This window comes from Ornithorhynchus anatinus, chromosome 16 (genome assembly GCF_004115215.2).
Source record: "Ornithorhynchus anatinus isolate Pmale09 chromosome 16, mOrnAna1.pri.v4, whole genome shotgun sequence".
Lineage (NCBI taxonomy): Eukaryota > Metazoa > Chordata > Mammalia > Monotremata > Ornithorhynchidae > Ornithorhynchus > Ornithorhynchus anatinus.
The window spans coordinates 43,419,965-43,562,169 of NC_041743.1; the positions used below are offsets into that span (position 1 = coordinate 43,419,965).

The window sequence follows — 142,205 nt, forward strand, 5'->3', positions numbered from 1 at the left end:
ACGAGGTAATCAGGGTGTCCCACGTGGGGCTCACGGTCATAATCCCCATTTTACAGATGAGGTAACTGAGGTACAGAGAAGTGAAGTGACTTGCCCAAAGTCACACAGCTGATAAGTGGCAGATCCGGGATTAGAACTCACCACCTCTGACTCTCATGCCCGTGCTCTTTCCACTATGCCATGCTGCTTCTCCTTCTGACTCCCAGCCCCGTGCTGGTGTCGGGATTCTGGGCCCGAGTTGTTTTCACTGAGAAAGAGAGCCGGGACCTGTCAATATGAGGGAAATTCCCCCCTTCCACCGTCTCTCCCCCGTCCCCCGACACCCCACATCACATGACCCCTCCCCCGTCATCATCAGGGTAGTCCCTCCCAGGCACTGAGAAGCAACGTGGTCTAGTGGATAAAGTACAGGCCCGCGTGTCAGAAGGACCTGGGTTCTCATCCCAGCTCCATCACTTGTCTGCTATATGACCTTGGACAAGTCATTTCACTTCTCTGGGCCTCAGTTACCTCACCTGGAAAATGGGGATTAAGACTTTGAGTCCCATGAGGGATGGGGACTGGGTCCAACTTGTCTGAGTTGTATCTGCCCCAGCGTTCAGTATAGTGACTGGGTCCAACATGACTGGGTTGTATCTACCCCAGCGTTCAGTATAGTGCCTGACACATAGTAAGCATTCAATAAATACCATGAAAAGGAAGAAAAGGGGGCGGCTGTGCCTAAGCTGAGTTGTATATACATTGCTTTGAATCCCGCTCAGTTGGAAGGACTGGGGGGGTTCCCCTCCGGGCTGTGGCAGAGAAGAGGAAGGGAAAAGGAACCTGTTACCTCTGGAAGGAGTTTGGGGGGGGAGGAGGAACTCAGAACCTACATCTCTCATCCCATTACCGTCTCCTTCCTCCTCCTTCCCTGCTCCGTCAAGGTGACCCCAGTGCCTGTCCTGTGAGCTCTTGTATTTATTTATTATTTATTTATTAAGTATTTATTGAGCGCTTACTATGTGCAGAGCACTGTACTAAGCGCTTGGGATGAACAAGTCGGCAACAGATAGAGACGGTCCCTGCCGTCTGACGGGCTTACGGTCTAATCGGGGGAGACGGACAGACGAGAACGATGGCGATAAATAGAGTCGAGGGGAAGAACATCTCGTAAAAACAGTGGCAACTAAATAGAATCTCATCTCTTATTGTCCTCTCCCAAATGCTTAGTACAGTGCTCTGACAGCAAGTGCTCCATAAATACCATTGATTGGTTACCAATCGGTGGTATTTATTGAACACTTACTATGTGAGGCTGTACTCAGCCTTCAGTACAGTGCGGCTTGGAGGTCTCCAGGGAAGGAGAAGCAGCACGGCGTAGTGGAGAGCACGGGCCCGAGAGTGAGAAGGTCGTGGCTCCGTCACTTGCCTGTTGCGTGACCTTGGGCAAGTCGCTTCACTTCTCTGGGCCTCAGTTCCCACATCTGTGAAAAATGGGGATTAAGGCGGTGAGCCCCATGTGGGACACGGACTGTGTCCAACCTGATTTGCTCGTATCCTCCCCAGCGTCTGGAGTGGTGTCCGGCACATAGTAAGTGCTTAACAAATACCATAATAAGAAGACGATTCATGGCTTGGCAGACCCCTCCCACTTCCTCTGCCTCCTGTGGTCCCCCCCTCTGGTGGACCGACCAATTTGGACATCTCCCTGGGGTGGTCGGTGGGAGAAGCTCCATCATGGATGGGGCAGATGGGAAAAGACCGGGTCCAATCTGCCTGGCGGGGCGACGGATGACCCTTCTCTGCTCGGCACAGTGAGATGGAGTTCGGAAGGTCAGGGAGCCGGGGAGGGCGGCAGGTCCCCCACGGTGCACTGATACCTGGCTAAGACAGCCGGGAGAGGCGACTCTCTGTGTTTGCCCTTCCAGAATCCTTCAGCTGCCCGGGACTTCCAGAAGCCATCCAAGCCAGCCTCCTGCCTCCCAAGTAGATGGTCATTCTGGCGATTCTCCCAAGGAGCCAGGCCCAGGCCATGCAAAACTGCTATCTTGGCCAAGGCCAGGGTTATTTGGTGACCTGCGGCCCAGGGGGCAGTGACCACGTGACCTCCTCCGGGCAGGGCGGGATCATCTCCTGGAGGGACTTCTCTGAAAAGAGACTGTGCCCCCCAGCATTGCCCACAAGGGTCAGCTTCTGGGTGACCTTGGGTAAGTTGCTTAACTTCTCTGGGATTCAGTTCCTTCATCTGTAAAATGGGGATTAAGACAGTGACCCCTTTGTGGGACAGGGACTGTGTCCAACCTCATTAACTTGTAACTACCTCAGTGCTTAGTACAGTGACTGGCACATAGTGAGCGCTTAACAAATACCATAAAGGGCGATGGGGTGGGTGCAGGACAGTGTTTTGTGCTCTGACCCAGGCAACTGTGATTGGACTGTGATTTGGACTCTGCCTGGCTTTTCTTGGATCCTTATCCATTTCAGGGGGCGGGGGGAACATTGGGGTCTGATACCAGGCCGGAGGAGGGGAAAGGTCACTTGACCAATCACCTTCCCCCTCAGGGTTTCTCTGGGCAGGAATCTAGGGTGACCCCTTCTCCCACTAGTCTGGACCTCCAGCCCCAGCCCATGACTGGAGCCTCAAACCCGGCAATTACTCCGCCTCATTGAAGACACATCTCCTCTAAGAGGCCTTCCCAGGCTAAGCCCCACTTTTCCTCATCTCCCACTCCCTTCTGCATCACCCTGCTCTTCCCCCCTCCCAGCCCCACAGCACTTAGGTACCTATTTATTTCTCTTTATGTCTATCTGCCCCCCTCTAGGCTGTAAGCTCATTGTGCTTGGCACATAGTAAGCGCTTACCGAATACCACCATTACTATTATTATTATTATGGGCAGGGAATGTCACTGTTTATCGCTGAATTGAACTCTTCCAAGCGCTTAGTACAGTGCTCTGCATACAGTAAGAGCTTAATAAATACAACTGACAATGAATGAATGAATGAGCCCCAAACCAGAGTCCTGTGGGATTAATGGAGGTGGGGGCTCCTCCAGTACCTTGCTTTCCCTGAAGGGGGCGCCACATCCACTCTCCATCCTCCCAGTCCAATCAGTCAATCGATCAATGGATGGTATTTATTGAGCGCTTACTGAGGGTCGAGCACTGTGCTAAGCGTTTGGCAGAGTCCAGTACGGCAGAGTTGGTAGACACGTTCCCTGCCCACGGTGAGTTTACAGTCCAGAGCCCATGCCCTAGACCCAGCCCCTATCCGGCTGCAGGATGACTGGAGACTCTGGGGAGGGGTGGGTGTGTGGAATTAATAATGTTGGTATTTGTTAAGCGCTTACTATGTGCAGAGCACTGTTCTAAGCGCTGGGGTAGATACAAGGGTAATCAGGTTGTCCCACGTGAGGCTCACAGTTAATCCCCATTTTACAGATGAGGTCACTGAGGCACAGAGAAGTTAAGTGACTCGCCCAGAGTCACACAGCTGACAAGTGGCAGAGCCGAGAGTCGAAGCCACGACCTCTGACTCCCAAGCCCAGGCTCTTTCCACTGAGTCACGTTTCTGGATGAGGTAACCGAAGCCCTGAGAAGTGAAGTGACTTGCCCCAAATCCCACAGCAGGCAGGTAGCGGAGCCGGGATTAGAACCCGGGTCCTTCTGACTCCCAGGCCCGAGCTCTGTCCACTAGGCCATGCTGTTTCTCAAGTAGCCTGTTCCGGATCAACCCCAGCCCCAGGACCTGAGCCCGCAGAGAGGAGGATACGACAGCTGGAAACCTCCCAAAATGGCCTTTTCCCAGAACACAGCCTTCTCGACACTCAATCAATCGTATTTAATGAGTGCTTACTGTGTGCGGAGCACTATATTAAGTGCTTGGGAGAGTACGATAGAACAATATAACAGTGAGATTACAGTTTAGAGGGTGAGGCAGACATTAATAGAGATAAGTTACAGATATGGACGGAAGGGCTGTGGGGCTGAGGGGGGGGTGGATAAAAAGGAGCAAATCAGGGTGATGTAGAAGGGAGTGGGAGAAGAGAAAAGGGGGGTGGAGGGAAGCCCTCTCGTTCGCTTCCCCCAGACCTGCTAGGGTCTCATCTCCAGTCCTCTTACCCCCACCCCCTCCGGAAAGCCCCCTTTCCTGCTGGGCCTCTCCTTTTCACAGCCGCCCAGCTCCCAGCCCCGGGGTCGATCCGGAACAGCGCGAGGGAGGCTACTTGAGAAGCGGCATGGCCTAATGGACGGAGCTCAGGTCCGGGAGGCAGAAGGACTTGGGTTGTAATCCCGGCTCCGCCACCTGTCCGCTGTGGGACCTTGGGCAAGTGGATTCACCTCTCTGGGCTTCAGTTACCTCATCCAGAATATGGGGATTAAGACTGAGAGCCCCACGTGGGACAGGGACCGAGTCTAAACTGATTATCTTGTAGTTACTCCAGTTCTTAATTCAGTTCCAGGCACAAAGTGAGTGCTTAGTAAATAATATTTAAAAACCCCCAAATTCTCTGTCTGTAGACAGAAGGTTGGATGAGATGACTTTTTGAAGTCCTGAGGTCCTTTCAGGCCTCGGGATGTTTTAAAAGTGGGGAGACCTCCCTCACACTGCCTCCTTTCCTAGGCTCTCCTGTGCGCACGGGAGGGCTCTTCAGACCCAGGAACAGCGCAGGGAGCGTTGCTTTGGAAACCTGGGGGGCTCATCTCACCTTCGCCATTGGATCGCTGTGTGACGCTGGGCAAGTCGCTTAACCCCTCTGAGCCTCGGCATCTCCAGCTGCAAGTTGGAGCTGGCGGTGGTTTGGGGACGGATGGGAGGCTGGCTGGGGAAGGGCTTTGAGGTCTCGGGAGAGAAAGGCCCCAGACTCCAAAAGGGCCGATGTTCATTCATTCATTCTATAGTATTTATTGAGCGCTTACTACGTGAAGAGCACTGTACTAAGCGCTTGGAATGGACGATTAGGCAACAGACAGGGACAATCCCTGCCCAGTGACGGGCTCACAGTCTAAACGACTCCGTATGGTGAAGTGGATAGAGCACGGTCCTGGGAGTCAGATAGTCATGGGTTCCAATTCTGACTCCGCCACTTGTCTGCTGTGTGACCTTCGGCGAGTCACTTTACTTCTCTGGGCCTCAGTTTCCTCATCTGTAAAAGGGGGATTGAGATAAAATGGCGATTGAGACTGTGAGCCCCAAGGGGAACAGGGACTGTGTCCAACCGGATCTGCTTGTATCCACCCCAGCACTTAGTACAGTGCCTGGCACATAGTTAAGAGCTCAACAAATACCATGATTATTATTATTATCATTTTCCATCGGGTTCTACTGGAACCCGCTTTCCCAGGGCCCGGCTCAGCCCCGGCCCCATCAGCGAGCCCGGCTGACCCCCAGATCCCCAGACTAAGAGCAGGCCCCTTTCCACCCCGACAACCTTGGCTGCTTTTTGCCTCGTTTGCTTCCCTTGGGGTGGCTGTGGGGGGGCCCAGGCCTTGGGTGTAACGGAAAGTTCCTGTGCATCCACCCCGGGGGGCGGGTTGGGGGGGGTGGGAAGGGGTGGGAGGTGCGAGGGGGAGGGTGTGAGGGGGAGGAGGGTGCGAGTGACTCGGGCGCCTGGCTTCCGTTTGGCCCCCACCTTGCAGGGCTGAGTTCCCGCTCACCCAGGGCCAGGGGTTTTGTGGTTTGTACCAACACCGTGGAGGGAGGTGGCCGGCCTCGGGTCGGGGGGTGGGAAGGATTGGGGGGGGCAGGTCATATGACCAAGTGAGAAGAAGGAAACTGTGAATTGTTCTTCCCAGCCAGGGAGGTAAGCGGGGTGAGGGGAGGTCTGAACTGAATCCTGCAGATGGGGGGGCCGGGGGAGAGGGCCCGTTTCAGTTGACGTCTCCCGGATAATCATTCATTCATTTCTATTTATTGAGCCCTTACCGTGCGCAGAGCACTGTACTAAGCGCTTGGAAATTACCATCCCGGCTCTGCCGCTTGTCTGCTGTGTGACCTTGGACAAGTCACTTCCCTGTGCCTCAGTTTCCTCATCTGTAAAATTGGGAATCACTACAAATAGTGATATGAATAATTATGGTACTTAAGCGCTCCCTATGTGCCAAGCACCGTTCTAAACACTGGAGGTTGGATGCAGTCCCACACGGGGCTCATGCTTTTAACCCCCATTTTACAGATGAGGTGATCGAGGCACAGAGAAGTGATGTGCGGAGGATCTGGGATTCGAACCTAGGTTCTTCTGACTCCCGGGCCCACGCTCTATCCCCTAGGGCATGCTTCTTCTTCCCTCCCTCTTCAACCGTGAGCCATCCCTTGAGGGACAGGGATTGGGTCTAATCCACTTACACTGTATCAACCTCAGGGCTCAGTGCGGAGTAGCCTAGAGGAACTTGCGCAGACCTGGGAGTCCGAGGACCTGGATGACCTTGGGCAAGTCATTTAACTTCTCTGTGCTTCACTTCTGTAACATCTGTAACAGGGAGATTCAGTGCCTGTCCTCCCTCCTACTTAGACTGTGAGGCCCCCGTGGGACAAGAACTGCATCCAATATATCTACCACAGCTGTTAGAACAGTGCTTGACACGTAGTAAGAGCTTAGCAAATATTATCACAGTGGGTAGAACACCAGTCTGGGAGTCAGAAGGTCATGGGTTCTAATACCGGCTCCACCACTTGTCTGCTGTGGGACCTCGAGCATGTCGCTTCACTTCTCTGGGCCTCAATAATCTCATCTGTAAAATGAGGATGGCGACTGGGAGCCCCATGTGGGACAGGGACTGTGACCAACCCAGTTTGCTTGTATCCACCTCGGTGCTTAGTACAGTGCCTGGCACATGCAGCGTGGCTCAGTGGAAAGAGCACAGGCTTTGGAGTCAGAGGTCATGAGTTCGAATCCCAGCTCTGCCACTTGCCAGCTGTGTGACTGTGGGCAAGTCACTTAGCTTCTCTGTGCCTCAGTGACCTCATCTGTAAAATGGGGATTAAGACTGTGAGCCCCACGTGGGACATCCTGATTCCCCTGTGTCTACCCCAGCGCTTAGAACAGTGCTCGGCACATAGTAAGCGCTTAACAAATACCAACATTTTTTTTTTAAGGGCTTAACAAATACCGTCGCCATTATTATTACAGTCATCATTTAACAAGGACCACAGTTATTTCATTCTTTTGTTTTTAGCCGTGTCCTGAAGGGCCGACTCTGTGTCACACTGGAAATGTCTATAGGAGCTATGTCTCTCAACGGCCCTCCCAGAGCCGGCTCTGCTAGCCTGCTAATGAGCAGGGGATTAACCACCAGCACTTCGGGTTCCATTTCATCAGGTGGAACTGAAGACCATTAGTGAAGGGTGGGTTGGCACTCCACCTTAGGAGTGTGATGGACGTGTGTGCACCTTCTTATTGGCCTAGGAAGCTCCTGATGGATAGTTGTTGCCTAAGGGAGCTGGCAACTCGGCGTTGCCCCACCCCCTTCCTTAATAAAACCCAGCTGTCCGCAGGGGGTGAGTTTTACCCAAGAGAGGAGAGACAGACAAACAAGATGTGGACTCCATGATTTTTTTTTTTAGTAAAGTAATTTGGGCAGCAGAGTGAAGTATGGCCTAGAGCGGGAGATAGAAGAGGCAGGGAGGTCAGCGAGGAGGCTGATGTAGTATTCAAGGTGGGGATATGTTAAGTGTGGTCAGTGTGGGAGCACTTTGGGTGGAGAGGAAAGGGAGATTTTAGAGGTGTTGAGAAGGTAGAATCAGTCATTTGTATTTATTGTATTTACTGAGTGCTTGCTATGTGCAGAGCACTGTACTGTAGATATGTTCCCTGCCCACAATGAGCTCACAGTCTAGAGGGGATTTGGTCTCGGCGGTCTAGAACTTCCTGAATTTGGTGACAGATTCAGCATACGGTTGAACGAGAGGGATGAGTTGAAGATAATGTCAAGTTTACAGGGTTGTGAGAACGGGAGGATGGTGGTCTTCGTCTACGTCGATAGGAGAGTCAGGCAGGGGGACAGAGTTGGGGTCCGTTCTGGGTCGCTGAGTTAAAGGTGTTGGTGGGACATCCGGGTCGAGATGTCTTGAAGATAGGTGAATTGCAAGACTGTAGAGAAGGAGAGAAGTAGGGACTGGGGAGGGGGATTTGGGAATCATCTGTGTAGAGATGGTAGTTAAAGCCCTGGTGTTAAGCATCTACAACTAAACACGAACCTAGCACTGGAGTAGATATGAGATAATAAGTTCAGACACAGTCCCTCTCCCACATAGGGCTCACAGTCTACAAACGAGGGAGAACAGATCTTTAATGCCCATTTTACCGATGAGGAAACTGAGGCTCAGTTAGGTGACTTGCCCCATGTTACAGCTGGTAGGTGGTGGAGCTGGAATTAGAACCCAGGTCTTTCATTCAGTCAGTTAAATTTATGGAGCCCTTACTGTGTGCAGAGCACTACTGAGCACTAAAAGGGAGCACAGTACATTCACGGGCCGGTGCTCTTTTCTCTGGGCCATGCTGTTTCTAGGCTGCTGTGCTAGGTCTGGCCTGCCTCGCTTTGATCACACCTCCCATCATAATCTGAGCAAGTTTTGGGGTGATGGGGGAGCCCTCTCTCGGGATCCGGGAACGTGGGGTCTGGACACAGACCTGGCTGAGCAGCGAAGCAGTGAGCGGCATAGCCCAGGTGACGGAGCAGGAGCCTGGGAGTCAGAAGGACCTGGGTTCTAATCCTGACTCCCCACTTGTCCGCTGTGTGACCTTGGGGCAGTCGCTTCACTTCTCTGGGCCTCATTTACCTCGGCTGCAAAATGGGGATGAACACTGAGAGCCCCATGTGGGATGGGGACTGTGTCCAATCTGATTAGCTTGCATCTACCCCGGCACTTAGGACAGTACCTGGCACATAGGAAGTGCTTAACAAATACCATTTTTAACCCCCTCACAAAAAACCGGTGGCCCACGCTGGCCTCTCCCAGCCGGGGCATAGGAGGGGACACCTGAGCTGATTGGTGCAGGTAGAGCCGATATGGACCAACTGATCCCGTCGTCCAGCAAGGCCCTTTGGAGGTGAGGTGGGGGGAAGGAGGGTTCCGCCGGTTTTCGTGGTTTCTTCCCACCGTAGCCCCTTCTTGGCACTAGGGTCATGACTGGCATTCGCCCCTGCCCTGGTGGTGGTCCTGTCCGTAGTTTGGATCAGAAGCAGCGTGACCTAATAGAAAGAGCATGGACTCGGGAGTCAGAGGACCTGGGTTCTAATCCCGATTGTTCCACTCGACTGCTGGGTGACCTTGGGCAAGTCACTTTGGGTTTTTTTGGGTATTTGTTAAGAGCTTACTCTCTGTCAGGTATTGTACTTATCTCTGGGGTAAGGTACAAGATAATCGGGTTGGACACGGTCCATGTTCCATGGGGAGCTGCCAGCTTTAATCCCCATTTTACAGATGAGATCACTGACAAGTTGTGACTTGCCCAAATTCACACAGCAGACAAGTGGTGGAACTAGGTTTAGAACCCAGGTCCTCTGACTCCCAAGCCCAGCACCCTGCTTCTAACTTAACTTTTCCATGCCTCGGTTCCCTCATCTGCCAAATGGGGATGAAGACTGCGAGACTCATGTAGGACGGGGACCGTGTCCAACCTGAATAGCTTGTATTCACCCCAACGCTTGGTACAGTGACTGGCACATAGTAAGTGCATAACAGATACCGCAATTATAATTACTATTACTCGCGATGCAATTCAGATGCTTTTGCACGAGCCAGTTGCTGCGGCTGGCAAGCCAACACCCAGGCCCGGGAAGATCTTGTGCCCAAGCCTAAAATAAATCAGTCACCTCTTTGGCCACCTTCAGTTTGGCTTTTCCCGCAAGCCTGGGTCTGGGGAGGGAGGGTGCTCACGGCGAGCCTGGGTGGGGCCTCGAGGCTTTGGGAGACGTGGCCACCAGGCACGTGGCTGTTTGGGGGGCCCAGGGAGGTGCTTCAAGCCGAGCAGGTAGACCGGAAATTGGGGATCCATCCCGCCCACCGGGGAGAAGGACCGTGGACCAGGTCAGACTGTGGGGGCCGGAAGGCAGGATCGGGCAAACCCGAGGCTCCCAGTGGCAAGAAGAGAAGCGGGAGGAGACTTCACCACGTCTGTTTATTCGTGCGAAGCTGGATGCTACATGGTAAAACAGAGCGGGCGAGAGGGGCAGTCGGAAACACCGTGTATACTGTACCCATACAACATTATTCCAAGGGGAAAGGAAATTAAAATGCGTCAAAGTCAGGACGAGTACCGATCCGTACGCCTCGTCGATATAGTCACGTACACTGGTTAACATCGAGATCTCTAATACAAAAGCAGAATGGACCACTTTACTAGGCTTTTGCGCCTTCGGGGACGGGGCGCCGATTGGAAGCGGGGGAGGGCTTCCCGGGGGGCCAGACCCCCCGCGCCTCGGGTCCCCCACACCCCGCTCCTTCCCCTGCCCCGAGATGGGAGCCCGGCCCTGCCCCCGACCTGCCCCAAACGGCCACTGCCTGGGTGAGCGGGGAAGTGGCTCTTTGCTCTTGCCCAGGGGCTGGGGCAGGCAGGCTGGTGGTGGGGGGGGGGGGGGTCAGACAGGCTTGGGGCAGGAGGGCTGGGGCAGGCAGACTTCGGGGTAGGGGGTGGTTCAGCAGATCGGGATGGTTTGCTTGGCTGGGGCCTTGGGGAGACTCGGAGGGGGGAACCCAAAATTGCAGCAGGAGGAATTTGAGTCAGACCACAGAGAGAACTTCCTCCCCCTCGGGATCGTTCAGACCCACGGGGATGACTGAAGGAAGGGTTGGAATTTTCTTTCTAGGAACAGGTCTGATCTCCATCAGCTTGGGGCGTTACAGTAAACCTCTCGATGGGAGACAGGGGGATGGGCAGAATGACCTCTAGCAGGTCTGAGCGAGGGGCGAGGTGGATCAGCTTCAGGGGAGTGTGGTGATCTGGTTAGAGAGGGGCAGGGTGTGTTGAATACAGTAGTTCCTCACCCAAGTAACCCTCCAATCAGAACTGCCCCCAGCCCCATTTGCAGTCAGAACTGAAAGTGCAACTCGTAGGTGAGTAAATGCGGTATTCATGAACCCTGGGGGATGAGGAACGGACTCTAATGTCCCCGGTTGACCCCGGGCTTGCCTGACTCCTTCACTGGACGGTAAACTCCTCGAGGGCAGGGGCTGGGTTAGGGGTTCGAGAGTGCGATCGAAGGGAGAGGCCCGGCGGTCCCGCCTTTGAGGAGTTTATCAGCGGGCGCCCGGCGGACGCTACTGACCGGTCGACCCACGATGTCTTCTCGGGGCCCTGGCTGGGGCGACGCAGGGCACGAGTCGGGGCCGTTAAAGTGCTTGGACCCCGTTTGGCTGAGGCCTCTGGGAGAGAAGCGCACCCTGGGCCGAGCGTGAGCCAAACGGGCCACGCCCCAGAGGCGCCTGAGGATTCGGCTTCCAGCCAGGGTGGTCACTGGGCTGGGGCGGGCGGGAGGCGGTGTCGACCGCAACCCTCGCTGGCTGGCACCCTCGGCCCCGTCCCTCTGGAAGGTATCGTTGCTTCGCTCATGCCGCGAGCTCGACGGCGTTTCTGGTACCGTCCCCGCCCACCGGCCCCCGAGATGCCCCCGACCGAATGCCCTACGACCCTTCGGTCCCCTCCCCTCCCCACCTGGCCCCATCCAGCCCAGCGCGGGGAGGTGGGAGACCCAGGCGGGGAGGGGAGAGCTGCCCGGAAAACACATCCCAGAACCGAACGGGAACGTGTCTGTTTAATGTTGTGTTGCCCTCTCCCAAGCGCTTAGTACAGTGCTCTGCACACGGGAAGCCCTCAATAAATACGACTGAATGAATGAATGGAACCGGGCAGCTGTGTCATGGCGGGGAGCTAGTGCGGGGGGACGGGGTTGGAGGAAGCAGCGGGAGGAGGCCTTCTCTCGGCCCCCTTTCTCCCGCCTGATCCCTCCTTCCCCAAAGACCTTCTTGACCCCTTCACCGCCCCAAGGAGGGGTCAGCTCTCTGTAAACAAGGGCCGCCCCGTCGAGGGGGGCCGCCGGAAGAGGGGGGAGGCGAGAGAGGGAGAGGCCGGGGCTCAGAACTCTAGTTGTGGCGGTGGGGAGGAAGGAGAGTTTCTTTTGGTTTCCTTTCGGGCATCAGAATGAGATGAATTTTAGTTTCTTCTTAAAACACATACACCAGCTATACAGATTCCCCATCGGGGTCCTATTTACAGAGAGCCGCCCACGGGCCCCGGGGTGGGTGGCCGAGATTCAAGTCTCACGCACGCCCGGTGCTCTGAAATGTGTCCAGCCGGGCCGCCCGCCTGTCCGTTCCGCGGTGCCGGGAGCCCCGCCCGGCCGACCCCTCGCGCCCTCCCCCGCCCACCCCCACCGCCGCGGGCTCCCCCGGGCCCCGATCGGTCCGTCGTCAGTAAGGCCGCCACACGGATTCGTCCATCCTGCCGGTGGTCGTCATGGCCGTCGGGGAGTTGCTGTGGCTCCCGTCGGCGTCCACGCCGTCGCTCTGGTTGGCCAGGCTGGGGTTCATGAGGTTGTTCCCCGCGGGGCCGCTGGTGCAGGAGGAGAGCATGCGGGTGGGGGACCGCTCCCCGCCCGCCACCATGGAGAACTGGTACGACCCGGAGGACGTGCCGTAGTACAAGTGGTAGGGCGAGGGGTTGGCCTGGAAGGGTCCGCTCTGGTTCTGGGCCGAGCCCGGGTAGGGGGGCGGCAGGTAGGTGTGGTGGAAGCGGGTGGCGGCGGGCATGCCCGTCATGCTGATGCCGCCGATGCCGGTGGTGGAGGGTGTGGCGGTGTAAGGGAAGGCCGCCGACATGGCGCCCGGGTAATGCATCCGCGGGTCGGAGAACCGGGTCTCGGTGAGGGCGGGCAGGGTGGGGAAGGAGCGGTCGAACTGGCGCGGGTCGAACTGGTTGAGGTCCGGCGTGCCTGCAGCGGCGGAGAGAGGAGAGATGGACTGAAGGGTGGGGCGGGGAGGGCGAGGGCGGTGCCCCGCACGGCCGGCCTGGAGACCAGTGGGGTCCCCGAGCCACAGTCAATCAATCGATGGTGTTTATTGGGCGCTTACTGTGTGCAGAGCACTGGATTAAGGGCCTGGGAGAGGACAACGCAACGGGCCCATCTGCCATCTTACAAGCAGCGTGGCCTAGCGGATGCAGTCCGAGCCTGGGAATCAGAAGGACCTGGCTTCTCACCCCTGCTCCGCCTCTTGTCTGCCGTGTGACCTCGGGCAAGTCACGTCACTTCTGTGGGCTTCCGTTCCCTCATCTGTGAAATGGGGATTAAGGCTGCGAGCCCCACGTGGGACAGGGACTGTGTCCAACCTGATGAGCTCGTATCGACCCCGGTGCTTAGAACAGTGCTCGACGAATGGAAAGCGCTTAACCAATACCGTCATCACCTTGGGAGGGGGTCTCTGGGGTCGGCACAGCTCCTTGGGGCTGCGCGAGGCTGGGCCTAGTCACCTGGGGGCCAAATCGAATTCCCCACAGCCTGACCAAGGGCTTCCCGGCCTGGCCCGGCCTCCCCCCCGCCCCAGGAACGTAGGACCCCCCTCTGAACTGTCAGCTCCTTGTGAGCGAGGAACGCGTCTACCAACTGTGTTGTAATGTCGCCTCCCAAGCGCTCAGTACCGTGGTCTGCACACCGTAAAACGCTCGATAAATACCACCGACTGACCGAGGCAGAGGGGGAAACCGAGGACTCATCCACGGCCCACTCCACGCCCACCCTGGGCCCGGTACGGGTCACGTAGCTGCAGCTAACGCTGACCCCCACGACCCCCCGCTCCTGAGCGGGCACAGGAGCATTTCCTGGGAGTCCGCGTGGCAGGGCGTATCTGCATTCGTATGTCCGGGGCGGGGCGTGAGTCCCCACGTATCCGTCGGCGTGCGTGTGTGTCCGGGGCAGCGTGTGTCTGTCTGCGTGGGCGTGTAGCGCCTGGACTGACGCAGGCGACTCGGGGCGGGGTCGGTTGTCTGGGGCCGGGTACGGGCGTCCCGCCGGAGCCTGAGTCTGCCGGACTGACTGTGCCGTAACCCCCGGATGGACGGACGGACTCCGGTTTCGGTTTGACAATCTAAACAGCGGGGCGTCACGCAAAGGCTCCGTCTCCCGGGAGACGGATGGCCGGGGACCTCTCCGCCAACAGCGTCCACTGGGTCGACCGGGACCCAGAGAGCGGCCTTGCAGTCGGCCGCCACCTCACGCCCCCCTCTTCCACCTTCACTCCCCCAGCTGCCCCCAGCTGCCCGGGGAGGAAGCCCAGGCCAAGGCCGATGCTCATTTTACGGCCGGTAGGACCATCCCGTTCCTGCCCCGGCCTGCTGGGTCGCCCGGGGTCAGCTGCTCTCCCTCTCTGGGTTGCCGTTCTCTTCTTTTACTAAGAGGAGAGTGACCTGCCGCGCCCTTGCTGCCCCCAGGGTCAGGGTGAGGACGAAGGGGTCCCAGAGAGGCAGTGCCTTCCAGGGAGGACTAGCCGTCTGGTTGTGCCTGGATACGATCCCGGGGCGTGACAGGGAAGTGCCCCCTCGGACTCGCCGACCCCTCTGAGTTGCAGGAGGGGAGGTGGGGGGCTGGGAGCGGGGGGCGGGGCCGCTCCAACGGGTGGCGCCTTCCCCAAGAGGTTTGGGAGGCAGCCGAGGTCAGGCTCCGAGTTAATGGGCCCCGATCCTCTCCCGGCCCAGCTGGGAGCAAACCCTGGCCTGAACCCAGGAGGGAGCCCCGGCCGAGGAGGGGGCGGGGATTCTCGCTCACACCCGAGCAGAGTCGGGGGAGGGTACGTCCCCTCTCAACCCTCATCCCCCCTGAGCGGGCATCCCGTCGGAAACCCGGGCCCGAGGGGCACCGGGGCTCCTTCGGGTGGCCGAGCTCGGCCACCGGTCCCGACCGGCTTCGGCCCGTCAACGCTCGGATGCCCAGTCCCGGCAGACACCCGCAAGCTCACACCCTCGGCACAGACGCACGCGTTCCCACCCTCGGACCTGCATCCTCCGCTGGAAGCCCACGCCCCGGCACAGAGATGCGCACGGCAGGTTTGCCGAGCACCACTGAACGGACGAGCGAGCTAGACCGTCTCGTGAGCGAGACCGTTCCTGGCTCAGTCCCGTGGTTCCCTGGCTGTAACGCCAGGGCACCTGGAGGAAGCGGGAGTCAGGATGCCACCCATCACAGCCCTTGTCCCTGACCCCTGTTGGGCGGGAGGGGGCCTGATCCCCCCCCCCCCCGGCCCCCGCTGGATTCGGCCTACATCCGTGACCTTTGGCTCGAGGCCCCTTTCAGGCACCAAGCCTCTCCAAGTCACACCAAGGACCAGACGACAGAAGTATGGGACCGAGAGGACTTGATTCTCGTTCTGGCTGCTGTGTGACCTGAGAGAGTCACTTGACTTCTCTGAGCCTCCTTTGCCCCTGGCTGAGAAATGGTCAGAATGCCTTGCCTTTCTTTCGCCTCCACTGTGAGGCTGAGAGGAGGAAGCTGAGACTGCCCTGAGCCTTTTGGAAGCAAAGGGGCAGCAAGCACACGGGACTGAGGATTCGTGGGCACAAAGGACACGGGTTGGCGGAGCACCCTCCCCAGGAGGTAGCCGAGCACTCTCCCTCCAGCCAGCCGAGCACCCTGCTTTCAGCCTCGGCACCCTGAATGACGGGCAACCACATTACAGCCCGGCCCCGGGGAGCCCCTTCGGCTTCCCTGACTAAGGGTCCGCCGTCGCCGGCCGCGCCCCCGGCCCCCGCCGCGAGCGCCCGTCGGCTCGGTTCGCCCGCCATCCTCCCGGGATGCCCCGCTCGGCGGCGCGGCGGCCCCTGGAAACCCGAGCGGCTATTGCCGTTGTCCCCGGGCCAACCCAAATATTTGAAGGAAATGTTTATTTTCTTCTCGAAATCGCCCCAGCTGCTGCGCTAACTGAATAAGTCCATTTAGCTGTAAGAATTTGCCCATTGTAAGGCGGCGGGCGGTCCCCGGCGCTCACGGACGCTGACCCGGCCTATCGGCGGAAGTGCCGGGCCGCGGGTGGACGGGAGCGGGGCGGAGGAGCCACGGCGAGGTCAGGGGCTCGGCCCGGGTTGTGTGTGTGCGTGTGTCTCCGTGTGTGTGTGTGGGGGGGGCTCCGGCGCGTGTTTGGCGGGCAGGGACCCGGGGAGGACCCTGTCAACACGCGGTTATGAATAGACGCAGCGGGGAAACAACACCGGAGGCGGACGTGAACGCAGAAGGGCCCACCGTCCCCTCCGTCGTCAAACACTCTCCCACCTCTCCCGCCTGCTGGGTGGGCCCGGCCTCCCTCCCTCTAGACTGTAAACTTGTTACGGACAGGGAATATGTCCGTTATATTGTGTTGGACTCTCCCAAGCGCTTAGTACAGCGATCTGCACACGGTAAGCACTCAATAAACACGACTGGTCTCCCTCCACGGCCGGGGGGGAAAGGGCACGGTGCTGGGAGTCGGGGGACCCAGGTTCTAGGCCCGGCTCTGTCCCTGCCCTGCTGTGTAATCTTAGATAAGTCACTTCTCTCTGGGCCTCAGTTTTCCATGTCCGTAAAGTGGGGAGAGGCCATGCGGTCTCCCTCCCTGGTGCTAATCCTAACGCAGTTGAATTATGTCGTACTTTCCCAAGCACTTAGTACGTTGCTCTGCAAACGGTGAGCGCTCGATAAATACGACTGACAGACTGACTTCCTCTCACACCACGAGTTCCAGGTGGGTCTGGTTCTCTCCTAGGAAGGGCTTATTTAATATCATCACTGAGTCACTCTGTCCCTCAGCGGGGAGCCTGGTCCCAGCCCCTAGCCGGGAGTCAGAGGACCTGGGTTCTAATCCCAGCTCTGCTGTTTACCTGCTGTGTGACCTTGGACAACTCACTTCTCTGTGCCTCAGTTCCCTCTTCTGCAAAATGGGAATTCAATACCTGAGCTCCCTCCTACTTAGAATGTGAGCCCCAGGCGGGATCCGACGATCTTGTATCTACCCCAGCATTTAGTATAGCGTTTGGCACAGAGTAAGCGCTTAACAAATACCACAATTATTAATATTATTATTCATTCATTCATTCAATCATACTTATTAGTCTGAAGCTTTCTGTAGGTAGGCAATGTGTCTATTATATTGTCTTATGGTACTCCCCAAGAGCTTAGTACGGTGCTCTGCACAAGGTAAGCGCTCAAGGGGAAGCAGCATGGCCTAGTGGGTAGAGCATGGGCCTGGGAGGCAGAAGGACCTGGGTTCTAATCCCGCCTCTGCCACTTGTCCGCTGTGTGACCTTGGGCAAGTCACTTAACTCCTCTGTCCCTCAGTTCCCTCATCTGGAAAATGGGGATTAAGACTCGGAGCCCCACGGGGGACAGGGACCTCATCCTGTCCCTGATTTACTTGGAGCTACCCCAGCGCTCAGAACAGTGCTAGCCACGGGACGTACTTAAAGAATACCATCATCTTTTTTTTCTCTTCTATAAATACAATTGGCTGACTGAATGACCGGCTAGGCCGAAGGTCACTTCGGGATCCTCTCAGCGCCGGTTCACGTGTGTGCGTGCCTGCGTGTGCTCGCGTGCGTGTAAGCAGAAGAAAGCTAAGTGCAGAGTCAGCCTGCAGGCCGAGAGGCCGGTTCTCCTACATCTGATAAGGCGCGCGCGGGCGCACACACGCTCTGTCTCTCACACTCACACACACACACACACAAGCTCGCACGCGTGAGAGCGGTCCCTGCCTTGACTTCCTCTGCCGCCGTTGCCTCCAGCTGTCCCTTGGCTCGGGGCAGGCGGCTCCCCGCCTCACAAGGGGCGTCGCGTGCTGTCACCCTCCCATAGCGAGCCGACCCCGCCACGGGGCTAGAGGGGCGAGAGAACGGCCCGGCAGCTTCGCTTGGCGGGGGTTGGGGGAGGAGCTGGGTGGACGGGGATGGATGGGACCTCCAGCTTGAGCAGCATCTTCAAGGAGCCCAGAGGGACCCTGACAGATCTCCCTCTGACCCCCGGCTCCCCCCGGCCGCTGCCTCTCCGCCGGGCCCTGCTAGTCCTCTAGATATTAAACTCACTGTGGGCAGGGAATGTGCCTGTTTATGGTCATTTTGTACCCTCCCAAGAGCTTAGTATAGTTCTCTGCACACAGTAAGCGCTCGATAAATACCGCTCCTCTCCTCATCTCACTCCGAGCCCCAGCCACGCCGGAACAGCTCAGCTGAGTCCACCACCCCTCCCGTCCTGGGTCAGGGCCCCCCGTCCGTTGTCCTTCGCTGGCCTAAACCCTCAGCATCTGCCGCACCGGGCAAGAGGAGGCAAGTGACCAGCCTGGCCCGGAGTCAGGTCCGACGCTGGAAGACTGGTTCCCCGTCGGGACCAGGCAAGCCCCCGGGGCTCCCGCCAGGGCCACAGGAAAACCCTCTGCCTGGGGAGTCTGCTTCCCACACTTGGGCTGAAGTAGACTCCCCTCAACCCCACAAAAGCCCGACCAGATCAACTGGATCCTCAATTTCTTTTAGGCTGAATGCCTGACTTCCATTAGGCCCGCTGCCTGATTTCTTTTATGGATCTATGGACAGAGAGGGTAGCCCTCTGACCTCGAAGGTGGGCCCGGGGCATCCTGCCACCCGAGAGAGAGAGAGAAAACCCTCCACCCTCACCCCGCCCTCCTCGCGGCGGGGGCCCGGACAAGGGGGGTCCGCTCTCTCAGGCCCCGGCGACAGCTTGGGCGGTGGTAAGCCCACCCCTGCCGCCATCTACCAAACCCACACTAAATGTGCTTCCTCCTCCCCCACGCCGGCGCGGCTTCCTCTCTCGCTGCTGGGGCCGCCCCCATGGCACCGCCTACTCCTCTACTGAGACGCTGCTATTTTAAATTATAATTATGGTATTTGTTAAGCGCTTACTATGCGCCAAGCACCAAATCAACGCCCAGGCGGGCCGGAGGGGCTTGCGGCGGGATCAGCGGCCCGCATCCCTCTAGACGGTCAGCTCGCTGTGGGCAGGGAATGCGTTTACCAATTCTGTTGTATTCTCAGTGGTCCACACTCAGTAAGCGCTCAATAGATACCACTGATTGACCGACTGATTGACTGACAGGCCTGACGGGGCTCCAAGGCCTCCGAAGGGCAGAGATCTGGCTGGCGCTGAGAGGTCTTCAAACCCTCCTAGGTTTACCCCTAGTCTCGAGTTCCCCTTCTTGTCTCTCTCGCCTCCTCCCTCCCCCCGCGGGTTGGGCCGTGGACTCACACGGAGGCTGCGGTGAGGCCGGTTTTGTTCTCCATCGCCCCGGCGAGTCGGGGGGGAGGCGGGTTGGGGGGTGTGGGGGGGAAGGGACATCCCACAATGCACTTGGGCCCAGGGGGACGATTCAGGAAGTGGAAAGTCTGGCAGGACCCCAGTGCCCGCCTTGGCCACCCAAACTCATCCTCCGCAAACCACCCCCAGGTGCTGCCAAGGTGGGGGAGCGGGTCGTCCCGGCTGGGCGGCTCCGGATCACCGTGAGGCGGAATCCCCGGGGTGGCGGGGGCTGGCCCGTGGAGGCTCTTACCCGGAGCCGGGGCTCCCCCGCCGACCACCGGCCCACACCCCCACCTGCCCCCGAGGCAGGGCTGAGAGCGTAGCTACAACGCTATCGCTTCTCAGGGATCTGAGATATTTCCCAGCCCCTTCTCTGCCCCAGCCGGGCCCCAAGAAAGGGATAAAATCGGCTCGGCACACCATCGCAACTCCTTCCTATCCTCCCTCTGGTCTGGAACTTCCTGCCCCTTCACATCCGACAGACCGCCGCTCTCCCCGTCTTCAAAGCCTTAGAGAAATTACATCTCTCAGAGGCCTTCCCCAACGAAGTCCTCATTTCCCTCACCCTCTCTTCTGTGTCAGCTATGCACTTGTGCCTGTACCTTGGAAGCACTAGATATTCATCCCACTCCCAGCCCCACAACGCAAGTCCTTATCTGTAATCTATTTTAATGTCTGTCTTCCCCCTCTAGATTTTAAAACTCGTTGTGGGCAGGGAAGGTGTCTACAAACTCGGTCGTGTTATACTCGCCCAAGGGCTCGGTACGGTGCTCTGCACATAGTAGGCGCTCGATAAATGCCATTGATCGACTGGCTGATTGATTGTATCCTGCCCGAAGCAGGGTGGTCTACCGGACAGAACCCGGGCCTAGGAGTCAGAAAGAAGGACCCGGGTTCTTATCCCAGCTCTGCTCCTTGTCTGCTGGGTGATAGTGGGCAAATCACTTGACCTCTCTGTACCTCAGTTCCCTCATCTGTAAAGTGGGGTGAAGACTGCGAGCCCCATATGGGACAAGGACGGCTTGCTTGTATCCACCCTCGCGCTTAGTACAGTGCCTGGCACATAGTAAGCGCTTAACAAATGTGGCGATTATTATTATCATTAGCCTCAGCCGCCGGGCAGACCTTTGCCCAGAGGGCTGCCCACTGTCGGCACTCAGCTCAGTGGTCCGCCCGCGGTCAGCGCTCGGCATGGAGCTGCTGACGAGCCACGGAGGAGTCGGGGAGACCCAAGCCGGCCCCGGGAGGAGCGAGGAAGCCGGGATCTGCCCCACTGCTGTCTGCTGGCCGAGACTGGGGCGTGCCCCCGGTCCGCCCCTGGACCGTGCCACGGCCCCCACCCTGCTGGGGAGTGGAATGGGGAAGGAAGACCCCCGCCCACCCAGCCCAGGCCCCGTTAGGCTAGGCGGCCCCCGGCCTTCAACGTCCAAGAGCCGATCAGCTTTTCTCCCCCAGAGGCAGAGCCCTGAGGTGGGAGTCTATAACGGAGGAGGAGCAGGGGGCGGCCCAGGGAGACGGGGGCCCCCCGGAGGCTCCTGGCAGCTCCCGGCAGCGGCGGGGTCCTGCCCGTGCAAGCCCCATAATGAGGGATAATTTCCTGCGATTCTCAGGGCCGCTTCGCGCCGGCCCATTACTTGGGAGCTGTCGCCGCCTCAGACTTGGCCGCGCTGACTCGGGAAGACGGCGGAGGAGCCGGCGGGGGTACATTCCCTGGGCGAGAACTTTTGGGGCAGCCTCCAGCTAGGACCCAGGGGTCCCAGTCCCCTGGCCACCTTCTGCATCGCCACGTGACTCCCCGGACCGCCCCCGCCCTCGGCAGACTCTGGGGGATGTGCAGGCCGAGGGGACCGTAAGCGCGCTGTGGGCAGGGAATGTGTCCATTTATTGTTCTACTGCACTCTCCCAGGCGCTTAGTGCAGTGTTTCGCACACAGTAGGAGCTCACCACCCTTCCCCGCCACTCTGAGGTTCAGTCTAGCCCAGCTTGGAGAGGGCTTCAGTGTGGGTCTGATCCGGAGCCCAGTGGGGATGGATGGGTATCTCTACTACCCAGCTCTATCTCTGTGGGGCCACTGGCCTCGGGAACAGCCAGCCCCTTCTACCCTGCACCCCCGGCCAGGAGGGGTTTGGGGGGCACCCGGTGAGCTGGTGGGGGCCGGGCTTCAGCACGGCAGCGGTCGACCTGGCGGGCACCACCGGAGACCTGGGAGTCAGAAGATCCGAGCCTTCATCCCGGCTCTGTCCCTGGTCTTCCTTGGGAAGCCTTGGGCAAATCACTTAACCTCTCTGGGCCTCGGTTTCCTCGCTGGTAAATGGGGATAAGATCGCCACTCTCCCTACCATAATTACAGTAAGCCCCGAGTGCGCGAGGGACTGTGTCTGATCTGATTATCTCATATCTACCCAGTACTTGGCACTTAGGATGCACTTAATAAATACCATGGTAATTATTCATTATCATCATTACTCCCGGGTCGTGGCTCAGGGGAAGGGAGAGGAACAAGCCCGGAGCCGAAGGTAGGCAATCCCTCCCCGTCACCATCACCAACAGTCTGAATCCTGCCTTGTGCGGTGTGGTCTAGTGGCTAGACCATAGCCCCGGGAGTCAGAAGGACCCGGGTTCTGATCTCGGCTCTGCCCCTTGTCTGCTGTGTGACCTTCCTCGGGCAAGTCACTTTACTTCTCTGTTACCTCAGTTACCTCATCCGTGAAATGGGGATGAAGACTGTGAGCCCCACGTGGGATGTGGACTGTGTCCAAATTGTGACTTGTATCTACCCCAGGGCTGCTTGCCTGGAACATAGTAAGCACTTAACAAATACCATTAAAAAAAAAAAAGCCCGGCTCTGGTCTCCTCCCTGCCTCCTAGGTGTGAATCTGTGGGACCTGTCTGCCCTCTCAGGTTCGAGGGGGCATCCGGTCTCCGCCACGGTTCTGGGGTCGGGGGGACCCACGCCCTGGTCCCCACACTTCTTTTTTAATGGTATTTAAGTACTTACTATGTGCCAGGCACCGTACTATGCGCCAGGGTGGTGGACCCGGAATTAGAACCCAAGTCCTCCCACTCCCGGGCCCAGGCTCTTTCCACTAGGCCTTGCTGTTTCACTTCTGTCCTGCCTGCGCTTCCTAGAGGAGCTCACCCCGACGACGAATGAGACGGGCACTCTTCTCCATTCCCAGTCGCCACTTCTCCCCGACCTCACGGTCAGACAAATGGCTGAGCTGCTTAGCATCCAGAGGGCCAGGCAGAGAGTCACATGCTCCCTGGCTCTGCCCTATCATCCCCAGCCACGTTCCTCCCCTCAATTTCAGTCCTGAAAAGCAGCGAAGGCCGGCGGCCCATCGTCTCAATCCTTCCCCATCGCCCAGCCCCGTTCCCCTCCCCGCCGGCCCTCTCCCTGACCCCGGGAGCCCGTGCCCGGTGGGCCTCGTACCTTGGATGGGAGTCTGGGCCTGGGTGCTGAAGTGGCCGGGGGTGCCGAGGGAGCCGCGGGGGCTGGGGGTGGCCGGGGTGACTCTCATTCTCAGCCGGTCGATTTCGCCAAAGCGTTCAGTGAAAGATTTGTTCTGGTCTTCCAGCTTCTGCCTGTGCCCTGAAAGATCCAGGGGGGAGACCCTGTTAGCATCCCAGAATCCTTAAGTGCTTGGGTGGGAACGGGCTTCTAGAGGTCGCCAAGTTCCTCACCTTGCCTGCAGACAGCACAGCCCCCGACTACCCAGCTGGGCCCTTGCTTTAAAGGTTTCAAGGACAGGGAGCCGAGAGCCCCCCAGCCCACCCCCCACCGCCAACCCAGTCAAGATGCTCTTCCTCAGGCCTCTCCTTCCTCCCAGGACAACTGATGCAAAAATCTGACTCCCAGCATCCCACGATCCGGCTCTACCAGACTGAAACCCCAGTGGGATCAGGGAATCCTGGATCTCAAAGCCCTCGAAGCACAAGGTCTCCCTCTTTACCCGACGGGGAACCGAACCGAGGTCGGGTGGCCCGGCTTCCCCCAGCTTTCTCCACGGGTGAGGGGCACAGATATCCCCACCGTGGTCCCGAGCGTGGGGAGGAGGAGGAAGGGAGCAGGGGCAGGAAGAAGGTCCCCGGGAGGTTAGACTGTAAGCTTGTTGTGGGCAGGAATGTGTCTCTTGTTATGTTGTACTCTCCCAAACGTTTGGTACAGTGCTTTGCACACATTAAGCGCTCAATACATACGATTGATCGATTGACCTCCCAGGCTCCCGCTCACCAGCCTCATTCATTCATTCAATGGCCCGGGAGGTCAATCAATTAATCATACTTATTGAGCGCTTACTATGTGTAAAGCACTGTACTTAGCGCTTACAGCAATAAACGGAAACATTCCCTGCCCATGACAAGCTTACAATCTCCAGGCTCTCTCCCTGCCTCCAAAGTAGTAATAATAATAATAATAATTGTGGTATTTGTTAAATGCTTACTGTGTGCCAGGTACTGTACTAAGCACCGGGGCGGATACAAGTAAGTAGGGTTGGACACAGTCCCTGCCCAACACGGGGCTCACGGTCTTAATCCCCATTTTACAGATGAGGTTACCGAAGCACAGAGAACTGAAGGGACTTGCCCGAGTTCACACGCAGCAGACAAATGGCAGAGTTCTGCCAAGCCAGTTGCGCCTGAGGTTAGAACCCAGATCTTTCAGACTCCCAGGCCCACGTTCTATCCAGAGGCCACGCTGTTTCTCAAATTGCCACTGGCTCACCAGCGGCTCCGAGAGATTTCCCACCTGAGCCCTTGATTCCTGCATTTCCAGGGGCGGCTAGCCATCCCTTCAAAGCCTCTCCATGCCCATCAGCTGCCAGTGGGCGGAGAACGGTCTTAGGGACGCTCAGGCTCTGCCCCCCGGCCGGGGCCCCGCTTCTGCCAGGAGAGAAGGGGGCCCGGAGTTCTCACCCCTGTTGCCGTGTGGGGGTTTTGTGAAACTCCCATCCGGGCAGGGCCCGCGGGAGGGGCTGGCCCATTGCGGGTTCTGGACACGGGAAAGTTGACTCTTCCTGCCGAGCCGGGCCCCTTTTAACCCTGTGGCTCTGGGGCTTCAAACCTTTGGGGGTTTGAGGTCACTGATCATTTGGCAAAATGGAGCTTCCTGTTCCTAAGGGGAAGAAGAAAGGAAAACCTGTGTACCCGTCCCCAGTGCTTAAGTACAGTGCTTGGCAAAGTAAGTGCTTCCTAAATACAATTACTCCTACCAGTGAGGTTTGCCTGAAAACAGTCTGGTTAGGGGAATGTGATGGCCATAGAGATGGGTGAAATTGGCCCCAAACCCAGCTGGGGCTGGGGCACAGTATTCTGTGGGTTCAGCAGCCGGGTGGTGACGCAGGCACAGGACGGGCATGGGTGGTTTGAGCGTGGCATGGTGTGGGCAGGTGCCCTCGGGGCCAGCTGTTGGAGGCCAGAAACCCAAATGTCCCCTGCCCCCACCTCCGGAACGTTCCCGAACTCCTGCAAGGTAGGGCCAGGTCTTGCCCATTCCCCTGCCCACTTCCTCGGTGCCCCTGCCCATTCCCCAGGCACCTGCTCCCCTGGCTCCCCCATCCATTTCCTTGGTACCCCTTGTCTCTTTCCCTGCCACCCCCTGCTCATTCCCCTGGTGTCCCCCATCTGTTTCCCTGGCATCTTCTGACCGGTGCTCCCTTGGTCCAGATGGTGGCTAAGCGGCCCCCTCCCCTCTCCCGCCATCATGAAAGCGATGTCAAGCAGCAGCAGCAGGAGCTGGGGGCTTCCGGGGGCCAGCAGGAATCCAAACTAATAATAATAATAATAATGTTGGTATTTGTTAAGCGCTTACTATGTGCCGAGCACTGTTCTAAGCGCTGGGGTAGACACAGGGGAGACAAACTGCCATCCAGATGTGATTCTGGGCCATTTCCTGGTTTTCCCCAGTCCCCCTCCCCAGGGAATCCGAAACTAGGCAGCCCCCGGTAGGCGTTCTGCAGCCCGGGATGCCTGTGCTCCCGGCTGCCGGGTCTGGCCGAAGCCAAAACAACCTTCCGAGCCAGGTCCGGGAGGGCCAGCGGCGGCGGGAACATCTCGTCCGGCCCGGCTCCCCACGGTGCCGTCTCCGCCGCTCTCGGTCTCGGCCTCGGCCCGGCTTCCGGCCCCGTTCGGGTTCCCGAGGCTCGGCCGGTGGCCGGAACAGCTCCCTCCTTTCCTCCACCTCTCCACCCCCGGGCATGACGGGGTCTTTGCTCCACCAGGCACAGGGGGTAGGGGGCCCGATGCCCCTGAGTCACCCAAAGAGCCAGTTTTCTCGGGACAGAAACAGGATGGAGGGATGGAGGGACCCCCTTTTCTGCTTGGTTCTGTGCTCGGGCTCCTACCGCTGGCAGGGGGCCATGAGACTGACTACAAGCCAATTCTGGTCTCCGGCACCCGCGACAGCAAGGAAACAGAGTCCGGCCTCTCCCCTCTATCAGTCAGTGCTCTACTTGGAGCAGCATGGCCCAGTGGAAAGAGAACCGGCCTGGGAGTCAGAGGACCTGGGTTCTAATCCTGCCTCCGCCCCACGTCTCCTCTGTGACCTTGGGCAAATCACTTAGTTCCTCTGTGTCCGTCACCTCATCGGTAAAATGGGGGTTAAATTCCTTTCCCTCCAGTTTAGGCTGTGGACCCCGTGTCCAACCTGATTATCTTGTAACTAACCCAGTGCTTAGAACAGTGCTTGACACAGAGGAAACACTTAACAAATACTACAGCAATACCAATAATATTGAGCACTCGCTGTGTCCAGAGCACTGTACAAAGTTTTCTGGAAAAGATGAGTACTTTCCTCTGAAGTCTCAGCTGATATTCCAAGCCACTGCCCTAAGCCCAGACGGGTTGTAGTCGGTGGGTGAGTCACTTAACTTGTCTGGGCCTCAGTTTCCTCATCTGTAAAATGGGGATGAGATGTCTGTCCTCCCTCTTCATTCCCCCTTAGACTGGGAGCCACATGTGAGATAGGATTTACATCCACACTGATTAGCTTCTGCCTACCCCAGCGTGTAGTCCAGTGCTTGGCACATAGTAAGCGCTTAATGAATTACTACGATTATTATTCCCTCCAACTAGCTGCTCGCACCGTGACTGTGGAGGCTTGTGGGCCTCCACCTAAAGGTGGGAGGCTCCAGGGTGGGAGGAACGGGGTGGAGTGGGCAGGGGAAGAAGGCTTCGGTAGGTGGGTGGGGAAGTGGTGGCTCCCCCCCTCCCTGACGGACTCTGGGAAGGCGGTCCCACCGGCAGATTCTCCGGGCAGGTGCGAGGGACGAACACCTCTCTCCACCCAAGTGCCCCGGGGCCAAGGCTCCTGGGCTCCCCACATCCGTGGCCCAACCTCAGCCCCCCCCCCGGGCCAGTTCGGTCATACCCACCCAGGCTGGCACATCTCCCGCCCGTGGCAGAGTCTGCCCCCCATATCCAGGCTTAGGCCCCCGAGCCCCCGAACCCGCGCGGGAGGCTGTGCGCGCACCGAGCGGGGCCTGTTTCATCTGATACGTCTTCACTTAATTAGCGTCCATTAAGCTGATTAACGGAGTCCGGGTCCAGGACACCCGCGGGGCCCGGGAACTATGGCCCTTGTGAAATCCTTACTACATGTGTCATCTTGTGACTCTCTCAATTAATTCTGAAAACTCCGAGTTAGGCAACCCACCGGGTAGTCCCCCAGCCTGGGCAGCCCCAATGCCCTATGGGATGGAAACAGCTGGGGCTTTGCCCCCGCCCTTGGGGTACACCCTTCCCCTCCCCACCCACTTCACTGATCTCGCACATCCATGCACACCCCCCGGTCCCACAAACAATGGCCACGGAGCCATCCCCATTGACCCTGTCATAGATTTCTTGCACTGAGGGGCCTCGAAAGGTCATTTAGCTCATCCCCCTGTCTCCACGTAGGCCTCGGCCTAAAGAGGTTATCTAATCCATCCCTCTGCCTCCAGGCAGGCACCCCTCTGCTCGATTCTAGACCGTAAACTTGACGTGGGCAGGGAACGTGTCTGTTATATCGTTATATTGTACTCTCCCAAGCGTTAGTACAGCGCTCTGCACACAGTAAGCGCTCAACAAATGCGACCGACTGACTGACTCTACCCCGGCCCCCAGCCAGATGAGACCCTACCCAGATTTGAGGACCAGCTCACCCGCCCCAGACCGGGAGTCCAGCACTCTGCACGCGGGGCGGGGAGGGGGTCGGCTCCCACGGAGGTAGGCCCTGGCCTGGTGCGGGGCGGGAGTCATACCCGGCGCTGGGAGCGGAGAGAAGAGGGAACGGGCTTTGAAAAACAAAAAAACCCCAAACCAGCAGAAGGGAGCAGTGTCTTCTGCCGCTAACAAAGTCCGCCACAGATAACTCATCATTCACATGTTTGAAGTCGGTTTGCTTACGCCATGTGGGAAGAGAATGGGTCACGCCGGCTCTGGGCCCCGGCTCCCCTCGGCGCTCCGCAGACACTGCAGCTACTGTCTCTCCGCAACCTTCAGAGCGAGGGGCGGGTCGTGATGGCCTGCAGCCTGCGGGGCCCGGCGGAAGATTTACGCCGACTTTAACGGCTCGGGGAGGAGGATATTAAAGCAGAAAAAGCGCTGATAATTTAGAAAGATTTTTAGCCCGTGGTGGTCTGGGGTGAATTGGCTGCCTATAAACGGATGAAAGTAAATATCCTTTTTGAAGGGAAGAGGTTGGCCCCCCTCCAGCTGGCGGAGAGAGGGAGATGTGTCGTCGCTGCCGCCGCTCCAGTAGATCTTTACAATCTGAACTCCCCCAAGTGGGAGAGATATTCATTAGATGAGCCTGTTGTTGATTATCTGAACTTAAACCCGGCAAGCCGGCAGATCCAAACCCTCTTCTTCTCTTGGTCGTTAACTCCTTCTTCCCCTCTCCCCTCCCTGGGCCCGTCGGGCTGGGGCGGCACCGGGGAAAGTGGGCTGGCTTTTCCTCGCCACCCCCTGGTGCTCTCGCCTGAAACTGGAGGCCCTGACGGAGGGGAGGGTCAGAGGTACGGGATGGTCTATGCTGGGTCACTGGAGTCAGGGTTGGAGAGGGGAGCGTCGGGGGTGTGGGATGGTCCATCCCTAACTATGAGGGTGAGTGTCCGGGAGGGCAACAGGGGCATGATCCCTCCCAGTGTCCAGTCGGGGTCGTGGCCCGGACAAGACGGAGGTCTGACCCAGGTAAAGTATTGCTCGTGACCTGAGTTGCCCAGTTAAGGGGAAAGAAGAGTAGACGCGACTGATATAGAGACTGATATAGGTTCTGGGATCCTTAGACATCACGCCGGGGGAAAGGCCCAAAGGCTGGTGGAGCCCAGGAATCCCGCTTCCTCAGGGGGCCGGGGGTGGGTATGTGGGCACTTCTGATACCCGGGCACCTCGGGCAGCCCCCTTTCCGTCCATCACCTCCTCTGGTAGGACACCTCCCGGCTCCGCAGAGAGAAGCTGCCTGAGCTGTCGAGGCTCGGGGGAGGAGGAGGAGGTGAGCCCGGGGAGCCAACCCTTCTGGGTTGGCCGGGGGAAGGAATGTAGAGGTCCAGATGCAGCTGGCGGATCTGGGTACTCAGTTAACGTGATCTGCGCCGGGTTCTCCTCCCCGTCAGGGAGGGCACAGTCCATTTGGGGTCACATAAAGGTCCCGAGGAACTTGTTCCTGGACTCTTCCTGGGACCCAGGCTCGTCCCCACCTCCAGGGTCGTGGCTCGGCCCTGCCCCCCACCCCTGGGAAAAATCCTCTCCTGCTGAGCTCCACTGACAAAGGGGGCAGGTGAGCCTACCTGACATTTATCTAGGTCACTGACAGTGGTATTTATTGAGCCCTTACTATGTACTAAGCACTTGGGAGAGTACCACACAACAGATCCAGGCACTGCCAATGGCCAACGAAGACAAGTCTCCGTCCCATCCCTCAGGCCCGGTTTAGGCAGCTGCCGGCTTATCCGGGTCCTCCTGGGCCTCCTCCCCCTCTGTCCTCCCGTGGCCATCTCTGCCACTGGCCCCTGTGCCACCCTGTGGGGAGGGGGGAGAGTAGAGGTGGGTGGATTTGAGCCCTGCTGTTTTTGAACTGTGATGTTGGGGGATGGCCCAGCAGGTGGACAGGGAAGAAAGGGTTGAAGCTCTCCAATGTGACGCCGTTTGGGGATTGTCGGCCTACGGGCAGTGAAGCTGCAGCTCTCCCCGACCCCCGGCTCGCCCGATGAGCCCTCCTCCCTGCCCCCGCCATTGGCTGCAACCCTGCCTCTTCTCTTGCTCCGGAGGGCTCGGTCACCAGGCCACCGGCGAGCTCTGCGGCTGAACAGGACCTGGCAGAACGGAGGGCTCTGGTCCTTCCCTGGCCCCATATCACCTAGGGGAGGAGGCTCCAATCCCAGCAGCCTCTGGAGGTCAATTAGTCCACTGCCCTGCCACCAAGACCCGGGTAGACAGGCTTTTTAAAAAATGGTATCTGTTAAGCTTTTACCTTGTCCCAGGCACCGTATTGAGCACTCGGGTATACGGGCTAATCAGGCTTTTTAAAATATATATGGTATCTGTTTAGCACTTACTATGCGCCAGGCACTCTACTGCACAGGGGTAGGTATAAGCTAATCAGGTCGGACACAGTCTCTATCCCACATGGAGCTCACAGTCTTAATCCTCACTTTAAAGATGAGGTAACTGAGACACAGGGAAATGAAGTGACTTCCCCAAGGTTCCAGAGCAGACAAGTGGCGGAGCCAGGATTAGAATCCAGGTCCTTCTGACTCCCAAGGCCGAGATCTACCCACTAGGCTACCGCTTCCCACCCCAAATCTCCCTGCTCCACTCCCTTCCCTATGGTCTTTAGTCCTTAGCACATTTCCATTTCCACATGAGCTTGGGGGCCTCCACTTCCCTGCCTCCCCTGTGCCTTGGCACCCACGCTCGGGGCAGGAGAGAGTCTGACCCCTAGGGCTCCTGCTGTCTCTCCCTGCAGGCCACAGTCTCCCAGGGCTGGCTCCCTTGGGGCCAGACTGCCTGTAGGGACTGTCTGCTTGCAGCCCTTTGATGTGCCTCTTAATGGGCTGGGTATTAAGGAGTGTCCCGGTGGCGGCGGCTGGGGGGTGGGGGGAGTCCCTCCCCCCCAGATCCACTTCGCAGAGGCATAGCTTTGGGTAACTAATGAGTTAATTGCCCACCCCGGCCTGGGGAGGCTGCAATGGGAGATAAGGCATGAAAGGCGGAGGTTTGAGGTGATTGTCCACCATACAAAGTAACAACAGTTTACTCTTGTACTCTCCCAAGCAGTTAGTACAGTGTTTGGCACGCAGTAAGTGCTCAATAAATACGACCGAATGAATGAATTTAAAGTGGGGTGACAGGGAATGCAGGTGAGGGCGGGGAATATGGGCATCTTAGCGTCCTCCCTCAGGTGGGCCTGGGGTCGGCGGCTTCCCCAGTTGCACCTCTCAGCCAGAGAAGACCTCCATGTGTGAAGCCCCACTTCCCACCACCGGGTCATATGCAGCTACATCAGATGATGTCATGCACGTCAGGTAACGTCCTCGGAATGCGGCCTAGCCTAGGGTGGGCAGCCAATCAGTCGGTCAATCAATCAATCGTATTTATTGAGCGCTTTCTGTGGGGGGCTCCTGACCCCACCGGTCCCCACTTTCCTTTCCCAGGTCCCCGTGTACACGGGTCTGGGTGGCAGAGGAGGGCCGGGGGCTGAAAGTACAAATACCCAGCGCCAAAGGGCCTCCTGTCCACATCCAGGCCCGACTGGGATTAGGCCACTGAAAACGGGACGCTCTCCACTCTCTGCCCTCAGACCCCTCGCTCACTCTATTCCCGGGGTTTGGGACACTCTCCTTCCTTCCCTCCTCCCCTGACTACAGTTCTCCCCACAGTTAAATCCTAGCCCAAATTCATTCAATCGTATTTACTGAGTGTTTACTGTGTGTAAAACATTGTACTAAGCGCTTGAGAGAGCACACTATAACAACAGACACATTCCTGCCCACAATGAGCAAATCCCACCTCCTCCTCCAAGGTTTCCCCCGTTAATCTTTCAGCACCCTGAGCCATATCATCCCTTCAGCAGTTCTCCCTCCTACTTAGACTGTGAGCCCCATGTGGGACTTGATGATCTCATACCCACCCAAGCTCTTAGAATAGTGCTTGGCACATAGTAAGTGTTTAGCAAATGCTGCTATAATTATTACTATTTGGCTGACTCTAGCACTTGTTAACTTATTTATACCGTCCTTTGCGCTCATATATATATATATATATGTCAGCTGAATTTATTTTTGATCTCTCTAGTTGTAAATATTTTTATGTTTTGTCTCCCCCGTTTCCTCCCTGTGGACAGGAAACATGTCACCTCATTATTCTGTATTTCTTTAGCACTTAGTAGAGTGTTACTAACACTACAACAACTGGCTATCCCAGCAGAGGCCGGTGGAGGCCGGCGGGTGGGGTGGATGCCTGAGGTCCGAGTTCCCAGAAAACTTTGGTGCCTGGACTCCCTCCCGCCCCCATACAAACACTGCGGGGGCCCAGTATCCAGTGCCCCAAAAATCCCCAGAGCCGAGGTTTGGGGCAGAGTGGAGAAGTCCTGATGGGGGAGATGATTTCAGGACCGGAAGCTCCTGGAAGCTCCCTCTATTAGTATTGCAGGCCCTGGGGAAGGCCCATGAGGAGACGGGTAGGAAAACCCCCACGAGGCTGCGGGATGACCACCCCCGACCCCGGGGACCCTGGCCCACAGTGACCCAGATTTGAATTTCAGCCTCTGCCCACCTTGGGATAAAAGTTTTTCACTCCTTTGGTTTTGGGAGTGGCATGATCTCCTTAATAATAATGTTGGTATTTGTTAAGCGCTTACTATGTGCAGAGCACTGTTCTAAGCACTGGGGTAGACACAGGGGAATCAGGTTGTCCCACGTGGGGCTCACAGTCTTAATCCCCATTTTACAGATGAGGGAACTGAGGCACAGAGAAGTGAAGTGACTTGCCCACAGTCACACAGCTGACAAGTGGCAGAGCTGGGATTTGAACTCATGAGCCCTGACTCCAAAGCCCGTGCTCTTTCCACTGTGCCACGCTGCTTCACGCTGCATCTCCTTGACCCTGGGGGTCCCCAGCTCGAGCCCACCAGAGCCAGAGAGCCCAGGGAGGTGGAGTCATAAGGTCCCAAAGGGTGAGGGGCACCATTGCGGGACAGGAAGGGCAGGAGTGAGTCAGGGCCTGGCCTCGGATCGGAGAGCGAAAGCTTGAGGGGTCAGGGAGAGAAGCCTTCATTTGGTGCCTCTGACTCAAGTCTCCCAGGAACGGAGGGCTGGGAGACGGGAGGTGCCAGCCACCTTGGATCAGGGAATTCCGCTCACCTCCATCTCTCAAAGCTGACCAAGGGAGGCTGCTGGTGGCAGCTCTGGCTGCTGTGCTGGCTGTCCGCCCCATGACCCATCCTGGGCTTCCTCTAGCTTTTTCCTTTCAATTCCAAATCCTCCCTAACCACCTGCCAACACCCCAGGCCCACATACCCCTCGGGAAACCCCTGGGCCCCACTCTAATGGCGGGGAGCAGAAATGGCAGAGGTTGAGGGGCACAACTGGGTCTGTCCTACTGTGGTGCCACCTCCGTGGAGCAGCGGGCACCGCGCCCAGTGAAAATGATCAGAGGAGACGGTGGCAATAGAGGGAGAGCCCTATGCTCAGCCGCCTGGCACCGACAACTGGGAGGTGGCCAGTAAAGGGGAGCTGTGAAACTGAGGGCGGTTGGGAGATGGCTGCTGCCATCCTCTCCTCCTCACCGGTAACCACTCTTCCAAAGATGCGGCCCGGCAGGGGAGGGGGAGTAAAGGCGAGACCCCCGCCCCCCGGCAAGGCACTGGCAGAGGAGACCTGGGTGTCCTACACAAATCAGTGTCCCCTGAATCACAACGCTGGTGATGGGGGTGACAGTGGGGGAGGGGAACAGCCACTCGGGGTCTTGAGCTTTCCACCCAAGGATCCTGAATCCTGTCTGCTGATGCCCCAGGGGCAGGGCCCCCTGGAGACTCAAGTCAGATTAGGACCTGGGACCTCGACCCTCTCTGGACACAGAATCCGGCCCCTTCACGCCTGTCCGGCTCATCGCTCGGCAATACAGGACGGTCCGCGCACCCCACCTCGGAGCGGGTCAAAAACATTTTCCCTACGGCAGCCCAGCCGGGATGCGGGGGCTATGGGGAAGGAGAGGCTTTCCATTACAAGAATCGCTCTCATCACCCGCAGGGGCTCAGTCCTGGGACCCACCTTCAAAGCTTTATTGAAGGCACATCTCTTCCAAGAGGCCTTCCTTGTCTAAGCTCTCATTTCCTCTTCACCCACTCCCTTCTGCTTCACCCTTGCATTTGGATTTGCTCCCCTTATTCACCCTTCCCTAAACCCCACAGCACTTCAATGCATATCCATAATTTACTGATTTATATTAATCTGTCTTCCCCACTAGACTGTAAACTCGTGGGCAGGGAATGTGCCAACCAACTCTATGTTGTACTCTCTCAAGCGCTTAGTCCGGCGCTCTGCACACAATAAGCACTCAATACATATGATTGATTGATTGATTGATTCCAGACGTGAACTGGAAAGGGCCAAGAGGCCTGTTGGCAGAGTTTACCTGGTGTGGTCGAGGAGAGAAAAGACAGCAACGAGACCACCACACAGTGGAAAACCAATATCAAGCTGCTTCCTCCTTCTAGTGTGTCTCTGCCTCCCTCCCTAGTACAATCTGGCCTGGCTCTCCGCCGCCTGCTCCCTGGGCCCCTTCCATGCTATCCCACTTCTTCCAAAAATAGGTCCAGGAAGCCTTTCTGCCGACTTTCTGAAGTCTCCCCATTCCTATTTCTCTCTCTCCCTCTTTTTTTTTTTTTGGTATTTGCTAAGCATTTACTGTGTGCCAAGCACCGTACTAAGCATTGAGGTAGATCGAGATAATCAGGTTGGGTACAGTCCCCATCCCTCAATGGGCCCCAGTCTAAGTAGGATGCCCAGAATGGAGTCCAAACCAACCAGGTGTTAGACCCAGGAAGGGCCAAAAGTAGCCAAGTGGGTAAATACCGAGGTGCCCGGAGGCAAGGGGATAGATTCACTTTTAGACCACCACCCCCTCCAACCTGCTGAAGGACGGCCCTGGGAAGAGGGGCAGGGCTGCCCTTATGGTGATGGCTGATTCAATCAATCAATTATATTTATTGAGCGCTTCCTGCGTGCATAGCACTGTGCCCAATGCTTGGGAGAACCCAATACAAGAGAGTTGGTAGACATATTCCTCTAGACTGTGAACTGTAGAGAAGCAGCGTGGTGCAGTGGAAAGAGCACGGGCTTTGGAGTCAGGGCTCATGAGTTCGAATCCCAGCTCTGCCACTTGTCAGCTGTGTGACTGTGGGCAAGTCACTTCACTTCTCTGTGCCTCAGTTCCCTCATCTGTAAAATGGGGATGAAGACTGTGAGCCCCACGTGGGACAACCTGATTCCCCTGTGTTTACCCCAGCGCTTAGAACAGTGCTCTGCACATAGTAAGCGCTTAACAAATACCAACATTATTATTATTATTAAACTCACTGTGGGCAGGGAATGTGCCTGTTATATTGTAATATTGTCTTCTACCAAGCCCTTAGTACAGTTTTCTGCACACGGTAAAGTGCTCAATTACGACTGATTGACTGACTGCCCGCGATGAGCTTACAGCCTAGAGGGGGAGACAGATATTAATAGAAATGAATAAATGACGGATGTGGACATAGGGGCTGTGGGCTGAGGGGACGGTGAATAACAGAAGCAAATCGGGGAGATGCAGAAGGGGCTGAAGGGAAACAAACATTTCCATGTTAAAATGCCACAGGTGATGGCCAAACCCACCAGGCCCGTCGGGGGCAAAGCCAGCGGGTTCCAACGGAGCTCCTACAGAGGCTGGTCGGGGGGAAGGTGGAGCGATTCCAGACTTTGGGGCCGTTCTCAGAACAGGAGCCCGACTCAATCACCTCACCCCTCCTACCTCACGTTGCTACTCTCCTATTACAATCCAACCCGCCCACTTCACTCCTCTAATGCCAACCTTCTCACTGTACATCGATCTCATCTATATTGTCACCGACCTCTTGCCCAAGTCCTGCCTCTCACATGGAATGCCCTCCCTCCCCAAATCCGACAGACAATTACCTATCCTCCCCTTCAAAGCCTTATGGAAGGTACTCCTCCTCCAAGAGGCCTTCCCTGACTAACCCCCCTTTCTTCTTCTCCCACTCCCTTCTGCTTCGCCCTGACTTGCTCCCTTTATTCTTCCTCCTCCCAGCCCCACAGCACCTATGTACATATCTGTAATTTATTTATTTGTATTAATGTCTGGCTCCCTCTTTAGATCATAAGCTCATTGTGGGCAGAGAACATGTCTGTTTATTGTTATTTTGTCGTCTCCCAAGCACTTAGTACAGTGCTCTGTACATCGTGAGTGCTCAATAAATATGACCGACCGACTGCCCGCCCAGCATCCTGGGCACACTCTCCCATTGGCACCGGGTGCCTCCGGGCCCCGAGACAGGGTTGCTGGTGGGTGATTTGCCTGATCCGTGCACGTGGACCCCTGGGAGCAAAAAGGTGTTTCCTTAGCGATAATCCTGGATCTCAAAGCATTCCCAGCCACAACTCCAGCCCAGCCCAGCCCAGCCCAGCCCTGCCCTGCTGCTCTCTGGAGGCAGGGAAGTGGCTCAGGCAGTTGGGGAGAGAAGCTGCCAGCCTGGATTTTCAGGCCTGGGCTCTGACCACGAGGCCTTTGGAAGTGGTTGCCTCGAACTATGGGCAGATTGGAGAGGGGCGGAGCGAGGGGGGAAAGGTGGAGTCTGGTTCAGGTCGGCCTCGGTGGGGAGGTCCAGCCTGGGCATTGAGGGAGGGAGGAAGGGAGGGATGGAAGAAAGTGAGAGGCCTTGTGGCCTGGTGGATGGAGCGTGGACCTGGGGGACGGAGGGACCTGGGTTCTGATCCCGGCTCCGGCACTTGTCGGCTGCCGGACTGCCTCGGTTACTTTAGCTGTAAAATAGAGATTAAGACTGTGTGCCCCTTGTGGGACTGTGTCCCATCTGATTTGCTACCCCAGTGCTTCGTACAGTGCCTAGGACATAGTATGCGCTTAACAAATACCATAGAAAAAACGATTCAGGGAGGGAGGGAGGAGGTGTGCTGGGCTAGTGTCCTGGGGGGGGTGGGTAGCCAGGGGGCTCCGAAGCCAGAGAGCAGTCTTTTAGCACCTAGGAGAGTTCAACAGAATAAAGCAGCAGCATGGCCTAGTGGATAGAGCACGGGCCTGGGAGTCAGAAGGACCTGGGTTCTAATTCCTGCTCCGCCACTGTGACTTGGGCAAGTCACTTCACCTCTCTGGGCCTCAGTCACCTCATCTATAAAATGGGGGTAAAGAGTTTGAGCCCCTTGTGGGACAGGGACTGTGTCCAGCTTGATTAACCTGTATCTACCCCAGTGCTTAGAACAGTGCTTGGCACTTAGTAAGTGCATAACAAATACCATAATTATGAATTATTATCGCTACCTTGGGCAAATCACTTTGCTTCTCTGGGCCTCAGTTCCTTCATCTGGAAAATGGGGATCGAGACGGTGAACCTCATGTGGGACAGGGACCGTGTCCGACCCAGTCGCCTTGTATCTGCCCCAGTGCTTAGTACAGAGCCTGGTACATAGTAAGTGCTTAACAAATACCACAGTTATTATAAAGCGGAGAGAGGACATCCCTGCCCACGAGGATCTTTTAGTGGAGGACCCCCTCCCCTACTACCTGCTCGCACCTGAACCCAACACTCGCACGGGCTCTCAGATAGGCACGGTGGCCTAGGGCTCTCCCAGTTTCCGGGCTCCCAGGCCCCGCTCTCCAGCCTTCCGGAAATTATATGGTATTTGTTAAGCTCTTACTACGTGCCGGGCACCGTACTAGGCCCCGGGGTGGATACAAGCAAGTCAGGTTGCTCACGGTCCCTGTCCCACACGGGGCTCACGGTCTCAATTCCCATTTTACAGATGAGGGAACTGAGGCACAGAGAACTTAAATGACTTGCCCAAGGTCACCCAGCAGACAAGTGGCGGAGGAGGGATTAGAACTCATGACCTACTGACTTTCAGGCCCTTGCTCTATCTACTTTGACGTGCTGCTTCTCCGGAAGCCAGGCAGCTCCTGGACTTTCTGTCCGGAGACATTCCCTCCCTCCGCTCTGCCGGGGAGGAACATTCAAGAGTCCGGAACCCGACAGGCTTGTTAGAGAGAAGAGATTCCTCCTTTTACCCTGCAAGATTCAGCTCCGTCTAGGCCTTCCCTAGTGGAACCGGGATCTAGAGGGCCTTCCGCCCGGGGGGCCGTCACTTTCAGAGGCCGGCGTTGTCGAAATAAAGAACGGCTCAAGGAAATTCCACCGGAAGTTCAAGTCGTTTATGACTTCCTGTTTGTACAAGCGTGTCAACACTCAGGGCCCGACATGCAATCTGTTTAGAACGTCAACGTGTCGGAGTGAAAAATGGTCCCTCACATAATCCGCCCCAGACGGTTGCTGCTTCTAGCAGCCTCGCCCGGCTCCCGCTGGTCTCCAGCCTCCGGCCCCTGTGGAGGAGCCTCAGGATTGGTGGTCTCCATTACTGGCCCACATCATCACATCGTCATCGTCATAAACGCTTGACACCTAGCAAGCGCTTAGCAAGTACCATCATGGTTATCCATGGCATTTACCAAGCGCTTACTTAGCGCAGAGCACTGGCCTAAGCCTGCATGTGTGAAAACGCTATTTGCTCTGGCTGCTGACTGTGGGAGCTCCCTGAACCGATCCATCAGTCAATCGATGGTATTTATCGAGCGCTTACTACGTGCAGAGCACTCCTCAATAGACCAGCAGCGTGGCTTAGTGGCTAGGGCCCGGGCCTGGGAGTCAGAAGGACCTGGGTTCTAATCCTGGCTCTGCCACATGTCCGCTGTGTGACCTTGGGCAAGTCACTTAACTTCTCAGTTACCTCATTGGTAAAATGGGGATAATAATAATAATGATGATGGTATTTGTTCATTCATTCAGTTGTATTTATTGAGCGCTTACTGTGTGCAGAGCACTGTATTAAGCACTTGGGAAGTACAGTTCAGCAGCAAATTGATCCCAACCCTCCCACAAGGGGCTCACAGTCTGGAAGAGGGGAGACAGTCATCAAAGCAAGTAAGTGCTTATTATGTGCCAAGGACTGTTCTAAGCACTGGGGTAGTTACAAGGTAATCAGGTTGTCCCACAGGGGTCTTAAACTCTTAATCCTCATTTTACAGATGAGGTAACTGAGGCACAGATAAGTTAAGTGACTTGCCCAGGGTCACAGGGCAGACAAGCGGCAGAGCCAGGATTAGAACCCACGTCCTCTGACTCCCAAGCCTGCACTTTTGCCACTAAGCCACGCCGCTTCTGGATAAGAGTGTGAGCCCCATGTGAGACAGGGACTGTATCCAATCTGATTAACTTGATTCTTTTAGAGTTTAGAACAGTGCTCTGCACGTAGTAAGTGCTTAACAAGTACAATAATAATAATAATAACAGTAATAATAGTGAACCTCCAGTAGTTGCCCATCCATCTCCATGAAAACCAGAAACTCCTTATCATCGGCTTTAAAGGACTCAATAGAGAAGCAGCATGGCCTAATGGATAGAGCACAGACCTGGGAGTCAGGAGGACCTGGGTTCTAAACCCTCTTCTGCCATTTGCTGTGGGACCTTGGGTGAGTCACTTAACTTCTTTGTGCCTCAGTTACCTCATCTGGAAAATGGTGATTAAGGCTGTGCGCCCCTTGTGGGACATGGATTCTGTCCAACCTGATTATCTTGCATTTACCCTAGCGCTTAGAACTGTGCCTGGCATATAGTAAGTGTTTAACCAATATCATTAAAAAAAAAAATCTCAATCAGCTCACCCCCTCCTATCTTACCCACTGATCTCCTACTCTAGCCTGGCTTGCACACTGCACTCCTCCGGCACCAACCTGCTCATGGTGCCCTGATTTCGTCTATCTCGCCGCCGAACCCGTTCCCACATCCTCCCTCTGGCCTTAAACTCCCTCCCCCGCCAAATAGGTCGGACCACCACTCTCCCCACCTTCAAAGCCTTATTAAAATCACATCTCCTCCAACAGGTCTTCCCTGATCAAGCCCTCTTGTCCCCCGCTTCCTCTCCCTTCTGCGCCGTCTATGAACTCGGAACTGTACCTTTTGGGCACTAGGCATTCACCCCGCCCTCAGCCCCACAGCATTTAGGTACATAGTCTTAATTTATTTTAATGTCTGCCTCCTCCTCTAGACCGTAAGCTCCGCGTGGGCAGGGGAGATATCTATCGACTCCATTGAACCGTACGGTGTGGTGCTCTGCACAAAGTGCTCAGTAAATACCACCGATTGATTGACTGGGAGAGTATAATACAAAAGAGTAGATTTAAATGCCTAGGGCTCCCCAGAGAGATAGTTCTCTATCTTGGGGTAGCAACCTCGGTTTTTAAAGGGAGCAGAAAGGCCCGAGGGGAGAGCAGGGAAGGGAACCTCCCTAGAGTTGGGAAGCCTGATGAAAGGGGGGCTGTTAGACTATCGCAGCTGAGCGTCCGAGAAGACGGCTCACCTAAGCGTCTCTGCTTTGGGCCTTTTCTGCTTCTGTCATGGTGATCTCCCCCTTCCCTCCCTCCCTGTCCTCCTCCTTCCTCCCCCATCCACTCCACTGAACCATCACTAGAAAGATTTAGGGGTTTCCCCTGTGATTCTAAGAATTTTGGTGTTAGCTACTGTGGGGTACTTGAGAGCGCCAGATCTCTGCCCCTAACACAAGCACAAGGTTTACCTCTCTCTGTTTCTTCTCCACCTTCCCAGAGTCCTTCCAGAGGGGAGGCGCCCCTCAGCATCTCACAGATCTCCCCCATCGATTGGAGCCTGTCAATAACGCTCCCATCAGCCTGTCTGCCACGGGACCCTCGGGCTCTCTCCCCCTGGGAATGCCCAGGCAACGGGGCCGGTTCGAAACCCCAGGTGGCGAGACTCCCGTGGGGCCAGAGTCCGTGAGGACTCCGGTTATCTGAAACAAATGAGCTGGAAGGAGCGAGGTCGCCCATGTGGGCTCGGGCAAATCACTTAACTTCTCGGTGCCTCAGTGCCCTCATCTGTAAAATGAGGATCAAGACTGTGGGCTCCATGCAGGACAGGGACTGTGTCCAACCCGATTTACCTGTATCCACTCCAGCGCTTAGTACAGCGTCTGGCACATAGTAAGTGTTTAACAGTTACCACAGTTATTCTTATTCATTCGTTCATTCAGTCAATCGTATTCATTGAGTGCTTACTGTGTACCAAGCGCTTGGGAGAGTACAATATAATTATTCTTCACCACTCCTTGGCCTTGGGACAGGGCTCCCCACAGGGGCGACTTTTTCTTCTGCCCCGCCGTGGGGCTGGGGGAGCCCTGTCACTCCTCTCCCCCGACCCTGGCCCTCGGCAGAGGCCGCTTCTCCGGGGGAGACGGGGAAGCGGGAGGCGGCCGGGGGGCACGGGACCCCGGTGCCGACGTGGCTCAGGGGCAGTAGCCGAGGGCCATCTGTTTGAGTCATTTTCCGGTGTTTGCAAACGGTGACAGGCCCGGCAAACGGAGGAGTCAAAAACGTATCTTGCATCACGTATTTCATGTTTCATTACTAACAAAATAAATCTGTTCCTTCTCAATCCCCTTCCCCGCCATCCTTCATTAACCTCCCTTCCCAGCCAGATCCTTAGAGGGCTCTCGGCCCTTACGGGAAGGCAAAAGGGTCACTTGCAGCACGTGGGGTTTGGGTTAGACAGCACGGCGCGCTTTCCGATTCGGAGGGGGTCGGAGAGTGAAAAGGGCTGGTGGCAGAGGGGTGCCTTAGAGCAGGGGCAACATTAATGGGTCCCCAGGAAGAAATTAAGGCGGGAGGCCATGCCCACTGCCCCTCCCCCGGCTGCTTTGGCTTCTGTGCCACCTCTGCTGCCCTCCGACCCCTCTGAGGAACAGCGGCCGAGACCACCTGCGGAGGAAACGAAGAGAGTGGTGGAAAGCAAGACCTCTTCGGTGGGTTTCTCTGTATTTTAAGCTTTTTTTTCCATCACAGAGGACTTCCTCGGCTGATGCAAATCAGCAGCTTCGGATCCAGCACGAACCACTCTCTTCTCCTCCTCCTCAGGTGGCCCAACCCCGCACAACCAGGCTCAGCCACGGGGAAGCCGACCCTGTTTTCCCCTTCGCCTCGACACAGGGTCACCTCATCAAGTCCCCCTGGCAAGTTCAGATCCCCTCAGGCCGCAGAGCTGCTTCCGGTGCACCCCGCCCTGCCGCTGAGCACTGCAGGGCCCAGAGAAGGTAAGAGATTTGCCAGAGGTCACAAAGCACAGCAGGAGCAGAGAGGCCATTACGACTCCCCACCCTCGAGCCGGCCGAACATTCTCGAACCAGGCCTAGGAAGCCCTACCGGGACATCTTATTGGCTACCCCCGCCCCCCTCAGCAGAACTCCACTTACTTCTTGGCTCCCGGGGTCCGTCGACGGTCACTTTGATGGCCCGGTGGTAGGTGGCGACCTGAGTGGGGTTGGTGAACACGGTGATGGTCAGGGTGAAACTTTTTCCTAGAGGCGAGAGCAAGAGGAGGAGATGGGGATCAGTGACGGGTTCGGGGAGGGTTAAGGGGGTCTCTCTTGCTCGCGAGGCGAGGGCTGAGGGGGAGGAGGCTCCCCTGGGCCTGGCTGGGCGACCTCTGAGAACGCCGGAGCCAGCTGGCGGTGTCACCCCGTCGCCACTCCGGTCGGCCCCAGACACGTTCCAGGTCTCAGCCTCTTTGTGCCCACCAGACCCCCTCTAGGGTATACCCTTGCCCTCTCCCTCGTGGGTCCCATTCCTGTGCCACCCTGGGACTGGTGGCAAGAGTCACAGAAGTGGGCGGAGGGGGGACTGGAGTTGGAGGAGCGGCGGCTGCCGGCTAGACTGTGAGCTTGTTGCGGGCAGGGAATGTGTCTGTTTATTGTATAATACTCTCAAGCGCTTAGTACGGTGTTCTGCACACTGTAAGCATTCATTAAATATGATTGAATGAATGAAAGTGGGGAGCGAGGTCCCGTAGGCCAGACTGGGGGTGGGGAGGGGGAGCTAAGGGTGTCTGGGTGGAAATGGCTTCCTCGTGGGGGTGTGCACGTACAAGTGTGTATACGTGTGCATACACATGGGGGGCTGTGTGTTGCTAGGCATGTACGTGTGCACGTATGCGTGCGGGTGTCCGCTGGAGCTCGGCAGCAGACCACCAGCCCCGACGGGAGACGGACGGGGCTTCTGAGTCGGTCAGTAGTTCCTGAGTGGCCCCTATCAGCCTGCAGTCAATCGATCAGTCAATCATATTAATTGAGCGCTTACTGCGTGCAGAGCACTAACCACCTCCCGACGCAGCCTCGAACCCCACGGAGGGACTCAGACCCCCACAGTGAGCGGCCAGAGATGGCCTCAGACCCATCAGCCCCAGTTGGCTGCAGGGGGACTCATTGCCCGGGACCGGGCCGGCCCTCCCCACGGCGAGCCCCCCTCTCCAGTGCGGCCTGCTCTACCATGGCGTAGCGGATAGAGCATGGGCCTGGGAGTCAGAAGGTCACGGGTTCTAATCACGGCTCTTCCATTTGTCTGCTCTGTGACCCCGGGCCGCTCACTTCACTTCTCTGGGCCTCAGTTACCTCATCTGTAAAATGGGGATTGAAACCGTGAACCCCTTAAGGGACAGGGGCTGTGTCCAACCCGATTTGGCTGTATTCACTCCGATGCTTAGCACCTGGCACGTAGTAAGCGCTTTACAAATGCCACAATTATTATTACTTAGCCCGGGCCCCCTCCCGATTTCTGCTGGGTAGAGGAGTGGTGGAGAGGGGGCAGATCTGTCTCCAGCCCCCACAGTGAGGCAAAGGGACCCGAGGAGCCTCCAGGGAGGACTGTGTGGCATCCTCCTAACTCCCGACCAAGGGCCATTTTCTCAGAGAGGTTCCCAGCTCCGTCCCTGGTGCCCCCCGCCCCGGGGCCAGGTCCCTCAAGGGCTCCGGTCTCCCAGCCAGGCCCCGTGACCACCCTTGAGGACCAGAGCCGGACACAGAACCGGCTCCCTCTCTTGCCCTCGTACCAAGTGTAGGTAGCCACCATCTGACAGGAAATTGCAGCGAGAGGCATGAGGAGAAATTCCTAAGAGCACGGTTGGGATCACCACATTTAACTGGGTATGACACACCCCCACCCAATATAAGCGGCACCCTCTAAATTTGCACCCTGTAAGTCATGCATGTCCTGACACCACCCTCGTGTTCACATCCAGGGTGTGTTTCCCCTGTTACCGTGAAATCGGGGTGCTGTCATGGCAGGCCAGAAGCATGCCCGATATTTGGAGGCACACGGTTTGAGGGTAGAATTTTTCCCACAGTAGAGGGTGTTGGAGAAGCACCGTAATCTAATGGAGAGAGTTCAGGCCTGGAAGTCGGACGACCGGTGTTCCGATCCCGGCTCCGCCACTTGCTTGCTGTGTGACCTTGGACAGGTCACTCCGCTTCTCCGTGTCTCGGTTTCCTCATATGTAAAGACCCGGTCTCCTTCCCCCTTAGACTGTGAGCCCCATACGGGACGGGAATTATGTCCAATCGGATTGTCTTATATCTACCCCAGCGTCCAGTACAGTGTTAGGCACAGAGTAAGCGCTCAACAAAAACAACCATTATCCTCAGTGGGAAAACGAAGAGGCACCGCCATTAGGGGTCTATGGTCTGACCCCTCCTCGACCCCCTTGTCCCCCTGGGCCCTCCCGATCAGAAATGGCCGCCCCCAGGCCGTCCAATCGGAGCCTCGCTCTCCCTTCCGTCCCCAGCGGTCAGGAGCGATTCCCACGCGCTGAGTCTGGAGGGTGGGGACGAGGGTGACGGCTGAGGGTTCGGGTTCTCCCCGAGGGACGCCTCACGGACGCCCCGTGACCACAGCCCAGAGCCCACGGAACCTCACCCTTCAAAGGCACCTTGGCGGGGCGTGGCGGGGCGGGGAGGAAGGAAGAGGAGAGGCCAGCTGGCAATGGGAGGGTGGAGAGAGTGTGAAGGCCCCTGTGGGGGGAAGGGGCGGGAGGGGTGAGTCACCGCACTGTGGGTTGCTAGAGAGCCCAGTTTGAAGCGGGGAGGCGTGGGCAGGGTGGCTCCGGGGGCGAGGCGCGGGGGACGGTGGCCCGGCCGCAAGTCGGCCCGCGGGGTTCAGTGCCAGGGCCTCCGTTGCCACTCTTGCCGCCGCCTTCACTCTCCCTCGAGGCCGCCATCTTGCTGAGAAGCGATGGGGCCCGGGCGGCGGCGGCCGGGGGTGCTGGGGGCCCTACCCCCGGAGGGTCCCTCGTTCCCCTACATGTAGTGAAAGGAGGGATGGGGGCTATGCACCCTCTCCCTCCCCACTCACTGCTCACCACGGGTGGCCGTGGATTGGTCCCAACTCGAAGCCCTCGGCCTCTGAGTGTATGCGTGTGTCTCTCTCTCTCACTGCGTGGGTGTCGCTGGGGTTTGTGTGATCCTGTCTGTCTGTCTGCCCGTCTGTCTGCCTGTCTGTCTCTCCCAATTCATTCATTCATTCATTCAATAGTATTTATTGAGCGCTTACTATGTGCAGAACACTGTACTAAGCGCTTGGAATGTACATTCCAAACTGACTGGTTTAAAAAATGGACCTCCAAGTATCTGGGGGGTCCAGGATGGAGGACGGGGAGGACTGGCAGAAGGGTCCCTCCCTCCGCCCCCAAATGGATTTGTTTTTATATCCTTTGGCCCGTTTGGACTCAGGGTCCCGGAAAGCCGGCGGGCAATCTCAGGGCACGGCCGGGAGCCCCGGCTCTTCCCGGGCGTGGCGGTGGGGATGGGGGGCGGGTGGTGCGGCCGGCGGAGCGGATGCCTGCTCGCCCGCTCTCCATGAGGGGCTACCCTGTGGAATGGCAACAATCAGCCAGGGATAGGCCCGCAATTACAGAGTAAAGTCGTTTTGGAGGGCTGGGCCGCTTCCTGTGGCGGGCTAGGAGCTGGGCGGAGCAGAGGGAGAAGCCCGTGGAGAGCAGGGAGTTAGAAAATCAGGGTTGCGGTGCGCTCGGCCTGTGGAAAATGCTACTTAAATACTGAATCCGAGCCGTTGGCATTTGACTCTTCCCACTTCCTCGGCCAGGAGATGGACGGGAAAGGGATGGCCCGGCACGGCCTAGAGGATAGAGCATGGGCCTGGGAGTCAGAAGGACTTGGGTTCTAATTCCGCTTCCACCACTCGCCTGCTGTGGGACCTCGGGCATGTCACTTCACTGCTCTGGGCCTCGGTTCCCTCATCTCTAAAATGAAGATTAAGACTGGGAGCCCCACGAGGGACATGGACCGTGTCCAATCTGATTAGCTTCTATCTACCCCAGAGCTTAGTACGGCGCCCGGCACATAGTAAGTGCTTAACCAATTCCATTAAAGAGAAAGCCTGGAGCAAAGGCCGGGGGGGCGCAGGGGGGCCGGGGGACCAGGACAGAGGAAAGGAGGGGTGCGGACGACCTCGTGTCTACTCCCTCTCCAACGAGGATGGAGGCTTGCCGGGACGGTTCACCATCCTGTCTGAGCACCCTTGGTGGGGAGCCGGTCAGTCGCCTCTCCTGGGGACCCTGGTGGGACTCAGGCAGTTATATTGTTCTACTGTACTCTGCCAAGGACTTAGCACAGTGCCCTGCACACAGTAAGCGCTTAATAAATACAACTGACCAACTGACTGGCAGCAAGGGGCAAGACAGCCCTCCAGATGACAGATTCACCCGGAAGGTTGACCCGTCCACCCGCAGGGCTCCTGCGAGCGGGCAGAAAAAGCTGGCCTGGGCGGGAGGGTGGGGGAGGTGGTCGCCACACCCGGCGGCCATTTCCTATTTTCATCTGCTGTTCTCCTCTGCCGCGTCAGGGCCAAGAACGCCGGGGTCTGGAAACCAGGAGGCACCGGTGCAATCTGTTCCCCAGAGAGGCCCTGGGCGTTGGCGTCGATCCCAGATTCCTCTCTGCCCCACTCTCTGAACTGGGAGTTTCCTCATCTGTAAAATGGGTACAACACCCGCAGCTGCACAGAGGGGGAGCGAGTGGCGGGTTGATGGTGGTTGGGGGGGGAGGGAGAGCTAGACAACGGCTGAGAAGGGCCCGGAGCCTCGCCTGACTTCAGAAGTGCAAATTATTCTTGACTCATCTCCATCCTCCTTCTCTTGAGCCAGACAAGGCAATTTGCATTTTTCTGTTCCCCCCAACCACCCCGCCACCCCCCCCCCCCCAACTCCCCAATCACATCCTAGTCCTGTGGACCGGTGTGTAAATTACTCCAGGCCCCATATATATATATTTTTTTAATGGTATTTGTGAAGCGCTTATTATGTTCCAGGCACTACTAACCACTGGGGTAGATACAAGCTAATCAGGTTGGACACAGTCCCTGTCCCACATGGGGCTCACGGTCTTACTCCCCATTTTGCAGATGAGGTACCCGAGGCAACAGAGAAGTGAAGTGACTTGCCCGAGGTCACGCAACAGACAAGCGAGGTCCCGCGGTGGAGCGGGGATTAGAACCTAGGTCCTCCTGACTTCCAGGCCTGTGCTCTACCCACTAGGCCGCTCTGCTTCTCAGAGCAGAGATGCGGCCCGTCCGGGCTCAGGGCTGATTGAGGGAGAGTCTGGCCGACCGGGGTGGGCAGTGATCTTGGTCAGTGTCTCCCCAGGCCTCCTTAAACAGCCGAGAACCCGCTCCGAGCGGATTCTATCTCGTCTGATTTATTATCCATGGGTTTCTCTGCGGGCTTAACTCGTCAGACATCAAATATTTATGGAAACGCGAAGCACGGTTTGCTACCTTAAGGGCCCACACGGGCTTAAGCCGCTGCCAGGGGCAAATTGGATCCCTTTGGTGGATCTTCCCCAAAATGATTCAATTATTTAAAAAGTGAAAGGTGGAGTATTTGGTACATCCTGAATTGTTCTTTTGCCCCCTCTGGCCGAGAGAGACCCCCCCCCCCCGCAAGCTGATGCCTTATTAAGGGCCTATCCCTTTTGTCTCCTGGCAAAGGTAAATAGATGGGGACGGATTATCCATCCGGTTCCTTTGGTTTCGGCTCGATCATCTTTTCCTTCATCAGAAGGATCCGGGTGCAAATTATCCGAATAACTGTCTCTAGGCCCCACCTCCTTCTGTGGGTGGAAGGGTGGGGGGGGGCAGCAGCGGGGGGCCGGGGGGTGTCCTGAGCCAGGGGAAGGGACCCAACCGCCGACCAACTGAGAGAGAGAGAGACTGGACGATGCTGTATCCAAATGAAATGGGGCGGGGGTGGGGGTGGGGGTGGACGGGGGTTGCGGGGGGAGCGTCTGGAGCGGAGCGAATAATGATTTCAAGAATCGGGCTCAGATTAAGTTGCATTCAGTTTGGAAATTTGTGTAAGGAGGATGAAAAAAGAGCCTAACAGAATAATTGAGTACAGCAATGAAAGCTTAATTCATAAAAGAAAACATTTTCCATCCATCAACCTGCAACCAGTTAAGAGCGATGTTTTAAAGAAATCTGCAAGTCGGAAAACGGGCCAACAGGAAAAAGGAAATGTCTGAAAGAATGTAAACTATTTCAGTTTCATAAAAAAGTAACAAGTAAACAGTTATTACATGCAAATAATGCCCTGGTTTTAATTAATGCTGAAAAGTCAAAATATGTTGGACATTTGGATGTATACGTTTGAATAGTTAAAGGGTAAAAAATGCTGCCCGGCTGGCAATTAAAGCCCAGGTTTGGCCATTTTAAAAGGACCAAAGCCTGAAATCCGCCGCGGTTATGGGTGATGAAATGTCCAGTTCTGTCTATGCAGCTCCGATCCCATAGCAGTTTACATAAAATAAACGGGCAGTGCAAAAGGGGCAGGAACACAATGCTTTTCTTAGAAAGTTGGCAAGTGCCCTGGGTTTCGCTGCGATTTAGGGAATTAATGCTGCTAATAATACGGTACAATGTCATTTCCTTCATGTCGGTCTTAAAAAGCTGGCGGGCCTCATCCAGAATATGATCCTTCAAGGTTTCTTTAGCTTTATTCTAATACCCGCAGCACCCGAAACAATGTCAGTTCCAATGGGTTTCGGTTTCAGATCGTCTTGCCCCAGTCGGCCCCCGGGGGGAAGGTAATTCCCTGCAGAGGAGCCTCGCTGCTGGTTTGACAGTAACACCCTAAGACCGCTTCACCTGTGGCTAGGCCCAGGTCCCCACCGGTTTAGGCCTCACATCTCGGCTCTGCTTGGGGTGTGTGTGTGTGTGTGTGTGTGTGTGTGTGTGTGTGTTTGTGTGTGTGTCTGTTGGGGGGGTGAGGGTGGGAGCAGAGCCCCGACCACCCCTGACTCTGGTTTCATAATGCTCCGCTCAAAATCCACCGCGGTGATGCCGTGACCATTTCCTAGCCGTTTCCAGCATCCGCCCCATCGCCAGACCAAACGTGCGGCCTCTAGGGCTCGGAGCTCACGTCTCCTGATCCCCCCGAGCCGGGGACCAAGTTAACGTCACCTGAGAAGTCCTCCCAGACCCTCCTTTGGCCACCCCATCATCGGCTCTATTATCGGGACGACGGTGGCATGCGGTCTGCGTGCCTCACGCTGGGGAGGAAACGCAGGTGAAGCTGCCTGGTTAGCCTGTCTTCCCTTCCTCCCTCTCTGGCCTGGTTCCCCCTCACCGAATGCTCCCAAATGCACCACTTCTGGGCCTCCTTGCCCCTCTGGGCCCTGACTTCCCCTCACCAAGAAGGAAGCCCATTTCCCTGTCTACCTTCCACGACAAGCTCCCCGCTGAGGCCACGCCAGCCCCCTCCCATTTTGGGGGCCCCCGGGTTGTCCACATTCTCCTCCGGACCCCCGCCTTCCCGGCCGTGCCCAAGCGCCCGTCTCCGGGGTCCTGCCCGGACACCCCGCCACCTACCTCGGCCACTTCGCCCCACGAACCTCAGGTCATTAAACCTGGCCACTTGATTCTTCATGACGGCCGAGGCGTTCCGCAGCTCGGCCGAGTAGTTCTCGTCATTCCCGGCCATCACGGTCACCACGGTCCCATCTGGAACGTCTCCCAGGGCCACCACCTGCAGGGAGCCGTGGAGAAGATGGCTTAGTTCGGGTTAGGAAGGGGTTGGGGAAGGGCGGTGGGGCGGGGAATGCTGAGGGATCCCCCTTCCATCCCCACACGCTCCAGCTCGACACGGCCGAGGAGGAGAGCTCAGTTAAAAACCGGTAGGCACGAAAAACAGAATCGAAGCCCCAGGAAATAAAAATAATCTGTCAAAAAAAGCTCAAAGGGAGGGGTGAACTCCCTCAAAAAAAATAAATCACCTGCCTGCAATGGATAGGAGAATGTCTACTCCAGAACGGTCGTTCGGTTTGGCAAAAATGGAATAAAGCTGTAGCAAAGAGCTCAGTTCGGTAGCAATAAATAAGACTGCCAGTCATTCAGGGGGATTCTCGAACAGGTTTTAAACGGACAGGAATGATCTAATAGATCACCTACAAAGCGACTTTCTGAAAAACCGTGTCCTGCTAAATTGTAATTTGCTGTAAATTTCCCAATACCGGTGATTTGGGTGTGAGTGTGTGTGTTGGGGGGGGGGGGGGCGGGAGGGGGAAGAGGGTTAGATTACAAGCCAGAAACCTTTAACTGGAGCTTGAGGATAGATAATATTTGATTTAAAACACCAACCAAAAATGCTAAAGGATGCACCTGTTATTCTGCCTTAAAAGGTACCCAGAAAGGAGAACTTTCCACGCGTCCTGTTAAAAACAAAACCACTAAGTTGTGTTAAGGCAGGGTTACGGGTCGTATTTTTGAGTCAAGGAATCAGAAAGGGGGCGAGATCTGAGGCGCTCATCCGAATCTGACTCAAAGTCATTTCAATGTGACTGCACCGTGCAAGAAATATGAATCCAGATGGAAGAAATTTCAAGGGAGAAAAATTGGGGGGGGGGGGTTCTGATTAAAAAAGGCCAGATTTCCTGTCAACATCCTGTCTCCTTTTAATTTCAAAGATGCCTTTAATCTCCCAAAGACAGTAAAAAGTCATGATCTAGAGATTAAAATTCGCAGCGCCCGGCGGTGGCTCTACCCTTTCCATCCCCGGCCTGGGGAACCGGGGGGAATTTTCTCCCTTTTTTTCCTTATCCCGAAATTTTCCCGGTCGGTCCCGGGGACCGTTTTCTGTCCGCCCCTCCTAGCTCGGCTCCGGGTTTTTCTGGCCGCTCTGCCAGCCGTGGCATCTTATCCGGGGCTCGGGGAGAGGTAAAACCTTTCATTTTGTCTGTCTGCTTTTTGCAAAAGGGAGGCCGATCGAAAGGGCGACGCCGCAAAAAATAAATACTCCTGCAAAGGATGGAGAGGGGCGAGGGGGAGGATGTGAGGGGCTCGGAGGTGGGTGGGGGGGTTTGGCCTCCTAAATCTCAGCCTGGCACTTGGGGTGGCTTGGGAGGAGCCCCCTCCCGAGCCCCTTTTCCTCGACGGGTCCCCCCGTACCCGGGCAGGGGCAGGGGCAGGGGAGAGTCCGAGGTGGCCGGGGCGGGCAGAGCTTGGGTCCGGGGGTCCCGCGGTGACCACTCGCCGGACCCCGAAGAGATGCCCAGCCGGTCCTTGCCCGTGCCCTTCTCCTTCCACCCCCTCTTCCCTGTCTTTCCGGAGCCATTCTGGGAATGGGGGCTCGAGTGCCCACGGAGTGCCCACGGAGTGCCCACGGAGTGCCCACGGAGGTCCGTCCCGGCCGGGTCGCCGCAGGGGTGGGGGACCGTTTATATCGATTCTATCGATGCCTTGATTTTGCTTCGTTTTGTCGCCTGTCTCCCCCCCACCCCTCCCCACTTCTAGACCCGTCTTTGGGTAGGGGCCGTCTCCATCTGTTGCCGAATCGTCCCCTCCGGGCGCTCGGTCCAGTGCTCCGCACGGAGCGAAGCGCTCAGATCCTACGGTCCGAGGACCGAATGGATGTCGCCGAACTAGCTCTCTTCCCCTCTCCGGAGCCCTTCGGACAGCTCACCTCCTCCAGGAGGCCTTCCCAGACCGAGGCCCCCCTTTTCCTCCGCTCCCCTTCCCCGCCCCCCTCCGGCACTTGTCTCTATTTGTACATACTTCCTGTTCTATTTATTTTATTCACGATGTGCAGATATCTCTATTTATCTATTTTGGTGCTATCGATGCCCGTCTACTTGTCCTTTCGCCGCCCCCGCCCTCCACCCCAGGGGAGCCCGTCGCCGGGTAGGGACCGTCTCCGCTGCCCAACCGTCCCCTCCCCGGCGCTCAGTCCCCAGCAAGCGCTCAATCAATAGGCCGGGACGAACGGGTGGATGACGCTCACCTTGAAGGCGACGGGCAGGGTCTTGTTGCAGCGCCAGTGCGAGGGCAGGACGGAGCAGAGGAAGTTGGGGCTGTCGGTCCTGACCAGCTCTCCCGGGTGGTCGGCCAGCACGTCCACCATGGAGCGCCCCTCGGGCCGGGCCCTTCCCAGCGGTCCTGCGGCGGCGGCGGCGGCCTGTGTGCTGAGCGCCCCGCTGTTCTCGCCCATCTTTCCGCCGCAGGGGAAGGCCGTGGAGGGAGGTGTGAAGCGCCGGCTGGTGCTGGGATCTACGGGAATACGCATCCCAACAGCGGACGGTGTTAGAGAGCCGGGCCTGGGGGCGGGAGGGAGGGTCGCCCGGCTGGTCCCGCGGGGGGTCCCGGGGCTCGGACGCCTGGGTTTCCCCTCCGCCGTCCGCCCCCTCCCCGGTGCGAAAAGCGGAGGAAGGGGCGGCGGGCCGGGAGTCGAAGACGGTCAGGAAATAGGCCCGGGCCGGGAGCCCCCCTTCCCCGCCGGCCGGACCCCCGCTTTCTCTCCGGAGCTTCAGGTGGCCGGTGGGGGGGGGGGGGGGTCGGAGTCCTTTTCCCCGCCCCCCCCGGGCTTCGGGGAGGGCCGGGGAGGGGGCTGAGAAGTCCCGGTGGCCCGGCCGGTCCTTGCTGGGCGCCTGGGCGACTTCCCCGAGGTGGCCGTGCGGGTCCGACGGGCGCGGGTCCGGGCTGTCTCTGTCCCTGTCCCTGTCTCTGTCCCCGCCCGGCCCCGCGGCCGAGGGTCTTCCCCCGAAGGCCACGGACCCAGGAGGGCCCCGGCTCCCCGCCGCCCCTCCGACCCGGCTCCGCGGCCAGGCGGAGCCGGAGGATTCGTTTAACTCTTTATTATGACGATGGTTGTTTTTTGGGGTTGGTTGGTTTCTTTCTTTTTTTTTTTTTTTGGGTGGCGAGGGGAGGGGAGGGGAGGGGTGGGGGGGTTGGGCTTGTCCTCTGCGGCCGTTTGAAGCCTCCGAGGTCGCGGGACACGTCGCCACCGCCTTCCCCTCCCCTCCCACAACGCCCCCGCTTCCCCCAACTTCGCAGAAACCGTTTCCCAGGGTCCGGCCCCGGCGGAGGCAGGGACGGGGCGGTGCCCACCCCCCTCCCCCGGGGGAGGGGGCGGGGAAGAAGAAGAGGAGGAGGAGGATGAGGAGGAGGAGGAGGAGGAGGAGGAGGAGGAGGATGAGGAGGAGGAGGAGGAGGAGGGGGCCTATGTACCCCGGGCCTGGGGCGGGGCCAGGGGCGGGAACCCGGCGAGGACCCGGGAAGGACTGGCTGCTGGTGGTGGTGGTGGGGAGGGGGAGGCCAATTGGGGCACCTGTGGGGTGGGGGGTGGGAGAAGAGGGGAGGGGGATAGCCAACACACACACACACACTCTCACACACACACGCGCGGCAGGGCCAGGGGCGGGAACTGGGCGAGGACCCGAGAAGGACCGGCTGGGGGTGTTGGGTGCGTTGGGGGGGGGCCAATTGGGGGGCACCTGTGGGAAGGGGGAAGAGGGGAGGGGGCTATCCAGCATTCACAGACACACACACGTAGGGAGGGGCCGGGGCGGGAACCAGGCGAGGACCCGGGAAGGACCGGCTGGGGGGTGTGTCTGTGTGTGTGTGTTGGGGGGCTATTGGGGCACCTGTGGGGGTGGGGGAAGAGGAGAGGGGGTATCCAGCACACACACACACACACAGAGCAGGGGGCGGGGTGAACCCTGCAGGCCCCCCCCCCGTGCTCTCCCGCGGCGGGGGGGGGGGGGCAGCTTTCGTGGGTTGCCGCGAAGGGCGCCGAAAAAGTCCTCTTAGGCGGCGTTTAGGACGGTTCTTTTTTTGTGGTGGGGAGGCGGGGTGTGTGTGTGTGTTACATTGCTAGCGTATATAAATCCGCGTTTTTGAACCGGGCCAATTGGAAGGCCGCCCCTCCCTGATCACCCAGTTCTGGTCTTCCCCGCCCCCCCCCAAAAGGAGCCATTAGAACAGTGCTTGGCAGAGTGTAAGCGCTTAACAAACGCCACCGTTGTCACTGTTATTATTACTAGGTGGGTGCCGGCTCCCAAACCCCCGCCGTCCCCGAGTCCGGGCCTGCCCGAGTTAAAGTCGACGCCGCAGTGATCAGGTGGGGAGGGGGAAGGGCGGGAGGACCCCCCGAAAAGTTCACTGTTTTTCCCAAAGCCACGCGTGTGTGTGTGATGTGTGTGTCGTGGGGTGTGGGAACTGCTGCCCCCACACCAGCAAAGATGCGTTCGGGTGGATAGACAAGCAACCCGGGTAATTTAGAATAAAAGATCCCCCCCTCAACGCCCCCCGGTTTCACCCAGGTAGGGCTGGAAGAGGGGTTGCTATTTACTTATTCTGGGGCCTAAGTTTCCCCGATCACCGTCTCTGCCGTTCCCTAGAAGCGCAGCTTCCTAAATTCCGTTTCCCTCCCACTTTCTCCCGCTTCGAGAAGGCCCTGGGGGTGAAGGGTCACTTTTCGGAGAAAGGGAAAGGATGCTTCCCCCACCTCCTCCCGGAGGCCTCCCCCCCGGCCCCCGGCCGGCCTCTGAACGTTATTCGGCCTCCGGGACCGGAGCCGCGCAAAGAAATGAACTCCACTAGTTCCCTCGTCCGTTAAGCAGCCGGTAGACCTGTCGTCTCTCCGCTCTTCCCTCCCCCTGGGAAACCTGGGAATCCGGAGGCTCGGGATAAACAGGTCGCCCTGAACGTTTTCTTTCCTTTTTCAAAAAAAAAATATCCCCGAGAAAGGGTCCGCTCGAGGGAATCGCTCTCTCCAACCGGGTCGACACGGACAAAGTCGAGGTGGAAGCCGAGTCGATTCAGGAAAAACCGCTTCGACCTGGTGCTTTTCCTGGTTTTCCCGAATTGCCGGTGGAGACCGGGGCCTGCTCCTTAAGACGCCCCCTCCCCCCCGCCCCAAGACCCCAACCCCCTCGTCCTTCCTAGGTTAGACGCCCTGTGTAAACCGATTTGCCGTTGAGGATATTTCCCTGTAAGAGATTTTTTTCCAATCCGGCTCCTCCCCGAGACGAGACGAAAATACGGGAAAGGTGTCGAATGGGGAACCCACCCGCTAAGGAGCAGGACGCGGAGAGGGTTTTCTCCTTTCCCTCCCCCCCCCACCCACATAATAATAATAATAATTGTGATATTCGTTAAGCGCTTACTGTGCTCCGGGCACTGTACTAAGCGCGGGGGTCGATACGAGCCCATTGGATCGGACTTAGTCCCTGTCCCACAGAGGGCTCACCGTCTTCATCCCCATTTTACGGATGAGGGAACTGAGGCCCGGAGAAGCAGAAGCGACTCGCCCAAGGCCACACAGCAGACGAGTGGCGGGGGTGGGATTAGAACCCGTGACCTTCGGAGACTCCCAGGCCCGGGGGGGAGTCTACTATGTCGTGCCGCTTCCACTGATCGGTGGCAAAAAAGAAATGGGCAGAGACCACGGGACCGGAGGGGCAAGCGACGGTTACCCTCGGGGCCCGCTGGCTTTCGTTGGGATGAAATCTCAAATTTCCCAGTGATTTACGTGGTCGCGGGTTTGGAAACTGCAGGGGACGGGAATCCGGGCGGGGAAGCTGCTTAGCAGCAAGCGTTAATTAATATTGGCACCCACCCGCTTGCCAATGAAAATAAATAATGATTATGAATCACCAACGATCCCCTCCTCCCTTAAGAACGGGGTGTCGCTTTAGGGAGTCGCCAAATGAACGAAAAAAGAGCAGCGGCGTCGTTTAGTGGAAAGGGCACGGGCTTGGGAGTCAGAGGACGTGGGTTCTAATCCCGACTCTGCCACTTGTCTGGTGGGTGATCTTGGGCAAGCCATTTCGCTTCTCTGGGCCTCAGTTCCCTCACCTGGAAAATGGGGGTGAAGACCGTGATCCCCACGTGGGACAACCTCATTACCTTGTATCTCCCCAGCGCTTAGAACAGTGCTCGGCACATAGTAAGCGCTTAACAGATATCACAGTTATTATTATTACCAGCGAGTCAAGGGAGTGCATAAACCCCCGAAGGAAAGAGGTTTCTCCTGATGTCCAGAACCCGATCATTAGGAGGGTGAGGGAATAATAATAATTATTATTATGGCATATGGTATTTGTCAAGCGCTTACTATGTGCCAAGCACTGTTCTAAGCGCGGGGGTAGATAGGTCTGTAAAATGGGGATGAGGACTGTGAGACCCACGTGGGACAACCTGATGACCCTGTATCTCCCCCAGCGCTTAGAACAGTGCTGTGCACAGAATAAGCGCTTAACAAATACCATCATCATCATCGTTATTATTATTAGGAGGTATTCAGGTGGTCCTACATGAGGCTGACGGTCTTCACCCCCCTTTTACAGATGAGGTCACTGAGGCCCAGAGAAGTGAAGTCGTCTGCCCAAAGTCACACAGCAGACAGAGTGGCGGAGTCGGGATTAATAATATAATACTGTTGGTATCTGTTAAGAGCTTACGATGTGCAGAGCACTGTTCTAAGCGCTGGGGTAGATACAGGGTCATCAGGTTGTCCCGCGTGAGGCTCACAGTCTTCATCCCCCTTTTCCAGATGAGGTCACTGAGGCCCAGAGAAGTTAAGCGACTCGCCCACAGTCACCCAGCTGACGAGTGGCAGAGCCACGACCTTCTGACTCCTAAACCGGGACTCTTTTGCACTTGAAGTCACACTGTCGCCCGGTGCCACCCTGCTGGGCCAAGCCGAGCCGAGGGCGGGACAGGGCGAGGAGGCGGGGGGAAAGGGGGACACCGGGCTTCCTTCTTAATGTTGGGAATTTCGTTTCGTCTGTTTCTTCTCTTCCCCTTGGGCGCCGCCCCGTGCCCCGCGGTCGGCCGCACTTGTCGAGCAGGACCAGCAGCGTGGGGAGGTTTGCCAGCCTCGCCCCCTCCTCTGTTTTCGACCCCCCGGGGGTGGGCACAGGGGTCTGGGGGGAGGGGGCTTCCCCCCTCCGACGGTAGAGTGGTCTAAAGGGGAGGGGGCGTCGTTGCTGGGGGTCGGGGGCAGGGACAGAGAGGGAGAGCGCGGGCCTCGAGGCATGCGGAGGGATGGAGGGTGGGGCATCGCCCCCCGGCCCTCGCCCACCAGGCCCTCGCCCCCCGACGCGGTGGGAGCGGCCTCGCAGTTCCCAACGGGACCGCTAGTTGGCGCCTATAGCACGTGCCGTGGCCGGAGCGGGAACCGCAGGCCCGCGCCCCCTAATGCGCCCCCCAGCGGCGGCCCGGGGGAGTCCGCCCCCCCCAGCCCAGGTGCGCCCCCCAGCGGCGCCCCGAGGGGTTCGCCCCCCTCCCACGCCCCAACGGGGCCCAGAGCGGCCGGTAGACCCCCCCCCCATCCCCACCCCCTACGCGGGGCGGGACCGGCCCGGGGGCCCTGGACCCTCCCCTGGCCAGCTGGTCGCAGCCCTCCCCTGCCCTGGTCGCCCTCACCCCGCGGCAGCAAGGCGCAGTGGTTAGAGCCCGGGCCTGGGAGTCAGAAGGTCGTGGGTTCTAATCCCGCCCCTGCCGCTTGTCTGCCGGGTGACCTTGGGAAAGTCACTTCCCTTCTCGAGAATGACCTCATCGGCGAAACGGGGACCCAAACCGGGAGCCCCACGTGGGGACAGGGACTACGTCCAACCCGACTTGCCGGTATCCGCCCCAGCGCTTAGTACAGTGTCTGGCACAAAGTTACCAAAGACCAGAATGGCCGTCATCATCGTCCGTGCCTCCACCTCCCTCCCAGCCCCGCCGTCGGGACCCCCGGGGGAAGCTCGGCTTTGCGTGTCGGGGATTGCGTGCGTTCATTCATTCGTTCGGTCGGATTTAGTGAGCGCCTACCGTGTGCAGAGCCCTGTCCTAAGCGCTTGGAAAGGACGATTCAGCAGCAAAGAGAGACCAGCCCCGCCCACATGGGGCTCAGGGTCTAGAAGGGAGAAGCAGCGTGGCCCAGTGGGTAGAGCCCGGACCTGGGGGTCAGAAGGGCCTGGGTCCCCATCCCAGCTCCCCCACTTGTCGCCTGGGTGACCTTGGGCGAGTCACCTCACTTCTCTGGGCCCCAATGACCTCATCTGTAAAATGGGGGTTAAAACCGTGAGCGTGTCTGACCTGATAAGCTTTTGTCGGCCCTAGCGCTTAGCACAGTGCCTGGCATATAATAAACGCCTAACGAATATCACTAAAAAAAAAAAAAATACACGCCAGTGGGGTCGCTCGCTTCAGGCCAAGTTTCACAAGCGGGACGTCTGGTGCCTTCAAGAATAATAATAATAATGTTGGTATTTGGTGTTTTTTTTGGTATTTGTTAAGCGCTTACTACGTGCCGAGCACTGTTCTAAGCGCTGGGGTAGACACAGGGGAATCAGGTTGTCCCACGTGGGGCTCACAGTCTTCATCCCCGTTTTACAGATGAGGTAACTGAGGCACCGAGAAGGTAAGTGACTTGCCCAAAGTCACACAGCTGTCAAGCGTCAGAGCGCTTACTACGTGCCGAGCACTGTTCTAAGCGCGGGGGTAGATACAGGCTCATCAGGTTGTCCCACGTCAGGCTCACAGTTAATCCCCATTTTACAGATGAGGTCGCTGAGGCCCAGAGAAGTGAAGTGACTTGCCCACAGTCACACATAAGAATGATCCCGGTACTGGAAAGACGCCGGTGGATTGTAAGGGATCTCTCCAGTCGACCAGTGCTATTTATTGAGCGCTTATGGTTATGGTACTTGTACAGAGCTTTACTATGTGTCGGGCACTGTTCTAAACGCTGGAGAAGCTATATATTAATTGGGTCGGACACCAGTCCCTATCCCGCACGGGACTCACAGTCTAAATAATGATAATAATGATAATTCTGGTATTTCTTGTGGAATTGGGCCCTTACTATGTGCTAGGCACTGTATTAAGCGCCGGGGTGGATACAAGCAAATGGGTGTGGACAGAATCCCTGCCCCACGTGTCTCAATCCCCGTTTTACAGACGAGGGGACCGAGGCACAGAGAAGTGAAGTGACTTGCCTAAGGTCACCCAGCAGACGAGAGGCGGAGTCGCCTCCCCTGGGGGTCACAGAGCGCCCTGGGAGAGTCCCAAGGTGGGGGGTGTCACCCATCCTGGGAGGGGGGAAGGGAAGGAAGCTGGAAAGGGGGAGGGGGAGTCTCCAGGGCTCTGGGGAGGCGACCCCTTTCCCGATGCGTGGGGAAAATGAGGCAAGCTGGCGCCGAGACCGGTGCCCGAACGCCAAATTAGCTGGAAGTATAAGTAATAATAATAATAGTGCTATCTGTTAAGCGCTTACTATGTGCCGGACTCTATATTAAGCGCTAAAATTCCTCAGCTCCCCCTCCCCTCCCCATCCCCTTGGCTCTATCCCCCTCCCCGCCCCTACGTGTATAGATGCACATATTTATAATTCTATTTATTTGTATGAATGAGGTGTATATATCTATAATTCTGTTTACTTTTATTAAAGATGTGTATATATCTATAATTCTACTTATTTTATTAGTGATGGGTATATATCTATAATTCTGTTTACTTTTAAGGATGCTACGGATGCGTGTGTACTTGTTTTGATGTCTGTCTCCCCCCGCCTAGACTGCGAGCCCGTTGCGGGCAGGGGTCGTCTCTATCTGTTGCTGAATTGTACTTCCCAATCGCTCAGTACAGTGGCTCTGCACACAATAAGCGCTCAATAAATACGATTGATCGAATGAATCGATTTGGATACACTCCCTGTCCCACGTAGTGCTCGCAGTCTTAATCTCCATTTGACAGACGGGGAAACGGAGGCACAGAGAAGATGGAAAGAGCGCAGGTTTGGGAGTCAGAGGTCGTGGGTTCTAATCCCGACTCCGCCACTTTCATCTACTCCAGCGCTTTGAAGAGTACCTGACACGTAGTAATCGCTTAATAAAGACGATTATTATTATTATTAAGTGGCAGAGCTGGGATTTTAGAACCCGGGGCGTCCGACTCCCGGGTCAGCGCTCTTTCCACTAGGCCACGCGTTTGCGCATGAGAATATTGTGTCTGAAGATTTTGGATTGATTTTTGAGAAATCGGGGGTTCAACGGAGACTCGGTGGGAATTAATCCTCTCCTTTATATCCCGGCGAGTAACGGTAAACCCGTTAGAGAAGCAGCCTGGCTTCGTGGCAAGAGCCCGGGCTTGGGAGTCAGAGGACGTGGGTTCTAATCCCACCTCCGCCACTTGTCTACTGCGTGACCTGGGGCAAACCACTTCGCTTCTCTGTGCCTCAGTTCCCTCGTCTGTAAAAGGGGGATGAAGCCTGTGAGCCCCACGTGGGACCACCTGAATACCTGGTATCCACCCCAGCGCTTAGAACAGTACTTTACTCCCCTGTGCCTCAGTTTCCTCATCTGTAAAATGTGGATGAAGACTATGAGCTCCATGCGGGACAGGGATTGTATGCAACCCGATTTGCTTCTATCCACCCCGACGCTTAGTACAGTGCCTGCCACAACTATTGGCACAAAGGAAGCGCTTAGCGAATATCACTGTTATTATTAATAAACCCGCACCCACGTCCTCCGGTTGCTCCTCTCGGCTTCTCCCGCTGGATTTTGATTTTGGGATTCGGGTTTTTGGGGTGGGGTGTTCAGTGTCTTTTAGGGCCCGAGGCCTTCCTGCTGGGTCGCCCCCCCCCCCTCCCCCCCCGGGTCACTCATTCGATCGCATTTATCGAGCGCTCACCTTGTGCAGAGCACTGTACTAAGCGCTTGGAAAGGGCAATTCAGCAACGACGGTCCCCTGCGAACTGCCAAATTGCAGGGGCCGCCGCCGACCTCAACACAAGGGACCCTGGCGCGGGGAAAGGGATGCAAAACCCGTTGGATTTTCGTGCCTTTCGGAGGGGGCAACGACTTGGAACGGAAAAGGGAGAATCAAGGGTCGTTCGAGGCCACAACGGGCGCGGCCTGGCTTCGTCTACCTCGTAACCCGGGGATTTCCTCGAAGGAACTCAAAGCGCTACTTGGGGGGTGGGGGGCGGGGAAGAGGGGGTCTTTGTTTTCAGCGGGTCTCTCGTTCATCTGGGCCTCGTCCTCCTCTCCCCCTTCCTCCTCCTCCTCTTCCTCTTCTCCATCAGGGCCAGCGAGGTAATGATAATGATGGTATTTGTGAAGCACCTATTACGTGCCAAGCACTCTTCTAAACGCTGGGGTAGAATCAGGGTCAGCAGGTTGTCCCACTCGGGGCTCACGGTCTTAATTGGCATTTTCCAGATGAGGTAACTGAGGCACAGGGAAGCTAAGTGACCCGCCCAAAGTCACATAGCTGCTAAGTGGCGGAGGCGGGGTTAGAACCCACGACCTCTGACTCCTAAACCCCGGGCTCTTTCCACTAAATAATGCTGTAGCAGCCTGTGGCTGAGCCCGGGTTTGGAGTCAGAGGTCGCGGGTTCTAATCCCGACCCCGCCACTTAGCAGCTGTGTGGCTTCGGGCAAGTCACTTCACTTCTCTGTGCCTCAGTTCCCTCATCTGGAAAATAGGGATTAAGTCTATGAGCTCCACGTGGGGACAGCCTGATTACCTTGTTTCTCCCCCAGCGCTTAGACAATGCTTGGCACATAGTAAGCGCTTATTAATAATAATAATAACAATAATGATGATGGTATTTGTTAAGAGCTTACTATGCGCCAGTCACTGTACTAAGCGCTGGGATGGCCAGAAGCAAATCAGATTGGACCCAGTCCCCGGCCCACATGGGGTTTACAGTCTTAACCCCCATTTTACAGGTGAGGTAACTGAGGCACAGATGCTATTATTATTATTATTATTATTATTATTATTACATCACGATTGGAAAGCGAAGGCCCAGAGAGGCTACACCGTCTCAGGACGAATCATCTGCGGGGTTCAGGAATAGAACCCAGGGGTCCGACTCGGAGGCCGGGGTCTTCCCATCCCCAAAGGGGTGGGGAAACTGAGGATTGGGCGCCTCCCAGGCCGGCCCGACCCCGGGGGGACCAGGGACTCCTGATTGGAAACGGTTTCTATAAATACTCCCCGCCCCGTTCATTTTTCCGGAAAGTTGTCATTCTTTCTTTCCTGGGTTATATTTAGCCCCTCGGTTATTTTTAAGCGGCCAGTCTAGCTCCTGCTTGCTCCAGAAAAAGTCTCCCGAAGCGGGCCGGGGTGTGAGGGGTGGACATCCGCGTGGACTCCCCTCGCAGCCGGCCGGGGTCCAAGCTATCCCCTAGACGCAGTTATAATAATTACGGTATTTATTAAGCGCTTACTACGTGCCAGGCGCCCTACTAGGCCCTGGGATGGATGCAAGCCAATCGGGTCGGTCACGGTCCCTGTCCCGCGTGGGGCTCCATCCCCATTTTCCAGATGGGGCCACTGAGGCCCGGAGAAGCCAAGGGACTTGGCCAAGGTCACACAGCAGATAAGTGGGGGGAGCCCGGGCGCTGTGGGCGGGGATTGTCTGTCTTTGTTGGCAAATTATACTTTCCAGGCGCTTAGTCCGGTGCCCCGCACGCTGTAAGCGCTCAATAAATACCACTGAATGAATGAACTCTAAACGCTGGAGTGGGTACAGGTGAAGCAGGTCCCTGGCCCGCATGGGGGCTCACACGCCTCACCCCCATTTTACAGATGAGGCAGCCGAGGCCCAGAGAAGTGAAGTGACTTGTCCAAGGTCACGCAGCGGATTAGAACCCGGCTCCTTCTGACTCCCAGGCCCGTGCTCTATCCACTAAGCCATGATCCCCCAGCCTCGGTTGCCCTGGGGCTCAGCCCCCCCCCCCACCCTAAGGTCTCCCGGGGGTCGCCCCCCTTTCCCCAGCATCCCCCCACCCCCCCAAATTCTGCCACCGAGGCAGGACTGGACGGGGCAGTCCCAGCTCCGACCAGGAGGCGGCGCCACCCCGGCCGGGTCAGGGGCCTGGACAGGGCTCGGGTCCCCCAGAAGGGGGATTTCCAAGCGCACCCAAAGGACCTGGGGTCTCCACATCCTCTATCTCTCCGGGCTGGGGAGCAGGGGAGTGGAGCGAACCACGGGAAGGGGCTCCCCCCCCTCTGGGAATCTATCGGTCAGGTCGTCCGACCCTCCCTCCGAAAGGTCGGGGCCCGCAGAAATTACTTTCCTTCCAGAATCCCCGCTGCCCTGCTATGAAACGCAGAAACTTTAGTGAGGCCGGCACATAAACCCATCAGCTTAGGCCAAGCCTCAATCAGCGTCCCGTCCGGCCCAGGAGTCAGGGCAGCAGCTGGTCTAGGGGTTAGGACCCGGGCCTGGTAGTCTAATTCCGGCCCCGCCACTTGTCTGTGGCGTGACCTTAGGCAAGTCACTTCACTTCCCCGTGCTTCGGTTACCTCCTCTGTCAAATGGGGATGAAGACGGTCAGTCCCGTGTGGGACAGGGACTGTGTCCTACCGGCTGTGCCTGTATCCTCCCCAGCGCTTAGTACGCTGCCCGGCACCCAGTAAGAGCTAAACAAATACCACAAAAAAAGGGAGTCTCTCTGAATGTCACAGAAGCCAAGAGAGGGTTTTCTTTTAAAATTGCAGGTGGTTCCTCATTTCCACTCTCTGCCCTCCCCTCTCTGTCGACATTGCGCTTGACTGGGTACCCCTTAAGGGCTTTGATACAGCACTTTCCCTCTATTATTTCCCTGTCTTTAATTTATTTTAATGCCCGTCTCCCCCCATAAATGCTTTAAGGCTAAGGATCCATCTACCAACTCCATTGGATCGTAGTGTCCTGAGCCCTTAGTGAAGTGCTCTGGATGCAGTAAATGCTCAATAAATACCATTGATTACCTGATTGATTGGTGCAAGACACTGGCCTGAAAATCAAGAGGGCGGAATACTACCCTGGTTGGGAGTGTTTCTCGACAACAGTTAAAAACCGGATTAATTGATTCCAAATAAAGTCACGAGATTTTTTAACCTTTAGGCTATTGAGGTCACTGGTCCCCGACACCACCACTTCTCGCCTGCCGGAAAACGGGTCCAGATCTTCAATCAAACAATCAATCAATCAATCAATCCAACAGTGGTATTTATTGAGCATTTACTGTGTGCAGAGAGCACTCTTGGGAGATTACAATGCAACGGAGTTGGTAGATACAGTCCCTACCCACAAGGATTTTATAATCTAGAGGAGGAGATGTACTAAGAGAGACAAAGTCCCTGCCTACTTGTCTGCTGTGTGACCTTGGACAAGTCCTTTACTTCTCTCTTCTTCAGAACCTCATCTGTAAAATGGGGATTAAGGCTGAGAGCTCCCTGCCTACTTGTCTGCTGTGTGACCTTGGACAAGTCACTTTACTTCTCTGTTCTTTAGAACCTCATCTGTAAAATGGGGATTAAGGCTGAGAGCTCCCTGCCTACTTGTCTGCTGTGTGACTTTGGACAAGTCACTTTACTTCTCTGTTCTTCAGAACCTCATCTGTAAAATGGGCATTAAGACTGTGAGCTCCATGGGCGACAGGGACTGTGCACAGACCAAATATCTTGCATCTTGTATCTATCCGGTGCTTAAACACTGCCTGGCACATGGTAAGCACTTAAAAATAACATTATTATTATTATTATTATTACCCAGGTCCCTCATCATTCTTCTCCCAAGCTTCTCCATCTCTCTAGGTTGTCACCTGCTTACGGGCAGGGCCCATGTCTGCTAATTCAACTGACAGTAGGCACTCAATTTTTTTTTCATGGTATTTGTTAGGCACTGTACTAAACGCTGGAATGTATCAGGCATGAACAGGGTTGAATAAATACTAATGCTTGATTGAAGCAGCACAACGGTGTCCTGGACTGCCCCCCTCTTTTTTAATTTTTCTTCAAATGACATTTGTCCCACATAGGGCTCACAGTCTTAATCCTCATTTTGCAGATGAGGCGACTGAGGCCCGTGTCTAACCTGATTAACTTGTATCGAACCCAGCACTTGACATATAGTAAAGACTTAAATATAATAAGCATCATCATCATCATCATCATCATCATCATCATCAGGGGTGCTTTCAAACAGAAAGACACTACGTGTGATTCACTTCACAGGTCGACAATTGGCCCGCTTTGGGTCACAACCCCGAATGGCGTTTATTAAGCGCTGTATTGTGTGCGGGGGAGATGCGGGAGCGAATTAAGGGTGGGAATCCAAGTGCAGGGTGATACGGAAGGGAGAGGGAGAAGAGACTCAGTCAGGGAAGGCCTCTTGGAGGAGACGTGCTTGTAATAAGGCTTTGAATGGGGAGGAGAGTGATCCTCTTGGAAGCTCGTGGCGAGCGGGGAACTCGTCTAACAATTCCGTGACGTTATCCCCTCCCAGACGCTTAAAACAGTGCTCTGCACACGGTAAGCGTTCAATAAATGCGACTGATTGGTTGAGTGATTGATGCAGGGGGAGGGAGTTCCAGGTCGGCCTGCAGGATAATTCTCTCGTGCCCAGCTCTCCTGGCATTAGTTCCAAGGAAGAGAGCTGCTCCCATGAGGAAGTTACCCATTAAAAATTAATCGCCGCCGCCTCTGAGCTGACGCCTCAGAGCGATGTCGGTGCAGCAAGAGGGCCTGGCCATCAGCTGGAGATAATTTATGATATTCGTTAAGAGCTTACTATGTGCCAGGCACTGAACTAGGCGCTGGGTAGATATAAAGTCGTCAGGTTGAACACAGGCCATGCCCCACATGGGGCTCACAGTCTTAATCCCCATTTTGTAGATGAGGGAACTGAGGCACAGAGAAATCAATCAATCGTATTTATTGAGTGCCGACCGTGTATCAGGCACTGTACTAAGCGGTTGGGAGAATACAACACGGCGATATAGAAATGAAGTGAGTGGCCCAAGCCCTGCGATTCCCTGTTCACATTTAAAATTTTTTTTTAATGGTATTTGTAAAGTGCTTACTATATGTCAGGCACTGTACTAAACACCGGGCTAGACACAAACTAATCAGATTGGACACAGTCCATGTCCCACATGGGACTCAGAGTCTTAATCCCCACTGTACAGACGAGGCAACCAAGGCCCAGAGAAGTTAAGCAACTTGCTCAAGGTCACACAGCGGACAAGTAGCGGAGCGGGATTAGAACCCAGGTACTTGTGACTTCCAGGCCCGTGCTCCATCCACTAGGCCACAGTGCTTCTCTCAGGGGCTCACAGTCCAATAGGAGTATTCTAAGTAGTTCTTCGAGTTCCCCTCGAGACCCCTCCGGCCTTCCGATACCCACCATATACGAAGAACGTAAGCTCGTTGTGGGCAGAGAACGTGTCCGTTCATTGTTCTGTCGTACTCTCCCAAGCGCTTAGTACAGCGCTCCGCACACAGTAAGCGCTCAGTAGACACAACCGAAGGAACGCACCGACCCCCGTGGGCGCTCTGACGGAGAATAAATTGTTTATCGAGCTCAAAAGCCTCCACGCATCCCTCAGTCACACGATTTTCCTCCCTCCCCGGGGGCAGCCGATATCACATCTGCCCCCCGGCTCGGCTTCCCCCTCCTCCCCCCAGACCCTTTCCGTGTGGGCTCCATTAAGACTTTCCACCTCCTTTTAAAGATTCTAATGACTGTCAGTTCTTTTTGAGACTTAATTAATTTCAGAGGCTGATTGCAGAGAGGAAACAGGGAAGCTTTGCCCTTACGCATATGAAGATTACTGTCCCATTTAATGTGGTGGGAGAAGGAATGCTGTTGTACATTCCTGCCTGCAATAAAAGCCACATGGCTTTAAAACGTCGCATTTGAAAAAAAGAGAAAAAAAAAACTTTTCGGAAAGAAATCAACTATGTTTTGTATGCATGGCATGAGATAAAAACTGGTCATAAATATTCAAGGAACGGTTAAGAGTTTTAGGCGGGCGAGGAGAGCGGTGAAGTTGAACCTTTGCGAATCCCAAAGACGTCAAGTCTTAAGAACGGGCCCGTCGATCAGTAGCGCGTTTTGAGCGCCTTACTGTTATCGTTATGGTATATCTGAAGTGCTCACTATGTGTCGAGCACTGTTCTGAGCGCCTTCTGAGGGAGGAGCACTGTACGGAGTACTTGGGAGAGTGGAACTGAGTAATGGAGATCAGGTCTCCGCCCTCAAGGAGTTTTCAATCTACCGGGGGGGAGAGAAACACCTCCAACTGTCGAGAAGCAGTGTGGCCTAATGGATAGAGCGCGGATCTGGGAGGTGGTGAGCCTGGGTTCTAAACCTGGCTCTGCCACTTGTCTGCTGTGTGATCTTGGACAAGTCACTTCACTTCCGTGTGTATCAGATGCCTCATCTATAAAATGGGGATTAAGGTTGAGAGCCCCACGTGGGACAGGGATTGTGTCCAACCCGATTAGCTTGTAACCTCCCCAGAGTTTAGTACAGTGCCTGGTTCATAGTATGCGCTTAACAACTACCATTTAGAAGCAAAAAACAAAACCCACAACATCCAGCGGAAAAAGAGGGATTGGAAGGGGTGATTCCGTTCCAAGAGCCGCCGGTGGAAGTATGAGTGGGGAGAGTTTAATGTAGGGTGTTCTGAGTTCATTCATTCATTCAATTTTATTTATTGAGCGCTTACTATGTGCAGAGCACTGTACTAAGCGCTTGGAATGTATGAGTTCAAATTCTACCCCTTCATAGCATGGCCCTGTGCAATGAGCACCAGACTGGGTTTCAGGAGACCTGAACTGTAGTGTTGGCTTTGCTGTGTGTTACTTATTGAGTCCCTTGATCTCTCTGTGCCTCAGTAAATGGGGATTACCTACCTCCTTACCTCTTAGACTGTGAGCCCCATGTGGGACAGGGACTGTATCCAACCTCTCCCAGTAATAATGTTAGTATTTGTTAAGCGCTTACTATGTGCAGAGCACTGTTCTAAGCGCCGGGGTAGATGCAGGGGCATCAGGTTATCCCACGTGAGGCTCACAGTTAATCCCCATTTTGCAGATGAGGTAACTGAGGCACAGAGAAGTTAGGTGACTTGCCCACAGTCACACAGCTGACAAGCGGCAGAGCTGGGAGTCGAACCCACGCCCTCTGACTCCGAAGCCCAGGCTCTTTCCACTGAGCCACGCTGCTTCTCTAATTAGCCCAGTGCTTGGCACCCACTAAGTGCTTACTAAATTCCATCATTATTAGGGGTGAATACCCAGTAAATGGGTCAACACCCCGTCCCACTGCCCACCAACATTCTCCCAACAGGCGATGAGCAAAAAGGCCAATTTTCAGGGTCTGGAGGGAAGGAGGGAGAGTGTGAACAGGTGAGCCGTTTCTCAGGTGAGAACAATAGAGTCACGACCCTGCTAGCCAATGGAAATGGGCGGGTAAGGATTCAAATATTGGCCTCTTCCTGGTGCGTAAGGGATTGCTGAGGCTTCAGGAGTAGAGCTAACCGGACTGGAAGTCTCAGGCCAAGCAGCAACTCATCCCAGCTACCTTGACTGGGAGGAATAAGGTGAAGAGTCTCCATTTGTTTGAGGTATTTATTAAATCTCTATGTACCCTTTAAGGTTGAAGAAGGTACCACTCATTGTGAAGTTCATCTAGGACGTTTTGGGTGGCTGGAAGCTCGCTGGGGGCAGGGAATGTGGCTGTCTATTGTTATATTTTACTCTCCTGTGTACTTGATACAGTGCTTTGCACACAGTAAGTGCTCAGTAACTAGGATTGAATGAATGGAAAGGCCAAGTTACCTTGGATGTGCAAAAAGGGGTGATATTCACTAAGTATTTACTAAGAGTTAAGTGTTGGGGTGGATTCAAGATAATGGGGTTGAATGCAGTCTGTTACCCACTTGGGGTTCATGATCTAAGAGGTAAGGAGTGCTGGTATTTTATTTTCGGTTTTCCAGCTGGAGAAAACATTCTCCAGGTCACCCAGCAGGCCAAGTTGTGACTCCTAGCCCCATGCTTTCTCTACCCTTTGGGGCCCGTTGGCTTGTGGTATTGGCTACCCGAAGACAGGTCATAGCCGGGGGCTCTGGACTAGCTGGAAGCAGCGTGGCCTAGTGGAAAGAGCACAGGCCTGGAAGACAGAGGACCTGGGTTATAATCCTAACTCTGCCTCTTGTCTGCTGTGTGACCTTGGGTAAGAAACTTAACTTCTCTGGGCCTCAATTCCCTCATCTACAAAATGGGGATTCAATACCTGTTCTACTTAGAATGTGAGCCCCATGTGGACCCTGATCATCTAGTATCTACTCCAGTCCTTAGTACAGTGTTTGGCACATAGTAAGTGCTTAACAAACACCAGAATTATCAGTATTATCGCTATTTCTCACTGCCAGTCACTTTGCAGGATTTAAAAATCATTTGGAAATGAATCCCGTCTGTCCGGCCCCAGGGTTTAATTTGTAATAGTGCTAGGGCTGGGTTCACCCTCTGACCACTGGTTTAACCTGGCAGAGGGCATGAGCCTCCGTTGGCATCGCTCGCCTCCATTATCAGAGGTTTCAGCTCCTTGTGCTGCTGAGCCTAGTGTTGTTTAAAACATCCTTTCAGCCGAGAAGGGTGAGGGAGGAGGAAAAGGATGGTTGGAAGAGGAGAATCGATCAATCTGTGCTATTTACTGAGTGCTTACTTAATGAGCACACTATACTAAACACTTAGAGTACCCTCTAGCAGATTTGGTAGACATGTCCCCTGACCACAAGGAGCTTAAAGGATGCTGGACGGAATAACAGCAGCATAGCCTAGAAGTCAGAAGGACCTGGGTTCTAATTCCCACTCTATTGCTGTGAGACCTTGGGTCAGTCACTTCCCTTCCTCTGTGGCTCATTTACCTCATCTGGAAAATGGGGATTAAGACTGTGATTCCCATGTGGGACAGGGACTGTGTCCAACCTGATTAGCCTGTGTCTACTCCAGCGCTTAGGACAGTGCCTGACACAGAGTAAGCACTTAAAGAATACCATAAAAAAAATGAGGAGGATGGTGGAAGGAAGAGGACCCAAGCTGGTATCAGAGCATGATGTAATCAGGAGCAGGGTTGAAGGGGGGAAAAAAATCAGACATTTCCCATTTTTGCCTTGCATGAGAAAATGAAACATGCAGAGTTGAAGAATGTGGATGGAGAAGGGAATACATGAGTCAGGAGGAGGTGTATGACCTGGCCTAGAGACTGAGGTGGGACTAGGTGATCTTTAAAGGCCCCTTCTCACTTAAGACTTTGATGAAGTCAGACATTGAGAGTCAGAGGACGTGGGTTCTAAACCCGGCTCCACCGTTCCTACAGGACGTTGTGCAGGCTGAAATTATCAGTAGGTTCAAGAAGGGTTTGGGTCAATTCACTGATGAAAGGTCCATCCTGGGTCTCTAGAAGGCAATTCAGGAATGGGGGCGGTGGACAAGTTTGGGACATTAAGTGACGTGTTCCTAGCGTCAGTGCCGTTATCCGATCCTTCTAGGCAACCTGCAGCTGCTGTCGGAGACAGAACTGTGGCCTGGAAGGACCATTGGTCTGAGCCAGTTGTGACTGTGTTCACGGACCCACGGTCAACTCGTTCCTTGGTTAAGCCAGGAACAATTCCCAACCTGGGGCCAGCTTGCCACCTCAAGGTATGGTCAGCCCTGGGCTGGCTTCAGCCGGTTCCCACCGGCATCACCTCCTGAAGCTGTCCCGCCGCTTAGCCTCTACTTGTAGGGGGGGGCCCGCTCTCCCCAACCCTAGATACTGGGGTCGTCACAGCCCCTCAGATGGTGGCCTTCCCCAGGAGCCTCGGCCCGTTTCCGGGAAAGACACTCTGTCTCTCTCAGCTCCGCGGCCCGGACGTTCTTCACGCCATCTCCCCGACCCCCTCCTGCTGCAGTTGAGCCTGTTCCCTCTTGTCCCGGCCTCCCCACAAGCCGAGACACGTGACTCGCCATCACCGAGACCACGTTCCCTTCGTCTCGAAGACTCTCAACCCTCCCCTCCTCGTCTTCCCTTCTCCGCCTCGCCGGTCCTCGAACCTCTAGCGTAGGGGCTGCTCTTTGGGGACCCCCATTACACGCTCTGTCTGGGCCCCCCTTGGCCTTTTCCGCCCCCCTCAGAGTGCCTCGGCTACAGCGGGGATAAAAGCCTGTTGTGCCTTGCCTGGTAGCCATGGTGAGTAACCCCTATTATACCGTAATTACCCTCATTATAAAACACCTCTTTATTGTGGAGACACCTTCTTTTCCACTTGCGTTAAGGCCCTGTCAATGTTTCCACAATAAACCCCTCTTTTCCAGGGGTTGTTACTCGGCTATAAAACCCGCCGGGCTGCGCATTGGTAACGGAGTGTCGCGGTCTGGAAGACGGGCTTTCGGAGGGGCGAGGATTGCAAAACAATCATGAAAAAAAGAAAAAAAAACCCCATCTGGCTGGTTGTCCCCGGGACATAAGCACGCAAGCACACCGCCTATGGGCGCACACGCAAACACACACACACGCGTGTACTCACACGCACACATACACACCCACATATCCACACAGGCAAGCGAGGAGTTGGATGCTCTGGGGGGCATTCATTTCCTCCCGTCGCCTGGGAACCCGGGGAGGGCCTGGTCTCCTGTCTCTGGGTCCCGTCGGGCACTGGAAGATTCCGACTCTCGTCTCCAGTGGCTTCTGGTTTATGTAGCCTGGCCACCCCCACAGTGTACTGTCAGGACAGCTCCGCAGCCCTGGTGCGAGCTCTTTGTAGTGCTGCCTAATGTTCTACCCCAGGAGGGCCGGGAGACCCTCTGGGGAATGGTGGGATAAAGTCGGTCTCATGCACGGATGGCTCTCCATCGTGTGTGTCCTCTGCCATTGTCTTCCTCACGTTCTCCTGACGTCAGCGAGAGCCTAAGGTGAACCTAGCCCTGGCCAGTGGGGGATCCGGCCTAGACTCACCTAGGATGCCCAGCCCCATCCTCCTACCGCTTCAGGGGTGGCTGACCTCGACCTGCCCGGAACGCGCAGCGGCTCAGAGGACCCCGTCTTTGCCGATCAGCTTCGAACTGCCATAGCTACCCAGGCGCCACGAGCCTTGATGCTCCGAGCGTAGCCTCTCGGCAGGTGAGGCTCAACTGTCATCCAGAGGTTGAAAGCTGACCTCTGAACTCCCTGGTGTTTCCTTTTTTTTTAATGGTATTCGATAAGCACTTACTATGCGCCAGGCACTGTACTTTCTGCTAGGGTAGAAACAAGCTAATCAGGTTGGACACAGTCTCTGTTCCACATGGGTCTCTTAATCTTAATCCCCGTTCTTACAGCTGAGGTAACTGAGGCATGGAGAAGTGAAGCGACTAGCTCAAGGTCCCAAACTAGACAAGTGGCGGACCCGAAATTAGAACCCAGGTCCTTCTGACACCCGGGCCCGTACTCCAGCTTGCTGTGGGCAGGGACTATATCTGTTGTTGTGTACTCCCAAGCGCTTTTGTATAGTGCTTTGCACACCGTAAGCACTCAAAATATGAATGAATGAATGGGCAACGCTGCTTCTTTCTCCCGTCTAGGATCCCAAGTTGACAGAATGTACACTGGGGGCATACGTGTGTGCCCGCTAATTACTTTTATGAAGCTTGTCCCCTAAGGACATAGTTAGGCTGTGGGCAGATTGTAACAAAAGGAGAGGGGAAGGCTAATAAATTAAAGGGCAAGTCAAGTTCAGGCTAATGGAATACAATGTTCTGGGGTTTTGACAGTGGCAAGAATGCGCAGTTTCATTTTGTGTGGTGTGTGTGTTTGTGAAACGCTGGTCGGTTCAGAGATGGAGGACAAAACCAGCACTTTAGGCTTCAGAAAAGCGGTGGCCTCCTTGATGGGGAGGAGCAGGTCTGAGACTGGCAAATTCTGGTTGGAGAAGGCGGCCCGGTGGGATGGGGTGGGGAGAGAGGGGCTCTCTGTTTCTGAAAGCCTCGAGCTTGGTCAGGCCCCTGAAATGGTTCTCTTAGCAGTTCAAGCCCGTCGGTGTCCTCCCAGGCTGGCAAACTCTTCCTCCGGGAAGCCTTCCCCGATTAACTGCCAGCAGCCCCGGGTCCATCCAGCCAACAGCACTTGGGTACGCTCACCCTCCCTCGGCCCTTTTGCACCTTAGTCTATTCAACGGTTTATTCCGCTAATTCGGCTTGCCCTCCCTCCGGCCTCAAACTCCCTACTCCTCCGTATATGACAAACCACCGCGTTCTTATGGACATATCTGTAATTCGTTTTCACATAATAATAATGAATAATTATGGTATTTAAGTGCTTAGTATGTGCCAAGCACTAGGGTAGATGCAAGTTCATCGGGTCGGACACAGTCTCCTACCCCTTGGGGCTCACACTCTTATCCCTATTTTACAGATGAGGTATCTGAGGCACAGAGAAGTGAAATGACTTGCCCAGGTCACACAGCAGACACGTGGTAGAGCCCAGGATTAGAACCCAGGTCCTTGTTAGTCCCAGGCCCATGCCCAATCCACTAAGCCATGTTGTTTCTCTTGTCTGTCTCCTCTTCTAAACTGAAAGCTCCTCATGGGCAGGGAAAGTCTACCAACTCTGTTTCATTGTACTTTCCTGAGCATTAAGTACAGTGCACTGCACACAGAAAGCCCTCAGTAAATATCACTGACTGATTTGCTATTCTCACTATTCCCAGTTATATCATTATTCTGCCTCCTCCTCCTTCCCCTCTTGATAAATATTCTATTGCTGCCTGTCCTCACCATTAGATTGTATCAATCGGTCATCGTATTTATTGAGTGCTTAAGTGTGTACAGAGTGCTGTACTAAGAGCTTGGCAGAGTACACTATAACAGAATTGGTAGACATGATCCCTTCCCGTGCCTAGCTTACAATCTAGAGGATGATCTTAAGCTCCTTATTAGCACGTCAGACCATCCCCCCGACTCCGATGGACTCGTCCAAATTTTTAATCCATTGCTGGAGCCACAGTAAGAGCGCTGTAAATACCACTGATGGATGAATCGAGTGGTCCCGGCATTTTGGGGACCAGTTGCCTGCCTCGAGCCAACATCTCTTTGGAACGGCCAAGAGACAGAAGCTTCCGTGATCCACCCCAGAAAGTAGGCGGTAGTGAAAATTTTGCTCCACAGGAAGACAAATGTTCCAGGGAAGTCCAAGAACTGGCAGGGCAGTTTTGGATTTGATTCTTGTCTCTGTGAAGATCAGAGAGGCTGCTGATGATAATGATTATGATGGTATTTAAGCACTTGCTATGTGCCACGTGCTGTACTAAATGCTGAGGAGGATACAGCAAATTGGATAGGACATAATCCCTGGCCCACATGGGGCTCACCGTCTAAATCCCCGTTTTATAGATGAAGTAACTGAGGCCCAGAGGACTCAAGTGACTTACCCAAGATCATACAGCAGACAGGTGCCAGAGCTGGGATTAGAAGCCAGGTCCTCTGACTCCCAAGCCCGTGCTCTATCCACTATGCCATGCTGCTTTCAATGATTCCTGTAAACTATGGGTTTCCAGTTTAGACGAGATGAGAACGGAACTCACATCTCTGTTTCAGAGATGGCAACAGTTTGCTGCCTTCTGGGTATGATAAAGAGCTACTTCCTCGTCATGCCCTCAGTGTTGTGTTCTTAGACATAAGAAAGCTGACAAAGACCTGGTTAGCTTCAGGATTCTAGGAAACCTAGATTGTAACTCAGAGCAAATCAGAGAAAGTGCATCCATTAAACATGGAGGCTAGTTTAGCTGGGAAAGAAAGAGATGAGTAGTGATATAGTACTGTTGAGCACCTATAAAGTACAATGCACTGTGCTGAAAGCTTGGAAAAGTACTACAGAAAAGTACATTTTTGGGAATAAGTTTGGCCTAGTGGAAAGAGCCTGGGCCTGGGAGTCAGAGGATCTGGGTTCTAATCTTGGATTTGCCACTTTGCTGTGTGACCTTGGGCAAGTCATTTCATTCCTTCTGGCCTTAGATACCTCATCTGTAAAATGGGGATTAAGACTGTGGCCCTGTGGGGGACAGGGACTGTGTCCAACCTGATTATCTCATATCTACCCAGTGCTTAGTATAGTGCCTGGTACATAGTAAGCACTCAACAATTCTCATAATAAAACAAAGCAAAAAAAAATGTTCCTGAGAGTTTGGGGTTTACAATCTAGGCCTCTTGTCATTCAAAATAAACCCTTTCCCATCTAATGCATGGTTTACTTTCCCTGAAGCTGCCAGGTAAGACTGTCTTTTTTTTTTTTTTTTAAAAAACAACAACAACAAAACCCCCCAGGTATTTAAGTACCTACTATGATTCCAGCATGGTTCTAATTGCTGGGGTAAATACAAGTTAATCAGATCAGACACAGTCCCTAACCCACACTGGGCTCTCTGTCTAAGTAGGAGGAAGAACAGGTATTGAATCCCTACTTTACAGATGGAGAAACTGAGACCCAGAAGCCAGGTGACTTGCCCAAAGGTCACACAGCAGGCAAGTGGTACAGCTGGGATTAAAACTCGGGTCCTCTGAGTCCCAGGCCTCTGCCTTTTCCCTCTAAACCATGTTGGGACTTCACATCCACCCTTTCTTCATCTCCCAATCTGGGAGATGAACAATGCCAAGCTGAGTTCTGGGAGATTGGATTGGATGTGAGCTGTGGAGACCAAGGGGAGGGTCCAGAGGAGAACAATGTAGAGGATGGAAAGCAGACTGTCTGAGGCAAGTAAAAGAGCCTGGGATTATTTATCCCAGAAATGAGGAGGTTTCTGGGGTGAGGGTGAGTTAGCTAGGATTCTCCCCCGACGGGACCGGGATGTTGCAGGCCAAGCCCTAGAGGATTCTCCCAAAAGACAGCCCATGAGCTGCACAGACTGGTATCAAATGGCTCAGCTAAAACCAACCCTAAACCAGGAGGAAGACCCCTAAAACCACCACTCTTTATCCCTTCCCGCCCCAACTATTGGAGGATTTTTTTTTTCTTCAGCCCAGACCAAACATGAGGTCAGTCCACAAGTCCCCATTGAGAGTCGTGCCTGCTGAGGGGAGAGAGGGCAGAGGGGACTCCATGAATGCCCACAAGGCATCCCCTGAACATCGCAAGGCAGGAAGCCAGGGAAAAGGAGTTGGGGGCCGGGGAGGGGGGTGGTGTCACCCAAGAAGGAAAGGGGCAACACTCCTCATCCTGGATCTTACCCCTGAAGGGACCCACTCCCACCCTCCCACCCCCGAAGTCCCTCCACAGACTGTCTCTCCGTGGCTTACAAGAGCCTCTGCCATGACTGACATCCCAGGGGCTGCCTGGTAGGGGAAAGAGGGGACCCGCTGAGAAACAGGGCCCAGGAAAACAGGGTTCAAGATAGTCCCTGAACTTATCCACACAGTTGCCGGTTAGTGGAAAATCCAGAGGTTCAGGAGAGATGGAGAGGGACAGAAAAGTCTGAGGGAGAGGGGAGAGGTTGAAACGGCCGATGATTTGCGGGAGAGACCACCCCAAAGGCCACCTAGCTGGGAGGGGGAGAGAGGGAGGGCCAAGGGAAGGGGAGGACGAAGAAGAGTGGAGGAGGGGGAAGGCGAGGAGGGAGACGGCTTCCTTCCAAGTGGCAGGGAGACGTCTGATTGGAACAAGGTGGCAGAACTGGGCCTGGAGACAAGTCTAATTGGCCTTTCCTGGTGTGGAAGCCACCGGGCCCGGGCTGTTTGTGGTCGAGTTCCAGGCATTTCCGGGCAGCCGTCTCCAGGCAGGGGCATACGGGAGGCAGGGCAGGCTGGTGGGGGCGTCTCGTGTGGTTGGCGGCCCCAGCCTGGCCACGGAGCACACAGGGAAAGGCAGGGCGTTGAGGATCCTGGAGGAGCTGACCTTGGGCCTGGTGAGGCTCCCACTGTCCCATGGATACCTCAGGACACCCTTGACCCTGTCGGAGTCCCGTTCGTAGGAGCAGAGGGTGGATGTGTGGTCCCAAACCTGGGTCCCTCTCAAACTGCCCTTAAACAGTGTCTGACCTGCCACTGCCCCGACCCTGACCTTTTCTAAAAGTCTCAGAGCGGAAGGTCCATATCCTCCCTTGGGAGCGGTTTTAGGCTCGCTCGGCCCTGACAGGAAGTTCTTCTACACATCAAGCAGAGTGGCCCAGTGGAAAGAGCATGGGCTTGGGAGTCAGAGGACCCGAGTTCTAATCCCCTCTCTGCCAATTCCTTGCTGTGTGACTTTGGGCAATTCACTTAACTGTCCCTCAGCTTTCTCAAATATAAAATGGGGATTCAATCCTACTCTAGACTGGGAGCCCCATGTGGGACGGGGAAAGTAGCCAATCTGTTTGACTTGTATCTACTGCAGCTCTTAGAATGGTGTTTGACACATAGAAAGTGTTTAACAAATACCATAAAGGAAAAAAAAAAGGCTTAATTCCTTTCTACCTCATCCTCTGAGATTTCTGAGCTTGGTCCCTTCCGCTCAGCCTCTCCTCTCCACTTTTATGGATCTAGCCTTCTGTAGCTCTCAGAACTTTTTTTTGGCTTCTCCACCTCCCCTTGGCGGCTGAGATAAGCCGGTGTGAGTGTGCGTGCGTGCATGTGTGTCAGTCAATTGAATTTACTGAGGAATTACTGTGTGCAGAGCAGTATACTAAGCCCTTGGGAGAATATCTGTGTGCTTGTGTCTGTGCGTCCGTGTCTCGGTCTGTGTGTGTGTGTATACAACCCTGATCTCTGGGCATTTGAATACCATTCAGTGGTATTTATCGAGTGCTTACTATGTGCAAAGCACTGTATTGAGTGTTTGGGAGAGTTTAATGCAACAGAATGAACAGAATTAATGTTCCCTGCCCTAGCTTACAGTCTCGAGAGGGAGACAGACACTGATATGAATAAATCAGTAATTTACAATATATGATTTAAAGATATATACATTAGTACTGTGAGGCTGGGGGTGGGGTGAATATCAGATGTCCAAAGGTCACATCCAGGTGCAAAGATGACACAGAAGGGGGAGAGAGTAAGGGAAAAGAGGGCTTAATCGGGGAAGGCTTCTTGGAGGATGTGACCTTAATAATGATTTGAAAGTGGCTGATTATTGATTGAGCCCCTGAAAATGCCAAAGTTTGTCCCGCCTCCCTCTTGGGGTCCTGAGTACACCTTGGGCATTCAGGGCTGGGCTCCCCACCCCAGCGCTTGGTACAGTGTCTGGCACATAGTAAGCACTTAAATACCACGATGATTATTATTACCATGCCAGTGTCCACGATGGAGGGAGAGGGGAAGGAAGGAGGGAGGTTCGCTTGTATCCAGGTGAGCAGAATGTGCCGTGACTGTTTCTCCACTCCCTGACCTGGTCAGAAGAGGGACGAGGGGAGAGTCGGCCTCAAGAAACAGGTGTTGGCTTGGGAAGCCAGGGCCGCCTCTGGGGAGGATGCGACCGTCTCGGGCTGGTCCCCGGTCGCCCCGGGGGACGGAGAGTCATTCAGAGAAAGGTTCGGGGGGCGGAGAAGTGGAGCTGACCAAAATCGAGAAGCGGGCCAGGCCCAAGGGGGCCGTGGTGGTTTCAGTCTAGCCCAACATCTGAGGCTCCAGGCGGAGTTGTCTGTCATCGGCCCTGAGCTGGGTCCCGCGCTCTCTGGATCACTTCCACAGTCTGAGCTCTGGGGGCTGGTCCCTCAGACACCCAGAGAGTAAAGGGTGGTTTCTAGGGGATATTTTTAGTGGGCTCGACAGGGAACCGAAGATAAAGGTCACATCAAGGTCGTGGGAACTTCCACCTTCTTCCGAGGACAGGTGAATGATTCTCTGTGGATACAACTCGGGCCTGGGAGGCAGAAGGACCCGGATTCTGATCCCGGCTCGGCCACCTGTCTGCTGCGTGATCTTGGCCAAGTCACTTCATTTCTCTGTGCCTCGGCGAGCTCATCTGTAAAATGGGGATTAGGACTGTGAGCCCCATGTGGGACATGGACTGCGTCCAATCTGATTAGCTTGTATCTGTCGAAATGCTTAGTACAGTGCCTTATTTAGAATAAGCACTTAACAAACACTACTCCTAATCGTACTAATAATAACTAATGATAATGGCATTTATTAAGTGCTTACTGGGCTGAACGCTAGTGTAAATACACAATAATTGGGGCAGAGTCCCTGTCCCACATGGGGCTCACAGTCTAAGGGGGAGAGAGAACAGGCACCGGAAAATGAAGTGACTTAATAATAGTTATGGTACTTGTTAAGTGCTCACTATGTGTCAAGCGCTGTTCTAAGTACTGGGGTAGATCCAATTTAATCAGGTTGGACACGGTCCCTGTTCCACATAAGGCTCACGCTCTTACCCCCATTTTACAGATGAGATAACTGAGGCACAGAGAAGTTGAGTGACTTGCCCTAGGACACACAGCAGAAAAGGGCAAGGGCTGGGATTAGAACCCAAGTCCTTCTGACTCCCAGGCCCATGCTCTATCCACTAAGCAACGCTGCTTTCCAATATTGTAAGTGGCACTCCCAGAGTCAGTCGGTCAATCCTATTTATTGAGTGCCTTGGGAGAGTACAGTAGAACAATAAACAGACACATTCTCTGCCCACAACGAGCTTACGGTCTAGAGGAGAAGTCAGGCGTTCATAGAAATTAGTGCCCGGGGCCGATGCCCTGGCATGCGGCTAGGGTTCCTCTGCCCTGCTCCGCCAAATCAGCCGCGGAGCCTGCGCTCAGAGCAGGCCCTTGCTCAGAGTGGTTTGTGGGAAATGTGGCCAATTTGGGGGCATCTACCTGTTTTGAAATGTGCTGCTGTAACAACTGTCACAGAAATACAACTTGTCAATTCTATAGTGTTGCCAGTGACAGTGTATGGATTCAAAAGCTGGACCGTGAAAAAGCAGGATAGAAAGAGCATCTGTTCTTTTGAAATGGGGTGTCGGAGAAGGCTTTTGCCAATACCATGGACCGCCTGAAATACAAACAAATGGATTTTGGAGCAAATTAAGCCAAAGTGGTCTTTGGAAGGCCAAATGACTTAGAGTATTTTGGACACATAATCAGGAGGACAAATTCTCTGGAGAAGACACTAATGCCAGGAAAGTCCAGGGAAAACGTGGAAGAGGCAGGCCAGCAGCTAGATGGTTAGAAACCATAACAGTAACGGAAGAACTGTTAGCAAGGTTATGGATTATGGCAGAAGGATGTTCTGGAGTAAATATATCCATAGAGTAGTTATGAATGGAAAAGGAGTCGACGGCACTTGATGAAAATAACCCGTTAAAATGATTTGAATTTGGAGAAGGAGAGGGGCAGAACCGCAGGTTCTTCGTGTCAGGCGATCCGTTCTCAGCGAGCCGGGATCTGCCGCTTCTGGGCCAGGGGGCAACAGAGCAGAGTCCACTTCCCACAGAATTGGGATTTGGGAAGGGAGTAACTCTCTGTGGGAAGCAGGAAATGAGCCCAGACTCCAAGAGGCTGCGAGCAGTGAGCAAAGATTCTAGGAGCTGAATTGGGAGCTCTAGTAGAAAGAACACGGGCCTGTGAGTCAGGCTCATTGTTGGCAGCGAACGTGTCTTATCGTTCTCTTGTACTCTCCCAAGCACTTAGACCAGTGCTCTGCATAAAGTAAGCTCTCAGTAAATACGTCAACTGACCGATGGGATCCGAGTTCTAATCCCGACTCCGCCATTTGCCTGCTGTGCGACCGTGGCCGAGTCGCTTCATTTCTCCGCGCCTCTGTTTCCTCACCTGTAAAGTGGGGATTCAGTTGCTGTTCTTTCTCTTTCTTAAACTTGGGCCCAATGTGGGACGGGGCTGTGTCCTATCCGGATGAATCTACCTCAGTACGGTGTCTGGAATACAGAAAGCCCTTAATGAATCGTTACTGGGACTGAATGCTGAACCCTAGTCCCTCTGGGAGACAGAAGACAGGTTTGGGCTGGGATTCAACCTGGGGGAAGTAGTAGAGAATAAGGATATGTATGTAAGTGGGGTGAGTATTAAAGTGAAAGCGGCATGGCCTAGCGGATAGAGCACAGGCCTGGGAAGGAAGGAGAAAGAAGGAGCGAGATTCTAATCCTGGCTCCGCCATTTGTCTGCTTGTGTGACCTGGGGCAGGGCACTTCACATCCCTGGGCCTCGGTTATCTCATCTGCAAAATGGGGATTAAGACCAAGAACCCCATGTGGGACATGGACTAAGTCCAACCTGATTAGCTTGTATCTTCCCCGGTGCTTAGTACGCTGCCTGGCACATAGTAAGTGCTTAACAAATACCATTTAAAAAAAAAGTTAAGGGGACACACAGCCAAGTGCCTAGTCTATGTAGAGGAAGGAGGTGATTTTGCCCATTGTTTGGGGGTGAGAAATGGCTTCTTGCGCTTATTAGCAGGTCTTCAGGCAGGCCTGGAATCCCACCTTTCCTTATGGTCCAAGGTCCAGGGACCACGTGAGGTCAAGATATTTCCTCTAAGAGGCCTTCCCTGACTAAGCCCTCCTTTCTTCTCCCAATCCCTTCTTCCCCCTCTCCCAGCCCCACAGCACTTTTGTCCATTTCCATCATTTATTTATTTATTTATTTATTTCTATTAATGTCCGTCTCCCCCTCTAGACTGTCATCTCCTTGTAGACAGGGAATGTGTCTGCTCATTGTTGAAGTGTACTCTCCCCAGTGCTTAGTAGAGTGCTCTGCACACAGGAAGTGTTCAATAAATACGATTGAATGAATGAACAAAGTTCTTTACCTCAACCAAAAGAACGAGGCTCCCACCGGCAGCCTTTTTCCCCCCCCCGCTTTATGTTGAGTCACTGGCTCGGCTTGGACTGTGTCACCCCACTTGGTCTCCGGCCCCTGGGTTTCCCTGCTGCCTGCCATTTCCGGGCCCCACCTGGGCCCCCTTTGCCCCCCCCCAACCTGGCATGAATGCCCCCCTGAGCCTCACTCTGGGCAGCCCCTGAGAAAGCAGGTACCTCCCCCTCCCTGTTCTCTGCCAAGACTCCTAGCTTGGATGTCTGTTCCAGCATGTCTATTTGCTCTACTGAACTCTCCCAAGCACTTAGCACAGAGCTCTGCCCTGGAGCTGAAAAGCAGCATGGTTTAGAGGTAGAGCTCGGGCCTGGGAATCAGAAGGTCGTGGGTTCTAATCCAGCTCCGCCCCTTGTCTGCCCTGAGACCTCGAGCAAGTCATTTCACTTTTCTGGGCCTCAGTTCCCTCATCTGTGGCATAGGGATTAAGGCTGTGGGCCCTATGTGAACGAGGGACTATGTCCAACCTTATTATCTTGTATCTACCTCAGTGCTTAGAACAGTGCCTGGCACATTATAAGTGCTTAACAAATACCATTGTTATTAATAATAATGCCATCAATTGGTTGGTTGATAGGAGGGAGGAGAGAGTTTCTAGAAAGGTCTGCACAGAGATATCGAGGTGTGGTGGAGAGATTCTTGGAGATGTTTAATTATGGATGAGCCTTCATCCTCACCCACTCATTAGGGGTTTAGTTAATAATATTGTTCATTAAGCGCTTACTATGTGCAGAGCACTGTTCTAAGTGCTGGGGGAGATACAGGGTAATCAGGTTGTCCCATGTGAGGCTCACAGTCTTCATCCCGATTTTACAGATGAGGTAACTGAGGCCCAGTGAAGTGATTTGACCACAGTCACACAGCTGCCAAACGGCAGAGCCAGGATTCGAACCCATGACCTCTGACTCCCAAACCCGGGCTCTTTCCAGTGAGCCACGCTGCTTTTAGCTGGTGTTCACAGGACTTTGTCAGGGAGATTGTAGATTCCTTGAGGGCAGGAATCATGTCAACCAATTCTCTAGGACTGTACTCTTCCAAGTGCTCAGTACAGTGCTCTGCACATAGGGTTCGATAAATACCATCGACCTATTGATCAGTGCTTGGCACAAATTAAGAGCTCAGTAAGTACTATTGACTGCACATAATAAGCGCTTAGTAGATACCACTGAGAGTTTGCAAAGTCTTTCTGGAGGGTGAGGAGGGATAGATTGATCCAGTGCTTGGCATAAGGTAAGAGTTCAATAAGTACCATTGATTGCACATAGTAAGCGCTTAGTAGATACCACTGATGACTGATTGAGAATCCCGCTTTATTAGGTCTTTTTGGAGGGCGAGGAGGAAAGGGTAGCATATCTGTCGACTCTGTTCTATTGTACTCTCCCAAGTGCTTGGTACAGTGCTCTGCACACAGTAAGAGCTCCATAAATATGATTACTTGATTGATTGCTGGTTACAAGTGGTCTATTAAGATAATAACGGTATCTTCACAGGTCTCAAAGGCTTCCGCATCTCCTCTGTCACTTCCTCGCAGCATTCCTGGGGGCAGTGAAGGAAGCATTATCAGCCCCGTTCCACTGATGGAGTAGCCATCATTTTTCCCCGGGGAGGAAAAGTGATCTGTCCCCACTTCAGGGTGGAGCCAAGCCTTTGGGCGTCCTGGCCAGAGTTCAATCCCTTTCCACCCCACTTGCCGGCCTGTCTGCAGCTGCTTTCTTTTTTTTTTTTATGGTATTTGTTAAGCACTTGCTGTGTGCCAGGAACTGTGCTAAGTGCTGGGGTAGACAGAAACAAGATAATTCATTTAATTGTATTTATTGAACGCTTACTGTGTGCAGACCACCATATTAAGCGCTTGGTAGAGTATAATATAACAAGCAGGCATATTCCCTGCCCACAGTGAGCTTACCGTCTAGAGAGGAAGGCAGACATTAATATAGATAAATTGATCAGGTTGGACACAGGCCATGTCCCACATGGGGCTCCCCCTTTTACAGATGAGGTGACTGAGGCACAGGGAAGCTAAATGGCTTTTTAAAAAATGGTATTTCATTCATTCAATCGTTTATTAAGCACTTACTGTGTGCAGAGCACTGTATTAAGGGCTTGGGAAGGTACAATACAACAATAAAGAGTGACAATCCCTGCCTACAATGAGCTCACAGCCTAGAGATATCTGTTAAGCTCTTACTATGTGCCAGACACTGTACTAGGTGCTGGGGTAGATACGAGCTAATCAGGTTGGACACAGTCCATGTCCCACATGGGGCTCCTAGTCTTAATCCCCAATATACAGATGAGGCAACTGAGGCCCAGAGAGAAGGGAAGTGATTTGCCCAAGGTCCCACAGCGGGCAAGCGTCAAAGCAGGGATTAGAACTCACGTCCTTTGACCTGTGCCAATGAACGGTGTGGGGGAGGAGCATCTGTCAGGGTCACGGGAGGGCAAGAGGTGGTGCAGAGAGCCGGGAGAGGTGGCGGCGGGCGTACGGGAAGAGGAAAGGGCCTCTTCCACTGGCCGCTCTGGAAAAACCAGAGAGAGCCGAGCGTGCTGGGCGGCTGGTTCCAAACTCTCTCAGCTCTTATAAAAAGGTGTTTAATTACAGGGTTCAATGTAATTGGGAACAAAAAGAGCCAATAAAACCAGGAGTGGAAGCCCTGGGAGCTGGGCAGGAATGGTTTCATTTCAGTCCCCTTAGCACGTCAGATTCCTCTCTCCCTTGAAGCCAGAGAGAGGACCGGCCTAGCGCCGTCTCCTCTTAATTAGAAGTCTCTCTGACGGTGCCAGCTTTTAGGGAACTTCCAGAGCTCGGTCCTGGAGCCGAGAACAGCGACGGGCGAGAGAGGGTGGATGGAATTTCACTCTGCCCTTGAGGCAGCCTTGCAAAGAACCGCTTGCCCACTGGGCTCGAGGGAAGGGGGGTAACGAGGAATTCTGGATGAGAGGTGACGCAGGCCCGGGTTAAGGGTTCCTCGTGAGGCGGGGCGGGGGGGGTGGGGGTGGCGGGAAGGGAAGAGGAAGGAGCCGGGTCGAGAAACCGCTTTGGTGGGCTCCTCTGGAGTTCGTTTACAAGGCTGTAAAAGGGGCAGGACGCCTCTGGTGGAAATTTTCACTCCACAGTTGAAATCAAGAGTTCCAGCCTGGCATATTCTACTTCTAGGAGATGGGGGATTCCCACTCTCTCCTCCACCTGGCTGGGCGATCAGGGGAGAGAATGGTGTGCGAGGGGAAGCGTTCCGTCACCCGTGAGGAAACTGAGCCCCTGACAACTGGTAGATCCGAAGCTGAGATCCTGCCCTCGAGGAGTTTACGGTCTAACCTATCTGGGGAAAGAGAAAAGCCTGGGCCACCACCTTCAACCCCCTATCTCCGCTGGGGCCCAGGAAGGAGTCTGACGGTTCCCCGGGTAGCTCATTCCAGCAAGTTTCCATGGAATCTCAATAGATAAGGCCTTTGAACGTGCGGGACAGATTTGGCTTTCTCGAGGTTGTTTTTCTTTGATTTTACGGAATCAAAAGCACCCGTAATCCATTCAGCATGTTCCCGGAGCCCGCCCTCCTTCCTGGATAATGGTGAGCTCGACAGTTTCAGAGTTTAATGTGTTTATATTATGGAAAATAGCCCCAGATTGCAGAGGGATCAGCATCCTTGATGCCTTCCCATGAATAAAGGAGGCCGAGGTTCCTCTCTCTTGTTCCAGGGCCGTGGCTCTTGGGAACGCCTCCAATCCCTCATCAGTGAAGCAGTTAGACTTGCCTTTGGGAATGTTCATGGGTCCTTTCAAACTGTCCTGGGCGCACTTGGAAGACAACAGCCCAAACTCGCTTCCTGGACTCCGTCTGAGGGAAGCAGCTTGGCTTAGTGGATAGATCACTAAGCACGGGAGTAGAAACAATAAGTAAATCAGGGGCATTTATTGAGTGGTCACTGTGTGCAAAGCACTGTACTGTGCGCTTGTGAAAGTACAGTTCAACAGAGCTGGTAGAAGATGATGATGATTATGTTATTCATTAAGCACTGACTATGTTCCAAGCTCTGTTGTAAGGACTGGGGAAGATATAAGGTAATTGGGTTGGAAACAGTCACTGTTCCACATGGGGTTCTTAATCCCGGCTCCGCCACTTCATTCAATCGTATTTATTGAGCACTTACTGTACTAAGCACTTGGGAAGGACAAATAGAGACAATCCCTGCCCACAGTGGACTCACAGTCACTTGTCTGCAGTGTGACCTTGGACAAATCCTATCACTCTTGTATGCCTCAGTTCCGGCATCTGTAAAATGGGGATGATGCGGGATAGAGAATGTGCCCGACCTGTTTACCTTGTATAATAATAGTAATAATGACTGTGGCATTTGTTAAGCGCTTACTGTGTTCCAGGTAGAAGCCAATTGGGTAGGACATAATCCCTGTCCCTAACAGACTCAGTCCCCATTTTCAGATGAAGTAACTGCGGTCCAGAGAAGTGAAATGGCTTTCCCAAGGTCACATAGCAATCAAGTGGCAGAGTCTGGATTAGAACCCATGACCTTCTGACTCCCAGACCCGGGCTCTATCGGCTATATCGGCACCAGTGCTTAGAACAGTATAAGCACATAGTAGGCACTTAGCAAATACCACAGTTATAATTGTTATTATTTTTACCATACCCAGAAGTCTGGGTGGCCAGCTGACCATCGGGCTGCTCGTCGTTCACCCAGAGCCCGGACTTGCAGGCCATTTCTCTTGTTTTAGGACAGGGGCCTTCGAATCCCCCAGGCAGGACCCTCACAAAGCATTCGTTCATTCTACCGTATTTATTGAGAGCTTGCTATGCGCAGAATGCTGTACGAAGCGATTGGGAGAATACAGTAAAACAATAATAGACACATTCCCTACCCACAACGAGCTTACCGTCTAGAAGGGAAAACAGACATCAATTGAAAGAAATAAATGACAGATATGAACATAAGCGCTCGGACCTGGGAGTGGGGATGAATTAAGGGAGCGGAGACCCCCTCCTCTGCTTCTCTTTCTGAGAGCCAATCTGAATACCGTATGTGGTGGTGTGGGTGGGTGAGTTTGTGCGTGCGTGTGTGTGCCCCGAGCCTCAGCAGCAGGAGCTTGGGTAAAGTCAGGGGAATTCCAAATGCATGAATAATCCCTTCAGTCAGCCACCTGACACGCAGGTCAGGTCGGTGGTTCCAGGCCACGGAACAGACTTTCAAACCCTGGCAGGAGGGCAGCATCCGATCGAAGCCGCCGAGCTGCTTTATCAGGTCGGGGGCTCCTCTCTTGGGGCTCCACCCTGAAGCCCCCCCACCCCCCTAACCTGCCTCCCGCCCCCGAGTCCCTCTCAGTGAGGAGGAGGAGGAGGAGGAAGCCGGGCCCGGGAGGGCCAGAGACCGTTCTGAGAACTTTCTCGTGGTTCCCACTGCCGGGGAAACCACTTCCTCTGTCTGCGATCTCACCGGCTGCCTCCCCTGGAGAGCGCTCCCACTTACAAACTGGCACCCCCGCCCCCATCGGGCATCACATCTGGAGGGGCTGTCGCACCCGCACCGATGGCTCGGTGAGGATTCCACACTCCCTCAGACCTGCACGGGCATCTAACCGTTCACTCGTTTTATTGAGCGCTTCCTGTGTGCGGGACGCTGTACTAAGCGCTTGGGAGAGTACACAGAACCATCAAGACACATTCCCTGCCCCCGGCGAGCTTCCAGGCTAGAGGATGTCGGTCTGCCCTGGAACCTGCTCAAAGGCACGTGAGTTTGCGCAGATGTGGGCCCCGAAACCCCGCTGCCCACGGGTGTGTATCCACCAGTACACGCGTCGGGGGCTCACTGAATTTTTCGGCAAAGGGTGCTCTCGCTCATTCCCTGCTTCCAAAGGCATTGAGAGGCCTTTGTAGAAGAGCCTATTGGCAAAATGGTAATATTCACTGGGTAGAGCCCACAGTGCTTTTTTGACAGGGCCAAGAAGATGCTTACTAGAAATGTCCAAACTCCTGCCATCCTCACCGCCCGCCATCCGGCCCCCAACTGACCTCCCAGCCAGCCTGAAAAGAGCACAGGCTTGGCAAGTCAGAAGGACCTGGGTTCTAATCGCGGCTCTGCCACCCGTCTGTTGTGTGACCTCGGGCAAGTCACTGGACTTCTCTCGACCTCAGTTCCCTCGTCTGTAAAAGGGGGATTGAGACCGCGAACCCCATTTGGGACAGGGATTGCGTCCAACCCCACTTGCTTGTATTCACCCCACAGCACTTAGTACAGTGTCTGGCACTTAGTAAGCGCTTAACAAATACCATAATTCTAGTTATCTGTAAAATGGAAAGAATCTATGGCAGTGTCATGGTGGAGGGTGAAGGAGATTATCGACAGGAAAAAGTGGCTCGGGGCCTTAGGAAGAAGGTTCTGCAGGTAATTACCCTGGCCACTGTAGCCATGATAACCAGAGACTTCTCCTTTAATGCTGACCTTAAGTCATGGCTCTTTCCCAAAGGATTTTAGGGACATTGGGCCCAGAAGATTCCCTGGGAATGTGCCTGGACCTGGCTGGTAACCGGTGACATTTTGGGGATGCCAAGAAACGTTCATCTCATCCCTCTTTCTTACCCTCCATCTGACCGTGGGATCCGAGGGCTGGACCAGGGGGTCAGAGCCGATGCCCCGTGGCATGGAGCTGCCCCTAATGTTGTTCTTTCTGCAACTGGGAAACCTCGGGTCGAATCCTGGCCCACTGTGGGGGAAGGCCAGAGAACACCTCACCTTAGGCAGGAAAGCAAGTCCCACAAACCTCTGTCAAGAGGAGACATCAGAGGCACTGACCTGTTTATTACCCGCTTGAGATCCATCTGAGTCTAATCTGCCATTTCTAGAGGCCAGGAGATCCCGGGCAGGGGCAGGATAGGACCTGGGTTCTAATTCCAGCTCCACCACTTGCCTGCCATGTGACCTTGGGAAAGTCACGTCACTTTTCTGTGCCTCAGTTCCCTCATTTGTAAAATGGGGATTAAGACTGTGTCCAACTTGATTATCTTATATCTACCCCAGCTCTTAGAACAGTGCCTGGCACATCGTAAGCATTTAAATGCCACAATTATTATTATTATTTTTATTATTAAGTGGACAAGAGGTGGCTCAGGAAACTCTAGGAAAAATCCCGCTCCAGATGCTGGCATGTCGTTTTCTGAGGAGGGCACACTGAAAGGATAAATGGCTTTCCTTCAGCTTTGCAGATGGGAGTCAACAGGCCAACATCCGGAAGGGAAGGCAGAGTGGCCTAGTGGGAAGGAACAGGGGATTGAGAGCCAGGAGACTCAAGTGTTAATCTCACCTCTGCCCTTGACCTGCCGAGTGACCTCGGAGAAGTCACTTCACCTCTCTGAGCCTGTTTCATCATCTGTAAAATGGGGATACCTCTTCTCCCTACCTCTTAGTTTGGGACAGGGGTCTCGTCTGATCCGATTATCTCATATCAAAGCGGCGCTTAGCATTTATCTTGGCAGAGTGAGTGCGTAGTCCATACCAGGGTATCGTAAAAAGCCACGGATGGAAGTTTACCAAACCATGAAGGGGGAAGACAAAGCAAACAGAGAATTGCCGTTCACCATATCCCTCACCACCAGGGCGAGAGGCACCCACTGAAGCTTGAAGGTGGTAGGTTCAAACCAAACAAAAGGAAATGCTTCTTTGCACAGTGGGTGGTAGACATATGGAATCTGTTACCACAGGAAGTTGTACAGGCAGAGCATAGCAGCCGGTTCAAGGGGGCTTTGGATGCAGTCGAGGCGAGAGACCCATGATGCTTTATTGAGAGGGATGGTGACTGTTGCTTGGTGGTCCACTGCGAAGCATGGTGGGGGCTGGGAGGATTCTTCCAAGTGACCCGTTGCCCCGGCTGAAATCGCAGCCGGATCGACTCCTGGGCTCATCCAGTATCGCTTGGGAGCTCGTTGTGCGTACAGTATAATGCTGTTGTATTGTGCTCTCCCAAGTGCTTAGTACAGTGCTCTGCACACAGTAAGCGCTCCAAAAAATACTATCGATTGGTTTTGGTTACAGACCCTCAACTTCTCCTACCAGAAAGTCATCCCTTTGCCTCCCTCTCACTCCCCGCTGGACCTTGATGGGACAGTAATAAAGGCTGGGGACCATTAGTCAGTCAACAGTATTCATTGAGCGATTACCATGTGCAGATCACTGTACTGAGTGCTAAGGAAAGTAAAACAGAGTTGGTAGACAAGTTCCCTGCTCACATTCTAGAGGGTGAGACAGACACTGAAATAAATTATCCACGGTTATGTACGTAAGTGCTGTGGGGCTGAGGGGATTTAAAGGGGATAGATGCAAGAGCATAGGATGCAGAAGTCAGGGAAATGAGGGCTTAGGGAAGAACTCTTGGAGGAAAGGTGATTTGCAATAAGGTCTTGAAGGTGGGAGAGTGAAGGAGGAGGGAATTCCAGGCCAGAGGCAGGACGGGGGCAAGGGGTTGGCGCCAAGATAGACAAGATCGAGGTACGGTAAATAGGTTGGCGTTGGAGCAGTTCGGTTTGCGGGTTGGGTTGTAGTAGGAAATCAGCGAGGTAAGGTACGGGGGGGAGAACTGATAGAATATCTTAAAGTCTATGGTAAGGAGTTTCTGTTTGATGTGGAGGTGGTAGGGAAACCACTGTAGGTTCTTGAGGAGTGGAGAGTTGTGGACTGACTGGTTTTTAAGAAAAATGATCAGGGCAACAGAGTGAACGGAGAAGGGAGAGGTAGGGTGGTCAGTGAGAAGGCTGTTGCGTTAGTCATGGTGGGATACGAAAATTACTTGGCTAAGAATAATAGTAGTCGGGATGGAAAGGAAAGGGTGGATTTTAGCCATGTTGTGAAGATAGAACTGACAAGATTTAGTGCCAGATTGAATACGTGGGTCGAATGAAAGAGATGAGTCAAGGATAACGCCCAGGTCATGGGCTTGTGAGACAGGATAGTGGTTTTGTCTACAGTGACGGGAAAGGCGGGCTCCCAAGAACCTGGCCGGGGGTCCACACGGAGAAGCCTGTGTGTCAGCGGGCCAACAACCGGAAAGTTACGTGGTCTAGTGGAAAGAGCGAGGGTCTGGGAGTTAGGGGACCTGGGTTCTAAACCCAGTTGCAGTACTTGCCTGCTGTGTGACCTTAGATTCTTTGTCGGTAAAATGGGGATTCAACACCTGTTCTCCCTGCCTGTTAGACTGTGAGTCCCATAAGGGACAGGAACTCTGACTCGATTCTATTGTATCTATCTCCACACGTAATACAGTGCTCGCCACATAGAAAGCGCTTAAGAAATACCACAGTTATTATTAGCATTGGTTCCTACTACGACTCGATCCACACTCCCACTCCTCTACCATCAACCTACTTTCGGTACCTCGATGTCCTTTATCCCGCCGTTGACCCCTTTGTCCTCATTCTCCCTCAGCCCCGAAACTCTCTTCCTTCATATGAGAAGCAGCGTGGCTCACTGGAAAGAACCCGGGCTTGGGAGTCAGAGGTCATGGGTTCTAATCCTTGTCAGCTGTGTGACTTTGGGCAAGTCACTTCACTTCTCTGGGCCTCAGTCACCTCATCTGTAAAATGGGGATTGACTGTGAGCCCCATGTGCGACAACTTGATTAGCTTGTATCTACCCCATTGCTTGGCACATAGTAAGTGCTTAAATACCACTATTATTATTATATTTCCCAAGAGCTTAGTACAGTGCTCTGCCCAACATAAGTGCTCAAAAATACCACTAATCGATCGAATGGTTGGAAGGTGAATAAACTGACAGTTGGGGAATGGGAGCCCAGGGGGCTTCTCTTTTCCCTTTTTTTTTTTTTTTCCATGGTATTTGTTAAGCACTTACTATTTGTCAAACGTTGTTCTAAGTGCTGGGGTAGATACAAGTTAATTAGGTCAGGTGCATTTCCTATCCTGCTTGGGACTCCCAGTTTAAGTAGGTGGGAGAACAGGTATCCCCACTTTGCCGTTGAGGAAACCGAGACAAGGAGAAGTTAAATGATTTGCACAAGATCACACAGCAGAGCCGGAATTAGAACCCAGGTCCTTCTGACTCCTTGGCCCTTGGGCCACACTGCTTCCCTTCCATGGTCTGGTCCTTTTCCAAATGCCCCAGCCCCGTCCTGACGCCTGGTGGGCCCTGGAGGCGGGCCTGCTGTTCGGCGAGGAGACGCGGCATTCCGAGCCCTAATGCCTCCCATGTGTGAGGCCCAGTCGGCCCGGCTGGGACTTTCATTCTTTGTTCTCCAAATTGCACTTGGCCAAACCGTGGGCCCACACTCATATGCTGTTTCGGAGAAAGCTAAGGAGATCAAGCCTCAAAATCATCGGGAATTAAAAAGTCAGTGAAGGGAAACCTTAACCCGCCCCTTTCACCTCGCCGGCCCGTAACGAGGCATCGGGAGCCCGGAGCGGCCTCGGAGGCTCACACGGAACGCCGGCCCAGCCAACCGGAGGGATGCTCCGGGGAACGGGCGGCCAATTGGGAATGAGGAGGGGGCGGGGCTGAAGTGTTGCCGAGAAAGGGAAGATGTCCCCCCCCCCCCCCACCTCCAGGGATGAAGCTGGTTTCCCAAACTCTGGATGTTGGAGTCAGAAATCTGCAATCCTCAAGGGGAACAGCGCTGGCTCCAAAGATTTTCTTGCTCCCTTTCTCCCTAGGAATCCAGGGCTGGGTTCGGGAAAACCAAACCCTTCCAACCATTCCCCTCTCTTCTCCGGCACTGAGACAGTGTGGTCTAATGGATCAAGCGGCGGATCCGGGATTAGAATGCATGACCTTGTGACTCCAACGCCGGTGCTCTATCCACTACGCCAAACTGTTCATATGAGTATCTTCCCTTTCCTCTTCTTCAGGGAAGGAGACTGCACAGATATCCTGGCCACTTATTTCTGGCGATGTCGGGTACATTCCTTCCAGTTAACCAATCGATGAATCGTAGTTATTGAGCACTTACTTTATGCAGGGCACTCTACAGAACACTCGGGAGAGTACAATATAAGGGAATTGGTGGACATGTTTCTTGCTCACAAGGGGTTTTCGCTCTAGTAAGGGAGGGAGACATTAAAATAAATTCCCCATGCGCACAGAAGAGGGGCTGAGAGTAGGATGAATGAAGAGTGCAAGGGTGATGCAGAAGGGAGAGAGAATAGGATAAATGAGGGTTTAGTTTGGGCTACGAGGGCGGAGATAATGCTGGACTAGCTTGTATCTACCCCAGAGCTAAGTATAGTGCCTGGAACACAGTAAGCGCTTAACAAATACCATCAAAGAATAGATATCATTGATTGTCTAATGTTCTTCCTGAGTCTAACCTAGCTCTCCACATTATCTAAACTGGACTTCCTTTATTTATCTCACCTTCGGGGACGATGTGAAACACTGTATCCCCAGACCTCCTCTGTATTAGCTGTCCTTCTTGGGTTTAAAGGCAAGTCATTCATTCCCTCCTCAGCCTTCTCCAACTGGCATCCTGTTTCCTTTACCTTTTCTTCAGGGGGTATTGTGCTCTTCCTAAAAGAACGATGTAAAAGTCACACGCTGGAGGTTCTTTTCTTAATTAGAACGTGTCTGGGGTTTAAGGGTCGCTGAGAGGGTTTCTTGAGTTGGTCACCTTCTACTCACTGAGCTGACGTGGCGGGCTAAACTCTTTGAACCCCATCTGGGACCCCATCCAAGGTTGCCAGTGGACGATGTGACTGGGAAAGAGACCCCCTTCTCAGCCCTCCCAGTCATTCCTTTATTCAATCGTATTTATCATTCATTTATGTATTGAGCGCTTACTATGTGCAGAGCACTGTACTAAGCGCTTGAAATGTACAAATCGGTAACAGAGGCAGTCCCTTCCCTTTGAATGGCTTACAGTCTAATCGGGGGAGACGGACAGACAAGAACAATGGCAATAAATAGAATCAAGGGGAAAAGAGCGCTTACTATGTGCAGAGCACCATACTAAGCACTTGGAGAGTACAATTTGGCAACAAATGGAGACAATCCCTACCCAACAACAGGCTCACGGTCTAGAAGACGGGCCCCGTTCTCCCTGCCTGGGCTTCTGACTCCTGGATAGTAATAAATAAGAATGGTATTACCGTGTGCCAAGCACTATACTCGGCTCTGGAGTAGATAAAAGATAATCAGGGAGGACACAGTCTCTCTATCCCACGTGGGGGTCACATTCTAAGTATGAGGGGGAATGAGAGAAAAACATGGCTTATTGGAAAGAGGCTGGGCTGGGAGTCACAGGATCTAGGCTCTAATCCTGGCTCTACCACCTGCTGTGTGACCATGGGTAAATCTCTTAACTTCTCTGTGCCCTACATCAAAATGTAGTAGGGAAGCAGCACGGTCTAGTGGAAAGAGCCCGGGCCTTGGAGTCGGAGGACATGGGTTCTAATCCCAGCTCTGTCATGTGTCTGCTGTGGGACCTTGGGCAAGTCGTTTCACTTCTCTGGGCCTCAGTTACCTCATCTGGAAAATGAGTATTAAGACTGGAGCCCCATATGGGACATGGACTGTGTTCAATCTGATTTTCTTGGAAGAGCTTAACAAATACCATTAAAAAACAAAACACGGAAACCTTTAATCCCCAATATACAGATGAGGCAGAGAGAGGCAAAGTGACTTGTCCAAGGTCATGCAGCAAGCAAGCAGCGGAGCCGGGATTAGAGTCCAGTTCCTTCTTACTCCCAGGCCCGGGCTCTTTCCGTTAGGCCGTGCGGCTTCCCAACCGAGCGGGCCGGGGTGAGCGAAGCCTGGGGATCTCCAAGCGGTCCCCGCAACCGCCACAGAGAGGGAGAAGGGTTTCGGAGGGGCAGGCTCCAAGTCTCGAGATGGCCACAGCTCAGCCCCACGGTTTTCGGGGGGAAGCCCGCCAGGCCCGGACCGTTACTGATGGGCGGCAAGAGCTCTGTGGGGAAATGGCCGTCCACCACGCTGCCGGTTTTGCTTGGTGATGAACTGGCCGGGAGTCGGGGGAACAGGAAAAAAAAAAAATCTTCTGGCTTTTCCTTTACAAAGGATGCGATGTAACCAAGGACCCAGCAGACACTTCTCTAGACGTCAGGGGCTCCGGGTTGAGGTCTCCCAGACCAGCTAACACCCAGACCCTTCTGCCTCACGCTGGGGCCCTTCGACAGAAGAGGAGGAGGAGGCCGGCGAGAGGCAGAACGGGCCTCGTCCTTCCTGTAGCTTCTCCTGATGCTAGATTCGACCCTGATTTAATAATAGTAATAATAATAATAATGTGGTATTTAAGAGCTTACTAGATGCCAAGCACTGTTCCGAGCACCGGGGTAGATACAACGTAATAGGTTAGGACACAATCCCTATCCCACATAGGGCTCACAGTCTTAATCCCCATTTTGCAGGTGAGGTGACTGAGGCCTAGAGAAGTGAAGTGACTTACCCAAGGTCCCACAGTAGACAGGGGGCAAAGTTGGGATTAGAACTGTTTACTTGTTTTGATGTGTATACATTTATAATTCCATTTATTTTTATTTATGCCTGTTTACTTGTTTTAATGTCTGTCTCCCCCCTTCTAGACTGTGTCAGCCCAGTGTGGGCAGGGATTATCTCTATCTATTGCTGAATTGTACTTTCCAAGCGTTTAGTACAGTGCTCTGCACACAGTAAGTGCTCAGTGAATATGATTGAATGAATTGAATTAATAAATGAACCCATGCCCTCTGATTCCCCGGCCCGGGCTCTTTCCACTAGACCATGCTGCTTCTCTACTTCTACTTGTAGAAGTAGCAGTAGCTCAGTGGAAAGAGCCCGGGCTTGGGGAATCAGAGGGCATGGGTTCATTTATTAATTCACTTGTCAGCTGCGTGACTGTGGGCGAGTCACTTCACTGTGCCTCAGTCACCTCATCTGTAAAATGGGGATTAACTGTGAGCCTCACGTGGGACCATCTGATTACCCTGTATCTACCCCAGTGCTTAGAACAGTGCTCTGCACATAGTAAGCACTTAACAAATACCAACATAATTATTATTACTTCATTTTGATGCCGCTTTCCTCCAGACCATGCTCCTTCCATATTACGTGCTGATTTTCTACTACAACCCAGCCCGCTCATCCCGCTCCTCTAAAGCCAACCTACTCACCGGACCTCCATTTTGTCTATCTCCCTACTGACCCCTTGCCCGTGTCCGACCTCTGACCCTGAACTTCCTTCCTCTCCCTACAAGGCAGCCCACCCCTCTCCCCACTCTCCAAGCCTTATTCAAAGCACATCTCCTCCAAGAGGCCTTCCCTGATTAGGCCCTCTCCCTTCTGCACTGGATCTGCACCCTTTTAGCACTTGTTATTCACCCTACCCTCAGCCTCACGGCACTTATGTCCATATCTGTTATTTATTTACATTAATGTCTATCTCCCCCTCTCAGCAGTGAGATCACTGTGGGCAGGGAACGTATTGCTGTACTGAACTCTCCCAAGCGCTCAGTACGGGGCTCGGCGCCCAGTAAGCACTCAGTAAATACCACTGATTGAATAGTTGACTGGCAGCAGATGGGAAACGGGGGCTTAATCGAGTCTTGCTCAGACACCCTCTGTCTTTCCCACCGCCGGAAAAGAGTTAACGCCCCATCCCCAGAGCTTAGACCGGCCAGGGGGCAGGCAGAAGCTAACACTTGGGGAGAATCTGGCTCCCTGTTGAGTTTATAGTCTTCTGTGGTTCTGAGAAACACTCATCACCCCACAAACCCTCCCCCCGCCCCCCGCCCTCCAACCTCCATTAAAGAGCCGTTCAGAGAGTGGGAATTCTGAACCCATGGATTTCTGGGAAAGAAGGAGCGCCTCTGCTTGCTTTCAACTGGAACAGGCTGGGGGGTGGAGGAGAAGGGTAGCGGGGCCAAGACCACCCCCGGCACCAAAGTGGTGGCTCCGAGAGGCGTTCAGACTGGGCCCAAGTGAGTTAAAAGCCCAGCCTTCGCACCACTGGTGCCTACCTCTTTAAGGCCCACCCCTTTTCCGACCCCACAGCTCCTAGAGTCCCTCTAGGGACCCTGCTCGCCTCTCCTGACCCTGCCAGGGTACGGCTTGCCTCTTAAAGCGGCAGCATTCCCGGGTCCCTCGAGGCGGGATCTGGGGATCGGAAAGCAGCGCCTCCATTTCAACTCACACTGGTATTTATTGAGTGCTCACCGTATACAGAGCACTGGACTGAACGGTTCAGAGAGTCCAATACTGATTGGAGGAAGACCATTTTTTTAAAAAATGGTTTTTGCTAAGCGCTTACCATGTGTCACATACTGTTCTAAGCGTTAATTAGGTCGGATACACTCTCGGTCCCGCAAGGGGCTCGAAATCTAAGTACTGGCTCGCCCTTCTCTCTCACCGTCTTGTTTGGGTCTTGCCTGGGTCTGGGATTATGACCAATCCCTGAAGATGCACCTTCTCCAGTTGGTGGGAAGAGGGGATGGGCTGGAGGAGGGGGAGGGATGTATGAGGGCTCTCAGAGTTTGTCCCCTGGAGAGGGGAGAGGGAGAGGAGTGTGGCGAGAGGAATTCCCCCCCTTCCGTCTGTCAGTAATGGCTGACCAGCAGCCATTTGAGGTTGGTGATGGGGGGAGAGGGGAGGGGTGGGGAGGAAACTGCAAACTGGTTGTGGGCAGGGAATATGTCTGTTTATTGCTGTATTGTATTTCCAAGTGCTCACCACAGCACTCCGCACGCAGTAAGTGCTCAGTAAATACGACTGAATGAATGAATGAAAGTTGGGAACCCCTGGAACGTCCACCCCTGTGGGTTGGGCAAGGGGCTCGGGCTGGGGGCCAGCCTTCAGTGCTCCCCTGCTGCTGTTCACAAGCCCCACTCTCCCACCCTCCTCTCCCCCACCCGAAGAAGGCGCGGGCTTTGCTGCCCGGCCTGCTAATTTAAACATCAGTCTGTATACGTTCGAGCCGAGTCCACGCTGGCCTCGCACGCTGAAGAGAAGCCCATTTCCTGATCCCTAAATTCAGTCAGTGATATTTGCCGAGCGCAGCTTTGTGTGCCGAGTGTGGACTAAGCAGCTGAGGGAGTACAGTAGAGTTGGTACGCGCGATCCTCGTCCTGGAGGAGCTTATAGTACCGGGAGGGACTTACCCTTTATCCATTTAACCATGTTGCTAGAGTGGGTGAGGGGGACCCCCAGACCCCTGCTTAAGCCCCCTGCCTACACACCTCCCCTTAATCCAGGCCCTCAGCCTCGAAGGAAGGGAGAGAGGGAATTCCTCTGGTCACACTCCTCGTCCTCTCCTCTCTCCTGGCCCTTGAGCAGCACCTTATGACTTGTGCTCAACCGGCCCTAATCCTCGCGCCGACCTCCATTTACATACCCGCCCCAGTCAGTTGTATTTATTGAGCGCTCTCTCTGTGCAGAGCACTGTACTAAGCGCTTGGGAGAGTATAATGTAACAACGACACTTTTTCTGCCCACAACGAGCTCACGGTCTAGAAGAAACAGCGTGTCCCAGTGGAAAGAGCAGGGGCTTGGGAGTCAGAGGACGTGGGTTCTAATCCGGCTCCGCCACTTCTCTGATGTGTGACTTTGGGCGAGCCTCTTAGCTTCTCTTTGCCTCAGTTACCTCATCTGTAAAATGAGGATTAATACTGTGAGCCCCACGTGGGACAACCTGATTACCTCGTATCCATCCCAGTGCTTAGAACAGGGCCGGGTACATAGTAAGCGCTAAACAAACACCATAATTATTAGGAGGGGAATGTCGCCAATCATGATTGAATCATCAATATGATTTGTAATTCCTTCCACTGGATATTAATACTCTATCCTAAACTGCATCATGATAATACGCCAGCCCCTTTGTAATTTTACCTTAATGGTAGAGCATTCGTGATGGGTTTAAGGTGATGGAAGCCAGGCACGTGAGACGCGGAGAAGGAGGAGGGCAGAGAGGGAAGGAGGCTGAGGTGGGGGACAGGAGTTGGGAGAAGGGGGGAAAATAAGGTAGAGCAAATCTACCACCGGCCTTCATCTCCAGGGGCGACTATGTCTCTCCCCCAGTTCGACTGGCAGAGGCAGAGTGCACTTTGGCGAGCAGTAGGACTATAGACTCTAAGCTCCCCGTAGACTGTAAGCTCCTTGGGGGCAGCAAATGAGCCTGCCAACTCTGTCGTACTCTCCCAAGTGCTTAGTACAGTGCTCTGTACTCAGTAAGGGCTCAGTAAGTACCACTGATTGATTACTAGTCATACTAATAGTAGTGATAGTAATCGGATTAGTAATAGTAGTAATAACATTAATAATGATAGTAGTATTTTCTGAGCAGCCAGGACTCAGTGTTTAGGAAGCACAAAACAGAGAAGTGACATTTTCCCTCTACCCAAGCTCTCGCTCTAATGGGGGAGGCAGATGTAAAAATATTTACAAATAGAGTAATCAGAGTAAATAATTGAATGTGCAATTGAATAAACATTTACACAAAAGTGCTGAAGTCGGGTTTAGAGTAAGCAGGAGAGTGCTGGAAATGGCTGGAAGGTTGGAAGGCCCTGGGGGTCGAGAACTAACTGGGGAAGGCTAGTCGGACGACGACGGAGGAGGCGGGATTTGGGGAGGGCTAGGAAGTTGGGGAGGGCTGAGCTTTGGAGGATTTGGGGAGGGAAACGGGTGCCCCAGGCTGGGGGCCGGGGAACAGCGAAGAGAGAGGGAGAGAATGAGGCACCCTTGCTCAGCAACTGTAGCACAGATACTCAGAGATACCCTGATCTGGAAGAAAGCCCAGGGTGCTCAGTACATCTCCCCCCTCCCTCTCCCCCGCCTCCCCCCGACTCGTCTCCTCTCCTCTGGGAAACTACAATGAACCAAATCCATCTGGGTGCAGGATCTAAACTCTAAACCTGGTATCGTTCTCGGTTTGAAAGGCTGCCAAGAGCGTTTCCTCTCATTGGAAGGAGAGAGGCAGAGACCCTAAGTGACGGGCAGACGGGCAGACAGACAGATAGTCAGAAGGAGAGAGAAAAGGAGAAGTGGAGGGAGATAAAATCCGAACAGCAAGAAAGAGGTCTCCACAACCAGGTAGTCGCCGCGACAACGTCGCATCCCGGGCTGGGGTGGACCTCCACTGGTCCTGGGGAGACTCTGCCGTCTGGTCCTCTCTCCGTCCCCCACCCCGAGGAGCACCCCCGGTTCTTTAGGGTCCTACTTGAGTCCTCCCGCCGCTCGGCCCTTCCTGAAGGCTGAGGGGACCACCATCTTGCCACGCCCCCCCCCCCACCGGCCCCGACTCCCCCGAGCATCAGTAGCAAGAGCAGCAACAGCTGCCCAGAAAAGGTTTATCAGCCATCTCCTAGAGGCCACAATCTCCTGAAACCATTCATCCTGAAACTGATGATTCACGCAGTGCGCTAATTGGTGACATCTCATTTCAGGAGAACCCCATTTCTGTTCTTGTACAGATGAAGGAGATGAAAGCTGCCCCAGGGATGCTTGGTATCTGTTCCCAAGGGAATGAGGTGACCTCTTGCGTTGACGTGGGGGCTCCCTCTCGGGGAGCCCTTTCCCGCCCCACCCCCGCCACCTTTCAGTCCCGAGGCGTCTCGTATCCAAGGAAGGTCGCCGGCCCCGAGCCCGTGAATCCGGAAGCCTCCGGAGGTCAGGGAGTCCAGCCCCCACTCTCCGGGCGGGCCGGTACCGCAGCCCTCCGAGACAGATGGCTGTTTCTTACATCACTCAAAATCGTCCTTCGGCCCTGTCTCTGGGTCAGGGGGATCTCTCACGAGCAGAACCGAGGCGAGGTAACTTTGGGTCCCGGGACAACTGTCCTCTCCACCCCAGCGCCCCCACCCCCTCGGCACCTCCCACTTTGCCCGGGAGGAACCTGTTCCCCCAACAGCTCCCACTGCGTGGAACCCACCAGTTCCGGCATGGCGGCTGCCTCCCCGCCACTTCCTGCAGGAGAAAGGCAGAAAAAAAGAATGAGAGGACCCGGGTTCTAATCCCTGCTCCACCACGTTTCCGTTGGGTGACCTCGGGCGAGTCGCTTCACTTCTCTGTGCCTCAGTCCCCTCATCTGTAAAACGGGGATGAAGACTGTGAGTCCCATGTGGAACAAGGACCGTGTCAAACCTGATTAGCTCACGTCTACCCCCGGTCTTAGTTCAGTGCCTGGCATATAGTAAGCGTTTAACAAATACCATAAAAGAAAAGAGCAAGGGAGCGGGGAGAGACCCAGGAAGAGTGAGTCAAAAGTTCAGAGGCCCAAGTTCAAAGGAGGAATTCCCTATTGGGCAACACTTCCTGGGGGCCTTTTCTTGCCGCCTCAACCCCCGAAAAGTTAGATCATTGCAGGCCAGAACCAGAGTGTTCTGAGGATTTCTGAATCGGGCCTAAGTGCTCCCAGCGGCAGCGCTGGAACAGAGCGAGTCCCTGCTAGGGGCAGGGAGGGGTATCCGAGGGCCTCGGCCGCGGATCCAACCTGCTCTCTGAACCAGCTCCGGGGAGGGGTGCCGGAAGGCCATCTTGGGTTAGGGAAGGGGCCGATGGAGATGGGCCGGAGCTCAGACGCTCCTCCCAGAAGCCAAGCTGATTGGTCAGGGAGGGCTGGGCCTGGGTGGGACGTGGGGAGTGGCTGGGACTTCGGCCTCCTCTGTGGCGATTCTCCTCACAGGCTCCGACACAGAAGGGGAAATGGGTTTTAGGCCTTTGTCCTGCCTGCAGGCCCTCTGGTCCACGCTCCCTTGCTCTTTTGTTTCTCTGAGCCATTCTGGGGAGGCCCGAGCACGGATCACTGACTCCGCAGAGATAATCCAAATATCGCCTTGCCCACCAGGTGTTTTCATTTGGGCTGCTGGCAGAGGACAGCGTGGACCGATCTGAGTATCCCTCCCTCTCCCTGCTCCAGCACACCCTGGGGCTTGTCTAAAGGAGGGCAGCGGGAGAGAGATGGAGAGGAAGCGAGGGGTCTGGTTAATCCATCCCCTGGGTAATTGAGAGTGAACCTCTGGGCAGAGGGTGAGACAGAAAAGCACCAGAGAGCACAGGCCTGGGAGTCAGAAGGAGCTGGGTTCTAATCCGGGCTCCACCGCTTGTCTTCTGTGGGAACTTGAGCAAGTCACTTCACTTCTCTGTGCCTCAGTTACCTCATCTGTATAATGGGGATTAAGACTGGGAGCCTTATGAGGGACAAGGACCACGTCCAACTCATTTACCTTGTATCTATCCCAGTGCCTAGTACTGTGTTTGGTACGTAGTAAGTGCTTAACAAATACTATAATTATTAAGACTGTGAGCTCAATGTGGGACAGGGACTGCGTCCAACCTGATTTGCTCGTATCCCCCCAGCGCTTAGAACAGTGCTTAGTACACAAAATTAGTACTCAAGAAATACCACAGATATCATGATGATGAAGCTGATAATAATGATGATGACCAACTCTCCAGAGGCCCAAACAGCCCGTGGTCACCACCAGAAACATGTCCCGGCTGCTCCGGTCCAGAGACTCTACCGGACTGGAGCCGCCCTTTCCCGGTTGGAGTGGGGAGGCAGGGGTTGGATTCAACAGGCTCTTTGGGACTGGAAGGAGGCCAGAGCCCCCATAGACGGAGGCCGCTGGCCGTTGATCCGTCTGATCTGGGGCCGTCAGATCTTTCTGGAGGGCCAGGTTTTCCGCGCTCGCTGGGTCCTGGGGGAGAAAGCCCCTCCAGCCCCCCCACCTCGTGCAGCCCTCCGGCCTCGGCGGGTGGGTTTTGGAAAACCCGGGCCTTTCATGAGGGCAAGGAGGCAGCTAGGGAAGGCCAGCTGGAGCCTTTAAATGAACCTACTATGCATCCAGCGGTCGGTAGTGTCGGGAAATAGAGTCCCGGTTGTTTACAGATGTGTCAGGGAAGAGGGTGAGGTTTGGGAGGGCTGAGGTGGGGTGGTTTGCCAGAGGTGTGGGGAGAGAGGGAAGCATTTTCCCCAGGAATTCTGCTTTTCCGCACCTTCCCCCCCCCCCCCCCCAACCCGCCGGCCTCCGCCGCACCGTCACCTTCGTCGAATCGGGTGGTCTTTGGGGTTGGGTCCGGGGGGAAGGAGTTTCAAAAACAAGCATCAAAGCATCAAAGTATTAGATGTGGCGCCAGCGTTGAAACGGCAGAGGCTTTGGTGTGGAGATGCCCTTCTCCACCCGTGGGGCCAGCCCTCCTCCGGGCCCCTGTGAGCCGCTCCCGGCGCAGTCGGGCTGCTTGGGGGTCCCCGGGAGGGGAACGGAGAGGAGTCAAAGGAGCTTGGGGGCTGTGACTACTGGCTTGGTTAACGGGGTCCATGCCCACTCCAAGGAAAGTGGGCGATGCCCGCGGCAAACGGGAAAAGGCGATGGACCCCTCTTGTGCTGAAAGGCGGATCTGGCCAGGGAGGGGATCTGAACAGAGCCGAGGAGAATGGACGTAGTCTTTCCGAGACTCCTGGAGGGCGGGGTGGGGATGGGGGCGCCTGCAGGTCATCTGGTCCATCCTCCTGCCACTAGGCCTCACGTGTCCTAAGCCGGCAGAGACGCCTTGGGGAGGTGAGATTTCTGAAATCCTTTCAGGAACCGTCTCCAGGGGCTGACCACCTTTATCGTCAGAGACTCTGAGGACTAATCGAAGCCCTCTGTTGCAATTTCAGCCCAGTTCCTCTTGTCCTAACCTCAGGGAAGAGGGAAAACAGTGCCTCAAAATACATATTTACGTAGGCAGGAAGTCTGTCTTCTGGGAGGTGATGGGGACCTGGACCGGAGCCAGGTTAAAGACCCGGTGGGCCTGGAAAGGAGGAGGAGACCCCGGGGAGGGGGGTCTGTCCTGGGGTTCCCTCTCTCCCTTTTTCCTTCCCCTGCCTTACACCTTCTCCCCTCTAGCCTGGATCTCCTGCTGGAGACCTGAAGGAGGGAGGGTGGATGGCTAGGGAGTTTTCCTACAGAAATAGTAGAAATGGCCTTTACTGAGCGTTCTGTGCCAACTCTTTGGAAAGAGAAAAATCCCAGAGGGCGATGAGACACGGCCCTTGACCCTACAGGGTCTCACTAGCTGAGAGTAAGAGAGTGAAGAGGGGATCAGGGGACAGACACCTCCCAAAGTCAACGTAAAAGACGGGACAACGACAGAGATGAGAGGGATGGGGCATCGTGGTTGAAATCGCTGAGTTTCACGTCCTTGTGGTCATAAACCCCCCAGAGGTGGTCCCTCACGCCCACCGTTTGGTTTATCCCCGGTCAGGGGCCAGAAGACAACAGTGGTAATATTTATTAAGCGTTTACTCGGTGCGGAGCACTGTACTAAGTGCTGGGAGAGAATATACAGGTGGGAATTAGACGTGGCCCCCTTCCCTAAGGGATGCTCCCAATCTAAGTACTAGCCTAGGGCGCAGAGCTCAGGACCCCTGGACGCCTCCAGCCCCGTGAGGAGGACCCCAGGAGAGGGACCGTGAGGCCAGGGGCAGAACGCGTCATGGCCCCGAAGCAGAGGAATCGGTCTGAGCGGTCCCTTCCGAAACAGGACCAGTCCGTGGGGACGCCCAGATCGTGCCAGGGCAAGAGTCCTGGTTGGTCTTCCTGCCTCCCGGGGCACTGTAGGGTCACCCTCCCTGGGCGCCGAGCCCAGCCTTGTCCTGAGGAACGAAAGACGTGCCACGGGGGGTCGGAGAGGAGGGCTTGCCGGGAGGATGTTGGGATTTAGAGAAAGAAAGTAGAAGGACGTGGGCTAATTTAGCCTGGAGGGAAGAAAGCTGAGGGGGAACTTCACCATGGCCTAGAAGCACCTGGCCTGGGGTTGTATGAGGAAGGCACCGAGCCGCTGTTCTCTGTCTCCACTGAGGGTAGAATGAGGAAATGAGCTTCTACCCCGGCTCGGGAGCTAGGCTGACAAATCCACGGACTCGTGGCCCAGAAAAGTTGCCGGGTCTTGGAATGGGTGGATGAGGTCAATCACCCCCCGCCCCCCACCCCCGACCTTTCATTGAAGGATTTGGGAGGGTACCTCCTAGAGACGGGAGGATGACCCCACTGACCTCTAGGGAGTCCCGCCAACCACGGGAGCGTTGGTTGGCCCCTCATGCCGTCAGTACGGGGGAAGGAGAGGACAGTTACCCCTGGCGAGGAGGTAGGAAACAACGGGGGCCCGGGGAGGTTACGTGACTATGATTCTCCTTCTCCCTGGGCCGGTCCAAAACTCCCCCCCAGCTCCCCAGTCTAATCTCTCTTCCCCACCTCCGCGGGAGCTTTCTCTCGGGGAGAATCTGGCTCCTTGGGTCTGCCCGGTCCCCCTCTGGAGGCTCCCCCGCCTGCCCAAGCAGATCCGGTTGCCTGGCGGGGGCTGTGGTTGGCTGGCTGAGGGTGGTGGAGACCAGGCCGGAGAGCCTAGCAGATAGCACGCAGCCCCCAGAAGGGTCAGGTGGCCAAGGGTTCCCTGATCTGCCCAGAAGGTGGCCATGGGATTGAGCTGGTCCCGAAGAGCTGGCCAAATTGCTTTAGGGCCGATCAGGGCGGTGTCAATCGAGCAATCAGTCGTATTTATTGAGTGCTTACTCCTTGCAGAGCACTGTACTGTTTGTCTACATAAATACATATATATACCGACGAGTTTATAGCCTAGAGAGGGAGACGGACATCAGTATTATATATATAAAAAAAACTACGGATATGGACGTAGGTGCTGTGGGGCTGAGGGAGGGGTGACTGAAAGGTACAAAACCAAGTACAAGGGCGACGTAGAAGGGAGCGGGAGAGGAGGAAATGAAGGCTTTAACCGGGGAAGGCCTCTCGGACGAGATGTACTCTTAATGAGTCTTTGAAGGGGGGGGAGAGCGACCGTCCGTTGGGTACAGAGAGGGAAGGAGTTCCAGGCCCGAGGCAGGACGGGGGCGAGGGGTCGGCGGCGAGATAGAGGAGATCGAGGTACAGTGAGTAGGTTGGCGTTACAGGAGCGGAGCGTGTGGGCTGGCTCGTAGTAGGAAAGCAACGAGGGAAGAGAGAAGGGGGAGAGCCGCCCGAGTGCTCTAAACCGACGGTAAGGGTCGGTGGGTGGGGCAGAATTTCACCTCCCAGAGAGACCCTCTTCAGAGGGACTTTTACAGACACTTGGCCAGGAAGCAGACTGTGCCTCCCACAGTCTCTCTGAAACAGGTCCGCCTTCGGCGCCCCAGGAAAAGCTCATTAACCCCTTGGATACCTTTGTCCCGCACACCCTGGCTCCCCCTACGCCGTGGCATTCTCCCCGAAGACCTCCTCGTCCTCCTCCTCCCCAGATCTCCCGCCCGACTGCTACTTCCCCAAAGCGGAATCTGTCCCATTTCGCGCCCCCGAGCCCCGGCCGAGGGTCGGAACCGTTCGAGGAGACGAGTCCCTCTGATTTTAAAGGAACGTTGGGCAATCTGGCCCAAACCCAACTGATTTTTTTTTTTTTGCCCCTCCTCCTTCTAATACAGTTAAGATGCCACCGTCCGTTGCTCTTTCGAGCTCGTCTCTGTATGGAAATTGAACTCAAGGCGGCATCGTACCGACTCTGGTTCTTACGACTGACCCGAGTGAAATCCTGACATTTCTTCATCTGGCTCGAGGGGGGGCAGGGAATATAGATTACAAAGAAATGAGCAAATGTTTTTTATAAACTTCTCTCATTTTCTTGCCATGAAACTGCCTTTAATTAGCTGGGCGGAGTACAAAGGGAATATTCTAATCCCAGCATCTCGGAGGGGCGAGGGTAACCTTTGGGGAACGGTGCTTTCAGGCTGCTGGGCCCGGCCGTGCCCACGGCCAAGACCGCTTTGCGGCGGGAGGCCGAGCCAGCCGGCTACCCTCCCCCACCGCCTCGGTGCCGCACCCCCTGCCCGCCCAGGCCCCAGATCCGACTCCCGGGGAGGGGAGCCCGCCGGAGGGTCCTGACCACCGACCGGCTTAGCGCCTTCTCTTTTCCTTCCCGGTGGCACCGCCCGGCTGGATTTGGGGACGGTCTGGGCAAGAGGCCGGATTCCTCACGGCCCGGGCCGTTTCGGAAACCTGGCACCGGCGCCGGGCCCTTTGCTTTCTGCCTTTCAAGTGCTCGCTGGGCTCTGAGCCCTCATCACGCCCTGACTCTTCACGCCTCCCCCCTCCTTCCCGCCATTCGGTCTCCCCCTCTTCCCCACCACACGGCCTGTATCCACCCTTCCGACTACCTCCGTTCCGTACCCGCGGCGGAGGCTCGGCCTGACGAGCCCGGAAGGTGGGATTTGAGGGCTGGATGGGCAGATGCGCCGAGGTTCAGGGGTCGTGTCTGCTTTCCACCTGTGTGTGATCTTCCAGAGCTTAGCACGGTGCTCCACACACAGTAAGTGCTTAATAAATGCTATTACTACCGCGACTTACATCCAGAGCGCTCGGTACAGTGCTCTGCACCCATTATGCATTCAGCAGATAGTGATATTGACAGGCAGGGACAGCGTGGAACCCCAGGCCCGTCGGCTGGGTCAGGAGACCTTCCCAGTGTCGGCCCAACGAACAAACGCTTGCCACCCCAACCTGGGGATGATTCCCTCCTCAGCCCCCTGGCCAGATCCCACAGGAAACTCTGACGACTCACAGGCCGATCAGAAGGGCGATGGCCACCCCTCAGCTCCAGACCTGTTGGCCTCCCTGGCCCCCACCACCATCCCGTCAAAAACCCGATTCCAGTTCGGGTCGCAGCGGGGGGCCACCTCTGAGTCTCCGCGGGGCTCAGTAGCCCCCCAGTTTATCCCAAGACCCCCCGAGGGGAAGACCAATCCGGCCCTCAGACGCTCAGAGGCCGACCCCGCTCACCCTCCCGGCTTTGGGTGTCGATGAAACCCCTTTGAAACCTTCACAGAGATCTTTGCGCTCTCTCTCTCTGCCGTTTTCCCAGACCCGCTGAAATGAAAAGGGAGAAGACCACAAACAAACTCCCAGAAACCTGGAAAACCCTTTCACGCTATGGACGAGGGGTCCTCCCGGGCCGCCGGCCCTCCGGTCGGAGCCCGGGGTCGGCCCCGGCACCTCCGGCGTCCGTCGCCGTGACCTCGGCGGCCTTGAGCCCGACTGGCTGGTGGGAGCCGGAGCGGATACCAAGGCGAAGAATCCGAACCGCCAGCACCCTGGGACCCATTTGACACCTATTTCTTCCTGAGAGCGAGAGGTGGACTGAGGAGAGGGTGGTTCGACAAGCTCGGGGCCCCCGGCGCCTCAGCCCCCAGCCGCAGGGCTCTGCGGGTACCTAACCGAACTCTCAAGTCGGCCGCCGGCCCCCGCCCGGAGCCCCCGCGGGCGGCCTCACCACCCTCCCTCAAGAGCCGAAAACGCAGTAACGCCTTTGCTTCCGCGACCTCGATCCAGAGTCCGTAATGTCAACCCTTGGGGCGAGTCCCCCGGGTGGCCCGAGGTCCTCCTTCCCAGAGAAAGGTGGGGAGGAAAGATTTGGGGATGGGGGAACTCAACCGGATCCGGGCTCCGCCTCTCCGGCCCCCTCCCTCCCACCCTCCCTCCTGGCCCGGGTCCTCCGTGGACCCAAAAACCACACCGAGGGACCCCACGCGTGGTCACCTCACCACGGAAATGGCACTCTGTGGTCTGAGGGGCAGGGAGGGGAGCGGGGCTGGAAGCCACTTGAGCGGGAGGTAAAGACCCGCCAGAAGAGCGGTTCCAACGGGCCGCCCGGGCCGCCCGAGCCCCTCGCCCTCCCCCTCCCACGCGAGTCACCCCGGCTTCAGAGGCGACGGAGAGGCCCACACTTACCCCGGAGGAAGGGCGAAGAGTACGTCGTGAAGGAGTCAAAGATGCTGTTCGACGCCATGCCCGGGTCCAGAGGAGGCGAGGGTTCAGTCCTGTGGAGTTGGGTTGGGTTTTTTTTTTTTCCGCTACTTTCGAAAATAACTTTGTGTGTGTGTGTGTGTGTGTCTGTGTGTGTGTGTGTGTGTGGTGGAGAGGCGGGGGCTGTGACAAAAAAGAAAAAGGAGGGAGAGGGAGGGAGAGAAGGAGAGAGAGAAATCCCAAAGGAAACTAAGTGCCTGTTTGTAACCAAGAATTTGGATTTTCAGTCCCACAGGAATGTCTAGCCACAAGTTTTCAACAGAAGCATATGCATAGTGTATCATTAGCAGGAGAAGGGGGCAAGAACCACAAGATGGGGAGCAGAAACCAGGCAGCAGCGAGCAGGAGGGGAGCTGGATGCTGAGGCCAAAAGGAATGAATGAAACTTACCCTAGACAGACAAAAAAAACTCGGCTGGCGTGAAAACCCGGGGGAAAGAGTAACCCACCGTTCGCCTCAGGTACTCTGCTCGGTGGCAGAAGGCTGTGTGTGCTTGTGGTTCTGTGGTTGTAGGCAAGGCCCGAAAGAGAGTCAACTCAACTTCGGCTCTAGGGACTGAAAAGACGGCAGCCCGCCCTTGGCCGATTGGAAGGCGGGCATCACCTGACCCGTGATGTCAACGTCCCTTGCAATATCACTGTGGCTTCTCCTTCTTCTTTTTCGAAAAGAAAAAAAACTAAAAAAATTATGGTTTAGATTTGTTGGTTCGCGAGCAGCCGCGTTGACTCCCCGGCTTCTGCTGGTTGAAGCACCCAGAAGCAGAACTGAAAACAGTTCACATTTTGGGGGGGGGGGGGGGGCGGCGGGCGTTTATCCTTTCCTTAATTAATGACAGTGTTGTCCTAGAAGAGCAGAGAAACAATGTCGATGGCTAATGGGTTGATGGGAGTAATCGCCCATTAACATGCAGTGGTTTTCTTCTTTTAACTGCCTTTTCTCCCACATTTACCACTTGTCTGAAGCGTAATTTCTGCCGTTCGAGCCCGTCGAACTCCAGCCCTTTGTATTTGACTATTGTTGCTGGTGAGACCATTTCCATATGTGTGGATGGGTGGTTCTTTATAGGGATTTTATGTGAATTAGTATTAAGTAGAAATATGAAGCACATGCAGCAGCATAAACATCGCTCGCTCGCTTCTCCATTTCCCGCCATTCATGCTTCTTAAAAGACCAACCCCGGAGCCCGCATGAGATCGGTAACCAAGGTCACAGCCGTTTCGGGCTTCGGGGGACCCGCCTACGCCCGGCGGCTCGACGCATTTCCACGGAGCTGGTTTGGGAGCCCAGAGGCGTCTCTCCTGGGCGACCGGCCGTGAGCCCACTGGTTGGGGGGACGCAGGGCGGCCTCGAGGGACCGGTGGGCGGAAGGGGTATCGTCTCCCTTCCCGAATCCCAGCTCCCTCTCCCTTATAATGGGAAGAGCGGGAGAAGATCACCTCAAAGCAGACGACGCCTCTGGTTATCTACACTGTAGACTAGACTACAGACTCTAGACTGGAAGCTCGTCGTGGGCAGGGAATGTGTCTGTTCTGTCGTTCTATTGTATCTCCCAAGCGCTTAGTACGGTGTTCTGTAAGCGCTCCGTGAACACAACTGACCGGTCTTCTCGTCTCCTCGGAAACTTCCAACCTTCCGGAGATGCCGTGTGGCTTCGGGAACCGCTGACTCTGGGATGATGAGGTCTGGGATTTGGGGAGCGACGTTGTAATCCTAACCCGTTGTGGGCAGGGAATGTGTCTGTTTATTGTTCTATTGTACTCTCCCAAGCGCTTAGAACAGTGCTTTGCACATAGTAAGTGCTCAATAAATGCGGTTGAGGGAATGAATGAATCAAGGCTGTGGTCCCTGGTGGTTGGGAGGACCAAGAATGGGCAAGGATTGTTCTCTCCCCTCTATGTCAACAGAACACCCCTGCTCACTTGGATGCTCACCCCGACCTCACCACATTTATGTATATAACAATGATAATAATAATGATTTTGGTATTTGTTAAGTGCCTACTTTGTGCCAGGCACTGTTCTAAGCGCTGGGGCGGATACATGCAAATCGGGTTGGACACAGTCCCCGTCCCACATGGAGCTTGCCGTCTTAATCCCAGTTTTCCAGATGAGGTAACTGAGGCCCAGAGAAGTGAAGTCAAATCCGTGGTGAGACATTCTAATAATAATAATAATGTTGGCATTTGTTAAGCGCTTACTATGAGCGGAGCACTGTTCTAAGGGCTGGGGTAGATACAGGGTAATCAGATCGTCCCACGTGAGGCTCACAGTCAGTCCCCATTTTACAGATGAGGCAACTGAAGCCCAGAGAAGTGAAGTGACTTGCCCAAGGTCACACAGCCGACAAGTGGCCGAGCCAGGATAGGAACCCATGACATTCTGACTCCCAAGCCCGTGCTCCATCCACTATGCCACGCTCCCTATATTTTCCTCTTTTCCCTCACCCTATTCTATTTTAATATCAACTGTATTTATTGATGATGATGACGACGATGACAGTGATGATGTTGTTTGTTAAGCACTCTGTGTCGAGCACTGTTCTAAGCCTTGGGGTAGATACAAGTTCATCAGATTGGACACAGTCCCTGTTCCACATGGGGCTCAGAGTCTTAATCCCCATTTTATAGAATAGGTAACTGAGGGCCACGCAGAGCACTGGACTAAGCACTGGGGAAAGTGCAATACAACAGAAGCATTTCCCTGCCCTCGAGGACCTCGTCGTCTACAAGGGGAGATGGAAATTACAGCACTTACGTCCCCGTATCCGTAACTTATTCACTTACATTAACGTCTGCCTTCCCTGGCAGGGACTGTGTCCAACCCGACTTGCTCCTATCTACCCCAACGCTTAGTACGGTGCCCGGCACACGGTGAGCGTTTACTCTGTGCAGGGCACTGGACTCAGTGCATGGGAAAGGACAATACAACGGGTGGTTCCCTGCCCACAATGAGCACAAAGTCTAGGGGCGGAAACAGACATTAAAATGAAATTACAGATATGGGCATAGTGCCGTGGGACTGAGGACGGGGGGAATATCGGGTGCTTAAAGGGGAAAGATGCATGTGCATAGGTGAAGCAGAAGGGAGAGGGAGTCGGGGAAAAGAGGGGTCAGAGAAGCAGCGTGGCTCAGTGGAAAGAGCCCGGGCTTAGGAGTCAGAGGTCATGGGTTCTAATCCCGGCTCCGCCACCTGTCAGCTGTGTGACTTTGGGCAAGTCACTTCACTTCTCGGTGCCTCAGTGACCTCATCCGTAAAATGGGGATGAAGACTGTGAGCCTCACGTGGGACAACCTGATGACCCTGTATCTCCCCCAGCGCTTAGAACAGTGCTCGGCACATAGTAAGCGCTTCACAGATACCAACATTATTATTATTAGTTGAAGCAGGTTTCTTGGACTAGATATGATTTTAATAAGGCTTTGGAGGTGTGAAGAGCGCAGTTCTATTGTATATGAAGCCCATCCCCGATTAATCCCTTTTTTTCCCCGACTCCCTTCTGCGTCATCTTTGCGCTTGGATCTGTGACTTTTGAGCACTTGATATTCACTCCACGCTCAACCCCCCAGCACTTAGGTGCGGATCTATAGATTATATGTTATTTATACTGAAGTCTGTCTCTCTAGGCCTAAGCTCGTGGGTAGGGAATGTGTCTTCCAACTCTTTTGGTTCATCTTCTCCCAAGTGATGATGATGACGATGGTATTCGTTAAGCGCTTACCACGGGCCGAGCACTGTTCTAAGCGCTGGGGCAGATAGAAGGTAATCAGGTTGCCCCACGTGGGGCTCACAATTTTAATCCCCATTTTACAGATGAGGGAACTGAGGCACAGAGAAGTCCAAAGTCACACAGCTGACAAGCGGTGGAGCCGGGATTAGAACTCACGACGTCTGACTCCCAAGCCCGTGCTCTTTCCACTGAGCCACACTGCTTCTCTACAGCTTAGTACAGTGCTCTGCACCCAGTAAGCACTCAATAAAAACGATCGATTGATTAATCGATTGGAGGGGGAGGGAGTTCCAGCCCAGAGGGCGGGCATGGGTAAGGGGTTGGCGGCGAGATAGAAGAGATCTGAGGTTCAGTGAGTAGAGTTCAGTTCATAATAATAATTATGATGGCATTTGTTGAGTGCTTACTACGCGCCAAGCGCTGTTCTAGGAGCTGGGGTAAGGTGATCACATTATCCCACGTGGGGCTTTAATCCCCATTTTACAGATGAGGTAGCTGAGGCACAGAAAAGTTAAGTGACTTGCCCAAAGCCACATAGTGTGCGGGCTGGGTTGTTCTCTTTCTGAGTTTGGAAATGATGCTCTATATTTTAGGTTCCACGAATTCCAGTAGGGTAAGCAACCTATATAAGAAGTCCCTTAACTTCTCCGTGCCTCAGTTACCTCTTCTGTAAAACGGGGATTAAACCTGTGAGCTCCATGGAATGTATCTAAAACGGATTAGCCTGTAGCGACCCGGCTCTTAGCACGATGCTCGGCACACAGTAAGTGCTTAACGAATACCGTAAAAAATAGCAGGTCCATCCCCAAATGGCACTCGATAATATTATATATTCCCTAAGTGTCTCCATAACCACAATGTAAGAATCAGGCTACACTGGTCAAAAGGACCCGGATTCCAAAGAGCGATGTAATTTACACCCATTTTGGGGGTCCCGCGCCACTATATTAGGACCCCACAAACTCTTCACATTTGCCCATCACCCATCGAGATGAACGAGGGGGTCTTGTCACTGCACCGGCAGACCCAGGCCTCCTGCAGTCCATATCCTGATAAAATTAGTAGTAATAATAATAATAATTGTGCTATTAAGCGCTTACTATGTGCCGGATACTGTATTCATCCCTGGGGTGGATACAATCCAGTTGGACACAGTTCCTGTCCCACACGGGGTTTTCGGTCTTAATCCCCGTTTTATAGATGAGGGAAATGAGGCCCAGAGAAGTGAAGTGACTGGCCCAAGGTCACACAGCAGACAAGGGGCAGAGCCAGGATTAGAAACCAGGTCCTTCTGCCTCCCAGGCCAGGGCTCTACCACTAGGCTTCGTTCCTTCATCCGTGAATTTCCTTGGTAACTCTAATCACCCTTTCGAGACATTTTTTCCAGTCTTCTTCCCACCACGTCCCCCTTACGTGCCGACAACGGGCCAGACTCCTACTCTCTTCTCTCCCGCTTTGAGGGGAAACGAAGGTCAACGATATGCGCAGTGGAGCAGGAGGAAGACCAGTGTTTTGTTTTTGTTTTTATGGTGTCTGTTAAGCACTTACTATGTGTCAGGAACTCTTCTAAGAGCTGGGGTAGATACCAGCTTGTCAGTTTGGACACAATCCGTGTCCCACACAGGGCTCGCAGTCTCAGAAGGAGGGAGAACAGGTATTTATTTAATCCGCATCTTACAGTTGGGGAAACTGAGGCATAGAGAAGTTAAATGACTTGTCCAAGGTCACAGAGTAAGCAGTTCCGTTGTTGGGTAGGGATTGTCTCTATCTGCTGCTGAACTGTACTTTCCAAACATTTAGTACAGTGCTCTGCACACAGTAAGTGCTTAATAAATACGACTGAAAGAATGAACAGAGCCGGGAATAGAATTCAGGTCATCTGACTGGAAGGTCGTATGGGCAGGGAATGTGTCTATCTATTGTTCTATTGTACTCTTTCAAGTGCTTAGTACAGTGCTCTGCACACAGTAAACGCTCAATAAGTACAATTGACTGACTCTGACTCCCAGGGTGCCCTATGTGTGTCCAACCTGATTAGCTTGTATCTACCCCGGTGCTTAGTACAGCGGTTGGCACAGGGTAAGCGTTTTAAAAAAATTCTATTTAAAAAAAGGCTTCTCTGAGGATTTTTAACGGACGGGACTGGGTGCTGTCGTTCTGCATTGTTGGGGAATGGGGATAATGATCATGACGATGAGAATAATGCTACTAATAATAACTGTGGTACTTGTAAAATGTTTGCAGTGTGCCGAACATCATGTTAAGCGGTGGGTGACTTCTCCAGATCCCCCAGAGATGGGTGGAATTTCAGCGTCTCTCTCTGGGGGTGGCCCAGGAACTGACTAAAGGGGGGATTTCTTTCTTGGAGGTGATCGAAAGACCTGACCCTTGGGCTTGGATCATCAGAATAGTTTTCCCAGGTTTGTATGCATCCCTGGGCCCTGGGGCTGTTTAATCAGCAGAAAAAGAATGGAATCAACCATCAGTGGTATTTATTGAGCGCCTACCAGGTGTATCCCGTTAAGGCATTATGGTGTTTGTTAAGTGTTTACTGTATGCCAAACACTGTACTAAGCACTGGGGTAGATAGAAGTTTCAAGTCTCTGTCCCAAGTGGGGCTCGCAGTCTACACAGGAGGGAGAACAGGTATTTAATCCCCATTTTATGACTGAGGCACAGAAAATCAATCAATGAATCGTGTGTGCGCAGCACTGTACTGAGTGCTAGGCAGAGTACGACAGAACAGTATAACGGAGTTGGTAGACACCTTCCCTGCCCACAAGGAGCTTACACTCTAGAGGGAAGTCACGTGACTTGCTTGAGTTCACACAATAGACAAGTGATAAAGCCAAGATTAGAACCTAGGTCCACCGCCCCCGGGCCTGTGTTCTTTCCGCTCCTGCTCGGGGGAACGAAACATGAGAAAGACACTCCTTCCCGCCCTCGAGGACCTTCCAGCCCAACTGAACCGACTCGAACGGCGGAGAGAAAGAGGGATGCTGAGGTCAAGGCTTCCCTCCCCAACCTTCCCACCCCAATCCCATCTGGGAAAGGGGAACCGTTGAAGGTCTGTCAGCGTGGGACGCTGCGGCCTCAGAGATCTCGCCCATGTCCGCTCTCTGGGCTGGAACTTCCTCTCCCTTCAATCCATCCATCCATCGGTCAATCAGGCAGATTTCATTCATTCACGCCTTCAATCGTAATTCCCGAGCGCTTACCGTGTGCAGAGCACTAAGCGCTTGGGAGAGGATGACCCAACGGAGTTGGCCGTTCCCCGCCTCCGAAATGACGGTCTAGCGGGGGACACGGGCATTAATATGAAGAAATGAAGTATTTATAATATGTCATTTATAGATGCGCACGTTCAGTGCCGTTGGGTTGAGGGCGGGACGGCGGAGGGAATACTGGAAGCCGATGTCCATCTTCCCTAAGGTGCCCACGGAGGAGTGTTGACCAGCTGCCCCCAGGCCAACGCCGCTGAACAGATCTGTTTGGGATTTGGTGCGAATTAAGGAACAAGGCTGCTCTTTTTTTTTTTTTTAATTTGCTATTTTTCTGGTTTCTCTTTTGCTCCAATCTTGACGACCCCAAAGAGGAAGAAGCGGAGCGTCTGCGTGGCCCGTTTGGGACGTCCGGGAGCCGAATAGAGAAGCAGTGTGGCTCCGTCCGTCCCTCCCTCTGGCTCCCCTTCCCTCTCTCCCTGCCTCCCTCCCTCCACAATGGCAGCCTGTCTCACAGTTTCCCCGGCCTCCCCGCGGCCCGCCACAATATGAAAACAAGGCGTTTTCCAAGTGCCACAGTGCACGATGCCGGCTGGCCGGGGAACACCGGGAGGTTGCCGAGGTGTGGCTTCGAGGGCCGGCTTCGGCTCCGGCTCATGGGGGCTCGGACGCCGGGCTCCTCCACTCTGGGACAAGCGGGAGCAGTGGGAACGGGGGAGTCGGCGACCCGAGAGGGCGGGTAGGGTCATGAAGTGGCCCCCTCATCGCCGGCTTCACACCACCGCCCTTCCTCGTTCACTGAGCTCCAGCTTTCTGCTCTGGAAATTGGGTTGGGGGCAGAGGTGGGCTTCCTCTGCTGGGACTGGGACTTTTCTTTAACCGTTCAGCCCCCGGATCGGCCTTTCCCCGAGCTGAGAAAGAAAAGCGGTTTGCTTTGTCTCAAGAAATTATTTTTCTCCATTCCGTCTTCCGTCAGATTGGCTCCACGTTCAGAGGGAAAGGACATGGACAGTGTCTTCAAACTGAGAAGCAGCGTGACCTCCTGGAAAGAGTCCAGACTCGGCGGTCAGAGGACCTGGGTTCTAATCTCTGCTCCGCCTCCTGTCTGCTCTGTGACCTTGGACCAGTCACTTCACTGGGGCTCTGTTCCCTCATCTATAAAATGGAGATTCCAAATCTGTTCTCCCTACTGCTTAGACAGTGAGTACCCATGAGTCCCAGGTGGGACAGGGGTTATCTTGTATCCGACCCAGCACTTAGTAGAGTGCTTGGCACGTAGTAAGCACTTCCTGAGTCCCTCAATTGTTATTATTATTATAATAATAATGTTGGTATTTGTTAAGCGCTTACTATGCGCAGAGCACTGTTCTAAGCGCTGAGGGAGATACAGGGTAATCAGGTTGTCCCACGTGAGGCTCACAGACTTAATCCCCATTTTACAGATGATGATGACACCGGACAGCCAGAGTGTAGCTCTCCCCCTGTGTCTGTTACATCCTATTCCTCCAAGCGCTTAGTACAGTGCTCTGCACCCAGTAAGTGCTCAGTATATACGCGATTGATTGACCGATTGATCTTCAAAGCCCTAATTAAATCATACCTCTTCCAGAAAGCCTTCCCTGGCTAACCTCTCATCTCTCTACCCTCTTCTCCTTCCCTACTACATCTATGCACTTGGTTCAGTTCCCATTAAATATAATAATAATAATGTTGGTATTTGTTAAACGCTTACTATGTGCAGAGCACTGTTCTAAGTGCTGCGGTGGAAGGTTGTCCCACCTGAGTCTTAATCCCCATTTTACAGATGAGGTAACTGAGGCCCAGAGAAGTGAAGTGACTTGCCCACAGTCACACAGCTGACAAGTGGCAGAGCCGGGATTCGAACTCACGACCTCTGACTCCCAAGCCCGGGCTCTTTTCCCTGAGCCACGCTGCTTCTCACCCCACCCCAAACTCACAGATTTGTACGTATCCTTCTATTCTCCCGCTTCTCCTCGCTGTGATTTATTGTACTGTCCGACTCCTTGAGGGCAGGGTTTGGGGCCACCAACTCTATGGCACACTTCCAAGCGGTTAGTACAGTGCTCTGCAAACAGTAGGGGCTCAGTAAATACCATCGATGGTTTGGGTTTCTGGTCACATACTCGGGTGTAAGTGTAAATTATAAATGTATAAATATAAGTGTATAAATTTATATATAATATATATATAAATGTATAAATATATGTGTATAAATGACTATTATTCATATTAATGCCTGGCTCCCCGTCTACACTGCCAGCTTCTTATGATCGGGGATGGTGACCGGTAATTCCACTGTATCGTACCTTCCCGATTGCTTAGTGCAGCGTTCTGCTCATAGCGAGCGCTCCATAAATATCACTGATGGATTTATTGACTGGTGAAGTGGCTATTTCCCCCGGTTCCTTTTGCTCTATAACTGCCCCTCCACGCCCCGCTACGGGAAGCCCCGAGCTCCATTCTGGATGATAAAATGTTTTCTTCTCCCGTCTTCTAAGAGCGACGGCATTTTTCCATGGGTGTGTCTGAAGTTCTCGACACACCAATTTTGCTTTCCCAGTCAAAGGGAAGGGGTCATTACGTGGTCTGTAAATTGACGGGTAGTCCATATGTTATCGATATAGTGCCCCACGGTCTTTACTGTCGCTCGAGGAAATTAGGAAATTAACTAGTCAGGGCCCCGAGTATGATATGGATATGTGTAGGGGTGTGTGTGTTTGACCGTCTTTGTGCGTGGCGCATCCCTGCATTCAGAAAACAGGAAGGATGATTAGGGGTTCACGGCGATGCGTTCATCTAGATCGAAAGTAGAGCCGACGATATACAGCTATATCTTCCAACAGTACTTACTGAATGCGCCGGCTGCTGTGAGAAGCAGCGGGGCCTAGCGGACGGAGCTCAGACCTGGGAGTCAGAAGGACCTGGCTTCTCATCCCCACTCCGCCGCTTGACCGCTGTGGGACCGTGGGCAAGTCACCCCACTTCTGTTCAGTTCCCTCGTCTGTAAAATGGGGATTAAGACTGGGAGCCCCGTGCGGGACCCACCCGATCACCTCGTTTCTACCCCAGTGCTTGACACATAGTAGGCGCTTAACAAATACCGTCTTTTTTTGATATGGCAGCAAGAGAACATACAAATTCTTGGCTGTGGCTTTCAGAAGCTTTCCCCCCTCACACACACACTTTCTTGGCAGAGGCAGTTGAAGACTGCAGTTTTTACAGAAGCGGGGAAGGCCAAGACAGCAGGTCCCGCTCGTGTCGTGTGGGTGGCGGAGAGGAAGAGAGGAGGAGGCAAGCGGGACTGGAAGTCGGTGAGGGGGAGAGGCCTAGAGAAGAGGGGTCGGGCGGCGGGCCTGCCCCTTTGCCCCCCAGTAACGCCTGGGCCTTCCGGGGTCGCTCGGGGGAGGAGCTGGTCACTTGAGAAGAGAGGCTTCAAAGATAAGCGGAGTGCTTTCGTGGGCACCGGGGGTATTTAGATTGCTGTGGTTTGTGTGTGTAACCTTACATCGAAGGCTGCCTATGTTTGGCCTCCACAGGGTAATTGCAACCTGCCTCAGAGGCGGCTGTGTGGATTCATTCACATTTTCAGGGGAGGCGAGCGACAGAAACTAGGTGTTAACAGGTTGGCCAAGCCAAAGTAAGTAGGAGGAACAACAAAACTGTGTCCACGTGCGGTCCCGGCCAGCCGAGGTCTGAGGGAATGAGAGGCCGCTGAGGGCAAGGATCTCGCTTTTCTCCCGGCCAAAGGTCCGGCACACTTTCAACTCCTATCGACCCCGAGATAAATAACTGTGGTGTTTCTTCAGCGCTTACTATATATACTATACTTACTATATGCAGAGCACAGTACTAAGCACTTGGGAGAGTCCAGTACAGCAGAGTTGGTAGACATGTTCCCTGACCACAATGAGTTTTACAATCTGGGGGCACGGGGGGGGGTCGGGGGAAGAGAAGCAGGTGCTCAGTAAGTACAATCGATTGTCACCTCCTGTTCCCCGCCCCATTCATTTAGAGTCCAGACATGGCTTGGACCGTCTGCTACAACGTGGCGTATCTCCTCTTATTATTGCTTCCGTTATATCACTGCCACATTTAGCTTCCTCGTGGAAACCGCCTTCTGTACTCCCAGTCCACGCCGGACCTAAAAGGTGTAGCTGTCCCGGGAGGAGTGCTTAGTACAGTGCTCCACACCCAGTAGTCACTCAATCAGTAGCATCGATTGATCGGTAGGAAGTCCAGTGCGTAAGTCCGCTTTAGTGAGGCCTTCTGCGGGAGGAAGGGTCAGAGCGGCCCTCAATGTAGCCAGCCCCGAGAGAGGCTCAGTCACAGGCGTGGAGGAGGGTGGGGAGGGGGCGGCCGGCCGTGGCAGAGCGGGGGTTGGAATTCCCAGTCGGACAGGGCCCCCGGAGCTACACTCCTCGGCTCACGGCCGAAGCGCGTGGAACGTCCGAGACAAGGCTGTTCTTGTGCTCCCTCGGCTCTGGTCGGGGAACACAAACACGAAAACTTCTCTGCCTGGGGGAATGCTGGCCCAGACCAGACCTTCCCCATCCCAACCTTCGGCCGGATTCACACCAGGCCAAAAAAGCCTCCTCTGGGGTCTTGAGGGCAGAGGTTTGGCCCTGCGGCCTCTGGTGCTGCTGGGAGCTTTTTCATCCGCACAGAGAGAAACGTGACCGGGATCTACTACTGAAGGTTTCATCTGCCTCATTCTAAACCCACACTGCAGTTCTCCGGGGAGACCAGGAAGTGGTTTAGTCCTTCCCTCCCCACCTAGCTGAGGGGGCAGGTGACTAGACACCCACCAAAAACACAAGACGGTGATGTTTTAAGGGGAAAAAACCCCCCAGTAAGGTAGCAGACGGGATTGGTGGGACGGTCAGGAAGGAGCATATTCGAACCCCTTCCCGAGGCCCCTGGGCTAACTGTGGTGACATCCCACCCTCCCCTGGCCCCGGACTAGAGCCAAACCCACCGGGGGGCCTTTAGCCCGCCACGGGTTAAATCCAGTCAGAGAAAAGTCTGTGTTTCTCCAGGCGGCTGAGGGACGCTGCCTGCTCAGAACATTGGCCAGTTGGAAGCCCGCAGATATTTAAAGGACGGAGGAGGCCGGTCGATGGGAGGGGCTGATCGTGTCGGGGGGCAGAGCAGTTGAGGGAAGTTGATGGGGGGAGCTGAGTCGGCCGTGGACTTTCTGGGATTTTCCCCTGCCCCAGAATGACCTGCAGTTTTGGACTGTCTTGTATCCACCCGGGTGCTTGATACAATTTTCATACCCTAGCGAGCCCTTAGCAGATAATCGTAACGGTATTTGTTCCGCGCTTACTCTGTGAGAAGCGCGGTATCAAGCGCTGGGTTAGAGTCAAGATCATCGTGTTGGACACAGTCCCCGTCCCACATGGGGCTCACAGTCTTCATCCCATTTTACAGAAGTATCTGAGTAGGAGTGAAGTGCGTCCCAAGGTCCCGCAAGGGACCAGTAGTGGAGCTGGGATTAGAACCCAGGTCCTCCTGACTCCCAGGCCCGTGCTCTTTCCACCGGGCTACACTGCTTTTCACAGGTAGCAGTTATTAGCAAGCCTCATCCATCAGGACGTGAATCCTAAAAAATGATTTTCATCATGGTCATCACCGTCCTCATCCCCACTGTCAGCACGCCTGCGGTCAACCGATCAATCGGCGGCATTTTTTGAATGTTCACTGTATGTGTGTGTTGGGAGGATGGGGGGGGGGGGGGGGGGTGTTTTTCCCAGGGTTCAGATATGAGGCCCAGAGCGGTAAAGTTATTTTCCTCAGGTCACACAGCAGGTGAGCTACAGGATAAAGGGGACCACATCCTAACCTCAAACATCTGAGGTGATTAGACTGTAAGCCCGTCAAAAGGCAGGGACTGTCTCTATCTGTTGCCGATTTGTACATTCCAAGCGCTTAGTACAGTGCTCTGCAAGCGCTCAATAAATACTATTGAATGAATGAATTAGTTGGCTGATGAGTCAATCGATGATATTTATTGAGCGCTTTCTGTGTGCAGAGCCCTGGACTAAATCCATTCCCCCCCTTCTAGACCGGGAGCCCATGGTTGGGTAGGGATTGTCTCTATTTGTTGCTGAATTGTACTTCCCAAGTGCTTAGTACACTGTAAGCGCTCAATAAATACGATTGAATGAATGAATGAAAGGGTAATACGGGCGAGTTGGTAGACGCGATCCCACAGTCGAGGGGGAGGCAGATGTTAAAGTGAATTGCAGATGTGGTCGTAAGTGCTGAGGGGCTGAGGGTGGGGGGGATTATCAGAGGCTTAAAGGGTAATAACAATAATAATGATGGCTTTCCTTAAGCACTTACTATGTGCCAAGCACTGTTCTAAGCGCTGGAGGATACAGCTCCAAAGGCACAGGTGATGAAGAAAGGAGAGAGGGTAGGAGAAATAAGGGCTTTCTCTGGGAAGACCTCTTGGAGGAGGTGTGATTTTATTAAAGCTTCGAAGATGGGGAGAGTGGGGTGGTCAGTCAGTCCATCATTTGCATTAACTGAACACTTACTGTGTGCAGAGCGCTGTACTAAGCACTTGGGAGAGTACGATAATAATACTGATGGTATTTGTGAAGCACTTACTGTTCTAAGTGCTGAGGTAGATACAAGCTAATCAGGTCAGGTCTTAATCCCCATTTCACAGAGGAGGTAACCGAGGCTTGGAGAAATCAAGTGACTTGCCCGAGGTCACACAGCAGATAAGCATCAGAGACGGGATTAGAACCCAGGTCCTTCCGACTCCCGGGCCCAGGCTCCATCCACTAGACCGGGACGTTTCTTAATCTAACAGTAGAGAAGATACATTCCCTGCCCATATCGAGCTTCCAGTCCAGAGGGGAAGGAGGGGAAGGGATTGGGGCTCGGACTGCGTTTCCCCCCGGGCCTCCCCTCGGCCTCTCCATCCTCTCTCTGCCTCCCGAGTGGCTGCCGGTGGCTGCTAAGGGCTGTCGCTCCCGAGGCGGTGGTTGGACATTTCCTCTGCTTCCCCTTTCTCACGAAATTCAGCTTGTTCAAGGTTATAATTCACTGCAGGGGCCTTTCATTTTCTAAATGTCAGCGAGGGCGGTTTGTTGGACGCGGCCTGCAGAAGAGGAAAGCATGTGGCCCGGGGAAAGTGTCCCGGGTTGGAGGCGCTTAGGATTCATCCGTCCCCTCTCCGAGCCGGGCGGGGGAAAGGGCGCGGCCTCGCGGTGGGGTTTTCCACTTGCGCCGTGGGGGCTCGGCCGGCCCGTCGGACCACCGGGGCCCGGCTCCACATACGTCACCCTGTTCCCAACCCACCTGAAGCTCGACCCTGAAGAAGCAAAGCCTTCCCCCTTCAAAGCCTTATTGGAAGCCCATCTCCTCCGAGAGGCCTTCCCTGCCTAAGCCCTCCTTTTCTCTTCTCCCACTCCCTCTACGTACCCTGACTTGCTCTCTTTATTCATCTCCCCTCCCAGCCCCACAGCACCTACGCTGTATCTGTAATGTATTTATTTTTATTAACTTCTGTCTTCCCTTCTAGACTTGTAAGCTCACCGTGGGCAGGACACGTGTCTGTTTATTGTTCTATTGTACTCTCCCAAGTGCGTAGTACAGTGCTCTGCGTACAGTAAGCGCTCAGTAAATACAACCGAATGACCGAATGAACGATGGGGGCGAGAAGGAGACTGAAGGGGGAAACCTGCTGGCTTTTCTTTGAATGCTAAGGGATCGTGTGTCTGTCCCAGCTGCACCTGTGCTAAATCTAAGCCACAAGCTCCCAGGAGGCAGGGCACCATCATATTTTCTCACCTTGAATCCTACTTGGCTCCAAACCCGCGAGGAGAAGCAGTGTGGCCTAGTGGATAGAGCACGGGCCTGGAGTCAGAAGAACCTGGGTTCTAATCCTGACTCCGCCACTTGCCTGCTGGGTGACGTTGGGTAAGTCACTTCACTTCTCTGGGTCTCCGATTCCTTCTCTGGAAAATGAATGAATGAATCAAACATATTTATGGAGCACTTACTGCGTGCAGGGCACTGTACTAAATGCTATTCAACAATATAATAGATCCACTCCATGCCCACAATGAGCTTACTGTCTAGAGGAGAAGACAGATATTAATATAAATAAATTACAGATATGAACGTAATTGCCGTGGGGCTCGGAGAGGTGAATCAAGAGAGTCAGGGTGAAGCAGACATGTCTGCAGGGAACATGTCTACCAACTCTGTTATGTTGTACTCTCCTAAGAGCTTAGTAAAGTGCTCTGCACACAGTAAGTGTTCAATAAATATGATCAAATAAATGATGCTTCTCCTTTTCTTCTCCTCCTCCCCCTTCTCCTTCTCCTCCATCCTTTCCTCCTCCTTCTCTTTCTCCTTCCTCTTCTCCTTCTCCTCCTCCATCTCCTTCTTCTCCTTCTCTATTCTTCCTCTTCTCCTTCTCCTCCTCCATCTCCTTCTCCTTCTCTCTTTCTCCTTCTCCCACTTATTCTTCTTCATGATCGAGTTGGGGACAATCCCTGTCCCACGTGGGGCTCGCAGACTAAGTAGGAGGGTGTAAAGAGGGCTCAGACTGGAACCTGGGGCTTTGGGCTTTAGGTTTGGCCAGCTGGATCAGCGTGAGTGCCTACTCAAGGGTGAAGAGAGGAGTGGACTAGCCAGGGGCTCCAGCTCCGAAGAGAAATAGGAACCCGAACCCCAAAGTGTCCCAGGATCCCATCAGGAGTGGGATTGCCTCAGTTTTCCCAGGCCAATTTCCGAACGATCAACTTATCCTCTCTACCCTAACTCCACTGGGAATCCTCATTGCAGGAGTTGCTTTCTGGATTTTTCTCTTAGTCTGGTGACCTCAAATTATTCCCCATCTGCCTCTCCTGCTGCAAAGCTGGTCCTCCTCGGATCCGGTCCGTAGGGTCAATCAATCGGTGGTATTTATTGAGTGCTTACTGTGTGCGGAGTGCTGCGCTCAGGGCTCAGGATAGGGTACAGTGAAAGAATAGCAGTGTGGCCCAGTGGAAAGAGCACAAGCCTGGGAGTCAGAGGACCTGAGTTCTAATCCCGGCTCCACCACCTGTCTCCTGGATGACCTTAGGCCGGTCACTTCACTTCTCTGCATCTCATTTACCTCATCTGTAACGTGGGGATTAAGACTGCGTGTGTCCAATCTGATTATCTTGTAACCGCCCCAGCGCTTAGTACAGTACCTGGCACATAGATCTTAACAGCTATCATTTATAGGAAAAGACAAGAGAGTTGGTAAACACGTTCCCTGACTAGAAGGAGCTTACAAGATCTCTGACAAGCAGCTGCCGGGCTCCATCCCAGGGAAGATGGTTAAGCTGATGCCCCAGGGTGGAGGGGAGGGAAGGGGAAGGAAAATGGAGGGGAGGAGAGAAAAGGAGAGGGGAAGAGACTGGAGGAGGGGAGAAGGAAACAGAAAGCAAACCAGGACACAGAGCACAGGAATGACAGAAACTGAGAATGAACAGGGACAAGGATGACCTGAAGAGGAATAGATGCTCTTAGATAAGGAAAAAGAAGGTGTCTTTGGTCATAAGATAATAAACACCCTCAAGGGAGATTCACATCTACAGCTCCTCTAAGGGGTCTTCCCTGACTAAACCCCCTTTTCCTCTTCTCCGACTCTGCGTCACCCCTGTTCTTGGATTTGCTCCCTTTTTTATTCACCCGTCCCTCAGCACTTATGTCTAGATTCGTAATTTATTTCTATTAATATCCATCTCCCCCTTTAGACTGTAAGCTCAGTGTGGGCAGGGATCGTGTCTACCAACTCTGTTATACTGTATTCTCCCAAGTGCTTAATAATGTTGGTATTTGTTAAGCGCTTACTATGTGCAGAGCACTGTTCTAAGCGCTGGGGTAGATACAGGGGAATCAGGTTGTCCCACGTGAGGCTCACAGACTTAATCCCCATTTTACAGATGAGGTAAGTGAGTCACTGAGAAGTGAAGTGACTTGCCCACGGTCACACAGCTGACAAGTGGCAGAGCCCGGATTCGAACCCATGACATCTGACTCCCAAGCCCAGGCTCTTTCCACTGAGCCATGTGTTCTGCCCACAGTAAGTGTTCATAGATAAGACTGATTGTTCTGCTGAATGATCAGGACAGCCAAGACGGGAAGAGATTATTCACACTCTCATCTCTCATTTCACTAAAAGTCTTTGGAAGTCTGCAATAATAATTGTGTAATTAAAAAAAAGTCGGCTAAGCGCTTACTATGTGCCCAGAACTGTACTAAGCAATGGGATAGATGTAAGATAATCAGATCGGAAACAGTCCCCGCTCCATAAGGGGCTCAGAGGCTAAGTAAAGAGGGAGAACACCTATTTAACCCCTGCTTTATAGATGAGGGAAATTTGGGCCCGGAAAAGTAGAGTGACATGGCCAAGTCAAGTAGCAGAAGAAGGATTAGAACCCAGGTCCTCTGACAGTAGCTGCTGTTCTCAATCAGTGGTATTTATTGAGCGCTTGCTATGTACAGGGCACTGGATTACATGCTTGGGAGAGGGCGATAGAGTAGGGTAATGTGACCTAAGGAATTATCCCGCCCCATTTCCTCTGGGGCCGGACTGTGGATCCTGATCTTACACAAGCTTAGCCCGATTCTGCCCGATATCGGGGCGGATCAAACCGGGTGCAGGAGTCAGTCAGTCAATCGGATTTATCCAATGTCTACTGTGTGCAGAGCACTGTACTAAGCACTTGGGAGAGTACAATATAACAGTGTAACAGACACATTCCCTAGGGGATCCTGGGCGATGGAGGCGGAGAGGAGAGGAGGATAATGATAATAATTAATAATAATTATTTTGGCACTTGTTAAGCACTTCCTACACGCCAAGTACTCTTCTAAGTGCTGGGATAGATACAAGTTAATCGGGTCGGACACAGTCCCTGTCCCACAGGGGGCTCACACTCATTCCCATTTTACAGATGAGGTAACTGAGGCACGGAGAAATCACTTGCCCAAGTTGACACAGCAGACACGTGGCAGAACCGGAATTAGAACCTGGGTCCTTAGGTCTCCTAGGTCTATGCTCTATCCACTAAGCCACAGTGCTTCTCGCGCAGGATGCAGGGAGGCCCCTGAATCCAGCACCAGGTGGTCCTGTGGGAGAGGGGTGGGGCGTGGCCGGGAGGTCGTGGGGGGCGGCAGGCTGCCACCCCAGCACCCCGTGACCCCTGCTCGACTCCCCCCGTGTCCCCTGGGGAGGAGTGGAGGAGAGGGATGCAATGGGAATGCAGAATCTACCAGCTGGGAAATGGCTCTGCTTCCCAAATCGATCACCCCGTCGGTCGCATTTATTTATCCAATCGTATTTCCTTCAGTCGTATCTACCGAGCGCTTACCGGGGGCAGAGCGCTCTACTGAGCCCTCGGGCGAGTGCAGTATAACAATAAATGGACACATTCCCTACCTACAGTGAGCTTACAGTATAAAGGACTGTATCTGTTGCTGAACTGTATATTCCAAGCGCTTAGTACATACTATTGAATGAATATTTATCGACCGCTTACCGTGTGCAGAGCACTCTCCTAAATATTTGGGAGAGGACAATGCAGCGGAGTCGGTAGACCCCTTCCCCGCTTACAGAGGTGACCCAGGGGACAGGGAGGTGCCCTCCACGGCTCCGGAGGGCACCGGGCTCTGCCGGGGAGCATCCTCCAGCCCCCGGAGTGGGTTTTCCGAGTTCTGTCGTCCCGCGGGCTCCAGTCAGCGAGTGGGGAGGGACAGCGCTATCCCAGAAAGAAAGAGAGTTAATAATAACGTTGTTGATGTTGGTATTTGTTAAGCGCTTACTATGTGCCGAGCACCGTTCTTAGCGCTGGGGTAGATACAGGGTAATCAGGTTGTCCCACGTGAGGCTCACAGTCTTCATCCCCATTTTCCAGAGGAGGGAACTGAGGCACAGAGAAATGAAGTGACTCGCCCACAGTCACACAGCTGATGCTTTCCTTTTCCCTTTCCTGGATATCCAGGGGGAAAGGAGGTACACATCCTGTTGCGGGGTCGAGAGGCTCAGATTTAAACCCGGTCCCCCTTTGCCTCCCCGTGGAATCGGCCTCGAGGAGCAAAGGAGGGGCCCCCTTCTCTTAGGGTCCATCTTTCCCAAGGAAATCAGACAGAAAGCAAAAGAGAAATCAAGGCATTTCCCTCAGCCTTTGTTTACGCCGTGAGTTAGAGCTCATCAGATAAGAAGATCATTTTGGCTGTGGTGGAGGTGTCAGACAGAACCAGGCGAGTTTTTCTCTGTGGTTCTCACAGCTACTTTTCTGTCTCACAGCTCCTTCGCTACCTGGAGGGGGTCCCAGCAGAGCTCAGCGCGGAGGAGCGGGGTTCCAGTTCAGAGAAGCCCCGGCAAGGCCTAGAGCCCCACTGAAGATCTGGTTTAGCTGGGACGGTCGTCAACCCCCGTCCCACCCACTCAAGGCCGCCCAACGTCGGGCTGTGAGATTTGCGTTTGGGCGGTCACTCGCCCCCGTTAAAACCGGACGGCGTGTCCTTCGGTTGGTCCTGAACCGGGACCGGAATCAGTCGATCGATTAATGGTGTCGATCCAACACTTACTACATGCTAAGCACTCGGGAGAGGACGATGCGACAGAATTAACAGACGTGTTCCCTGCCCCGAACTCCATAACAGTAACGTTGGTATTTGGTGAGCGTTTACTCTGTGCTAAGCGCTGGGGGAGATGCGGGGTCATCAGGGCGTCCCACGTGAGGCTCACCGTCAATCCCCATTTTCCAGATGAGGTCACGGAGGCACAGAGAAGTTAAGTGCGTGGCTCAGTGGAAAGAGCATGGGCTTGGGAGCCAGAGGGCATGGGTTCAAATCCCAGCTCTGCCACTTGTCAGCTGTGTGCCTGTGGGCAAGTCAATTCACTTCTCTGGGCCTCAGTTCCCTCATCTGGAAAATGGGGATGAAGACTGTGAGCCTCACGTGGGACAACCTGATGACCCTGTATCTACCCCAGCGCTTAGAACGGTGCTCGGCACATAGTAAGCGCTTAACAAATACCAACATTATTATTATTATTATTGACTTGCCCACAGTCACACAGCTGACCAGCGGTAGAGCTGGGATTCAAACCCATGACCTCTGACTCCCAAGCCCGGGCTCTTTCCACTGAGCCACGCTGCTTATGGACATGGGTGCTGTAGGGTGAAAGCTGATAACAGTCCTGGCCCAGGTAATTAATTCTTTACACACGAACTCCTGGGCCTTCAGTTAAGGGAGAACTGAGCTACTGAAGTAGTCATAGAAATAGAATTTATTCAGCTCTTACCGTGTGCAGAGCACTGTATTGAGCACTGGGAGTGAATGCGCAGATGAGAATTAGCTCGTGGGTTCGAATCCTGTGTGTTAAGCTCTTCCTGTGTGCAGAGCACTGTGTTGAGCACTGGGAGTGAATGCACAGATGGGAATCAGCTCATGGGTTCGAATCCCGGCTCCAACGCTTGTCAGCTGTGTGACCTTGGGCAAGTCACTTAACTTCTCTGTGCTTCAGTTACCTCATCTGTAAAATGGGGATTAAGATTGTGAGCCTCATGTGGGACAACCTGATGACCCTGTATCTCCCCCAGCGCTTAGAACAGTGCTCTGCACATAATAAGCGCTTAACGAATACCAACAGTGTTAGTTACACGAATCTAAAAAGACTCGTGCGGTCCTAAAATTTTCCCTCGATCAATCGATTGATTAATGGGATTTCTTGAGTCCTTTCTGGGTGCAGAACTTTGTACTAAGGGCTGGGAGAGAATGTACAGGCGAGAATCCCCTATCCCTATAATCTAAAATGACCTGTGCGGTCTTGAAGCACAGAGAAGCAGCGTGGTTCAGTGGAAAGAGCCCGGGCTTTGGAGTCAGAGGTCATGAGTTCGAATCCCAGCTCTGCCACTTGTCAGCCGTGTGACTGTGGGTAAGTCACTCAATTCCTCTGTGCCCCAGTTACCTCATCTGTAAAATGGGGATTAAGACTGTGAGCCCCACGTGGGACAACCTGATTCCCCTGTGTCTACCCCAGCGCTTAGAACAGTGCTCTGCACATAGTAAGCGCTTAACAAATACCAACATTATTATTATTATTGAAACTTTCCAGCACACAATCAATCGATCAGTGGTATTTCTTAAGCACTTAGTGGGTGCAGAGCACTGTCCTAAATGCTGGGAGAGAATTCGGAGTTGGGAATCGGACATATTCCCTGATCCTTGAAGAGCTCAGCATCTACAAAGACCTGGGAGGTCTTAAAACTTTCCGTCGGTCACTCGATCGCTGAAAGCTCGTTGTCGGCGGGGGAATGTGTCTGGTATATTATTGTACTGTACTCTCCCAAGTGCTCAGTACAGTGCTCTAACACAGTAAGCGCTCAATAAATATGATTTATTATTGGTTGACCGATCAGTGGTATTTCTTGAGCACTTGCTGTGTGCAGAGCCCTGTACTAAATGCTGGGAGGGATTGCACGGGTGGGAATTAGAAAATGAGCTCTGTCTCTTGAGGGCTCTCAATCTAAAAAAACCTGGGCAATCCTAAAGCTTTCCATCAATCAGTCAATCTATCGATCAGTGGTATTTCTTGAGCACTTGCTGTGTTTACTCGTTCTACGGCTAACAACACGCAGTGTGTAATTCTGGACATCCGAGTCACATCTGGCCCGGGATCCACTCCATTTCTTCAATAATAATAATGATGTTGTCAAGCGCGTACTATGTGAGAAGCACCGTACCTAGTCCTGGGGTGGATGCAAGATCACCGGGTCCCACGTGGGTCTCACAGTCTAAGTAGAGGGAGAACAGGTGTCGAATCCCCATTTTGCGGACGAGGGAACTGAGGCCCAGAGAAGGTAAGTGGCTTATCTAAGGTCATATGGCAGGCAGGTGGCAGAGCCGGGATTAGAACCCACGTCCTCCGACTCCCAGGCCCAGGCTCTACCCATTAGGCCACACTACTTCACTGCTTCTCTGCTCCCCTGCCCTAAACATACAGGAAAGAGACCCTCTGTTGTATTTCTACAGACTCAAATAGATTTCTATTCATTCATTCAATAGTATCGATTGAGCGCTTACTATGTGCAGAGCACTGTACTAAGCGCTTGGAATGGACAAATCGGTAACAGATAGAGACAGTCCCTGTCCTTTGACGGGCTTACGGTCTAATAGGGGGAGACGGACAGACGAGAACAATAGCAATAACCCGCTAGCTGACCCCAAGTCCCGCCTCTGATCTGGAACCCCCCCCCCTCCTCATATCGGACAGCTAATTGCTCTCCCCCACTTCAAAGCCTAATCGAAGGCATCTCTCATCCAAGAGCCCTTCCCGGACTAAACCCTCCTTCCCCTTCTCCCACTCCTCTCGGTATTGCCCTGACTTGCCCCTTTTATTTACCCCTCCTCCCAGTCCCACAACACTTGGTCCGTATCTGTCATTTATTTATTTATATTCATGTCTGTCTTCCCCTCTAGACTGAAGGCTCGTAGTGGGCCGGCAATGTGTCCATTTATTGTCATATTGTCCTCTCCCAAGCGCTCAGTCCGGCGTTCTGCATGCGGTAAGCGCTCAGTAAATACGACCGAATGACTAAACCGACATATTCCCTGCCCACAGCGAGCTTACAGTCTAGAGAGGGAGACAGACATTACTATAAATGCATAAATTCATTCCATCGTATTTATTGAACACTCACTTGCGTGCAAAGCGCAAATAAATTATCACGAGACTTCTGCTCCTAAGAAAACAAGTTCTCGAAGGCCTCTGGGCTTGGGCCGTGGGGCCAGGGTATCCCAGCCCACACCAGAGTCTGGATGAGTTGGGCGTCGGCCAGTCGGAACTGGATGGACCCCATTTCCCTCCAATCCCTGGTTGTAAAACCCCGCAAAAAACAGTGGGGAGGGAAAGTACCCTGGGGCACTTTTCGGTTCTGGAGAAATCTCAGGGCCTGAAGGGCAAGCCCCAAAATCAGTCAGTCGCATTTATTGAGCGCTTACTGTGTGCAGAGCACTGTACTAAGTGCCTGGGAGAGAATAGCGTAACGATAAACGGACACATTCCCTGCCCCAAAGTCAGTCCCGTATGGCTACGGGGAGGTGGGATCTGGTGGCCTGGGCGGCTTCCAGAGGATGGGCATATCCCCGGGCAAACGGGTGAAGGGGGTGGCTGGGTTTAGCCCTGGGTTCAGGTCTTCAGAAGGGCAGCAGCGATGTAGCAGAGTAAAATGGTGCCCCCCTCATTCATTCATTTATTCAATTGTGTTTATTAAGCGCTTACTGTGTGCAGAGCACCGTACTAAGCGCTTGCCCCTCCGACCCCCCAGATCTGTGCCCTCTCCACCCATTCCTGAGAAGTACTGTGACCTAGTGGAGCGAACACGGGCCTCCGAGTCAGAAGGACCTGAGTTCTAATCCCAGCTAGCCAAGTGCTTGCTATGAGACCTTGGGCAATTCACCTGACTTCTCTGTGTGCCTCGGTTTCCTCAACTGTAAAATGGGATACCTGTTCTCCTTCCTACTTTGACTGTGAGCCCCCATGTGGGACAGGGACTGTGTCTGACCTAATTCACTTGGCTCTACCCCAGCCCTTAGTACAGCGTTTGTCACATTCAGTGCTTTGAAGAGCACATAGTAAGCACTTAACAAATGCCGTCATTACTGCTTTGTAAAATACTTACAACACCTTGGGAAAAAAAGTCGCCGTTGCCTTGGCTACGCAACGACGCCAACTGAATTTCTGCCTAGGGCAGCCTTGTGCCCTCCTCTCCGACAACCTACTTCCCGGGAACGGGGGCCAGAGGGAAATCGACCCCAGATCCCAGATAGTGCCGTCCTTACTGGCCTGCTCGAACTCGTTTCCTGGTTGGCTACCTCGCCCGATGGATCGTCAATCAATCCGACAAACGATCATATTTACTGGACGCTTACTGGGTACAGAGCACTGTACCAACCGCTGGGGAGAGGACAATATAACAGTAAATCAGAAACGGTAGACGTGTTCCCCGCCCACCAGGAGCTGACGCTCTAGAAGGGGAGACAGACATGAATAGAAATAATTAAATGACGGAGATGGACGTAAATGCAGTGGCGCTGAGGGAGGGGTGAAATAGAGGAAGCAAATCCAAGCGGAAGGGATCGGGAGAAGAGGAAACGAGGGCTTAGCCGGGGAAGGAGGAGGGGACGGGCCTTGAGTGAGGCTTTGAAGTAGGGGAGAGTCGTCGTCGGATATGAAGATCGAGGGCGTTCCAGGTCAGAGGCGGGACACGGGAGAGAGGTCGGTGGTGAGATAGATGAGCTTGAGGCACTGCGAGAAGGTTAGCATTAGGCGAGCGAAGTTTGCCGGCTGGGTTGGAGGAGGAGAGCAGCGAGGTGAGATAGGAGTGGGCGAGGAGATTGACCTGTTTAAAGCCGAGGGCGAGGAGTTTTGGTTTAACGTGGAGGTGGATGTAAAAGTTGCTTAATAGGGCATCGGGAGCTCCTCGAGGGCAGAGATTGCGTCTCCTTACTCTTATCTTGAGCTTAGTGTAGCCCACAGGAAGTACTCGATAAATATGACTGACAAGGCAGAGCCCCGGCCCAACCAAAGACGCTTCAACCCTGCGCAGAAGATGCGGAACCCCTGGGGTAGATACCAGATGATGGGGTCCCACGTGGGGTTCCCAGGCTAAGTAGGAAGGAGAGAGGGTATGAAATCCCCATTTGGCAGATTAAGGAACTGAGGCACAGAGAAGTAAAGTGACTGGTCCGAGGTCTCGCAGCAGGTGGCGGAGCCACTGAGCTCCCCGCTCAGTCAATGTGTGTGGAGCACTGGACTAGGCCCTTGGGAACCTACCATAATAACGTTGGTGTTTGTTAAGCGCTTACTACGTGCAGAGCACTGTTCTAAGCGCTGAGGTAGATGCAGGGTCATCAGGTTGTCCCACGTGAGGCTCACAGTCTTAATCCCCATTTTACAGACGAGGTCACTGAGGCACAGAGAAGTTAAGTGGCTTGCCCAAAGACGGACAGGTGGCAGAGCAGGGATTCGAACCCATGATGTCTGACTCCCAAGCCTCTGCTCTTTCCACTGAGCCACACTGCTTCCCTCCAAGAGAGTCAGTAGGTCTAATTCTCTGCCCTTCGAAATAGCCATAATTGATTTCGATGTCGGTCTCCCCCTCTAGACTGTAAGGAAAGCAGCATGTCCTAGTGGCAAGAGCCCGGGCTTGGGACTCAGGGGACGTGGGTTCTAATCCTCATTCCGCCGCTTATCTGCTGGGTGACTTTGGCTAGTCACTTAACTTCTCTGTGCCTCAGTGACCTCATCTGTAAAATGGGGATGAAGACTGTGAGCCCCACTTGGGACAGAGACTGCGTCCCGGCTCTGCCACTTGTTTTGCTTTGTGACCCTGCATCAGTCGCTTGACTTCTCTGTGCCTCAGTTCTTCCGTTCGCCCTCCTAATTTATGGGCTTGGGAGTCAGAGGTCATGGGTTCGAATCCCGGCTCTGCCACTTGTCAGCTGTGTGACTCTGGGAAAGTCGCTTAACTTCTCTGTGCCTCAGTTACCTCAATTGTAAAATGGGGATGGAGACTGTGAACCTCATGTGGGACAACCTGATTACCCTGTACCTACCCCAGCGCTTAAAACAGTGCTCTGCACGTAGTAAGCGCTTAACAAATATCAACATTATTATTTAGACCGCGAGCGCTACGTAGGACGGGATCTGTATCCAACCCGATTATCCCGTATCTACCCCAGCGCTCAGCACAGTGCCTGGCCCGAAGTAAGTTCTTAACAAATACCACAATTATTATTATTATTACATGAACCGTGTCTAACCCCATTAGCTTGTATTTACCAGTTCTACCCACCCTGTTGCCTTCTCTCAAGTGCTTAGTCCAGTGCTCTGCACAGAGTAAGCGTTCAAAAATACCACGCTTAATTGTTTGATCGATTGATCCCCAAGTGCTCAGCCCGGTGCTCTGCATCCAGTAAGAGCTGAATAAATAGCAATGATGGATTAGACTTTTTTTCCATCGCTCCCCGGGCCCTCCTGAGCCTCGATTGCCCCGGCGGACCGTGGCAGCCGACCCTCTCGTGAGCTCAGCCCTTTCGTGTTGTGTCGCGTCGTGTTGTGGGAGATCGGATACCAATTCCTCCATCTGCCTTTGTCGCAGGCAGAGCCGACAGCCAGAGCTTCCCCGACGTCGAGGAGCGCCCCTCTCCTCTGCTCGCGTCAGCGAAGCGCCCTGGGGTGCCGTCCTTTTGGCACACGACCCCCTGGCTCAGCCCGGCCTCGCTGGGGCTCCAACACAGACGGAGAGGCGGGGAGGGGGAGCGTCCCACTCCGAGGGCTAGAACCCGGGCCTGGGAGTCAGAAGGACCTGGGTTCTGATCCCGGCTCCGCGTCCTTGTCTGCTCTGTGCAGACAAGTCCTCTAGACTATAAACTCACTGTGGGCAGGGGATGTGTCTGCTATATTGTTCTATTGTCCTCTCCCAAGTGCTTAGCACAGGGCTCCGCACACAGTAAGCGCTCAATAAATACAATTGACTATTAAAGTTGGTATCTGTTAAGCGCTTACTATGTGCAGAGCACTGTTCTAAGCCCTGGGGTAGACACAAGGGAATCAGGTTGTCCCCCGTGGGGCTCACAGTCTTCATCCCCATCTTACAGATGAGGCAACTGAGGCACAGAGAAGCGAAGTGACTCGCCCACAGCGCACAGCTGACAAGTGGCGGAGCCGGGATTCGAACCCATGACCTCTGACTCCAAAGCCCGGGCTCTTTCCACTGAGCCACGCTGCTTCTCGACTATGTGACCTTGGACAAGTTACTTCACTTCTTCATATCTCAATTCCCTCATCTGCAAAATGAGGATGAAGACTGTGAGCCCCTTATGGGGCAGGGACTGCGTCCACCCTGATTAGCTTGTACCCACCCCAGCGCTTAGTACAGTGCCTGGCACCAAGTAAGCGCTTAAAACAAATACCATAAAAAAGGGGTAGCCCATAGTTCGGAGAGCATAGCCCCCCGTGGCCGGCACCCCCCCTCCGGGGACCCCTGGAACCTAGCCTGGAGAGCGGCAGGACCTCAGTGAGGAAGGCGCGTCCCGTTAACTATAGAGTCGGCAAACAAGCAACGCAAAACAAACAACAATTTATGGCACACAAAGTGGATTTTTGTGTCTGGTCTGTGGTCAGATGGGGTATGTTATTGAGGACGTTTTTCTTGGCGAGCCAAACCCGGAGAGAGCGTTGCCGGAGCACTCCTATCCGACCCACCTCCGAGGGACCGGGGGGAGAACCGTTTCCGGGCACGGGGAGGGAAGGAAGGACGGAATGAGGAAGGGCAGGAGGGAGTCGCCGTAGGCAGGCCCTTCCCGCCAACCAGGTGGTCCCCGTTCTCCGACCGCGCCTCAGAGTCCGTGCCGCGCGCTCTGAGGGCCCCTTTCTCTTCTTCTTGAGAACAGGACGTGAACAAGGCCAAGTTGAATTTCCTGTGTGAAACAACAAGTAAACACAGAGGCCAGGGTGTTATCCCAAGTGAGAGAAGAACGCCCAGATCGGCCTAGTCGATAAGGACCCCTATCTGGCCGGCGGCTCTCCCCGCTGCCCCACCCCCTCCCACCTCCCCAGGTCCGAGCCTCTCCTTCCCCGGAGAAACCCACCGGGAGGGGAGAGGAATAAAATCACCTTCCGGTGGGGCTCTACCCGTTACTAGTCCCGGGAAGGGAGCCGAGCGGCCAGATCGGGAAGCGGCGTGGCTCAGTGGAAAAGAGCCTGGGCTTTGGAGTCAGAGGTCATGAGTTCGACTCCCAGCTGTGTGACTGTGGCCAAGTCACTTCACTTCTCTGGGCCTCAGTTCCCTCATCTGGAAAATGGGGATTAACTGTGAGCCTCACGGGGGACAACCTGATGACCCTCTATCTACCCCAGCGCTTAGAACAGTGTTCTGCACACAGTAAGCGCTTAACTAATACCAACATTATTATTATTATCCAAGAGAAATCTGGCAGTGGGGAGGGAGAAGAGTGGGGAAGGGCAGGGCTTGGGGGATCCTGTTGACTCAGTGGTTAGAGCCCGGGCCTGGGAGTCATGGTTCTCATCCCGGATCCGATGCTTGTCTGCTGTGTGACCTTGGGTAAGTCACTTCACTTCTCCGGCTTCAGTTCCCTCATCTGGAAAGCGGGGATTAAGAGTGTGAGCCCCATGTGGAACAGGGACTGTGTCCAACTTAGAACGCTTAGAACAGTGTTTGGCATATGGTAAGCTTTCAATTTATTATTATTACTGGGGCTCCTTGCTCTTGACGGTCTCAGCTCCTCCCCTCTACGCTCACGCTCGGCGACACTTCTCCTTCAGGCCCCGACCCCTGGTTTGCTGAAAAAGGTCGTCTGTAGCCAAAGAAGAAGTGCTAAAGGAGTCGTTTAAGCTACGGAGAGAACATTCTGGGTTGGTTAATCCATCGGTGGTGTTTATTGAGAGCTTACTGTGTGTAGAGCACTGTACTGAGCACTTGGGAGAGGACAGTACGACACGGATGGTCGACGCGTTCCCTGTCCGCAACAAACTTACAGTCTAGAGGACCGCAGGAACTTCCATCCTGGCTCCGTCGCTCGTCCGCTGTGTGATCTCGGGCAAGTCATTTCACTTCTTTGTGCCTCAGTTACCTCATCTGTAAAACGGGGATCGAGATTGTGAGCCCCACGTGGGTCAAGGACTGTGTCCAACCTGATTTGCTTGTACCCACCCCAGTGCTTAGTCTGGTGCCTGGCACATAGTGAGCCCTTCACAATTACCATAATTTTTTTTTTTTACTGCCTCCATTTAGGAAAGATTTTGATGGGATGATTCTGACCAACTGCCTCCCTCGCAGGAGACCGAACAAGAGGAAAGGGGCTTGAATTCAAGCTGGAGAGGTTCTCGATTGGATTCTGGGAAGAACTTCCTAACAGAGAAGCAGCGTGGCCTAGTGGGCGGAGCCCTGGCCCGGTAGTCAGACGGACCTGGTTTCTAATCCCACCTCCGCCACTTGTTTGCTTTGTGACCTTAAGCAAGTCATTTCACTTCTCCAGGCCTCAGTTACCTCATCTACAAAATGGGGGTTAAGACTGTGAGCCCACTGTGGCACATGGACTGTGTCCAACCCAATTAGCCTTTATCTACCCCAGTGCTTAGTACAGTGCCCGGCATATAGGTAGCGTCTAATAAATACCGTGAAGAAAAAGAAAAGAGAAGCAGTGTGGTCTAGCGGAAAGAGCCTGGGCTTGGGAGTCAGTGGATCTGGGTTCTAGTCCTGGCTCTGTCACTTGTCTGCTGTGGGTCTTTGGCCAGATCACTGCACTTCTCTGTGCCTGATACCTCAGGAGTAAAATGGGGATTAAATCTTCCTCCCTCTGCCTTAGATTGTGAATCTTGTGTGACACTGTATCCAACCTGATTGTGCACTCACAATGTATGATGCCTGGCACATAGATAACGCTTAACAAATATCATTTAAGAAAAACCAAAACAAAGCGATAAAGCCACTGGTGGTTATAGCATCTCTTTAAGGAGACGGGCTCCCATCGCGGGGCGGGGAACTGGACGAGATGGTATCTTTTTTAAAAATGATACTTGTTAGCGCTTACTATGTGTCAGGCACTGTACTAAGTGCTAATCAGGTTGAACTCAGTTCAACTCTCACGTGGGGCTCAGTCTTAATCCCCATTTTCCAGATGAAGTAACTGAGGCGCGGAAAAGTGAAGTGACTTGCCCATGATCACACAGTAGACAAGGGGTGGAGCTCGGATTAGAAGCCAGGCCCTCTGACTTCCAGGTCCGGGGTCTAACCACTAGCCGACACTGCTTCCCCTGAAGCTTCTTCCGGACCTAAGACTGTAGGTGTGCGTGTTTTCGTAAGTGGTCGGATCTCCTAATACCTGGGGATCATCGTCTTAATGTGACCCTTGCCACGTGTCAGAATACCACTCTTTGTTCTGACAGGATGTCACGTCCTATCCAGACAGACACTAGAAGACAGGCCCTAATACCCACAGCTGCGCTTCATCCACGACCCGCAGGGAAACCATGCGATACGGCAGAACTGACCGTATCTATCGCAGCTGAGATAGTGTGGCCGAGTGGGAAGAGCCCAGGCCCGGGAGTCAGAGGATATGCCTTCTAAACCTGGTTCTGTCACTTGTCTGTTGTGTAACTCTGGGCATTTCACGTCTCTGGGCCTCGGTTGCCTCATCTGTAAAACGGGGATTCAATACCTGATTTATCTCCTTCTTAGTCTGTGAGGCCCTTGTGGGGCGGGGACTGTGTCCAACCTGATTATCTTGCATCTACTCCAGTGCCTTGTCCTGTGCTTGGCTCGCAAGAAGTACGGCGATGAACAGACCCAATCCCTGCCCGCGATGAGCTTCCAGTCTGGAGGGATAATATCGTTATTACCAGTATCGTTATCATTATCGTATCTCTCTTTGCCCCCCGAGACTTCTTTCCTAGAATAGATTCATTCGAAACTCAAACTGAATTTCCTGAGGGGTGGTTAACGAGTCGTTTAGGTGCAATAGACGTTGGTTTTCTAAAATGCATTTCGCCAGCCCGCCTCACCCTTCGGAAGAGTTTCTGAGTTGCAGTCGTCGCTCACAGGCGTTAGTATATTTTGTACGTCCACCTGGTGCTAGGCCTTGTACTGAGCTCCAAAATCAAGGGCCCTGCTCCATGGAGTCCCGAGGAAATCCTTGAAGCGTCTCCCCTCTCCGATTCTGAAGCCACCCTGCAATACACGTGGCCAACCGAGCTTGTTCTCCAACCCGACCTGGGCTAGAAAGGAGGGCGTACGGACCGGGGAAGCCAAAAGCTTCTCCCACGGGCTCCAGGCTCAAAAGGGAAACCTCCTAGAAAGAGAAATAGAAACTGAACAGGCATCATGTCGGCTAATTCCGTTGTAGTGTACTCTCCCAAGTGCTTAGTATAATATCCCGCACACGGTAAGGGCTCAAAAGCCCCAGTGATTGATTGACTGATGACCTAGCTGGCTGAGGGGGTGGCCCTCGGCCAGTTCATGAGAGAACAGTGTAGGAAGCTAAACAGTCAGTCATAGTTATTGAGCGCTTACCGTGTGCGGAGGACTGTACTAAGCCCTTGGGAGAGTATGATACAACAATAACAGACACATTCGGTGCCCACAACAAGCTTACAGTCTAGAGGGGCACGGTGAAACCATCACTGTGAACACTAGTAACCTTTTGGATACCACAGATGTGATCCTCACTTAATGTACGGAAGAGACGGAAAGACAAGGATCACGGCCTCCGTTTCCCCATCTCCCATCCAGAACGGCCAGGTGACGTAGTCAAGGTCACGATCGCGTGGTATGGGCAGGAGCAGAGCAGGTACTAAAACCCAGTTCCCCTGATTCCTTGACCAGTTCTCTGTGTGCTAGACCATTACACCATTAAGTAGCCAGAGGTCAACTGTTCAGAACTGCTCCCAAACGCTCAAAACACCCAAACACTCAACACTCAATAGCTGGGCGGAGGATTCCTCTTGTGAACCTCATTGCCTTTTGGACAAATTAAGGACCTGGGTTCTAATCCCGACTCCACCACTTGCCTGCCGTGGGAACTTGAGAGTCAGAAGGACCCGGGTGCTGTGTGACCTGGGGCGAGTCAGTTCACTTCTCTGGGCCTCACTTCCCTCATCTGGAAAACAGGGGTAAAGACCGTGAGCCCCACGTAGGACACGGACTGGGTCCAACCCGATTATCTTGTAGCTACCCCAGCTTTTAGAACAGTGCCTGGCACATTTTCAGTGCTTAACCAATACCGGAGAAAAGTCACTTCACTTCCCTCTGCCTCAGTAACATCATCTGTGGGGATTAAATCCTACTTCCTCCTACTTGACTGTGAGGCCCCGTTTGGGACGGGGACTGTGCCCGACCTGATTATCTTATTTCCATCCCGGTGCTTAAAACAGTGGCTGGCACAGAGTGAGAATTTATCAAGGGTCAAGAAAAAAAAATCATCGCTTCTCCTCTTCTCACAATGGAACGGAAAACATTTCAATGGATTCAGTTGCCTTCTTCGGTCCCGCTTCTAGGAGAAAGAACCGAGCAATTAGTTTCCACTCCCTATCCGGCTAGGGAATGAATAAGGAAAGGAGGGAAAGGATACCGGGAGGGGGAGGTTGTGAGAGAGGGAAAGAAGCAGAGACAGATGCTGAAAAATGGGCGAGTTCAAAAGATCTCGAGCCCGTATAGATCCAAATCCTCAGCTCGGCGGCAAAGTAACTCCGGGAGGGATTGGTCTCCGCTAGGTCTTGGGAGGTGGTTGGAAAGGGCAGGCTGTATTGATCCGGTGCCGTCAGCTTTGGGGTAAGCAGATGTTTTTATCCCAATCTGAAATCAATAGAGGACAACCCCACAGATGAACCCTACAGAAGCAGGAGGCCAGAGGCAATATGCGGCCTAGCTGCCCTTTCTGAGACGGAGAGGCCACCCTCCCCCTTCCGGCTAAAAGCTCGAGGCCCTGATGACACCGACTCTTTCTCGAGAGGGGATCATTAGCGTTATTGAGCTGGGCAGGGAGCCGGGGGGTGAGGGGAGGGCGAGGGGGGTGAGGAGGTCCAGCTTGGCAGGCCTCCATGGGGCACTAGGGACCACCTTACTCATTCCTCTTTCCCAGTTTCGACTTTCCAAGCCACTTTCCCACACAATGTCTTGCCCTTTAATCGAGGGGAAGATCAGGATAAATCCTGCTGGGGCCACCGAAGCTCTAAGCGTTTGCATCCATTTGGTGAATCTTTCCTGAGCTTGGAGGCAGGGGACTGCTGCGTGTCTTGCAAATCAGGCGAAAGAATAATAACAGTAATAATGGCATTCGTTAAACACTTGCTGGGTGCCAGGCGCTGTACTAAATGCTGGGGTGGATACAAGCAATTGGACACAGTCCCTGTCCCGTGCTGGGCTCCCATTCTCATTCCCCATTTCACAGATGAGGTAACTGAGGCACAGAGAAGTGAAATGACTTGCCTAAGGTCATACAGCAGTCAAGTGGTGGAGATTAGATGAGAACCCATGGTGCTGCGCTCTTACTCATGAAGCCCCCCCCATCAGGAGAGACTTTCAGAATTATTTTTTTAATACGAGGTTCTTGGCTGATTACCTGGTGACTAGGGTGGTCCTGACGCCCCCCACCCTGGAATTACTGGATGACACTTGGCCAATTCAGATGAAAGAGCCATTCCTTTTAAAAATGTTGGCATCTGTTAAGGGCTTACAAGGTGCAGAGTACTGTTCTAAGCGCTGGGGGAGATGCAGGGTGATCATGTTGTCCCACTTGAGGCTCACAGTCTTAATCCTCATTTTACAGATGAGGGAACTGAGGCACAGAGGAGTGAAGTGACTTGCCCACAGTCACCCAGCTGACAAGTGGCAGAGCCGGGATTCGAACCCCTGACCTCTGACTCCCAAGCCCGGGCTCTTTCCACCGAGCCACGCTGCTTCTCTAATGTTTCCTTAGGTTTCATCTAGGAACATTTCTACTAACTCCCTTGTATTGTGGTCTCCCGGTGCTTAGTCAACTTCTCCGCCGTGTGACTTGGGGCAAATCACTTAACTTCTCTGTGCCGCAGTTAACTCATCTGTAAAATGGGGATTAGGACTGCACGTGGGACAGCCTGATTACCTTGTATCTACTCCAGCGCTTAGAACAGTGCTTGGCACAAGGTAAGCACATAACAGATACCGTAATTATTATTATTATTGTTACTCTGCACCCAGTAAGTGCTCAGTAAGTACCACGGATGATGATATCGGTGTGTTCGCAGGGTATGCAAACGGAGCCTTTTGTGGGATGCAGCATGGCCTAGTGGAAAGAGAACGGCCCTGGGAGTCAGAGGACTTGAGTTCTAATCCTAGCTCAGCCAACTGTTCGTCGTGTGACCTTGGGGAAGTCACTTCCCTTCTCTGTGCCTCAGTTCTCCTGTTCTACCTCCTACTTAGACTTTGAGCCTCCTGTGGGACGGAGACCGTGTCTAACCTGTATCTACCTCAGTGCTTAGAACAGCCTTTGACTCATAGTAAACGCTTAACGAATACCATCAACCCCCCCGCCCCAAACCCGGACCGTGGCCCCGGGGGGAGCCCCCAACCCTCAGCCGTGCGCTCCCCTCAGAGACCCCTCCGATCTGAGCCGTGGCTCTGGACGGCGGGAGCCAAGGAGGAGGCGTCCAGTCCCCAGAAAGGAGCGGACCAATCAATTAATCGATCAGTGGTATTT

At 54.2% G+C, this 142,205-nt stretch overlaps 1 protein-coding gene across 1 annotated transcript; it reads right to left on the bottom strand.

The window, feature by feature from the left end:
- Nucleotides 1-12,113: 12,113 nt before the first annotated feature.
- RUNX3 (RUNX family transcription factor 3) lies at nt 12,114-108,479 on the bottom strand. The gene is made up of 7 exons (XM_029080214.2): nt 108,367-108,479; nt 107,902-107,990; nt 51,628-51,893; nt 49,221-49,377; nt 41,762-41,866; nt 22,672-22,830; nt 12,114-12,908 (listed from the first exon to the last, which is right to left on the bottom strand). Exons 2-7 carry the CDS (start codon nt 107,957-107,959, stop codon nt 12,388-12,390), a joined length of 1,266 nt encoding a protein of 421 aa, XP_028936047.1. The 5' UTR covers nt 107,960-107,990; nt 108,367-108,479; the 3' UTR covers nt 12,114-12,387.
- Nucleotides 108,480-142,205: the final 33,726 nt, after the last annotated feature.

Excerpts from the sequence above, each read along its gene's own strand:
- RUNX3 (XM_029080214.2), bottom strand. The coding sequence starts at position 107,959 with ATGGCGTCGAACAGCATCTTTGACTCCTTCACGACGTACTCTTCGCCC. Across the intron at positions 51,894-107,901 it reads CTCTTCGCCCTTCCTCCGGG|ATCCCAGCACCAGCCGGCGC; the intron begins GTAAGTGTGGGC and ends GTATTCCCGTAG. Across the intron at positions 41,867-49,220 it reads CGTGGGGCGAAGTGGCCGAG|GAAAAAGTTTCACCCTGACC; the intron begins GTAGGTGGCGGG and ends TCTCGCCTCTAG.